At 35.7% G+C, this 121,896-nt stretch overlaps 3 protein-coding genes and 1 pseudogene across 4 annotated transcripts; 1 reads left to right on the forward strand and 3 right to left on the reverse strand.

Moving 5' to 3' along the window:
- Positions 1–1,684: 1,684 nt before the first annotated feature.
- On the reverse strand, positions 1,685–42,191 carry GLIPR1L2 (GLIPR1 like 2; the record flags this gene model as incomplete). The annotated part of the gene is made up of 6 exons (XM_081127767.1): positions 1,685–2,028; positions 2,112–2,138; positions 18,199–18,284; positions 32,721–32,824; positions 34,663–34,908; positions 41,958–42,191. 6 exons carry the CDS (start codon positions 42,189–42,191, stop codon positions 1,685–1,687), a joined length of 1,041 nt encoding a protein of 346 aa, XP_080983893.1.
- LOC308553363 (RWD domain-containing protein 1 pseudogene) lies at positions 29,360–30,060 on the reverse strand (annotated as a pseudogene). Its single transcript has one exon. The product of its transcript is annotated as an RWD domain-containing protein 1 pseudogene (transcript).
- Positions 42,192–51,982: 9,791 nt separating the features above from the next.
- On the reverse strand, positions 51,983–70,421 carry GLIPR1L1 (GLIPR1 like 1; the record flags this gene model as incomplete). The annotated part of the gene is made up of 5 exons (XM_081127768.1): positions 51,983–52,269; positions 53,826–53,914; positions 58,840–58,940; positions 62,227–62,472; positions 70,245–70,421. The coding sequence occupies 5 exons, from the start codon at positions 70,419–70,421 to the stop codon at positions 51,983–51,985; spliced, it is 900 nt and encodes a 299-aa protein (XP_080983894.1).
- Positions 70,422–75,653: 5,232 nt separating this feature from the next.
- On the forward strand, positions 75,654–120,995 carry CAPS2 (calcyphosine 2). Its single transcript, XM_081129352.1, has 19 exons — positions 75,654–76,105; positions 78,432–78,501; positions 78,742–78,851; positions 81,191–81,240; positions 82,913–82,958; positions 83,048–83,173; positions 84,426–84,602; positions 87,051–87,173; positions 90,506–90,573; positions 91,748–91,867; positions 96,484–96,558; positions 97,417–97,512; positions 97,601–97,694; positions 100,645–100,763; positions 101,732–101,808; positions 103,559–103,713; positions 108,919–109,038; positions 114,522–114,618; positions 118,910–120,995. The coding sequence occupies exons 3-19, from the start codon at positions 78,771–78,773 to the stop codon at positions 119,083–119,085; spliced, it is 1,800 nt and encodes a 599-aa protein (XP_080985478.1). The 5' UTR covers positions 75,654–76,105; positions 78,432–78,501; positions 78,742–78,770; the 3' UTR covers positions 119,086–120,995.
- The last annotated feature ends 901 nt before the right edge of the window (positions 120,996–121,896 follow it).

Consider the following 121,896-nt stretch of genomic DNA (forward strand, 5'->3'; position numbering starts at 1 on the left):
CTGGGGTGGGGTGGGGAGTAGCAAAATTGCCCCCAGTTAACAGTCATTGGCCTATAGCAAGCATAATCCATGAAATTGCCTGGAAAATATGCTGAAGAGTGGATGGAGAAGTGTAGAAGTTACAGATACATAACAAGTTAGTCATATTGGGAATTGAACATGGGATCATACAGAATTTCTACTTATGCATCAGAATGTTCAGAAATTAATTTGTCCTCTGTCCTAAGTTGAACCACTTCACAAATCCGAAGTCAGTTTTTTCACTTTAAAAGTGGAAACAATACCAACTCCACAGAGTGGTTTTGAGTATGAAATAATTATGTGAAAGCATTTTGGAAGCTATGAAGAGGTATACACATGTAAAATAATAGTAATAAAAAATAAAATCACTGTAGACCAACTCTTTTCTCTACCTAAGGATATTATACTTCTTAGGAGTCTAGGGAGAAAAGGGGCTGACTTCATAGAAATATACATACATACATATATATATTTCATATAATATATACACACATCTATATAATGTAGCACAGCTCTTGAAAACAAACAAAGCAAATGAAAACAAACAGAACCCAGAAACTATCAAATATGATAGTATAGCTCAGGTTTTTTTTGCATAATTCTCATCTTGGCCCATTGAAGCACAGGCTTTTAATATAATAGAGTTCATAAACATAGAGTTTATACCATTTAATACATTTTGCTATGTTAGGTATTTTTATTCAGTTCATTTATTAGAATTACAAGTAAGTGGTTAATTTATATTACTAATTTATGCACTTTTCCTATACAGTTTTGAGTAAGTACAAGTAAATAATTTTTTTAAAGTTTATTTTATCGCCTAAATTCAAAAGCAATCAGATTGCTCAATTGCAACTAAGTAAACTTTTGACATTTATTAGCACCTCACCCCCCCCCCTTTTTTTTGGTGGCGACAAACTATATAGCCCAGTAAAGAATTACAGCAAGGCTTTAATGAAATATTGAACATAAAGTAGAAATAATAAATTTGTTTCCTAACAGCATATATAAGTACTGCTTAAGCCATTCCAAACATATATACTACAAAAATAATGATATTCAATGCCTTGATATCACATGGAAAATATCACCACCACCATGATCACCATTACTAATAACGACTGTGATGGTAATGATAGAAACAGCAAAACCAAGTGTTATTTATTAATGGTTGTCCTGAACTTGGAATGGCCCTGGTGCCTCACAGGTAAATCTTAACACTCGAGAAATCTATTGACCCACTTTAAAAATATTTAAAACACAGGGATAGGAACATATTTAGAAAATTGAGGTTTTCCTCCTTTATCAGGATAACACAGTGAAATCTTAAGAGCAATTGGACTCTCAAATCCTTCTTAGTGTTTCTGTCATCACATCTTTATCTGTTCTTCGTGCCCAGCAGCTTGCCTTAGCACAGGGACCATAAAAACACATGTGTTTTGTTTGTTTCTTTGTTTTCCAAATTTAAATGTGTTGAATAAGTATGGAAAAGAGAAGGGACTAAAAGGTACTGCAATAGTGGTTTGTACACATTTTTTGCTTGTTAAAGCTCAAGTTCTTTTTAAAAAAAAAAAAAAAGTAGCCCCTTTCGTGTTACACTTTTGCGCCACGATGGTCTTATGTTTTATCCTCGTAGCCTAATCCTCGTCCCCGTCCTTGTCCCCTAATCGTCGTCCTCGTCCTCGTCCTCATCCTCATCCTCGTCCTTGTCCTCGTCCTCTTCTTCTTCGTCCTTGTCCTCATCCTCCTCTTCCTCTGATGTTTCTTCTCCCTCCTCTTCCTCCTCCTCCTCCGTTTTCTTTCCCTCCAACTTTTCTTCCTCTGTTACCTCGGGGGTGAATATCATCTCTTCTTCCAATAATATATTTGGAAACTGAGACTGTACTATCAGAACGGTTATGGCACATAGTGAAAAACACATCGCCCTCAGAAAGAAAACCAGAAAGCAGAGCGGGTCGCACACAACCGGCCGGGGCACTTCCCATCTTGGATACCAGAATCGATAATCTGCCAATAGAAAAGCAATTGAAAGCTGGATTTTCACACAAAGCAGCTACATCGTTCAAGAAACGAAGGACAGCAATACATACATACGGCTTGGTCACGGTCTGCATTGCCTAGAAAAGAAAAAAGGAAGTTCATAAAGAGTTACGTAAAGGTTTTCTTTATCTCTAGAGTATAAAATAATTTTTCCAACAATCATGACATCCTCCTCCTAGTTCACGAGCATCTTGCTATTATCTTTGATTTCTCCTCTCCTGCCAGCAGCCAGCCACAAAGCGCAATACATCCTGTTTTAGCAAAAGTCAGTCTGGTCTGCTAGCGAGAGCATGAAAGTACAGGAAGAGATGTGAATTCTAGAGCTAACTCTGTCGCTAAATCACTGTGTCACTTCAGATAAGTCACGCCTGCCTTCTAAAGACTGTTCCAGTTTCAGCGTTCTAGGATTCTACATCTCTTATTTTCGCCTCTCTTCCCTACCTGATAACTGCAAATTAATCTGAATCCACTCACTTTGCTCATTTAATCTTTATTTCCCGAAACTTTCAGTTGCTCTTCATTTCCGAGGTGGCAAAGTTAACTCTGTAGCCTGGTATTCATTGTTTTTGTTATCTAGGCCAAAGCTATCACAATACCTTTCAGGAAATAAATTTTATTTCCTCTGCTCACCTGGGCAGAGGTCAGACAACCTTTCCTGGATTCCACTAGGAGAAAGAGTGGGAGGAAAAATGAGTTCTCACACATAGAGGGCCCAATGGCAACCTGGGGCTTTGTCTCGCAGTGAGGAAACTCTTAGAGGAAAATTTAGAAATCGCTCTTCCGGCACCTAGATGAACTGATCTTCTGCTGAATCATTGAGGTTATTTCAGCTTTTTGTGCTTGGTCATATTTATTACTATGTATGTTATGTAATTATTTCTATTTTAGAGCTCCTTTAAAAAATATCTTACCATATAGTCTATGTATTCTCTCAACTTCATTCTGTGTACATCGTGTATCTATTGATTGCTTAGAGTAAGCAAAGATGTACTTCGTATGTTTCTTTTTTGCATCTTCCTTCATTTCTCATTACTAATTTTTATTGATTACATTCTTCTTTTGCACTTGGTTAAATATGTAAACACATTTATGCTGACATCTCTCATTTCTTTCCTTATTTTAATTTATTTTTCCCCATCACCATTTATCTCCTCATACCCTCTCCCACCTCCACCCCCTGCAATCACTATAATGTTGTCCGTGTCCATGAGTTCTTTCTCTTTTTTTTTTTTCTCGATCCCCCCACCAGAGTTGTCTGCCTGCCCTCTATCTATGAGTCTGTCTCTATTTTGCTTGTTAGTTCAGTTTGTTTATTAAATCCCAAATTTGAGTGAAATCATATGGAACTTTTCTTTCTCTAACTGGCTTATTTCACATCGCATAATGTTCTCCAGGTCCATCCATGCTGTCACAGAGGATAAAATTGTCTTCCTTATTATGGCCGAGGAGTATTCCATTATGTAAATGTACCATGGCTGTTTTATCCACTCATCTGGGCTGCTTCCAAATCTAGGCCAGTGTAAATCGCACAGCAACGAACATAGGGGTACATATAATTCTTTCAAATTAGTGTTTTGGGTTTCTTCAGATAAATTCCCAGAGGTGGAATTGCGGGATCATGAGGCAGTTCCATTTTTTATTTTTTGAGGTAATTCCATACTACTTTCCACAGTGGCTGCATCAATCTGCATTCTCAACAGTGCACAAGGGTTCCCCTTTCTCCACAGCCTCACCAACATTTGCTTATTGATTTATTGATGGTAGCCATTCTGACAGGCATGAGGTGATATCTCATTGTGGTTTATATTTGCATCTCTCTAATGATGACTGATGTTGAGCATTTTTTCATATGTCTCTTGGCTATCTGTATGTCCTCTTTGGAGAAGTATCTGTTCAGGTCTTTTGCCCATTTGTTTATGGAGTATATCACATTTATTATTTTGTGGATATTGTACCAACCTTGCATCCCCAGAATAAATCAAACTTGATCATGGTGTTTGACCTTTTAAATGTATTGCTGGATTCAGTTTGCTAATATTTTGTTGAGGATTTTAGCATCTATATTCATCAGGGATATTTTCTTTCTTTGTCATGTCTTTATCTGGTTTTAGAATTATAATAACGCTGGCCTTGTAAATGAGTGTGGGAGTTTTCCCTCCTCTTGAATTTTTTGGAATAGTTTGAGAAGGATAGGTGTTAGTTCTTGTTTGCATGTTTGGTAAAATTCACCTGTAAAGCCATCTGGTCTGCAACTTTTGTTTGTTTGGAGTTTTTTGCTAACTGCTTTAATTTCACTAGTTATAATCAGTCTATCCAGATTCTCTGATTCTTTCTGGTTTAGTTTTGAAGATCATATGTTTCTAGGCATTTATCCATTTTGTCCAGATTGTGCAATTTGTTGGCATATAGTTGTTCATATTTTCTTATAACACTTTGTATTTCTTTAGTGTCAGTTGTTATCTCTCCTCTTTCATTTCCAATTTTATTTATTTGGGTCCTCTCTTTTTTTCTTGATGAATCTGGAACTTGAAAAGAACATGTATTCTACTGCTTTGGGGTGGAATGCTCTGAAGATATAAATTAAATCCATTTGATCTAGTGTGTTATTTAAGACTGCCATCTCCTTGTTGATTTTCTGTCTAGAAAATCTATCCCCTGATGTCAATGGGGTGTTAAAATCTCCTGCTATAACTGTATTACTGTCAATCTCTGTGTTTATGTTCAAGATTTGCTTTACATCTTTAGGTGCTCCTATGTTGGGTACATAAATATTTACAAGGGTTATATCCTCTTGTTGGATTGCTCCCTTTATCATTATGTAATGTCCTTCTTTGTCTCTTACTATAGCCTTGGTTTTAAAGTGTAGTTTGTCCGATATAAGTATTGCTGCCCCAGCTTTTTTTTCAATTCCATTTGCATAAAATATCATTTTCTGTCTCTTTAAATTTATGTTTATCTTTCATTCTGAGGTAGGTCTCTCAGAGGCAGCATATACATGGGTCTTATTTTTTTATCCATTCAACTACTATATGTCTTTTGATTGGAGAAATTAAGCCATTTACATTTAAAGTGATTATTGATAGGTATTTATTGCCATTTTATTTTTTTAAATATGTTCCTCTGTTTTTCTCCTCCTCCTCCACTTTCTTCCTCTTCTTCTTCTTTTCATAGGAAGAATTTTTTATTTTTAGCAGTTACAGTCAATGCGAGGCATTTGAATTTTATTTTTTAAGTTTCTTTATCTTTATTGTTGAAAATATTACAGATGTCCCCCCTTTTTACCCCCATTGATCCCCTCCACCCCACATCCACCCCACCCCCAGGCTTTCCCCATACCAATGTCTGTGTCCATGGGTTATGCTTATAAACATATAAGTTCTTTGATTAATCTCTCCCGTCCCACCCAATCCCCCATCCTCAGTCTGTTCCATGCTTCTATGAGATCCCTCAGTCTGTTCCATGCTTCTATGTCTTTGGATCCATTTTGTTCATCAGTTTATTTTGTTTATTATATTCCACATATAAGTGAGATCATGTGGTACTTGTCTTTCTCAGACTGGTTTATTTCACTTAGCATAATACTTTCTAGTTCCCTCCATGCTGTGCCAAAGGCTAAAAGATCCTTCCTCTTTACAGCTGCATAGTATTCCATGGTGTAAATGTGCAACAGCTTTTTTACCCATTCATCTACTGATGGGCACTTGGGCTGTTTCCAGATCTTATCTATTATAAATTGTGCTGCTATGAACATAGGGGTGCATATATCCTTTCTGATTGGTGTTTCAGGATTCTTAGGATATTGTCCGAGAAGTGGGATCACTGGGTCAAAAGGCAGGTCAATTTTTAATTTTTTGAGGAAACTCCATACTGCTTTCCACAGTGGCCGCACCAGTCTGCATTCCCACCAGCAGTGTACCAGGGTGCCTTTTTCTCCACACCCTCGCCAGCACTTGTCTTTCATTGATGTGTTGATGGTAGTGATTTTGACAGGTGTGAAGTGATACCTCATTGTGGTTTTAATTTGTAGGTCTCTGATGATTAGCGATGTTGAGCATTTTTTCATATGTCTCTTAGTCATTTGTATGTCCTCTTTGGAGGAGTGTCTATTTAGGTCCTTTGCCCATTTTTTAATTGGATTGTTTGTCTTCCTTTTGTTGTGTGAGTTCCTTATATATTTTGGATATTAACCCTTTATCACATGTGTCATTGGCAAATATGTTCACCCATACAGTGGGCTCCCTTTTTGTTTTGTTGATGGTTTCTTTTGCTGTGCAGAAGCTTTTTATTTTGATGCAGTCCCATTTGTTTATTTTCTCCTTTGTTTCTCTTCCCCTAGGAGATGTATCAGCAAACATTGCTACAGGAGATGGCTGAGATTTTGCTGCCTATGTTTTCCTCTAGGATTTTTATGGTTTCATGTCTTACATTTAAGTCTTTTATCCATTTTTAGTTTACTTTTGTGAATGGTGGTCTACTTTCATTTCTTTTTTTTTGCATGTACCTGTCCAATGTTCCCAACACCATTTATCGAAGAGACTGTCTTTACTTCATTCTATGTTCTTGCCATCTTTGTCAAATATTAATTGACCATAATGGCGTGGGTCAATTTCCAGATTCTTTGTTCTGTTCCACTGATCTATATGTCTGTTCTTGTGCCAGTACCAGGCAGTTTTGATGACAGTGGCTTTGTAGTATAACTTGATATCTAGTTTTGTGATCCCTCCAAATTTTTCTTCTTTCTCAAGATTGCCATGGCTATTTGGGTTCTTTTTTGGTTCCATATAAATTTTCAAAGTGTTCTAGATCTGTGAAATATGCTGTTGCTATTTTAATAGGTATTGTATTGAATTTATAGATTGCTTTGGGTAGTATGGACATTATAATGATGTTAATTCTTCCAAACCATGAACATGATATATTCTTCCATTTGTTTATATCTTCCTCTATTTCTTTTTTCAGTGTCCTGTAGTTTTCCAAGTAAAGGTCTTTTACATCTTTGGTTAAGTTTATTCCTAGGTATCTTATTTTTTTAGTTGCAATGGTAAATGGGATTGTATTTTTAGTTTCTCTTACTGAGAGTTCATTCTTGATGTATAAAAATGCCATTGATTTCTGGGTGTAAATTTTGTATCCTACTACCTTGCTGAATTAATTTATTAAATCTAGTAGTTTTTGGTGGAGTCTTCAGGATTCTCTATGTACAATATCATGTCATCTGCAAACACTGACAGTTTCGTTTCCTCATTTCCAATTTGGATGCCTTTTATGTTTTCTTCTTGCCTAATTGCTGTGGCTAGGACTTACAGTACTATGTTGAATAAGAGTGGTGAAAGTGGACCCTTGTCTTGTTCCTATTCTTAGGAGAAATGGTTTAATTTTTGTCCATTGAGTATGATGTTGGCTGTAGGTTTGTCATATATGGCCTTTATTATGTTGAGGTATGATACCTCTATTCCCACTTTGCTGAGAGTTTTTATAAAAAATGTGTGTTGGATTATATGAAATGTTTTTTTTCTGCATCTATTGATATGATCATGTGATTTTTGTCTTTCAGTTTGTTTATGTGATGTATCACATTTATTGATTTGTGAATATTGTACCAGCCTTGCATCCCTGGAATAAATCCCACTTGGTCATGGTGTATGATCTTTTAAATATATTGCTGGATCCGATTTGCCAATATTTTGTTGAGGATTTTAGCATCTATGTTCATCAGGGATATTGGCCTGTAATTCTCTTCCTTTGTAGTGTCTTTATCTGGTTTTGGAATTAGGCTAATGTTGGCCTTGTAAAAAGAGTTTAGAAGTGTTCCTTCCTCTTGGATTTATTGAAATAGTTTGAGGAGAATAAGTGTTAATTCTTCTTTGAATGCTTGTTAAAACTCCCCTGTGAAGCAGTCTGGGCTGGGGCTTTTGTATGCTGGGAGCCTTTTGATTACTTCTTCAGCTTCAAGAGCACTTATCAGCCTATTTAGACTTTCTAACTCTTCCTGATTTTGGAAGGTTGTATTTTTCTAGGAATTTGTCTATTTCATCCAGGTTGTCCAGCTTGGTGGCATAGAGTTGTTCATAGTATTCTCTTACAATCCTTTGTATTTCTGTTGGGTCAATTGTTATTTCACCTTTCTCGTTTCTGATTTTGTTTATTTCAGTCCTCTCTGTTTCTTGATCAGTCTGGGTAAAGGTTCATCAATCTTGTTTATCTTTCAAAGAATCAGCTCTTGGTTTCATTGATCTTTTGTATTGTTTTTTTAAATCTCTATGTCATTCATTTCTGCTCTAATCTTTATTATTTCCTTCCTTCTACTAACTCTGGGCTTTTCTTGTTCTCTTTCTAAGTTTTTAAGTTGTAGGGTTAGAGAGTCTATTAGAAGTTTTTCTTGTTTTTTGAGGTAAGCTTGTAGTACTGTGAACTTCCCTCTCTGGACTGCTTTCATTGTGTCCCATAGATTAGGAGTTGTTGTGTGTTCATTTTCATTTGTTTCCAGGAAGTTTTTTATTTCTTTCTTGACCTCTTTGGTAACCTATTCATTGTTTAAAAACAATGAATGCTATTTAGCTTCCATGTGTTTGATTGTTTTTTAATGTTTTTCTTGTGGTTGATTTCTAATTTCATGCCATTGTGGTCCAAGAAGATGCTTGATATGATTTCAGTCTTCTTGTACTTGTAGATACTTTTTTTGTGTCCTAACATGTGATCTATCTTTGAGAATGTCCCGTGTGCACTTAAGAAGAATGTATATTCTGCAGGTTTGGGGTGGAATGTTCTGTAAATGTCAATTAAATCCACCTGATCTAGTGTGTCATTTAGGTTCACTGTTTTCTCATTAATTTTTTGTCTGGAAGAGCTATCCAGTGAAGTCAGTAGGGTGTTAAAGTCCCCTAGTATGATTGTATTGTTGTTGATCTCTCCCTTAAAGTCCTCTAGAAGTTTTTTTATAAATTTAGGTGTTCCTATATTGGGTACATATATGTTTATCAGGGTTATATCCTCTTGTTGGATTGATCCCTTTAGTATTATGTAATGACCTTTCTTGTCTCTCATTATGGTCTTCATTTTGAAGTCTATTTTGTCAGATATGAGCACTGCTACCCCTGCTTCTTTCCATTGCCATTTGCATGGAAAATTTTTTTCTATCCCTTCACTCTCATCCTGTGTGAGCCTTTTGTTCTGAGGTGGCTCTCTTGTAGACAGCATATATTTGAGTCATGTTTTATTATCCATTCAGCCACCCATGTTTATTTGGATTTACCCTGGTGCAGGTCAATGTCAGACACCAGCTGTGTCAGACCCTGGGCAACCTGTTTGGAGCTATCAGTGATCCACATCTTGTGGCTCCCTCTGCTGGGCCTGGGTGCATGTGAAAAGGACCAAGCTGAGCATCAGGATCTGCCTGGCCAGTCATTTCATGCATCTGTTTCTCCCAACAGTCTCTATGTGGCCTCCTCTGTAAGTCCTTGGTTATAAGGTTACTCTCCAGCTAGTCTTCAGTTGTTTAATCAGGATTATTTTTCCATACTTTAGTTTTAATTCCAGTTTGGTTCTGGAAGGAGGTGAGTGTAGCTTCCACCTAACCTGCCAGCATCTCAGATCATCCACATCTCTCGTTTGATTTATCAGCTTAAATAATATCTTTTTGCCTCTGCCTCTAAAAGATGAGGAAATTAAACATATTTTTTAACCTTTCTTTTCTCCTCCCAAGTTTTATTATTTACACCATTTGTATATTGGAAAAGTTATATTTTTATATTGTTTTTTAATTATAAGTTTCAGATTAATTTTCATTTTTGTCTATCAATAAAGATTCAATGTTTCTGGATAGTTCTTTTAGTGTGGCTTTTTGCTTTTCCATTCATCTCTTCTTTTTGGTGAAAGTCATCCTCTAGAAGTTTATTGAAGGAATGTTCATGAAAAAGATACACCACAAGTCACTGCATGTTTCCATTTATGTGTCTCTTTGCTTATACTTGAGTAATCAGTTTGTATATAAATTTTTGGTTGATACTTTTTATATTTAAGGACAACATGGGCATCACTCCACTGTCTCTTAGCATTGACTGTTATTGTAAAGAAGTTTAACACCAGCCTGAATTTTCCCCTTCTATTCACTGAAGCACACTTAGTTCCTGATTTTAGCTCTATAATACAGAACTGACTTTACACTCATTTGGTAGTAATGGTGTTGGCAATTAACAATCCTGTATAAAGGACTATAACATTCATGTCATCAGAGTTCCAGAAGGAGAAGAGAAAGAATGTGGTGCTGAAAAAAATATAAAAAGAAATTGCTGAAAGCTTCTCAAGTTTGGGAAAAGATAAAGAAGTTAAGACTGACTTATTTCACTTACCATAATGCCCTCAAGGTCCATCTATGTTGTTACAAGTGGCAAGATTTTATTCTTTTTTACAGCAAGATAATATCCCATTGTTTATATATACTACAATTCTTTTACCCATTTATCCATTGTTGGATACTTAGGTTGTTTCTATATCTTGGCTACTGTAAATAATGTTGCAATAAACATGGAGGTATATATCTTTTTGAGTTACTGTTTTAATTTTTTTGGATAAATACCTACAAGTGGAATTTCTGGAGCATATGGTAGTTCTATTTTTAATTTATTGAGGGCCCTCCTACTGTTCTCTATAGTGGCTACACCAATTTACACTCCATAGCATCCATTTTCAATGTCTAGATTCAAAATTTTTATTCATGAATTTTTAAATTATTTCTTTAAATATCTGTAGCTTATTTTCTGTTCTATTATTTTGGTTCTGTTCTTCAGGGCCTCCAGTTATTTGCACGTTGAATCTGAAGTGTATGTTTATAATTTTCTCTTTATCCCTTTTGTTTTTAGCATATTTTTGTTCCTTGTGGTGTTTTCAATGTGCCCTTCACTTCTGTGTTTTATTTTTTTTCTCTCACATTTTTCCCATGCTTTATCAGCAGTTTCATATCCTGTTGTCTTCACATATTTTCCTTGACCTTTGTCTTTCCTTTAATCTCGTTTTAAGCTGCTTTTTTAACTATTTTTGAAGATATGTCTGCTTTCATTTTCTAAGTGTTTCATAGCAGTATAATAATAATATTTTATTTTGCCATTTGTTATTTTCTATTTTCCTTAGTGTTTTTGTTGTTGTTGTTGTTTGTATAGGCCCTATACCAATCATTTTTAGTATTATTTGTATTAGTTTTCTATGCTATGTAACAAATTACCACAAAATTAACAGTTTAGGACAACACACACTTATTATCTCAGAGTTTCTGTGGTTAGTAGTCATGGCATGGCTTAGCTGTGTTTTCTGCTTTAGGACTGCACCAAAAAAATGAAACAAAAAACAACTCACTGAAAGACTCAGTAGCAAAACAGAGATGACAGAGGAAAGAGTTTGTGAACTTAAAGACAATAGATCTATGGAAGTTATCTAGTTTTAAAGACAGAGAGAACAAATATTTTAAGAAAATAAAATCAAGAGTGCCTCAGGGAAATTGTGGGACAACAACAAAAAGTCATCAGGATCTCAGAGGGAGAAGAGAAAGAGTGTAGTGTGGAAAAAATATATATGAAGAAATAATGCCTGAAAACTTCTCAAGTTTGGAAAATCTACAGATCAGGAAACTAAGCATACGTTAAATAGAATAAGCTAATTTTTGATAAAAGTGTAAAAGCAATTCAATGGTGAAAGTTCAGTCTTTTCCACAAATGGTGATGGAATACTTGGTCTTCCATGTGTAAGCAGCAATCAATCAATCAATCAATCAAAGAACTTTAGCATAAACCTTACATTGTATTAAAAAATTAACTCAAAATAAATCATAGATCTAAATATAAAGCTATAAAACTTTTAGAAGAAAACATAGGAGAAAAATATTTGAATACTGGGGTTAGGTAAAAAGATTATAGGAGTTATTACAAAAGGGCAATCTGTAAAAGAAAAAAAATTATAAGGACTGGTGTGCTCCAGAGAGAGTGAGAGTGTGTGCACACTGGATTCCTTGCCTTAAGAATTTTTATCTGTTTTCTAAAGGCAGAAATTTTAGGAAAGATCTCAGGGGAAACTCTCAATAGAATATTCATCAGCATTCCAGATGTGTCCTTTCAGGGTCATTGGTCTCTATTGATTGGTCAGCACTAGGTAAGGGATCATTAATCATTGCATCTGATCCTGATGTCAGCCATGGTGTTGCTCCATCTGGTTTTGCTGCTTTTCTGGGCCTGGAGCTGAAACACAACTGAGGCCTAAATGTCATCTCTAGTTTGACCAACACTCTGTCTCTGTGATCAACAGACGATAGGCTTTGTTCCTAAGATTATTACTAATCAGAACCTCATTGTCCTGAGGTATTTTTTTAAAATATGTTTTTATTGATTTCAGAGAGAGGAAGGGAATGGGAGAGATAGAAATATCAATGATGAGAGAAAATCAAAACCTGTACACAAATGCTTTTAGCAGCTCTGTTCACAATTGCCCCAAACAGGAAACAACTTAAATGTTCTTCAATAAATCAGTGGATCAACAGACTGTGATACATCTGATACCATTGTAATAACCTGGTTATTAATTAACAGGAAAAGAATAAAGGGAAGGTCAGATAATATAGGTAATGCCATTTGTGCCAGGATGCTGCAGTTTAACTTTTTCCAGGTCTGTTCCTGAAGATCGATGGGGGAAAGGACTGGACGATAGATTCATGCCCAGTAAGGTCCGGATGAGGTGGGAAAGTGCTTATCTATCAACTACACCTGGGAGCAAGTTATTGGCCAGAATAGGCGTGGCCACTGCCAGGGCATGAAATCTGAGAAACATAAACTCTTAAACAAAAGGAGTTTGCTCTCTTGGCCCTCTTGCTCTCTTGGGACTCTTGTTGCAGGGAGTGCGCTCCCGCGCATTTGCCCACATGGGTGATGGCCACGTGGACCCCACACGATGGACTCATGGACTGGAATTAGCCTGATGCTGTGCCAGACTCAACTCCACCATGGAATGGAGACTCTGGACACTGGCTTTGCTTTTAGCTCTGCTGAGTTCCCAGCTGCACATTTTCTAGGACTGTTTTAAGGGAAATGGGGCTTTGGAAACCAAGGTATATAATTACACACAAATGTTAATCACTCATTCTCCTGTGTGAGTCTTAGAAAACTCTTTTTCTCAAGATATCGTAAAGAACCCCACTTCCACTAGCAATGAAAAAATTCCACCCATGCAATTCTCTGATAACACACCTATGTAATGGAATATTAATCAGCAAAGAAACAAACTATTAGTATATACAACAACCTGTATAAATCTCAAAGGATCTTGCTGAGCAAGGGAAGCCAGTTTGTATGATTCCATTTATATGACATTTTTAAAAAGACAAAACTAAGGTGCTGCAGAACAGCTTGCAGATTGCCAGAATTAGAGGTGGGAGAACTGTGTGACTATAAAGGGTTAACAGAAGGGAGATGTTTATTTGCTTTTGGTGTGATGGAATTGTTCTGTATCTTGACTGTAATGCTGATAACTTGAATCTATACTTATATTAGAATTTACAGAACTTTACATAAATAAATAAAATTTAAAAATAATAGTTTTATCCTTTATAATATTATTTCTTATTTTAAATTCCTATCTTCCTTACTGGACTGTAAATTCAAAGTGGGGAGGAAGTATGTCTCTCTCCTTACCATTTTACCCCCCACTGCATGGTACAATGTCTGGCACACAGTTACTACTAAATAAATATATTTTATTATCTAAATAAAAAGAGTCTTTATTGGCATTTTAATGGAAAATTAAGAGAAGTTTTGTTGGAATCTACTAGTAAGATGCTACTTTAAACTGGAAATTCCTTAACCAAGCTTTTTGAAAGAGTGATATTACAGTAGATATTTCTACTTCTTCGCTTCCAACCCCTGGAAATTTGGTTGCTATCCTACTATTCCTCTGAAAGCTCTCTCAGGTCCCTAATGATCTCCATGTTGCCAGTTCAATGAGTACACTAGGGTACCCTCTTGTTCTTGTTTCTCTCCTACTGTTTCCCTCATTCTTTTCCCATATTTTCGTTGTTTTCTTCCCCCTCCCCCCCTCTCCCCCCTGATTCCATTCCTGGTATACTATTCTTGTCTATGTGCTGTACCTGGGTGCATTCTTCCTTTTTTGTATTTTTTGTCTTATCGATATGCTAATGATTCTGAAATACAGCCCTGATCTGTACCTTAAGCTTACTAGTCTTATCTCTACAGATGTTAAACAGGTATTTAAAGCTAATTATCTTCTATTTTGCATAACATCCTCTCTTCATATATTTCATATCTCAATAAATTGCACCGTTAGTCACCCAAACCCCCAAACTGACATTTATATTAGACTCTATCTTTTTCCATCACCTTATCAGATTAAACTCTAAGACTTGCTAATTTTACTCTGTAAATATTAATCAAATTTGTCTCATCTCTATTACTCTTACAAATACTCCAATGTGAGCCTCATCTCTCCTTTGGAGTATATCAAATAATCTTCACACTGATTTGCTTTCCTTAGATTTTGCAATTTTTAAGAAATTTTTAAAAGCTTAAAAGAATCCTTACCTTACAAATGTTTCAATCAGTACAAATAACTTTTTTATTCAATACAAATTATATCTATATATCTATATAGCTACACACACACACACACACACATATATTTGTTTGTTTGTTGTTTTTTTTAATCCTCATCTGAGGATAGTTTTTTCCATTGCTTTTCAGAGAGTGGAAGGGAGAGAGAGAGAGAGCGAGAGACATTGATGTGAGAGAGACACATCAATTGGTTGCCTCCTGCATGGGCCCTGACCGGGGCCAGGGATTGACCCTGCAACCAAGGAATATGCCCTTCACTAGAATCAAACCCGGGATCATTCAGTCCGAGGTCCAACTCTCTAACCACTGAGGCAAAAAAGCTAGTGCCAAATAATTTATAATTTGAAACATTTTAATGCAAGTATCAATCCGATGCTCATAAATCCCAGAGTATTTCGTATTTTCTACAAACAAGGATATTCCTCTAAATAACCATACACAGCCATCCAAATTAGGAAATTAACATTATTACATTACTACCAACTAATGTTTCTGTGTGTTTTTTTTCAGTTTTCCCCCAATTGTGCTAATAGTATCCTTTGTAGCAAAGGCATCATGTTCAGGATTACACATTACATTTTGTATTCATGTCTCTTTATTTCCTTCAGGCTGGGACAATTCTTCATCCTTTATTTGACATTCATAATCTTGACATTTTTGGAGATAATAAGCCAGTTGTTCTGTAGAGGTATCCTCAATTTTTAAAACAAATTTGCAATTTAGATTTATTAGATGCCTCCTTGTGATTAGATTAGGTTATGCATCTTTGGCAGGAATACCACAGAAGTGATGTTGTGCTCTTCTCATCACCTCCTCTCAGGTGGCATGTAGTTTTGAAATGTTTTCTTACTGATGATATTCACTCTGATCACTTTAGTAGGGTGGTTTCTGTCAGGCTTCTCCATTGTGAAGTTACTCTTATCCCCTTAGTAATTATTTTTATGAGGAGTTACTTTGGAACTATATTAATTACACTGTTCCTCACCAAACTTTAATTTATTCATTTATTAATTTATATCACTATGAAATATAGTTTCTCCTGTTTTATCCAATGAGTTATAGTTAATTATCATTATCATTATTTCCATGCTCAAATTGTCTCAGATTTGACCAGTGAGAACCCTTTAAGATGGCTTCTGTGTCCTCGTGTGTCCTTTTTGTTACATGTCCCCATTACTCTTTGAGCAGTTTCTTGCTTTCAGGTATAAAAAGATATTCTGAGTTTATCTTATATTTCTCCTATCCTAGGCCTGGAATTCAACCTTCCTCCAATAAGCTCTGGTCCCTTTGAGTGAAGACTGCAATTTAGAAACCAAGATCTATGTGCTAGTTGTGCTCATTGCTTTGAGGGTGGGGGTGGAGGCATTGCTTTAAGGCTACCTCAGAGCAAGGGAACATACATATATAAATATTTACATCTAGTTTATTTATTTATTCATTTATTTTTAAAATATGTTTTATTGATTTCAGAGAGAGGAAGGGAGAGGGAGAGAGAGATAGAAATATCAATGATGAGAGTCACTGATCAGCTGCACTCTGCACGTCCCCTACTGGGGAATCAAGCCCACAACCAGAGCATGTGCCCTGACTGGGAATTGAAACATGACCTCCTGGTTCATAGGTTGACACTCAATCACTGAGCCACACCCGCCAGGCTATACTTATACTTATTGAAATCCTTAAATTCCAATACCTCTAATTGCAATTCATCACAAGATTCATGCTAATTTTCTTCCTTTACATATTTGTAATCCATTACCTGACAGTGAGAGAACGGGCTCCCATTATCTTTAACCTATTTACTTATCTGTTCAGTCCCCCAGTATGCTTCTAATCTTCCATCACTGCCTCCACCTTTTCCCCTACCTAGGTGCCCTCCTTATGCTGCTTGGTTTTTGATACTCCATACCAGGTTAGAGGAGTTGCCAGGTTTGGCAAATAAAAATGCAGATGCCTAGATAAATTTGAATTTCAGAAAACAACAAACAATTTTTTAGGGATATATTTATACTAAAAGAATTTTTCATTTATCTGAAATTCATATTTAACTGGGCATCCTGCATTTAATCTGGCAATCTATAATCTGATCCTTCGCTTGGACCCCTCTCCTACACTGCTCAGACTCTGGAACCCAGCTTTGAACTTCTCCAAAGTGTGGATTTGCTCCTTACCCCACTAGGGCCCTGACCCCGCTGGTACCAGGCCACTTACCCCATATTAAAGCCTTCCTTACTTAGTTTGGACTCCGACATCACATGCAAAGTTGCTCCTAAATATGGATGCCCTCTCACCTGCTTTAACATCTGCCCTTTCACCCGTTTTAACACCTCTTGCCAGGCCACCCCTATGTGAACCTTCTCTTCATTCTCCTTGGGCTCCAACAACCAGTGCCAGACCATCCCTCCATGGATGCCTTCCTTACCTGTTCGGACTCCGATACTCCATGCCAGGCTTCTCCCTCCCACCCCATGTTGCTGCTGTCGTCACTTTACTTGGGCTCAGATATCACATACTGAGCCACCCCTGCATGGACATTCCTTCATCATGATGTGTCTCTGATATTCCAAGCCTGACCTCTGACCTCATGCAGTGTCACTGAGTCACTCCATGAGAGCTCTAACTTCCCATAAAAGACCCTATTCCCAAATGGATACCATCTTCATCCTGCTCAGGCTGTCTCCCCATGTCCACTGCACTGTGTACAGATTCCTTGTCATCCTGCTTAGGCTTCAACATGTCACATCTGGCTGCCCTCTGGGTAGATGCCTACCTCATTCTGACCTACCTAATGGCCTTAGGGCTGAATGTTTCTGGAAAAGAAAGAAAAAGGGAAGAGGAAGGGCAAGACTTTGCACCTTGATTCAAGGGAACCAAGGGCAGAAATGTTAGAGTGAATTCACCCCAGCACTGGCATTATGATGAAATTGTCCACTAGTTTCTTTAACACAAAAGCATAATATGTCCCTACTGTGTGAATTTACCCCTACCAATTTATTCCTGTAAGTATCATATATTCCAGGTAATTATACTTTTTGGATTATATACTCTTATGTTTGGAAAAACAAAACAAAACAAAAATCAATCCAACATATTTTCTACTTTTATCTTTTGAAATATTTTGGGGTGAAAAAACTAAAAGAAAAACTATTAAACATTTGCTACTTTACTTCTTTTCTCTTTATAAATATTTTGGAATATCTTATTCTTTAGAGCAGTCATTTTCAAATTGGCTGCTGTTTTAGGAATTAATTGCGAAGCTTTTTCAGGATATAGCTATCAGTTCTTATTTCTTTTTTCAGACATTCTGGTATGTCCTCGGGGCAGGAATAGAGGTAAGAGAGGGCAGAAAAGGCTGTACAATTTAGAAAAATCTAAAGATGAGACTGTTTCGACCATCTTTTGATAATATTATACCTTTCTGACCAAAGGAAAAATATTAATATGACAATAAAAAACTAGGGTTCAACACTTCATTTCTCTTGTTGTCCTATGCACTATGGATTTTTTCATGTTAAAGTTATTTTCTTTGTCTTACTGCATAGAAAATCTGTGCATCTGTCATATCTGCTACATTGAGTACAAAATACTCCTTGTTGATAAGGCCTTCTCCTCAGATTTCCTCTACAAAAAAGCAAAAAACAGTTAGTTAGAAAAAGTCTCAAATTTTTTGTTAGTTTATAAAGGTGATTTAATTAAGAAAAAGGACTCAAAAAAGTACTTAAATTGGAAATGCATTCTTCCCTTTCTCCCACCCCCCACCCAGAAATTTCTTCTGAAACTAATTTCCATGTCCTCGAAACAAAATATTGCAATGTAAATATGAGTGAGTTTTAAACCTTCTTTCATCTTAGTTTGTAGCAAAGTTTCCCTTTAAAAAATGGACATTATAAAATGTTTTATAATTAATTCCTTTCTGGTTGGCACATATGTATAAACAGTTCTGAAGTGTTTACTGTCCCAAAGACCTAGCTGTGTGGATTACTTTGAGGTCTACACGAAAAATACATAAATATATAAACAAGCAAATAAATTTAAATGGAATTTTACAAAGTTGCTTTAACTCAGTGTATAGAGCAGAGGGGAGAAGTGAAAAATTATTACATCAGCCCTAGCTGGTTTTGCTCAGTGGTTAGAGCATCAGCCTGTGGACTGAAGGGTCCCAGGTTCGATTCCAGCCAAGGGCATGTATCTCGGTTGCAGGCTCTGGGGCCATGCAGGAGGCAACCAATCAATGTGTTTCTCTCACATCAATGTTTCTCCCTCCCTCTCTCTCTCTCTCTCTTTCTCCCCCTTCCACTCTCTCTGAAAAGCCATGGAAAAAATATTTTCAGGTAAGAATTTAAAAAAAAAAGAAAAAAAAATTATTACACCAATTGCCCTAAGGAAAGTAAGAAAAAGAGGCCCAAAAGTAGATATGAATTGGGAAGCTTATATAAAAGACCTAGGATAAGAAAGATAGAGGTGATAAGTAGGAAAAAGTTATTTTTGAGTGAGGAGAGGGTCATTAATACCAGTCATTTAAACAGGATTGCTTATTTACTAAGTGTTTACTGGAAACTATAAAAACAAACATTAGGCATATAGGTCTTCGAACTTTTCTTAGACTCATATCTGGCCACACCTTCAGTATATTGACACTTATAGGACCTGCATCCAAGCCCTAGCTAGGGACATGTTGCCTGGCTGGCCTAATGGGTAACTATACCTATCTCCAACCCAAAGTCCATTAGAAGACCATTATTCAAATTTTATAATAGAACTATACTGTTCCAGAAGGAGAACACAATTCTGGTGGTGATGGGAACTTTCATTGCTTACACTAGACCATTTCTGCCACCACTTTGTTCATGAAGGAGGTACTTCAGCTCCATGGATTGATAATCTAGCAATTACAATTTGTAAGCAGATTTTTCTCTTCAGAGTTCTCCATGTACAGACTCACATAGTCTGTACATTGTCCACAGAACAATGGAAAAAGACGATCAAACAGATGGTAATCTTTCCATCTCATACAGCCAGAATAGTTACACCACATTCAATAACCACGTTCACTTCGCTACTTCTGTATATCATTGAGAAATACCACAACCCCGGCTTCTGGTTTACATCTGGACATCTACAGGTTTCCCAAGAAGATGTAAATAATCTATCCCAGAAAGCTAGAGAAAAATACAATGCAATAAACAGCAAGGAAGATTATCTTTTTTTTAAAAATCCTCACCCAAGGATATTCTTTCCACTGATTTTGTTAGAGAGAGTGGAGGGGAGGGAGGGAGAGAGAGAGGAACATAAATGTGAGAGAGAAAGAAACATCAGTTGGTTGCCGGGGATCAGCCTGCAACTGAGGTAAGTGCCCTTGACCAGGAATCAAACCCACAACCCTTGGGTCCAAGGACTGATGCCCTAACCACTGGGCAAAACTGGCCAGGGTAGAAGATTATCTTTTAGAGGTCCTGTCTGGCTCTCCTTCTGATACATCTAATATGTCTTTGCCAAAACTCTGACTACTTCCTAGACTTACTCAAGGTCAAGGAAAGTATGAATTCTGTGTTTTCTGCCTCAAATTATCCCTTTATGTGCAAAGCTATGTTACTTTGTATCACTTTCTGTAAAACTCAGTTGGTTACATCTCCTCCACTTCCACATCTTGGAACTAAAGGACTAGGGACCACAGTTAAACACTGACAAAGCTCCTTCAAGGCTGATATTATTTTGCTGCACCATCCTCTAATCCTCCCCAGGATACTATTTTTATTCTGATCATGCCTCCTTCCTCCTTTTGGCATCTGGCTTACAATCTTCCTTTCAGTTAAAATTGTGCCATTGTCTTAGAATTTTGGGACCTAGATAATTACAATATGCTTATGGACGATTTGTCCAATAACTTGGTCTCTGCTGCTGGATGTCTTCACCATCACAAAACTCCTAATATTCTGTAATTGTCATTTTGTAGCCATGATCTGGACCTTATCATCCCCTAAAACTGCTCTACCTCTGAATTCACAAAATCACACATTACACTCACTGACTGCAACCTCCTGTCCTTCTAGGTTACTCACTTATTTACTTGTTCATTAATGTCACTGGTACTGCAAGTCTATCTTCTCCCTATCCACCCCTTGTCTCTTCTCTATCTAGCTTAGGTCTTGGCAGATTCTCATATTTGCATATTCAGCTAAAAACCTGAAACTCTCATGCACTATTTTCTTTTACATCCACCTGATTAAACCCCAGTGTTGGAAAAAATGAAGGCATCTTACAGTCTGAATGTTCCATGTCTGCTTCAGGGCGACTGGGTGCTGCTGGAGAAAAATCATTAAACTAGGTAAAGAATCTTTCTGCGGTTCCCTAGTCAGAGTCCTCTCTCATTTTCCATAATAACTATTTCAAACCTTCCCAATCCTCTAAACTCCATCTTCAAACTTTCCCTTTTATTCTCAGGGCATGATCTTACTTCACAGAGAAACGTAATGGACTTTAGATTGGAACTTGAGAAATTTTTTGTCACTAAATATGACAAATATACCCACCCATCTTTCCTTCTTTTCTAATAAAACTGAAAAACTAACTCCTTCTCCTTTCTAAGGTTATTCTCTTTTATGCCTTTATTCTTTATAAAAAATATTTTTATTTTATAGTATTATATATTGCATGTCAATATTTAAATATACAAACATCATTCCCATTTTAAAAACAAAACAAAACAAAAACAACAAACAATCCTCGATTCATTCCAACCTGGCATCATTTTACTCCACATAAACGGCTCTTCCTATGTTTATCAATGAACTTCTCTTCAAATCTGATTTTTAAATCTTTACTTGACCTCTTTGAATTTGAAATTTTGGACAAATCTTCCTTCTGAAAACATTTCTCCCCACCTCATGCCTACTATGATACCATACTCTTCTTGTTTTTTTCTTCTGTCTGGCCACTCTTCTGAGGTGGCCCCTGCCATTTTAACTTCTTCTAACTGCCCTTAAATGTGCCATGATATTAAACGGTTCTGTTCTCTTCTCACTCTCTACTCTCTCACACACAATCCCATCTACTCCCATGATTTCAATTACCACCGGCACTCCAAGTATTTGAGGATGTTCCTTGACTATTTCCTGTCTCTCATTAATTAATACAATGACCTACAAATCCTCTTATACCTTCTAAAAATGCCTTAAATATTTCTCCAATATCAATCCAGATATCCTCTGTTGCTATAAAAGTAAATAAATAAAATAAAAGTAATACATGTATAATATTTCTAAGTATATGGCAGAAAGAAGGAAACAGAAAAGGGCAATCTTAAAGAGGAAAAATGTCTCCATTTTCCACTTTTCATCTGTTTTTCAAAGATAACTTCTGTTAATAGCTTCTATGATTCCTTCAAGAAAAAAGTTTTTCACAAAAATTCTCAGTACTTATATAGTTGTGATAGAGACTGCTGAGAATCTAAATATCTCTTGAAATACAGAAATAAAGGTATTTTAGCTTATATTAATGGCAAGTTATATTTCCCACGTTATATTTCCCAACTTCCCTTGCACCTCAGATGATCAGTTTTATATTCAATGAAATGGAAGTAGCAGTGATGTGTGCCACATCCCACCTGGTGCTTTAAGAGATGGTCAAGCTACCAACATGTCTCTTTTCCCTTAATATAAGCTTGAGCTAGTTCATATCTGCAACTCAAGGATGGTGAAGAAACAAGATAGGAGCAAAATGGGTGTTTAAATGACAAATGGAACAGAGCTACCCATCAAACAGAAATTTCTCACTTCTATCCTATTGAATTACTACATTTTCTCATGTTAGCTGCTGTAACAAAAAGACCCATTCTATTGTTCTGCATTTTCCTTTTTCATCCAAGTGAGACCTTTCCATAGTGGTACATAGAGAGACACCAGTCTTTATAATGGTTACATAATAATGTAAATTAATTGCTCAGTCGCTTATTACTGGAGTCACTGGTTTTTTAAATTTCAGTTTCATGCTATTAAAACATGCTATAATAAGTATCCTTGTTTGTATATCTTGACCAACTTTTACAAGGATAATAATAAAATAAAATCCTAATATGAAGATTGCAAGATCAAACGTAAGTATATTTAAAATTTTTGCTATCCTGCCAAATCCAAAAAGATTGTACCAATTTATTGTCCCATTACACATGCAGAGTATCAATTAGACTTCTCCATATTTTCAAATGGGTGAGTGGAAAATGGTCATTTATTTTTGTTTTTACCTCAATTATTTCAATTATGAGTGAAAATATCTTTTCATATGATTAATGACCATTTTCTTTTCTTTTCAGGAAATAACCTCTTCATATCTTCTGCACATTATTCTCTTGGGTTGTTTCTTTTTTTTATTTGTATGATTTTTTTGTAAATTAAGGCAACTAACTCTGCCGTATATTCCACAAGTATATTTTCCCAGTATAATATTTTTTCTTTGGCTATATCTATGATATTTCTTTAGCTATAAGTTAGTTTTAAATTTTTATATAATCAAGTGTATACATATTCTCTGGATTTTTATGTTCTGCTTTGTAAGGCCCCCGGCTGTTCCCCAACATCTCTCTATTTTGGTTGGGCCCAAACTGCAACTCTGTCTTCTCAGCACTGTGCAGTTTCTGAAATCTCTGTGCGGGTCTTCAGCCCCCAAGGAGCTCCTAGATCCTTCCAGAATCTTGCCCTGACATGTGCAGCTTAAGAGTTGACCAAGGAACCACAGAAAACTTTTACATAGACTTTTGGGGGTTCTTCTCTGCAGCTTCTTCTCTTTGGGATCCTGGTCCTAAATACCAAATACCCTAATATCAATAAACACTGATATGTCTTTTTCCCAGAAAATACACATTCTTTGCTTTGATTCTATTTCTCTGGATATGGTTTGGAGAATACTCTGAGAGAGAAAACCAAGACAAATATAAGGTTCCCATTGAGTTATTTTTATTTGTAAAGATCATAGCCCTGCATTGATTGTTTTATAATGCCTGAAAACAGTTATTTTATATACAGGGGTTAGCAAAAGTAGGTTAAATTATTAGCCATCATTACCTAAAAGATAAATCATAAGTAAGGATATAAAATAATAATAGTAATAATAAGACATCAATAATAAAAATAAATATAACAATAATTAGTAAATTAATAATGCAAGAATAATCTCTGTGTTTTGCGTACTCACAGGTATAAACCTCCTTTTGCTTACCTCTTGTATACTTTGTCCAGCCTTTATGGTTATTTTAAGCAAAAGACTAATTCTTATACCATTCTTATACATAATGTCCAGAAGCAAAGTGTATCAAATATTTAAAAGTTAAAAAAATAAAGAATTCCTAGAAGAAAATGTAAGATAATAATATTTTGGGAAGGCTTGTATAAGCATAACACAAATCTCAAAACCCATGAAAAAAGTATTGATACTTTTTTAAATAATAAAATGTTCTATTTGGCAAAAATAAATTACAGTATATATAAATCAAAGTTAAACATCAAAATGGGAAAATAACTGTAAATGACACAACATGAAAGAGCTAATATTCTTGCTTATATAAAATACTCCTATAATTGAAAAAAAAAAAAAGTCCAACAACTTAAAATAGTAAATGAATAGGACCAGTCAGGTCCCAGAAAATGAAATTAAAATATTCTGAAACATACAAAAAGAAACCTAAACTCATGTAAAATAGATGAAAATTAAAGATATACTAAATTCACAGCAGCAAATAGCAAAATGTTTGAAAATATGTTAGCAAGGAAGTTGAAAAATAGTCTTTGTCATAAGTGGATGTAAAAATAATTTTGTAATAAAAAATGGTGCAACCATGAATAGATATTTAGTAATATCTACCCAAATTAAAGGTACACATAATCTTTGACCTAGTAACTCCATGACTATGAAATCACATTACAGTTATTAACTCATATAAGAATTATGTCTACCTGAATAATTATGGTTGTAATAAAAATAATAGCCTAAATGCCCAGCAAAAAAGGAACATTACTTAAATAAACGTTTGCACATCCATTAAAAAAACACCACTGTGGAACTATTAAAAAGTATCTGGAAACTTCCAGTTATATTATTAAGTAAAAACAATTAAAGAACACCACAAGAAGTGTGGTATGCTCCTATTTGAATTATGAACACACACACACACACACACACACACACACACACACACACAGACTGGTATACTCTTGGATAAGCACAGAATATGTCTTTTAGTATAAAATATTGGGGAGGGTAACTAGAAGACAGGGATGGAAACATTACTTTCTCCTTGATACCTTTGAATTTTCTATCATGAATATGTGTCAAGTATTAAATATATTTTATTAAAATGAACTAAAATTATAACCCATAGAAAGCAACAAGAAAGAGGCTGTATCATATGAGATTCTAAGGTCCAGCAAAAATTGTAATCTGAGAAAATATATAGCTGTAAATATGCTCAATCTTAAGTAGGATTACAGATAAAGGAATGTTGTGTATCTTAACAGACACAGCAACATATAACAACCCCTCCCCCTAAAAACACTTGGAAGATTGAATGTCTCAAAATAATGAAACAGAAAATAAACAAAAGAATGAGAAAGGATAAATAAATCCACAAATCCTTTGCAAGATCAATAAAATACATTAAACCCCAAGAGCCACATTATATAAGAAAGGAAGAAAAATTTCACTATTAAGAATTTCTCTACATTTTCTCTTCTAGTTCTCTCCTCCTGCCTTTTTCCAGGCAGAACTTGCTCTCTAAATTCTTCCCCATCCCTTATATGCTCTAATATATTCTATCACTCCCTATTTATTGATGGCTTTCTTTAGCCTATAAAAATGCATTAGCAACCAAAGTTATAAAAAATTGATTTCATTCAGCTCTACATACCTACCCCATTCTTTCTTTTCATTGCCAAACATCTATATAGAGTATTGTAAATTGGCATTATTTTTCAAAATGCAAGTCATGAATATTAATAGGTCATGAAATCAGATTTAGGGCTTTTCAACCAATATTTTAAAATATGAGGTAGATTAGAATGTTGCACTTAACTGTGAATAGAATGTTATCTTATATAACATGTTTTTATTTGATTGTACATAGTAAGGATGCATGTTGTTTTGTAAATCTTTTCTTTCACTTATATACTACATTTCATAATTTTAAGGTGCATGCCTTTTCATATTTCAACATCTCTGAAATCAAGATACATCTTAATATTGATGTCTTAAAATTACAATTGGCTAGGTAGTGAATGTGACACTGTTGTCATTGTGCATTTGTGAATTTGTCATAGCTCTTCATATTGTCATTACTTCAAATGAGTTACATGCATTGTTTGCATTTTATGTATTTAGACTGCTTTTCAAAATGTTTAAATGATTACAATCTGATGTATCTTCAAGTCATAAATTACTATGTTTGCAGAAAAGCATGGAAAGAGAGCAACCTCATATATAATAAAAAGAGACTGATGAGAAAATAAGTTTAAATGTCATTTTAAAAATCTGCCAGCATAATTCTAGCTCCCCTCTTACCTCACTAGCCAGCTCCTTTGCCTGAAGTTGAACTATTTTAGTGATGTTAGGCTCAGTTCTTAGGTCTCCTCTGTTCTGTTTTCCATACTTCCCTTCTCACAAGGCAATCTCATTCAGGACTCATTTCTGCACCAGGGCCTTTATTCCTGTAGTTCCCACTCCTGCTTAGAAACCTATCCTAGAACTTCATCTGACTACCTCTTTCTCACGGATCATTTACATTTCCCCCCTTTTTTTTCCTCCATCTAATGTGTCTGAAACAGAACACTTGATCTTTCCCCAAGCTCTGCTCCTCTGTAAATCTTCCTTATGTGATTTAATGGAATCACCATTCATCCAGTTGCTCAGACTAAACACACAGGCATCATCCTTGATTATTCTATTCCATTTACCCCTAAAGTTAAATCTATCAGCAGGTATAATTAGCTCAGTCTTCAAATTATATCCCGAATCTGACCTTTTCTTGCCATTTCCATGCTATGGAAGGCAGAATTCATTTAATTGTACATGGGTGTTGGCAGTGGTGGAGGAGAAGTTTCCTCCATGCAGTCATTATGGTGCACTGGCTCATTTCATCTTATGGCTCTGCCACCCTCTAGGGTATCTGAATCCTCCACCACATAGATCCCCTGGATCTAGCGAGCAGGGAGGCTGGAAAATATATTCTAGCTGTCTTTTCATGAAGTAAAGAAAATAGTACCACCTGCCAGACTGTATTTCCTTAACTATTAAATAAAATTTCCTTTGCTAGATATTTTTGGACATTATGATTTATTTCTTTTAAGAGTCCAGTCTTAAGTTCAATTCATTTTCCTAAATCCCAGATCTCTTTCCTTCCCTACACTCTTTTCTCCTGGAATACACATCTTCTATATATCTAAACTGACTGTTTTTGAATCTGTATCCAGGCTAATCGCCTGATGATTTCATACCTGCTTTTACAACAGCTTCTTTCTATCTAAAATATAGATATATGTGTATTTGGTTAATACTGCTTTAAAAAAACATATTTCTTTCCCAACAGACCACAATTGTTTTCATAATAGACATCATGCAAAAAATGTGGAATTCTATTGCCTGGTCAGTGTTTGGTGCACCTACTACAAAGTTATGTTTAATTACATCTGCTATCACCTGCAGATGCAACATGTCTAAAAATAAAATTCTTGTTCAATTTTCCCTCCACACTATATATTTTCCTAGATCAGTTAATAAAATTATCTCTCACTTACGCTTAAATTCTCATGGTCATCTTTCATTGTATCTTCTCCAACATCTAAGTTCAAGGCTAAGCTAATCAATACTGTTTTGTATTTCTTTGTTTTATTTTGCTTAGAAATGTATGAGTCTTCATCTTTGAGGTTGATTACACATGAAGAGCAATCAAGCTGCCCTACATGTGCCACCCTTCTTATCTTTGAAATTTAAAAGTAATCACTAGAAAATGATATATGAAAATACTGTTTCAGTTCACTTTTTCTGATACAGTTATGACTTATCTTAATCTTTATATGGGTATCTTTATAGATTAGAAACATTTTATTTTCTTTGATTATTATTTCCATTTATTATTCTCTGTTCTTTAGGAACATCAATTTATAGATATATCGCCTACATATTTCTTTTTTCATATGTATTTTGATTTCTATTCTCCATCTTTGTGTTCTGAGATAATTTTTCAAGATTGTCATTTGTCATTGACTTGTATTTTCTCTACGGAAAAATGTGTTTTATTCTTCCATTCTATATTAGTTTGCTGTAGCTACTTTAACAAATTACCACAAACTGGGTGATTTAAAACAAAAAACATTTATTCTCTCAGTTCTGGAGGCCTGAAGTAAAAAATCAAGGTGTTGGCAGGACTGTACTTCCTCTAAAGGCTTACAGAGAGAATTCTTTGATTCTCCCAGCTTCTGGTGGCTTCAGGAGTTCCTTGGTTTGTGGATATTTCACTCCAAAGTCTGCCTCCATGGTCACATTGCCTCCTCCTCTTCTGTGTCTAGTGATGCATCTTTTACAAGGATGCATGCAATCGCATTTTGAGCCCAGCCAAATAAACCAGGATAAGATCCTCCTCTCAAGATCCTCATCTTAATCAAGGTTTTTTGTGTTTTTTTTGTTTATTTGTTTGTTTTTTGCCATGTAAAGCAATATATACTCTTGCCATATAAGTTAATATTCACAGATTCTGTGATTTAGGGCCTGGATATGTTTTTTGGGGGCCATCATTCAGTCCACTACACACTGTAATTTTTAATTCAGCTCTCTTATTTTCATTTCTAGCCCTAGCCAATTTGGCTCAGTGGTTAGAGTGTCGGCCCATGGACTGCAGGGTCCCAGGTTTATTCCAGCTAAGGTCATGTACCTCAGTTGCAGGCTCAGCTCCAGGTTGGAGCACCTGCAGGAGGCAACCAATAGATGTGTCTCTCTCACATCAATGTTTCTCTCTCCCTCTCTCTCCCTTCCACTCTCTCTATCCAGTATTTCATAATACTGTGATGGTTTTATTTTCTACGAACTACTCTTAAGAAAAATAGCCATGACTGCCTGTTTTGAGTAGATACCAAATAAAACTTGAATAAGTTGAATAATATGTTTTCCAACCTAGATCCCTCACAGGTAGACTTGACAATATTTGTATAAAAGGAAACATAAGGGATAGAAATTTCAAGATAAAGAAGCCTGTAAGGCAGGTGGGTGGAAAGAAGAGTAATTAATCCTAACAACAAGTAGCTTCATCTTATCACTATAGTTATGGGATATGGCTACATTCACTACTGTTATTAAGATCAGCAAGTACTTTTACCCCTTCACCTTATCAGATGGAATTGTCATCTCTTCTTCCTCATTTTTTCATTCTTTCAGGAGCATCTCATGTAGTTAACTGGTTTGTGCATCCTGGCTTATGTTCTTCACTTGGCTTCTAAGTATTCTTATCAGCATTGTTTTGGTTTCCCTCTCATCTTTTTGTTGTTAAAATTTTAAAATCAGTTTATTAAACTCAATGATGAAAGCTATCAGAAGACTATTCTCCTGAAAATTATTTTTTCTTAGGAAAAAAGAAAGGAAAAGCAACACCCTCTCATCATAGCTAGAGATACTGTGGCAGTCAAGCCTCCCTGCAGACTGAGGTGGTTCACTAATCAGTCAAGTCACTCTGGCTCAGCAGGCTTAAAGTCTGGATCATGCCCATCCTCTTCTGGCTCCAAGTCATCCATTTCCTGGAACAAAGATTGTCTACCTCCACACTGTCCCCAGCATACTCCAAACCTAGATATCAGATGTGTCAACATTATGATCTGTTTTAAATAGCTGTTTCCCTCTAAGTTTATTTTTTTTTCTGCTTGTTATTCTTTCATTCATTTCTTTTTAATGTCCAAGAGTTCTACATCAAACTTAGCTTTCCAGTTTAAGGAATTCTCAATTGTAACAGGAGTGCCGTGAAAAAATTGCTTTTCAGCTTTTTCTGCTTCTTTTTCTTCTTGTTTTCATCTTCTTCTCTTCTAGTTTTTATTTGATCCACTATTTCATTTAATTTTTCTTGCACAGCTGCCACTAAAGGTTATCACCATACTAAGGTTTTCCTCTGACTGTGATGCTAATTTTAAAATACCTGAGATATCATTACCTTCTAGATTTTCCTGTGAGAACATTTCATAAAGGGGGACTTCATCTGGGTATTTTTCACTACACAAAACTAGAGGGTGGTCCAGAGAGTTTCATCATTTTCTTTAGCCTCAGTGGTCACAGTAATGGTGAAGCTGGGAGGATTTTCTGATACTATAAAGGAGTAGGGGTAGATAGACTCCTGCGCCTCCAGCTCCTAGCACTGCCCCCCATAATAATCTGTCATCTTGGCCGTTGCTGCTGCCCAGGGATCGCCCAGATACCCAGGGGCACCGTGCTGGGAGAATGGGCAGCAGCCAGGCGGGCAAGGCTCAGATGCCCGTTGGGAGGCCTAGGGCCCAAAGCCAGAGCAACAGCCCTGCCTCAGCCTCCTGGTTTCCCTCTTATCTTGTTAGCATCTGTTCTTTCTCCTTTGCTAGTTCCTTTGCCTGTGGTTGAAATATTGTAGTGCTCTAAGACTTAGCTCTTAAATTAAGTCTTCATATTCACTCACTGGTAAGGTGATTCTTTTAGAACCGTGACTCATTTCTACCTCAGGGCCTTTACTCCAGAATAGAAACTTATCCCAGACATCTATATAGCTAGTTTCTTTTCATAATTCATTTACAGTTCCCATGTTAATATTTCTACCTAATGTCTACAAACATAAAACACATCTCCTGATCTTCCCTAAGCTAATGGTATCATCATTTACCCAGTTGTTCAAACTAAAGACATAATAATAGGTATCATTCTAGATTATTCTATTCTACTTACCCCCTAAAGTCAAATTCTTCAACTGGTATTATTAGCTTCATCTTCATAATATATCCAACAACTGACCCATTCTCATAATTTCTATGCTATGATAGGCAGAATTCTAAGATTGACTACAAGATCTCCCACCCCTGGTATACATGCCTCGCATAAATCCCAGAACAGTGAATATGATGGGCATGATTCCATGATTAAATTATGTTATTTGGCACAGTTCTGAGTGCACTGAATTGTTTGTCTGTATTTTCTTGCATCTCATTATTTTCAGAACTGCAATCTTGAAATCTCTGTCACTTTTATCACATATTTCCATATATTCCAGCTTGCTTTCTGGGAATTTTTCATTTTCTTTCTGATCATCCTTGCTACCATGGCTATTCATGGTATTTGCTTCTCTCCTTTGTCTAGGCATGAATATGCCTTCCATAGCAGCATTTTCTGAAGAGGTCTTTCTACTATTTTCCAGTAGATGGTCCTGAATTGCAAGATTTTTTTACCTCTGTGATCTCCCAGACTTGACCTCCAGGGCTTCCGTAAGGCAGTACAGTCATGCTTCTTGGGGTGGGGTTTGTTTTGCTCTCACCATAATGGCAACCCCGGACCTCCATGGGGTCTAACCCCAAGCACCAAACCTAGGGATCAGTCACAGAGGGAAACAGTGGTTCCACTGCAATAGCTCTTGGTTTACAGCTACAATATTCCTCGACCCGACACCAAGGGCAATGGGAAGTGAGTCTTGGGAGTCCACGTGGTGGCAGGACTCCATGGTTCCGTTTCTTTGTCAGAAACACCTCCCACCAGACAGTGGACAGCAGCCTGCAGCAGAATCCTGAGCTCTGTCAGGTGTCTGATGGCTCAGTTCCTGTTTGCTCAGCTTGCCCTGCTGGACTGCCCCCCTGCAGCAATCTGTTCCTGCCATCTAAAGGAAGCTGCCAGCTCCTCCCTTCTCCCAGCCGTGCCCTGAGCTCCTGGCTGCAGGGCTACATCTGAGGGTTCTCTGAGCTCTCATCCCTTCTCGTCTATGTTTCAATTTGCAGGTCTCTCAGGCATGCCTCTGTATTGAGTAGGGAATTCTTTGTTGAATTATAGTTGGTTAACTTGTTGAAATTTCAGGGGTCGAGGTCAAGGGGCTCTCTCATGCTTCCATTCCTCTGACTCTACTCCTGCATGACTATGTTTAAAGTAAGAAAAGTTTGGGGCTTTCTGAGTCTAATTTGACTTACATCACAGTTCTGTTGTTTTCCCTATCTAGGTGAACACAATCAGTAATCAGTAATTAATGTGTTTTATTTTTCTGTTTGTTTTAGTCCCAGAAGCATTTTATTTGGCAAGAATTCCTTTTCAACCCTTGAATGTAATCATTTTCTACTGTTTACCTGACATGTTGATTAAGATATTTTCTCACTTAGTTGGTCTTTTTAATAACATTACTTATAGAATCATATTGACCTGTAAGAAAACTTGAGACTTTCCAACAGAGCTCTCCAGAGATGGAGGCTATTTTGGAAGGTTGTTATTTCCCGTCATAAGAAGGTATTCTGGTATAGAGTAAATAATTACATGGTAAGACAGAAAGAATTAGAATTTTATACGGGTAGCTTGACTAGGAGATTTCTGAAGTACTCTTCCATCTCTGAGATATTTCAATTCCTTATATGTATGAGATCAGCCCCAATTAATAATGCGACTTTCAGATAATAGGCAATTAAAAGTGTCCTTCACGTTACAAAGCTAATGTACTCCTGAAATAATTCATACAATATACATTTCAACACACATAACTTTATTTTCTTTTGGCTTTTGTTATATTACGGCAATAAACTATTTTGGAAAATAATTTAAATCCCATGCTAATTAGGCTAGATATTGTGAAATAATACTAAAGTTAAAATTCATTTAAGAACCTATACGTGGCTGGTCTATATATAATATTAATATGTCCAAATTATGACTTATTGATTCATTATGGAATTTAAAATATTTCAATATAAAGTCTTGAATAGCGTATATTTAATTTTTTATAGTTCACAAAGACATTTATGAGAATATATTGAAAACTAGGAAAACTTAAATGAAAAAATTCCCCACTTATTTATTTTTATATTCTTTTTAAAATTTGAAGTAACTTACCCTGGTGCATAGTTGCATATGAAAATTGCTGCAAATCTAATACGTCCAATTCTTGGACATGGAGTAACAGCACAACCAACTTTGAAAGACTTGTCCCAAACAAGCTAAAATAAAATTTTCAAGGAAAACATGAAATTTAATTCTAAACATTTATTCTACTATATTATAAACAATAATATATTCAACTCACATAGAATCTTTAACTAAATGATTGAAGAAATATGAATTATTCTTCATTTGGGTGCAGGTAGAGAATTATCATGGTTTTAGGGAAGCATTTGCAACACTGTATTTAGAGAAATACTTTAATAGATTCTACCAATAAGTATTCTTAGAATAAATAGTTTGAGAACCACTGATCCAAAATAATGCTCTTGAGCCAAAGAAATGCCCACCTTTCAATGTTCATCCTCTTGTTGAATCTGAGAGTTCTACATTATTGAAAGAGAGGAAGAGGGAAAGAGAGGAGAAAAGTTTTGAAAGAATAAAATTTGTAAATAGAAGGAAGAAAAAGAGAGACACTAAGATTACAGAAGGGAAGGAAAAGTGATACAAGTATAGAGAGTAATTGAGTGCTACTGGACTTTTCTTTTGTGGAAGAAATTGCATTATAAAATAGAATCTGGGCCTTTCATTTAAAAAATGAATAAAGGATCTTGTTCTTAGAAAAGAAAAAGCAGGTGTTAAATTGGAGTAAAAATATGAGAATACTTAAAGATATTCCAGAAATTCTCTGTATGATTTCAATATTTCTAATACTTTCAAGTGACAAAAAAGTACTTGTTTTGTTAACTTCTGTGGGAGAGAGGGGAACCATTTCTGTTTTTTCCCAAGCCTTAGTGGTTTTACAAGTGTGATTCTTAAAGAAATAGAGTGATGCATATAAAGAATAGAGAATAGAATGTCTGCAACAGTTAATTAGAGTTAGGGTAAATACAGGAAATAGAAATGTCTAAGATACGGGAATTAAGGAATACAAAATATAGAAGAGTAGGTCAGGGAGTAGAATTTGTTAGTTTACAGAGAGTATGAAGTTATATTAAGGAGACTAGCTTTGATACAAATAAGACAATAAAGAACCACTATAACTTTCTAGAAGAAAAATAAACATTTTTTGAAACATGATTCATTTGATGAAAGAGAAAGATATGAGACTCAACATGAAAAAATTCCAAGATTTTAAGTTGTACATAAAACATGACATCAGAGTTTACTGATAGAAAAATAATCATATTTTAAATATGTTTGGAAGTTCATTTAATAAATTATTGATCCCTGATACAAATATTTATTGAAGACCTGAATAATATCGGGTTGCTGTGTTGAGAATAAAGAGATGAGAAGACAAGATCCTTGCCCTTAGTGTAGTATCACATCTAGATGATTATTAAACATCTAGATGTGATATGTGAAATAATAAATGTATGTGTAGGAAATAAGTGGTTCAGTATTTTGGTGGTATAAAGTATAAGAGTAGAGTATAAAGTATAAGGGTAGATTATTAGACATGAGGTAGGGAAATAATACTATTAATTTGCATTTAAAATATTTTAACCAATTAGTTATATAGTAGTATGTGTACTGATCTGTGCAAAAAATATCAAACCTTTTACTTATGTTTATAGTTAATAATTGATAAATAATCTTTATTTTCTGGTTTCTTACTTCCTTTTCCAGTAAAGATTATTTTTAGACAAGTACCTTTTATCTTTGGTTATGAAGGTTAGATTTCCTATATTTAAAAGAATGTTTTAATTGTATGGTTCACATAACAGAGGTAATTACAGAAATTTTGAAGATCTAAGACTAAATAGAATTTTGATTCTATTAGAAGTAATAATTTTACCATTTGAATTTATTTATAAAATTGAAACAATCAATAAAAACTTCATAGTAAAGCAATTAAGGAGTCTATTAAATTAATAATATAAAAATTAGATACCTGTAAATAATGAGAACAGTCACCAGAGCAACTGTCATTTGCAAAATGGTATATTTTCCTCTCCGCATACCAACTTCTGATAGCAATACTTGCAGTAAATTCATTTTCAGGGCCAACCCATATATTTTCACCAATACCAGTATATATAGGATGGGCCATTTTTATTTCTTCTAAATGAGTATTAGGCGCAAGTGCACATTTTCTTCCCCATGCTCTAGCAGTCCGTGACAAAGCTACATCCCAAGTCTGAAAAAAATGCAAAAAAGCAAAGAAAAGAAAATAATGATGAGGTTTTTTGTGTGTGTGAGTGCTCTAAATTATTTTCCTTGAGTTCTCATAGTAATATTTAAGGAAAACAATCCTAACTTTGTGCTTATGGGTCTTATTTATGGAATTTCTATAGGGAAATTTTTTTATATAGTCATAAATGAAACAGCTATTTCCTGGAACAAAGGACTATGCATATATTTGTAATTAAAAAGTCAGATTGTTGTCCTAGCCAGTTTTGCTCAATGGTTAGAGCATCAGTCAGTGGACAGAAGGGCCCTGAGTTTGATTCCAGCCAACGACATATACCTTGGTTGCAGGCTTGATTTCCCAGCCCCATTCGAGGAGTGTATGAGAGGCAACCAATCGGTCTCTCTCTGTCTCTGTCTGTCTCTATCTCTGTCTCTCTCCCTCTCTCCCTCCCTCCCAGCCTCTCTGAAAAGCAATGGAAAAAATATCCTCTGGTGAGGATTAAAAAAGTCAGATTGTTAGATAATGCAAATGATTATAATATTCTTACACATAGTCTGTTCAGAAATGTATAATACTCATATGTGCTCTCTTCAGAATATATATTTTTAATCTCATGCCTTTTATTCATAGTAATACAATAATATAAGATATTCATTTAAGAGCTATTTATTGAGCACTGATTTTAAGTAAAATATTGTGTTGTAAGGAATAAAATATGAAGTCAAGCATAAATTTTGTGCTCTAGTTGCTTACTGTTAGGATAACAACCTGGGATATTATGTATGTGTGTGTGTGTATGTGTGTGGGTATATATATGTACATCTACATATGTACATATGTACATATATATATATAAAATTTTAACACATAGTGGTTCATAGTTGGTAAATGTTGTAAAAGAGGAACATATAAAATCTTATAATGTTCCCATAAACGTGAGAAAATTTCACAAGATGCTGTTCCCTGGCCAGCTATCTGGAAATAGACACAAATGTGTACTTTTGTCATTATTTGGAGCTTCATTAAGTTCATTGTTTAGTTAAGGACATGAACAAAAACAGCACACATAGAAAAATCAACAAAACAGTTGTAAAACCAAAATGCTAAGTATAAATGTTACAGTATATCTGAAAGTAAGCATTTCTGAAAACAAATACTAAAATTTTCTTAGGATTTTCTCAGTTAATTTCATAGATTATACATATATATAATATAAAATATATACTATAGAAAATAAACAAATCAGGCTTTAAGAAATCCCCCGAACTACTTCCCTCCCCAAAGGTAATTATTGTTTCAAAATTGCTATGTATGTATTTCTCTATCTCTATATAACAGGCACTTACATACACATTCATATATAAGATACAGCCTGGCCAGGTGTGGCTCAGCGGTTGAGCATCGAACTATGATCCAGGAGATCAAGGTTAGATTCCGGGTCAGGGCACATGCCCGGGTTGTGGGTTTGATCTCCAGTAGGGGTGTGCAGGAGGGAGCCGATCAATGACTCTCTCATCATTGATGTTTCTCTCTCTCTCTCCCTACCTCTCTCTGAAATCAATAAAAATATATATATTTAAAAAAAAGATACAAGTGGATCTTTTAACTGGGTATTTTGTGATTCTTTTCCCTGCACTATTGTAATAATACCATACATAATATTATTGGCTTATAACTTGCAGTTTTCACTTAGAGAGATTGTTCCATATTAGCACAACTAGATCTACTTAACTTTTGCAATCTCTACATAGTATTCCATAGTATGAATAGCACATAATAAATGTCACCATTCCACTATTAATAATCTTTTAGATTGTATTTCATTTGCAAACAATGTTCCATGGGCCATCCTTTTACTGCCTTATTTTGCACATTGTTCATACACCACATACTTACTATGTACCAGTCACTATTCTGTTTTTTATGCACTATTCACTTAGTGTTCAGATTACCCTATGAGGTATGCATTATTATTATTTTTTGTTTCACAAAGGAAGTACCTAAAACACAAACAAGTAGTTTACCTATAGCCACTTATAACCAATAAATTGTGGAGCCTGAACTTAACCCAGAAAGTCTAACTCTTAACTCCAAGTTTTTAAGTATTTTACTTTATTCCTTCCCATGACAGTGTGCAAAATAAGTTATGATATTTACAAACTCCTTTGTTCAATCTTGAATAAAATTACAGTTGAAAACAGGCTAAAATTTTTTTCAATTATATTATACAGTATTATCAACTATAGTCACCACCCTTTTACCAACCTCTTCCTATTTCCCCACCCCCCTCCCCTGGAAACTACTTTCTTTTCCACTGTTTCTATGAGTCACTTTTTTTTAATTTTTATTTTTTAGATTCCACATATAAGTGATACCATGCAGCTTTTGTCTTTGTCTGGCTTATTTCACTTAGCATAATGACCTCAAGGTATATTCAAGTTGCTGTAAATGGCAGGATTTCCTTCTTTCTCATGGCTGAAAAATATCCCATTGTATATATACACCACATCTTCTTTATCCATTCATCCAATGATGAACACTTAGGGTGTTTCTCTATCTCAGCTATTGTAAATAATACTCAATGAACATGGCAGTGCAGTAATCTCTTTGATATCCTGTTTTCATTTCCCTTGGGTATATACTCAGAACTGGAATTGCTGGATCATATGGCAGCTTTATTTTTAATTTTTGAGGAACTGCCATACTGTTATGTTTTGTTTTGGGTGGCAATACTATGCTCAGAGACTGAGTTTGTTTTGCCAGTATTTTATTTAACACAGGTTCACTGTGGGAATTATAATAATTTCATAAGCCAATAACATAAAGGATAATGTCTCTTCATAAGCCAATAAAAAATAGCATACTCCAAAGCAATGATAGTTTACTTACACTATTGTTCCAGGCAAGGGGAGATGAAGGGGATAAAGTCCAAATTTACTTGATGTATACTTTTTACAAATTGGTACTCAGGAGACACAGCTTAGGCAACCTAGAGCTGATGCCCAGTTACCAGCACAAAAATGAAAAAGTCATTTGTTGGTAGCGCATGTTGCTAGGGTAAAATGGTACTTGTATTGATGGGCAATCTGATATCCTTCACAGAGCCACTGCACACCTTAGGCCACTGCCAGAAAGAGAGTAGCCTTTACTGTGGTGACAGCTAATGCCCCAAAGGTCCTCAAAGAGCTATTTATGTCAGCAAATAGTGGCCTTGCCCAGACTGAAACTATCAAATAGTTCTCATAAACTCTCAGTATTTATAATCTAAATGTCCTCTTCATAGTTGTTTCTTCAGATTTTTTGTTTTGTTTTATTAATCTTCATCCAAGGATATTCTTTCCATTGGGGGGGGGGGGGTGTGGAGAAAGAGAAAGAGAGAGAGAGAAAGAGAGAGAGAGAGAGAGATCAATGTGAGAGGGACATTTCTATTGGTTGCCTCCTGCATGTGCCCCTACTGGGCCTGGGAGGGAACCCACAACCCAGATACGTGCCCTTGACCAGGTATCGAATCCATGACCTTTTGGTGCACAGGCCAAAGCTCTAACCACTGAGCAACACTGGTCAGGGCTCTTCAGATGTTTTTGTCAATAAGCTCCAGCAGCACCCTTCATCAGCTGATCTCCTAAATGCTTAGCAAGCACAACAGATGAAATGATGATATCTGACACATCTTACCTGACTCTTAAGTAAAAACAACTTTACTATTAAAACCACTTCATTTTTGTCATATATACGCAGAGTTGAAGTCATATCAAATCAATATACAACATATTTTCCATAGTGGCTGCACAAAGCTACATTGCTACCAACAGTTCACAAGGGTTCCTTTTTCTCCATATCCTCATCAAGACTTGGTATTGTTTGTTTTTTTGAAGATATCTATTCTAATAGGTATATGGTGACATCTCATTGTGGTTTTGATTTGCATTTTTCTGGTGATTAGTCCTGTTGAGCACATTTTATGTACCTGTTGGCTAAAACTATAATTCTTAGACGTAAACAAAGTGTCAGGCGGGATAGACACTAAAGCAAGAGAGGGGAGTTATTATCACACCCAAGCAGTCCTAAGACCTGCCAAAACAAGATTATCAATAGTCAAACCACAATGACAAGGGGGAGCTTGAAGCTCTGTATGCTAATTCTGATCCCAGGGGAGGGGAACCCCAAAGGAGAGGGCCTTCAGACTAGCTGAGTTGTCCATTTGTGCTTTATGCCAAGTGTATTCTTAAATTCCCTTGCTTTGCTTCAACACTACTTTCTGTCACTCATCTGAATTCTTTCTCTCAAGCTGACAGGAGCTGAGGACGGGAGAGCTGAGCCCTCTCTGACTCAGCCAGCCCTCTGGTAACAAAGGGGGAAAAGCTTCATTAGATATGGCAATGATTTCTTGGATAGGTCACGAAAAGCACAGGCAACGAGATAAAAAATAGACTTCATCAAATTTAAAAACTTTTGTGCATCAAAGGATACCACCAACACAATGAAAAGGAAACCTATGAATGAGAAAAGACATTTACAAATTATATATTTGATAAAGGATTACTATCCAGAATATATAAAGAATTTCTTCAACTCAACTAACAAAACCAACAACAAACCTGACCAGAAATTGAGCAAAGGACTTAATGGACATTTCCCCAAAGAAGATATACAAATGTCCAATAAGCACCTGAAAAGATGCTCAACATAAATATACATTAGGGAAATGCAAATCAAAACCATAATGGCATACCACTTCATACCTATTAAAATGGATATATATATGTGTGTGTGTGTGTGTGTGTATATATATATATATATATACCTAGAAATTAACAAGTGTTGTTAAGGATGTGGAGAAATTACAAGCTTCATGGATTGCTGGTGGGAATGTGAAATGGTGCAGCCACTACGGGAAACAGAATGGCAGTTCTTCAAAAAATTAAACATAGAACCCTGGCTGGTATGGCTCAGTTGGTTGAGCATTGTCCCATGCACTAACTGGGACACGTGCCCGGGTTTTGGGCTCAATCCTCAGTAGGGGACATGCAGGAGGCAGCTGGTCAATGTTTCTCTCTCTCCCTTTCCCTTTCTCTCTCTCTAAGACCAATAAAACATATTCTTAAAAAATTAAACAAAATTTCCATATGTTCCTGCAATTCCATTTCTGGGTATATATCCAATAGAGGTGAAAGCAGGGAATTGAACAAATATTTGTACACACCCATGTTCATAGCATTATTCACAACAGCCAATGGTGAAAGCAACCCAAGTGTTCACTGACAGATAAATGGATGAACAAATTGTGGTATATATACAAAGTGAAACGTTATTCAGCCTTAAAAAGACAGAAATTCTGACGTATGCTACAACATGAATGAACCTTGAAAACATTATGCTAAGTGAAATAAGCCAGTCACAAAGAGAAATACTGTATGATTCTTCTATGAAGTACTTTGAGTAGTCAAATTCATAGAGTCAGAAAGCAGAATGGCTGTAGCCAGAAACTGAGGTAAGAAGGAAATGGGGAGTTAGGGTTTAATCGGTACAGAGTTTCAATTGGGGAAGACGAAAATGTCCTGGAGATGAATGCTGGTGATGTTGCACAACAATGTGAATGTACTTAATGCCACAGAACTGTACAATAAAAGATGGTCAAATTGTTAAATTTTATGTTGTGCATATTTTACAACAATAAAAAAAAACCCAAAATTTTTTTAGTTTAATGATAAGGTAGAAGAAAAATACTGGATGACAACAGCAAGGACACGGGCAACAGATTTAGGATTTGTGTTGTTGTAAGATCTCTTTAATATTTGGAAGGAGGTTATAGATGTTGATTAACTTTGGACTTTGTAAACTTATACATATATTAAAATGTTAAGGACCAATAAAAAAATGAGAATAAAATGTATGATTTTCTAACCTCTCAAGGAGAAGTTCTAAGCAGACCATACTATTACAATGAACTATTCTATTTACAGTTAATATTTCCATCCTAGCAAAAATCCATGGGAAAACACACACCAACTTTTAGAAAGAGGAGAAGGGTAAAAATTTAGGTTGGGGCTTTAAACTGTTTCCCCTATAGTTTTAATATTCCTATTAAAATATTCATATATTAAGATATATATTGAGGGTACACAAGTGTCTGCTATATTATTCTCTATACTTTTCTTTATGTTTGAAATATAATATTTAGAGATTAGAAATACCTAACCTATAAAAATTGTATTATAAGAGAGAGAAACATTGGTGCGAGAGCCCAACATCAATCTGCCATCTGGGCCGTTCCCCCTACCAGGGATCCAGCAGCAACCTTCCCGTGCACAGGATTATGCCCAACCAGCTGAGCCACACTGGCCAGGGCCATTTTACAGTCATTTTTAGTGGCAATCAGGAGCAACAAGGGAACAGCTGAAACGTTAAACAGAAATGGGGAAAGGGAGGGAATGGGAAAGAAGCAAGAAGAAACGTTTAAGGGAACGCAAAATCAGGGCGACTGAGACACTCCCTCGGGAGCAAAATTTAGGGTGGATACCAAAAAACTCAATAATCAAGGTAAGTAATATTTTTAAAAGACAAAATTAAAGACATCCATGATGGGAAAAAAATCACTATTTTAAATAAAAACAAGGTCTGACGTTTGATTTGCACCATCCTGAGAGTGCCTCACTTGCCTCTCCCTAATTGAAGTCAAGGATCCTGTTGTTTAAATGGACACTGCCTTCATCAATATTTTTGCATTGATTTATAAGTTTAAATATATATATAATGCATCGAACTATCATTTTCTCGAAGTGAAGCCTCCTTAAATTTTATATCTCAGGCGAATGCCTCTACTCACCCTAGTCCCAGCCCTGTGCAAAATCTTGGGAATCAGTATTTGTTCAAAAGACAGTGGTTTTAATTTCTTCAGTGGATAAACTTGACGTGTACACATTTTTAAACCTAAACTAAAAGGGCGGTTCCCCACGACCCTTAAGTCTCTGCGCAGTGGCCCAGACTTAGCGAGGCCGGGGGACGAGTCGGGACGAGGGTGGTCAGAGGTTCGGGCAACCGCCTCAGGGCCTCACCATGAAGCGCAAGTTAGCCCCTGAGGGCAAGACTTTGCCTCGCAGTTCATTGTGGAGGTTCACGTACTCATTGATAAAGTCTACGTCCTCTTCGTCGGGCAAAAAACTCGAGCTCAGGCCAGAAGTCAGCAGCAGCAGCCACAACTCACAGAGCCACAGCTTCAGATCGGGCCCTCGCGGCTGGGGGAGCGATCGGGGGGACCAGCCCGGGGCCGAGGGCCTTGGGGCCTCCATGGTCCACCGGCCGCCGGCAGGCCAGTGCGCACGCGCCGGCCCTCCCGCGACCTGCCAATCTCCTGGGCGACGCCGCGGAGGTCGGCCCCGCCCCGTGCGGAGAGGCGCCGGAAGCCGGAGCCGGAGCTAGGCCGGCACGGAAGCGCCGTGGGGAAAGTCGGCCTCGACTGTTGGCCGTGGGAACTCGTGGGAGGCTTCAGTCAAATGAATGCAGGCGGTTCACTGAGCGAATCCGTGTGGCCGGATCTTATCCGGGGCTGGTGTCTGATACCAAATGATGTGTCCTCGTTTGTTAATAAGCCCTCTACAGTAAATGCCGGTTGCTGAATGTATAATGAACGTGCCTGAGGAACCTTCTAATTATGCAAGGGTAAATGGTCATTCTTCTGTGGTATTGATGAAAAGTATTATTTTTTCCACTCCCTTACCTGTTGAGTTGGGAATTTTTTTTTTTTTTAATATATCTTTATTGATTTCAGAGAGAGGAAAGGAGAGGGAGAGAGAGAGAGACACACATCAATGACGAGAGAGTCATTGATCGAGCCCGCAACCCGGGCATGTGCCCAGGCCAGGAATCGAACCCCGATCGCCAGGATCCTAGGGGGACGCTCAACCGCTGAGCCACGCCCGGCCGGGCTTGAGTTGGGAATTTAATGCAGAACGTGCTCTTCATTTTCATCACGGACTGAAAAATATCCTCCGTAAGGGGGACTTCGTTGAGATTTTCTCTTAGTGCTTTAATGATCCTTGGCGGGAGATCGTAAAATAAATGGAAGATTGGAAGCTCCACATGGAGGGGTTAAATTAGGGATCATAAAATTCTCATGAGCTTAAAATATTTCCATATTTTCTCTCACCAGAACTTTATAGACAACCTGGAATATCAATAATCATCTCCTCTGACAAGTCGTCCAGCTCACAGTAGGTAAGAACTTATATTTGTTTTCATTTCTTCTTTCAGACAGAAATGACTAGCGCCCTAGCAGATTTTGGCCTGTGCTTTTTCCCTCCTAACATTTTGCTCTAGAAAACTTACTCTGAAGAATGTAAAGTCCTAGGCATAAAATAAAAGCACGTATTTCTTTGGGGGTCCCATTCGCATATAACATACTGTGTTTGATAGCATTAAGGAGATAGTCAATATCATTGACACCGGGACTGAATTTTGCTGCAAAGAAAGCATTGTAACTGGTTGGCCAAAATATCTGAAAAGAAATGAGCTTTTAAAAATTATCTATGGTATACACACTTGAAAGCAATAGATCTCATAAGATGGTTTCATTAATTCCTTTAGTTGTTTAGTAAATATTTATTACCAGGCAATGTTTTAGAAGGTTGACAATGACTGGTGGACAGGACACAGACCCTGCTTCCAAGAAGCTCACAATTTAGAAAACTAGCAAATCGGTAACTTTTATACCATGTGAAAAATACAAAGCCTTTCTAGAGAATGTGGTGATGCCAAGAAAGTAAAGAACACAGGTAGGTGAAAGAGTGTATTTGAAATAAAGGAAGAGGCATGTAATACATATGCCAGAAGACCGGAAAAGGCTAAGAGTATTTTACTATGACCAGAGCCTATTTTAGGGGTGAAGATGGCAAGTGCTGAAAGGTGAAATTCCTTTATTATGCTGGTACTGTTGTTAGATTATGAAAATTTCCATAGTAAAGCAGGAGATAAACAGAATAATGCAACCATAGATTACAAAGAAATTTAGACAGTTTTACTAGTCCTGTCACGTATTAGACATATTCTGACACATCACTGATAGGTGATTATTCTACCCTCTGCTAAAATAATTACACTAACAAGGAAGTCACCATCTCTCAGGCTGCCTATTCCATTGCTAGACACCTCACTCGACAAGTATTTCTTTAGGACCTCCTTTGTGTCAGAGCTACAAATGCTGAACACACTAGATGTATCTATTCACATGAAGCTTTTAGTTAAAGGTGTTATAGATAATTCATCGAACTATTATAGTACAGAGTAGTAAATGCCATATTTATTTCAAGAATCCTTACTATGTATCAGGTGCTATTTTATTTTTTTTACTGTGGTAAAATATACATAACAAAATTTACCATTTTAACCATATTTAGTGTAAAATTCAGTGGCAGTTACATTCACAGTGCTGTATAACCATCACCACTATCCTGTGCTGTTTTAAATGCTTGTCTGCTCATTTAAAAAAGAAAAAAATCCTTAAGAAACAGATATTATTATGTCCATTTTTCAGGTAGATAAAGTGAGAAAAAGTGGAAAGATGACCTTTACTTCATTAAAATATAAATAGAGGATAACTGAGAAAGATATTTGGTACATAAATGTCAAGGGATTAAAATCACTGATGTTCCATTAATGCACATTTAAGAATAATTTAAAATTTCTGAGAAAATGAACAGCACCATTAGAAAAATGAATGATGGAGGTGAAAAGAGACCCCCCCCCCAAAAAAAAAGCCAAAATAAGGTGGTCGAAGGGTTCTCAGGAACTAACCAACAGTTTGCTGCTACCCCAAAGTCAAAATGGTAAAATCAAGTATAAACCTGGGAATAGTTATATAAAATTTTACCTCCTAAATTTACATTACTCTTATATTCTTGAGGTTAATATTTATTTAGTATGGTAATATGTATGCAACAACTCCTAGAAATCTTCCTTAAAAGGACAGCATTCCCCCAGACTAATTTAATAACTCTCAAAAAATATATTTGCAAATCTGTGTGCAGTTATGAAAATGTTTAAGTCTACTGATAATTCAAGAAATAAAAATTAATATAATTTACCTCATACAATTATTGAGAGGATTATATAAATTATATGTGAAGCATATGTTTAGTTCTTTAGGTCTATTGTAACTAAAATGACAATTTCTAAATTAGAGAATGGGACTCTTGATACATGTAAAATTGTAATTAAAAAAAAAAAATCTTACCTGGCCGGTGTAGCTCAGTGATTGAGCATCCACCTATGATTCAGGAGATCGTAGTTCGATTCCTGGTGAGGGCACATGCCTGGGTTCCAGGCTTGATCCCCAGGAGGGAACGTGCAGGAGGCAACCAATCAATGACTCTCTCATCACTGATGTTTCTCTCTCTCTCTCCCTCTGCCTTCCTCTCTCTGAAATCAATAAAGACATAGTTTTTTTGAATGAATGAATGAATGAATGAATGAATGAATGAATGAATGAATGAATGAATGAGTAAGTAAGTAAGTAAATAAGTAAGTAATCTGAGCCCTGGCCAGGTGGCTCAGTTGGTTGGAGCACTGTTCCATACACCAAAAGGTTGTAGGTTCAATTCCTGATCAGGGCACATACCTAGGTTGTGGATTCAGTCTCGGGTTGGGGCTCATACAGGAGATAACCAGTCAGTGTTTCTCTCTCACATAAATGTTTCTCTCTCTCCCCCCCTTCTTCTCTCTCTAAAATCAATAAACGTATCCTTGGGTGAGGATTAAAAAAAAGATAACTGGAAAGATTTTTTTTTACTACTGCCCTTCTTCTATACTGCAATACTGTACATCTTTTGAATTAAAAACAGACATTAAATTTAGATGATAAGAGTGTAGAAATTTTAATAATTAAATTGATGAGACTAACATTTTGCCATAAATTGTTACTTTATTTTCATGTGTGAGAGTAAATTTATTGTACGTAAGTAAAAATTAAAACATTCTCAGAAGAGCATAAACTAGGCACAATAAATTACATGCTGTCTGCTGTGGTGCTTTCCCGTTTGGATTCCAATTTGGATATTCTGTGAATAAAACACAACAGTTAAGAGCTCAATTTAGTTTCAAGGGAACGAAGTAATGAAATCAATACTCAAATAGTTTTATACGTACTTTTAATTGCATCAAGTTCTTTATTTTCTAAAATAGAAAAAATAATATAAAATTAAAAAGCATTCACTTGCTTTTCTGGCTTTTAGAATAAGATAATCAATTTAGGAAACAAAATTTGGCTTTCTAACGTAAAAAAATGAAAGCTTCCTCCCAAAATCCCATTGTACTTAAAAATCTGTATGATGTTCTCTGAAAACAATGTAATTTCCACAAATATTTCTAGCATTGAAGGCACAAAAGCCAAACATAGACAAAACTATATAACTTTATATTTGACACTCTGTCAAATATAAATATCTGAAAAAGGTAGTCCTTCATGTTGAGTTTTGGGTACCCAGAGCCTTCCATCAAATATCTCACTCATTTCTGCAGTGGCCCTTGCTCCAAATTTTGCTCTCTGTCTTTCCCCCATCAAATTATTCTCCTCTGTTGACCATCCTATCAGTAATCTGCTATTTGTTAGGAATTCATTTATTTTATTTTTATCATTTATTCACTTTTTTGAGTACCTGTTGTGTATTGAGCATGATTCCAACTTTTGGATATAATGGTTATTGGAACAAAAATAAAGTTCTCCTTACAGAAAAATAAGGAAAGAAAATCTATCAATTTTAAAATGGACTAAATAAATAAAAATGAGTAAAAATGATCATTTCAGAGAGTGATTAGTGCTCTGAAAGAAATTAACTAGGTCAAAAGATAGAAAATAATGAGGAACTAAATTAAGATAATAACTAAAATTTATTGAGAACTCACTTTATTTTGGGCTCAAATGACTTTGTATGATACTTAAATTCTCTGAATCACCTCCTCAGTTGAGCACATTTCACTCCAAGGCCTATACATTTACCCATTAAGCTATATGTCCTATCTCTCAAAAAGGAATACAACAAACTAAAAGTTGGCTTTCATAGAAACTGATCAACAAAAAAGAGAAAAACACAAATCAGAATTCACAGGACTTATTTAATTGGAACATAACAGATAGAGCAGTGATAAAAATATAAGAGAATTTCATTAAAACCTGTATAAAACATACATTTGCTAATTTTGTTCTTAGACCTTAATATCACATAATACTTAAAGGAACTAAATCAATAATTTGAAATGTACAAACTCACACAACCCAGAACAAAATTGTTTTACAAAAAACTCTCAAACATTAAAAAAAATAATCAGAATCTTACACAAACTGTAACCAAAATATTAAAAGAGGTAATGCTCCCAACTTTAAATTTCTTTTATGAGGCTACTTCAACCTGGAAGTCAAAACCATATGAGAAATGAAGAAGGAAAATTTCAGGCCAATTATAATTCTAAAATTAAACAGAAAAACTGTAAGGAAAATGTTAACAAGAATCAAGCCACCTATAAAAGAAACCTCATGACTAATTTTGATTTATTATAGGAATCAAAGAAGAGTTTAAAATTGGATCTCCAGGCCATAACTTAACTACCAGTACCTATATATGTAAGTATAAATCTGATTGGTTAAGTTGTATTCATTAGATATATGTACAGCTTTTTGTATGTCAATCATACCTCAGTAAAGTGGTTTAAAAAATAAGAACAAAGGAAACAATAAAACAAAAATGAGAGAGGAAACAGGATGTGATAAAATATTTAAAAAAATAAAAACCAGATATTTCATGGAGAACGGAAGCATGGGGGTAGGAATGGGAGTGGGAGGCCGGTGAGAAGACTATTTTGGAAGTCCAGACAGGAGACAGAGGAGTGGAAAAGTGGCTGGGAACAACACACAGTTTGGAAGAATCTCTCAGGCCACTTGATAGATTAGTCGTGGGGGTAAGAGAAAAATATCAGGGCAACTCCTAGACCAATGAATGAGCCCAATACCTGGAACATAAAAATAAGCACTTGATAATGATTAGGGAACAATTGGAAAAATGATGGTAAAACAACTCAGTGTCAGCATCTTGAACATAACTATACACTACCCATCTGGTGCAGAAAGAAGTGCTTTGGGCCATCAAAAAAGTGTGATTCATATGCTCTAGGCGGTAGGATTTGAAATTGGATTCAAGGGAGCCACTCACCTAGGGCTCTGGCAGAGGGAGGGCAGAGTGGACTAGAGCTGAGAGAGGAGAATCCAGGGTTGCAGTCTCTAAAGATACAGCTTAGAGGGCAACCATCTGGATTCCTGTGCTGAGTCATTCCTCCATACCACAGAGGACATTTTTCTCAGGCAGACATTTACCTTCCAAGCAGCTTTTGCCTGGGGGGGAGGGGGCAATTGCCCCCCCCTGCTGGAAAACCTTTTGCCCTACCCTGTGGAATTTTTATAGCCTGAGGCTCATTAAGAGACTGAATAATGGCCTCTGGGTGCTTTAAGTCTTTGCCTGAATTGCTTCTGGACCCAGATGGTTCAGACTCACACACACTGGAAAACAACAATAACAACAAAAACTTCTGGAGGACTTTAAAGGAGAGATTGACAGCAATACAGTCACAGTAGGGGAATTTAACACTCCACTGACTTTACTGGATAGATCTTCCATACAAAAAATCAACAAGGAAACAGTGATTCTAAAGGACACACTAGATCAGATGGATTTAATTAACATTTACAGAACATTTCACCGCAAAGCTGCAGAATAGGCTTTCTCTTCAAGTGCACGTAGGACATTTTCAAAGATAGACCACATGTTAGAACACAAAACAAGTATCTATAAGCTCAAGAAGACCGAAATCATGTCAAGGAGCTCAAGAAGATTGAAATCATGTCAAGGAGCTTCTCAGACATTTACTCCATGGAATACTATGCAGCTGTAAAAATGAAGGATCCTTTACCCTTTGACACAGCATGGTAGGACCTGAAGAGTATTATGCTAAGCGAAATAAGCCAGACAGAGAAAGACAAGTATCACATGATCTTACTCATATGTGGAATCTAAGGAACAAAATAAACTGATGAACAAAATAGATCCAGAGACATAGAAGCATAGAACAGACTGAAGATCTCAGAGGGAAGGCAGGGGTGGGTGGGTGGGGAGAGATTAACTTAACTTATATGCATATATGCATAACCCATGGATACAGACAATAATGTTGTGAAGGCCTGGGGGGGAGGGTTGCAGGGGGAAGGGGGAAAAAGAGAACATTATAATACCAACAATAAAGATAAACTAAAAAAAAAAGAGAAAGAAACATGACAACTAATTACAATGTGTGAGATCCTTGATGGGAACAGGTGAACAGGTGAACTATGAACAAAGTGCATTCTTTGGGATAAATAGAAAAATCTGAAAATCGACTTTATACCCAATAAAAGTATATTAATGTTTAAAAAAATAATAATAATAAATTTAAAACCACCATGTCTCTCTTTACAATAATTTTAAAATATTACTGAAATGGTTGATTTTAGAGAGAGAAGAAGGGTGAGGAAGAGAGAGAAACATCAATGAAAGAGAAACATCAACATCCATCGGCTGCCTCCTGCATGCCCCCTGCTGGGGAATCAACCCCGGGCATGTGCCCTGACTAGGAATCGAACTGGGGACCTCCTGGTGCATGGGTTGATGCTCAATCACTGAGCAACACTGGCCGGTCTGGACCAGTATTTTTTTAAATGTATTTATTCAAAGAGGAATTGAGAGCACAAATAAACTTTTAAAAAATTAAACTTACAAAGTAATACTTCCAAAACAGTTTCCAAAAAGAAAAAAGAAAGAAATCCTTTGATGAAGTTTACAACATAAAGGGAAAAAATTGGGGATCATTTCAAGAGATGCAGAAAAAAATATGGTAAAATTAAACATTTATTCAAGATAAAAGCTCTTAGCAAAATAAAGAAAGAGAAAACTACCATAATCTGGCAGTGAGGATTAATTAAAAACAATCTAGCCCTGGCCGGTTTGGTTCAGTGGTCAGAGCATCGGCCCATGGACTAAAGATCCCTGGTTCAATTCCCACCAAGGGCAGTTATCTTGGTTGCAGGCTTGATCCCTGGCCCTAGCCGGGATGTGTGCTGGAGGCAACCAATCGATGTGTCTCTCTCACATGTATGTTTCTCTCTCTCTCTTTCTCTCTCTCTCTCTCTCTCACTCTCTCTGAAAAGCAATAGAAAAAATATCCTCAGGTGAGGATTAAAAAAACCCAAAAAACCAATATATGTAACGTTGAAACATTGTCCTTATAGTCAGGAATAGGAGAATGCTGTCCGCTATTACAACTTATGTCCAACATTGCATTGGAAGATTGACTGACTATTAATATTAGTAATAAAAACTGATATAAAGGTTAGATGACAGGACAAACGTATTTTTATATAGAACATTAAGAAAATCCAGCCGGTGTGGTTCAGTGGTTGAGCATCAGTGGGCCCATGAACCTGGAGGTCAGGGTCAGGGCACATGCCTGGGTTGCGGGGTGGATCCCCACTAGGGAGCATGCAGGAGGCAGCGGATTGATGTTTCTTTCTTGTCTATGTTTCTAGCTCTCTATTACTCTCCCTTCCTCTCTCTAAAAATCAGTAAAAATATATTTTTTAAAAAAGAAAGAAAATCCAAGGTTATTAACAAACTATTGATAAGAGAATTATGTAAGATTCCTGGATAGTAGACTAATATAAAAATAACTTAGATTTTTTCAAATCAGCGAAAATCAATTAGGAAATATAATTTTAAAATGTCACTTTAAAACAACAAATACATGTTACTAAGGAATCTAATTTTATGTGTAAAGCCTTTACTGAGAAAAATTTAAAACTTAACTGAAAGTCCTTTAAAGACCCAAATAAACAATCTTTATTAATATAGTCAGTGCTATAAAGATGTTAATTCTTCTTAAATTAACCTGTAAGTTCAATGTAATGCCAACCAAAATCTCAAGATCATCTGTGGAAATGATAAGCCTATCACAACATTAATTTTCAAGAGCAAAGGGCCAAGAATAACCAAATAATTTCTGAACAACTGGAAAAAGAACAAGTTGGAGAACTCCTACCAGGTCTCAAAATTTATTGTGGACTTTGCAGCTTATGTAGTGCTGTATTGGAGACCACTGTCAATACCCGCTTAAGTCTCAGCCGTGGAGTTATTTGTGACAGAAAAAGCTCTCACCAAGCACAGCTAGAAAATCCAAATAAAATACAACAAAGTGATGTTTAAGAGCACCAAAGATTCAAAGCAACAAAGACTAGAGGGTGAAGATTTCAGAGCAGGAGATCCATAGAGAGGTGGGTTGATGTTATGAATGTTGCTGTTTCTCTGGGGCCATTTTTTGATTCTGGGTCCAGGTCAAGGACTGAATACTGTATATGGGCTTTGCTCTGGCAGAAGCCAATTTTGGGGAAAAAGAGAAACCAGCTGAGCTTTTGTTGGTCTTGCAATGCTAGAGAGATAAAATTGAAGAATTGAGTAGGTCAAGATTCAGGTGAGTGATAGAGGTGGAGGAAGTGAGCCCAACGGGTATCCATTTTGTACTCAAGTTATTTTAATTTTGAAGCTGTGAAGGGCAGAAAGTTAAATCCCTAGGCTGAAAGCCCTGGAAATGAAAGCAGATTTTTTAGTAATTCCAGTGTTCTAAAGCAATAAGAGATTGGAGTTCAGAACCCACCAGGAAAAGACAACAGTGAACACCTCAGCCTCTCCGTGGAAAGCCCTGGAAATCTACACCCTTGGAACAGAGGTAAACAGAGACAGACAGCTTTACCTATATTCTAACCCAGCTTTGACTAAATTGTATTTGGATTAAGCCGAACAACCCCAAGTCTATCTGTTTAGCAGAAGAAAAGCTAGAACTTTCTATAGTTTTCCCCCCACATAGGATAGGTGTTTAATAAAAACTTACTAGTCACACCAAGTGTTTCTGCAATGTATGTAATGGCTTAAAACAATAACAATTTATTACTATTTCTCACAGTTGTCTGGCTCTGCTAGGCAATTTCTGTTATATGTAATGTCATAAGGATTCAGTGTCATGGCTGCATTCCACTGTAGTTCAGTAGGGGTTGAAACAGAAAGATGACCACTCCTCTTCCAGGGCCTTTCTCCATGTGACTTCTTGAGCAGGAGAACATGGGTTTCTCGATACACTGGGAGCTTCCAAGACAGTAAAAGCCAAAGCTGCCAGATCTCTTAAAGGCCAGGCCCAGAACCCGCACAATATCAAGTCCCTTATTCAAGGTGAGGCGAAATAAGCTCCACTCCTTGATGGGAGTAGAGGCAATGCATGTAAAGGAGGGGAGGAATAGTTGGTGGCCATCTTTAAAGTCAATGTACACACCAAGAAACAGCATTATTAATAAACTAAGAGAAAACAAAACAACATTGAAAGTAGAAACAGACCCACAGGTGATTTGGATGCTGGAGTTTTTAGAAAGAGGTTGGAATACTGAAAGGTGTTGATAAGGGAGCTTAGGGAGGGTAACAAAAACATGGGCTTGGCAGCTACATGGCATTGAGTAAGATTTTTCTTCAGTTGCAGTAAGGAGCAATTGAGGAATTTTAAGGAAAGAAGGTATTTGATCTGATTTTCTTTGTGTGAAACAGTTTGGAGTAGAGTACAAAGGGAAGTGGTAGACTGGACTAGTTCAGGAAAGAAATGACATGACAGTGGCTTGGATACTGGGCAGGAAGGAGAAGTGGAAAAAAAAGAGTGTTTCATTATTACCTTTTTATGTCTTTGACTAGAAAACATTAGTTTCCAAATGGGACATAATGCAATAAGTTTATTTTTTAAATTGCTTTGAATGAAATCTGAAATTAGAGGGACAATACTCTAATTCATTCTTTAGTTGAAGTATAACATGGATATACAAACATACATGTATCATGGAAAGTCTGGTTAATTATTACAAAGTGGACATACCTAGATAACCTTTTGGTATCCTCTTGTAATTACTAACTCCTCTTTCCTCTCCAAAGGTAACTGCTAACCTGATTCCAAATGTAGATTAGTTTTGCCTGATTTTGAACTTTATGTAAATGAAATCATTTAATATGCTTTCTTTTTGTGTCTGTCTTGTTTCCTGGCATTACAACTTTTTTTTTTTTTTTTTTTTTAAAAACAGTTTCTGAATCATCTACCCCTTCACCCATCTTACTTTATCTTCAATCAAAGAATTTGTACATTTAATGTTAAAAAGTATCTTTGGCCTGGCTGGCATGGGTCAGTGGTTGAACTTTGAACTATTGAAGCAGGAGGTCGAGGTTTGATTCCCGGTCTGGGCACATGCCCGGGTTTCGGGCTCAGTGCCGAGTGGGGGGCATGCAGGAGGCAGCCTATCAATGACTCTCTCATCATTGATGTTTCTCTGTCTCTCTCCCTCTCCCCTTCCTCTCTCTGAAATCAATTAAAAAAAAGTATCTTTGTTCTGAGAACCAATATTCTGATAATGGAAGGGAAACATTAGTTTTAAATCACAATTAATTTGTACATTGATTACTGAATTACTTCTGAATAAGTCACTATGTTAATAATAACTAATAAAAGGAGGAGAATGGAAGCAAATGCAAATAAGCATTTCAACTAATAGTTCTTTGTATAGCAGCAAGTATATACTGTGTAGCGGCACAGTGGATCAGTTAAACCTCACTCCTATCTGTCCTTTAGCCTGAGAGAAAATGAGTGAAGGGGGAGAGGCATTTGAGTTGAAATATGATTTATGACAAATGATTTATATCATCATATAGCAGCAATCAAATCTTGTCCATAAATTCTCTATAAACCTGATGAGAGCTAAATTTGAAAATATAATGAATTTATGGAAACTTTGCTCTCCAAATAGAATGTTACAATTTTTTTCCCTTTTTGCTTACCGCAGAGGTTGTTTCTGCAGGTGTCTTCTTTTTCGCACATAGAGCAGGATTCTCCTTTAGTGTAAGGGCGCATCTTTAGGTAATTTCCCCTATAAAAAAGAGAAACATTGAGTAGCCAAATGACTATTCACTCCTCTAATTTGGTGCATTCATTTTTTTATTTTGGCTGCTCATTAAGTCATGAATGTTGAAAGGAAAATAACTTATCCCAATTTTATGCTAATTTCTTTTGTAAAAAGAAACTTTAAAACTGTTCTTTACAGTGTGTTCTTAATATGTCACAGTTCTCTTTTTTCAAAAAAAAAAATATTTTTATTTTTATTTTTTAATTTTTTTTAAGAGAGGGAGATTGAGATCAATTTGTTGTTCCACTTATTTATTCATTCATTGGTTGATTCTTGTATGTGCCCTGACTGGGTATGGAACCCACAACCTTGGCATGTCAGGGCGATGCTCTAACCAACTGAGCTACCCAGCCAGAGAGTCATATTCTTGAATATTCTATAAGACATAAATTAGATATGAACCCAGTGTAATTATGTATGTGACAGCCACAGATTTTTCGTTTGTTTCTTGTAGAACACTAAGATTATCTCTTTTTTTTTTTTAAATTTTATTTTTGTTTAAAATATTACAGATGTCCCTTTTTCTCCCCAATGACCCATTCCCCCCCTTGTTCCTTCCCCCTCCCCAGTCCCTCTCCCCACCATTGTCTGTGTCCTTGGGTTGTGCATATATGTCCTTTGGTTTCTCCCCCTCCACCCACCCGCCCTCCTCCATCCCTCTGACATTCATCAATCTCATCTATGCTTCCATGTCATTGAATCTATTCTGCTCATCGGTTTATTAAGTTCTTTAGATTCCACGTATAAGCGAGATCATGTGATATTTTTCTTTATCTGCCTGGCTTATTTCACTTAGCATAATATTTTTCAGGTCCATCCATACTGCCCCAAAGGGTACGAGATTCTTCTTCTTTACAGCTGCGTAGTATTCCATGGTGTAAATGTCCCACAGCTTTTTAATCCACTCATCTACTGATGGGCACCTGGGCTGTTTCTAGATCTTAGCTATTGTAAACTGTGCTGCTATGAACATAGGGGTGCATATATCCTTTCTGATGAATGTTTCAGGATTCTTAGGATACATTCCTAGGAGTGGGATCACTGGGTCAAATGGCAGCTCCATTTTTAAGTTTTTGAGGAACCTCCATACTGCTTTCCATAGTGGCTGCCCCAGTCTGCATTCCCACCAGCAGTGCACTAGGTCCCCCTTTCTCCACACCCCCGCCAGCACATGTAGTTTGTTGATTTGTTGATGGCAGCCATTCTGACAGGTGTGAAGTGATACCTCATTGTGGTTTTAATTTGCATCTCTCTGATAATTCTCATGTGTCTCTTGGCCATCCGTATGTCCTCTTTGGAAAAGTATCTATTTAAGTCCTTTGCCCATTTCATAATTGGGTTGTTTGTCTTCCTTTTGCTGAATGCTATGAGTTCTTTTTATTTTGTAAATAGAATAAGCAAAATTTAAATTGTAAATGGAAACGTATGCTTTATGACTTAGTTTAAAAGTATAATACCATAGTCCTTATCTTGTCCTATTTGATGCTGTACCAAAAAAATGGTACCATTTGGTCAACCACTTAACAGATATTATGCCTGATATATTATAACAAATCTGTTTGTTTGTTTTTTTCCATCTCTGTATTTGTGGAAGACTTTTAAAAATGTTACTTAGAGTACACAAAGGAAAACACTAATAAGATTACCAGTATACCATTAAATAATAAGCCACAGTTCATTTATCCATTCATTCGTTTGGACATTTGGATTGTTCCAGGTTTTGACTATTACATGTAAAGTTACTATACACATTTTGAACATTCATATTTGTCTTTTTATGGACATACATTTCCTATAATACATATCTAGGAGTGAAATAAATTGATTATATGATCAGTGCATATTTAACTTTTTAAGAAACTACCACTCTGTTTTTATATTATAGTTGTGACACTTTATATTCCCACTAGCTGTGGTTGGGAATTCTAGTTCCTTTACATCTTCCTCTGGATTTAGAATTATCAGTCTTTAGCCATTCAGATTGTTGTGCAACAGTATTCATTGTGGTTTTAATTTGTATTTCCCTAATGATTAATGATATTGAGGTTGTTATCATTGCTTATTTGCCATCTTCAAATTTTCTTCATTAACCTTTTATTAATTTTTTATTGTTTTAAGTATTCCTGATATTGAATTGTGACAGTTCTTTCTATAATCTTGGTATAAGTCTTTCATCTGATATGTTTTGCAAAAATTTTCTTCCAGTCTGTAGCTTATCTTTTTATTCTCTTACCAGTGTCTTTGAATAGTTGTAATTTTAATTTTAATGCAGTCCACCTTGTCAGCTTGTTCTTTTATGGATCATGCTTTTGGTGTGGTAGCTAAAAAATTTTGGCTATATTAAGGTCACAAAGTTTTCATCTATGTTTTCTTCTACAAGTTTTATAGTTTAGATTTTACATTTAGGTTTAAAATCTGTTTTGAGTTATTTTTGTAGGTTTTATTTTGTGTAGATTCAAGATTACTTTTAGTTTTTTATGTATAGATGACATATTGTTCCAGCAGCATTTCTTGAAAAATCTCTTCCACTGCATTGCCTTTGTGCATCTATGAAAAATCAGTTGAACATGTGGTCAACCATGTGTAGATTTATTTTTGGACTCCTTATTATGTTCCACTGATCCGTTTGTCTAATATTATATCAATATCACAATGTTGTGATTATTTTTAGCTATAATTATTGAAAAAATAGTCTTTCAAATTTGTTCTTTTTCTTAGTTGTTTTGGCTATTCTAAGTCCTTTGCATTTCCATATGAATTTTAGAATCAAAGTTTGTCAGTTTTTACAATAAAGGCCTGCCAAGATACTTATTGCAATTATATTGACTCTATAGACCAATTTAGTGAAAAATTACATTTAAACAATATTGAGTCTTTTATCCTATTAACAAGGTATATCTCCCTATTTGTTTGTGTATGTTAATTTATCTTGAGAATATTATGTAATTTTCAGTGTATAGTCCTTCATATCTTCTGTCATATTTATTCCTAATTTATATTTTTAAAACTATTATAAATGATATTGCAAATTTATTTCAATTTATGATTGTTCATTGCTAGTATATTGGCATGCAATTGAGTTTTGTATCTTGATCTTGTATCCTGAAAAAGTTTTAAACTTACTTATTAGTTCTAGAGAAGTTTTCATAGAATTCATTAGATTTCCTGTATAGATCCATACGCCAGCAGTCAGCAAAGTGTGGCCCATAGGCCAAATCTGGCCTTTGGTCTGTTTTTGTGCAGTTTTTGAGCTAAGAATTGTTTTTTTATATTTTTAAGGGCTTATTTAAAACAATACAAAATCACAAATGTGAATATGTAACAGGATGCATGTGTTCTGCAAAGCCTAACATTTTTACTATATACTTTACAGAAAAAGTACTGTCTGGAACTGTACAGAAAATTTTTGTACTGTTAGGTATAACATTACATGCAGATTTTTCACAGAAGCCTTTATTAGGTTTAAGATGTTTCCTTCTGTTTCTAATGGACAGAGAACTTTTGTTAGGAATGAATGTCTTTTACTCAGTCTAGTGAGATGATCCCATGATCTTTATTTTTAGGCTGATTGATATGGCTAATTACATGGATTGATTTTAGAATGGTAAATCAGGCCTACGTTACTGGAATAAACATTTGGATAAAGTGCATTATGCTTTTACTATATTATTGGATTCAACTGCTAAATTTTGTTTAGAATTTTTGTACCTATGTTCATAAGAGAGACTGCTCTGTAGTTATCTTTTCCTTTTATTTCTCCTTTGTAATTTGTATCTTTTGAGAAATTTGTTCATTTTATCCAAGTTGCCTCTTGATTAATTTACCCAATTATTATTTTTAATGACCTTCTTTAATCCTGGCAGCATATTTTGCTCTGAAATTCACATGATCTTATATTAATATAGACTCTGCAGCTTTATTTTGCCTAATGTTAGTGTAGTAAAGCTTTTTCCATCCTTTTACTTTTAATGCATTTGGGTCTTTATATTTAAAGTATGCTTTTTGTAGGCAGCATATAATTGGTTCTTGATTTTTTTATCCAGTCTCACAATCTCAGCCTTTTCATTTGATGTGATTATTGACATAGTTAAAATTGAGGCTATCTTCTTATTTATTCTGTTTGCTTCATCTCTCCTTTGTTTTTCTTCTCTTTAAGTTTTGCATTTGTCATACTTATTTCTGTTGCTAACTGAGAAGGAGTAGAAGAAATCAGAAATAAATATACACATTTGTACTTCTCCATAGCAATTTTGGCACATGTCAGGTTCTTTTTATCAATTCTGTATATTTATTCTATGCCTGTGTTTTTTATTTTGTACATTTTATTTTAATATTTTTGTTTGTTAAATGGATGGGGTTGTGAATGGATTTTATCTTCTTTATTGTACAGATCACAGAGATTAGAGTTCCAGAATTTTATTTTTGTAGCCTCCCATTAGGCTTATATTATATTTCCATTTAGATGTGCAGTTATCAAAAAGGCAATAAAAATGATGGTATTTTTTTCTTAGATAAATGTGCTTTTCACTATCATTCTGAATCACTTGCTCACTCCTGTTATGTTATGTTATATTAGGAAAGTATCGGCTAGCCTATTTTGTGTTCCAGTATTTAGCGTAGCAATGCACTTTATATTATTGGTTGTTTTACTTAACAAACAATGCCCATTATTTCACTCTAAACTTTAAGTATTTCATGATAGGTATAATTCTTTACACAAGGTAATATTCTTTCACTACTTTCTATTTTCATGTCTTTCTTTTGATTATCTTTATAGAGACTTCATTTCTTAGATATATACCTGTCTTTTTAGTCTTAGACCCTATTTTTGGAAACAATTCTTAACATTTATTTCAATGTAAAATAGTTTTAATAGCAAAGTAACTTACTCAGGTCCATAGTTACATATAAATATTGCAGTTTCAGCTCTCCCAAGTTTAGGACAAACTGTAATTGCACAACCAACTTTATATGAATTGGCCCAAACTACCTATAACAAAAGGAATTTTTAAATTAAATATGCAAAACTATTCTATGCCACAATGCACTATTGGAATAGCTATGGCCTTAGTCATGCTATAAAAGTGAATATACATAAATACTTTTTGGCTATTTTTCATAATTTCTAATATTTAGTTTAAAACAATTTTTTTAAAAGGCTGCTTTTGTGAATGCTACCTAACTAGTTTTTCCTTACTGATAATTCTCATAAATCAAAAGAATATGTAGCCAAAATAATAACTTTTTCGAGATGATTTATGAAAAAGTTTTATTTTCTCCATGAGTATATAGTACAAACGATATTAAAATCACACTGTAAATGAAAACAATATGAACTTTTATTTCTTTTTCTTTGATTAATTCTACTTAGTTTATGATTACATTTTAAATTCTGTGGTCTTACCCATATTCTCACCTGTGTCAAATCATGAGAAACAGGTAGGGTTAGAGACTAGCAACATATTAAGTTTATTGCAAAAAGCACGCCTGCCATAAGGATGGTGAATACTTTCTTCTTTTGAATAACCACTCTTTATGCCTCTATAAGGGTATGTGTGGCTTTGGAGAGTGACAGATCTATTCTGACCGAGTTTACCACTTAATAAAGTGAGATTGAGCTAGATCCTTAAAATACTTCATTCCGTTTGCGTGTTTTAGAAAGTTAAAGAACTATATGACTATGAATATATATATATTTTCAAGAAATTCATGTTTAAAAATTTGGTTCATGAATAACTGACTACACCATGAAATTTTATTTTCTTAATATGTCTGAACTGTGATAGTTTTGGCTTTTGGAATGGTGAAGATAAATATTGATTATGTATGTATAAATATTGATTATTTAACAAAAGTAAAACATTTTAAATGGACTAAATGTAATATTAATATGAATATTGGTTGTAACTTCAATATGAATATCTTCAGGTGGTAACAGTAAGAAAACTTTTACCTTATTTTCTTTAGAACATTTAGCAAGATACAGTTATTGAACCAATAAGAAGAATGCACCTATTTTTAATATTTTAAACATGTGTGCAAATTAGCCAATGAGGAGTGAGCTGCCAGTTCTGCTGTAGTAATGCTGAGGGACAGGGGGTATTGAAAACAGGTTATTTTTCCCTTACAGTAAAAGGAGAGACAAAGGCCTGGCCTGTGTGGCTCAGTAGTTGAGCATCAACCCATGAACCAGGAGATCATTGTTCGATTCCCAGTCAAGGCACATGTCCAGGTTGTAGGCTTGATCTCCAGTGGGCAGGGGGGCCGTGCAGGAGTCAGCCAATCGATGATCCTGTCTCATTATTGATGTTTCTATCTCTCTCTCTCTCCCCCTCACTCTGAAATCAATAACAAAACATATTAATAATAATTAAAAAAAGAGACAAAGGATTATATATAAAGGCTGTGACTCAACCTTGATGCCATATTAGGAATATTGCATTCTGTTTGTTACCAGAACACCTGACAGTTGATCCCATTCTCTCAATTTTTCTAGCAGTAAGCCAAACCATAATCTTTGTATACAACATCTATCCTGAGAAAGATTTCTAAATTTACAGCATCCTGTTGTTGGACAAAGATTAAATAAGAGCATGAAAGCTACCAATTTCCTTGTTTAGTGTACCTCTGATAAAAATAACATGCTTTCAGACACTATATGTTAATTCAACTTATACAGATAAATTTAGAGAAGAGAGCTCTTTTTCTTGCTTAAATAGGCCAACCTAGTGCCATGTGCCATGCCTAAAGTGTGACTTCCATTTCTCACCAAAAACTCTCACCTGAAACAACCAAAAGTATTGGAAAAATTATAGGAAATAAAGATCTTCAAGATACTGGACATATGATAACAAAGGATAATGCCCCCTGAGAGTTCAGGTTGGGGAAACTGTGAATTGTACAATTATCTCAGCTTGTTGCTTTAACAGTTTCCAGGCCATGACTGGTGGGGTAGGGGTGGTAGGGAACCCAGGAGAAGCTTGATGGATCCACATAGTTGAGAGACAGAGCTGTGAGTCTGCAGAGACCAAGGAGGCAGGAGTTTAGGTAGTGTAGTACCTCAGTGGTGAAAATCTAACAGTAACATCACTTTGGATGCCTGCAGGGGGTCCTCATCATCAATTCAGAAGAGCATTCATTGAAGAAACTACCCTAGACCTAGGAAAGAACCATCTATAAAAAAAACTACATGAAAGAATACAAGACTAACATTTGGCCAGGAGTAGGGTCTTTCCCACTAGTTTTACTGGCAAGTTTCATAATTTCTGGGGCATTGGGTGGAGTATGCAGAAGAATTTTGCCTCCACCTATTTTAAAAGCAGGAACCCAAAGGATCAAAGGATCAAACAAATTCCAGTTAACTATCCCACAGGAGAATTCAAGAATATTATAGGCATATAATTAAGTCAAGCATCCAACAAGGCAAAATTTACAAATTTGGGGATATATTAAAACATACCCAGTGTGATAAGCAGAAAAATTTGACCCATAAGGAAGAGGGAAAATCAGTCCTTCGAAACTATCCCAGAACTAACATAGATGCTAGTATGAACAAAGAAAACACTAATTATTGTAGCTATCTCATATGATTGAAAAGCTAGATGAAAGATCAAATATTCTCAATTTAGTTACTGATGTAAAAAAGACAAAAAAACTTTTAGAGATATAAACTTTGTCTAAGATGAAAAAATAAGCTGTTATTAACAGTAGATTAAACATTAGAAAAGAAAATATTAGTGAACTTAAAGATAAAAGCCATACGACTATCTGAAATTAATCACCGAGTGAAAAAAATGTAAGGAAGAGAGAACATCAGTTAACCATGGGAAAATTCAAATGGCCATCCACATTGGTGACTGGAATCTGGGAAGAGAGAAATGAGAGAGAGTGACAGAAATATTTCAAGAAGCAATATCCAACATTTATCAAAATTTGATTTAAATTATAGATTTATGGTTCTAAGAAACTCAGTAAACTGCAGCATAAAAACATGAAGAAAACTTCAGTATGTTATGAAATTGTTCAAGATTTGTTGTAAAGAAAAAAAATGTAAAGCCAGTGAGAGAAAAAAGACACATTACATACATGGGAATAAATAAAAGGTTGACAGTAGATTTCTTATTGGAATTAATGCATTGTAAATGCATTACAACTGTCTTTCAAATGAAGGTGAGTTTTCAGGATACCAAAAAGTAACTCAAAAGAAAATGCTAAAAAACATGTCTTGTGATTGAAATGTGCATAAATAAGAACTAATCAATAAAATGTTTATTTACCTGAGTATAATGGCCACAAACTTTGGAACAAAGTAGACTACTATAATTATAAAATTGGATTTCATTATACCAAGCACCAATGGCAGACACTGGTGTAAATTTGATTGATCCACCTAACCAGATATTTTCTCCTGAATATTTAAAAGTTGGGTGACACTGATATGGTTTTGATGTACAGGGGTTATGACCGAATGTGCACTGGTTTGCCCATGCTTTTGCAGTCTTTGCTAAAGCTTCATCCCAAGTCTGAAAGACAAAAATAATTTAAATTGAATTGTTATTGTGCATATTTGTTTGCATTAAAGTTATTCTAATTATTGTAATTAATTAAATTTTGTTTAAATTTTTAATTTTCATAAAATATAGTTTTTCTTTGGCATTTATTATGTTCACTGTTCTTTTAAGTTGTACTTCAGAAACACTCTATGACCCATTCTGTGGCAGTTCATTTTTGTATTTCTTGTGCTTACCTGATGGCCTGGGTAAGTAGAGGCAGTCAACAAATGTTTGAATATAATTAAATAAGTCAGAGTTCACAGTCTAGTAATTTGAAAATTATGCAAGCATATCATAAGTAAAGGATGAGGACCTATTTATAATTAAAAAGGGAAAATCTTTCTAAGACAGTAGAAGAAATATAATTTCCTTAATTTGATCAAGAGTATCTATATAAAAAAAAAATCCAACCTTACAGCAAGCATCAGTATAAAATGATGAAATATTGAAAGCTTCCACTCAAGATTGGGAATGAAACAAGATTATTTCTATTTACTTACTTATCTTCATCTGAGGATATTTTTTCCATTGCTTTTCAGAAAAAATGAAAGGGAAGGAAATAGAGAGGAACATTGATGAGAGAGAGACACGTCAATTGGTTGCCTCACTCGTGCAGCCCGGGAGCTGGAGCCTGCAACTGAGGTGTGTGCCCTTGGCCAGAATTGAACCTGGGACCCATCAGTTGGTGGGCCGACCCTCTAACCACTGAGCCAAACCAGCTAGGGCTCATTATTTCTATTTAATATTGTACTGGAGGTTAGGCTGTATAAAATATGTGCACTGTAAATATATAGGACAAAAGATATAAAATGTCTGATTGATTAGGATTTACCATTATTTACAGATGACATGACTGCATACATGGAAAATTCAAATGAATGTGCAAGCAAGACTGTAAGAAATAAGTGAAATTATCAAAGTTGCTGGATACCAGGAAAATAGACAAAACTGTATTTCCACATACACTCTGGAAACAGTGTCAAAAATATGAAATATTTATAAGTACAATACATGAATGATGTAAAAATATCTCTATACTGAAAAGTACAAAAGATCAGTCAGAGAAAATGGAAAAGACTTAAATAAATGGAAAGATATATAATATTCATGGACCGGAAGGTTCGATATTGCAAAGAATATTTATTCATCCTGATATTTAATTCACTTTTAATGAAAATTCAAGTCGAGTATTTTTTTTGGAAATTGATTATGAAATTTATATGGAAATTCAAAGAATCAACAATAGCTAAGACAATCTTTAAAAAGTAAAACAGCATATACCAGTCTCTGTCATGTGTTAGATTACCACGCCATGTGCTATTTTAGCGTTTTGGGAAAATGAAAAATAAAATCTGTTCTCTAGCAAAATAAATGTCTTATTTTATGTGTAAAAAAATAAATAAATAAAAGTGAGAAGACTTACTCTATCAGATATTAAGACATCATAAAGCTATTTTAGGAATTATGGTATTAGCACAAGGGTAGACAAAGAGCCCAGTTGAAGAGCGTAGAGTCCTGAAACGATTTTTGACAAAAGAGACAATGTCTTAATGTAGCTATTATTGGCAAGATAGTTTTAAAAATATTTTCATTTTAAATTAATTATAGATTCACAAAAGGTTACAAAAGTAGTAGACAGAAGTCCTGTGTAAATATCACCTAGTTTCCCAATTGGTTATGTTTTATGTAACTATAATACTGCATCAAAATAAAAAAATTGACATTGGTGCAATCAGCAGACCATAAGATTTCAACAGTTTTACATGCATATATTTGTATGTGTGTATTTTTATGCAGTTTTATTATGTGTAAATTGAAGTGGCCACAGCCAAAATCAAGATAACTCTATCACCGCAGTGATCCCTCATGCTAACCCTTTAAGTCATATTCACTCCACCACCCTGTCCCTAACCCATGGCATTCACTAATTTGTTCTCCATCTCTATAATTTTGCCATTTTAAGAATTTTATATAAATAGAATCCCATAGTATGCAACTATTTTGATATTGGCTTTTTGTTCTCACAGCGTAATTCCCTTGAAATCCATCCACACTTCCATGTTTCATTAGTTTATTCCTCTTTATTGCTGAGTAGTATGCCATGGAATGGATGTACCACTGTTTAATCTTCACCTATTGATGGAACTTTGGATATTTATAAGTTTGGGCTATTACAAATAAATTGCATTGAACATGTGTGATCAGGTTTTTGTATAGCAATAAGTTTTCCTTTTTCTAGAAAAAAATAAGGAAAAGGAAAGTTGCGAAGGAGTGTGATTGCTCGGTCTTATGGTAAGTGTACATTTGGTTTTTTAGGACGAAAGTGCCAGACTATTTTCCAGAGTGGCTGTACCATTTTACATTCCCACCAGCCAAGTATGGCAGGTATGGTTTCTCCACATCCTTTTCAGTATTTGGTAATAGCACTATTTATTTTTTATTATTATATTTTTATTTTATTGTTGACAGTATTACAGATGTCTCCCATTTTCTCCCTTTCTGCCCCCTCCACCCAGCCACCACCCCACTGCAGGCCTTCCCCATACTGTTGTCTGTGTCCATGGGTTATTTTTTCTTATTTCTTAAGGCTGAATAATATTCCATTGTATGTATATAGTATGTATATAGTACATTTTCTTTACGTATTTGTCTGTTGATGGACCCTTGGGTTATTTCTATATCTTGGCTATTGTAAACACTGCTGCAATACACATACGGGAGTGCAGATATCTCTTCAAGATCCTGCTTTCAATTTTTTAGATATATATCCAGAAATGAGACTTTTAGATGTTATGGTAGTTATAATTTTAATGTCTTGTGTAATCTCCATACTGTTTTCCATAGCTGTGACATAATTTTATATTCCCACTAACAGTATACAATGGTTCCAGTTTCTCTGTAAACTTGAAACTTATCTTAAATTTTATTTGTGTTTTCATTAGTTTCCCCCAGCATAACAAACATTTTCAGTTAAGAACAACAATCTGAGTATAAAAGTCTTATTAATTCAACAAAAAATTGAAAATGAGAAGAAAGTAAAAGGATGCTAATCCTCTTTAGAATAGCAAGAGAATCAGTTGGTAAATCTAGCCATTGAATGACTTTGAGATCTGTCATTATACTGCCTGTCAGTGAACAAGCTGGGGTTGGGCAATCCTCCTTGCTCCAGCCAGAGAGGAGGAATTTTAACTCAACTTATTTACAAACTCTGCAAGTAAGAAAATTAAAATTTATTTACTTAAATCACTGAGCTATCAAGTTTCATTTCATACCAAAGCCTAGGCTAGCCTCTTAAAAAAACATATTGCTGAAAATAGGGTGCAGTCATGATAAAAATCTAAGCTCATACTACCCTGAGACCTAGTATGGGGGATCCATGCTGAACACTGACTTTATAGGCTATTACATATGACAGACACACACAAATGCACACACACTTACACAGTGTATTATAAAACAAAAGATTCTCTTCATTCTAACCTTAGCATGGGTTCAGTGTGACCCACAAGACTGTGCACATCTTTTGTCTCATGGTTTTAAAACAACAAACATCTATAAATGGCAGATGAGTATGTGATCATTGTTGCTGATGACATTGGGGACAGAAGTGATATAGAGTCTAAGAAATATTTGAACTATGGAAGTTCTTAGATAAAAGATACACTTGCCAAATCTTTTCTTTCAGCAGGAAAGCACTGTTCTTGCCTAATATAATATTGTTATCAGTACTAGTGATCTGCTTCCTCATTTCTCCATATTCCCATTTTGAAGTTAAGGGGGACATTTTGCAATGGTAACAATTTCCATTACTGTTAAGTAGGGATAAATGTAGATCTGTATGTTACCTAAGTGAAGCATGTCCATCAGTTCTTTACATTGGCCACAAGCTGGGCACAGACACTACAATGGCCAGTAATTTTATATTGATAGGAAGACTTCATTAGACTCTCTAAAAAATTTTTAAAATATTTAAAATACCTAAAATTGATATTCATCCATTATAATTTTGCCTTTTAATTTTAATATACAGTTTTGATTATTTTTGAAAAAAATAAAAATTTACAGGTTTCATCAATGAAAATGAGCTTAATTATTCTGATTAAATCCAAAACTGAATTCATTAGGTGAAATTCCTGAAACCACATATTCTTTTTTTTAATTTATCTTTATTGTTGAAAGTATTACAGATGTCCACCTTTCTTCCTCATTGACCACATATTTTTTACTCAATAAGGATTGAATTACTGAGCAAACAATGAGACACAATGTGGCCTTCTATGTTTCTTCTTCTGACCCATAAATGATAGGGGCAAGCCTGACTGAACCAAGTATTTAACAGGTAGCTGGAAGGCAGTGAGACAGGAATGATAGAAATCCAAATTGTTCAGGCCAAAGCATTTGGAAGAATGTGATCTATAAATTAGGAGGCAGACCATGAGTCTATTGAATTTGAAGGTCAAAACAGAAATTGGAAAACAGAACATTAATAGTGTTTGTTGGTTGTAATGTGGGTTCAACATAATTTTATGAGTATAAAATTGGCCATTTGGAAACAGAAATAAAAGAGAGAACTAAGACGTGGGGCTTTTGAGAGATGGGGAAAAAACTGTTTCTCTATAGCATATAAAAGATAAGACTTTGAAAAGGCTTTGAGAGACAAATGTCATAGAACTTGCATATAAATAAAAAGCTCAGGGCAAAGAGGAGATGAAGTATGTGACACCAAATCCACTTGATTGATTAAAAAGTGCCTCAGCAAATGTAAAAGGTTGAAGGTATCCCCATTTCCCACAAACTCAAAATTGCTCTGAAACAATGATTGCTGTGTGGCTCCCATTCTTCTACTTTCTGAATAGAAATTTTTGTTGTAGTTGTCTTGTCCTTGTGCTAGCACTGAATATTGTTTCTGTGGAGGACACACACAGTCACATGGCCATAAGTATCCACAACCAATGCTGTTAGAGAGATTGTTGCATGCCACTCAGCGATATTAGGCTCTGATTCAATAACTGAACAGGATATTGGGTTTTATCCTTTGAGGGAGGCCTTGGATTTGTTCTGTATATTAGAGAAAAGGTATAAAACAGCAGTTGATGACCACAAAAGCAGTCTGTGATAGAGACATTTAGGGTAAGCATGCTATGGTCATCAGACTAATTCTGGCCAGAGAGACATGGATGGGAATGGCTTATGGTTCTAGGTCTAGTCATAAAATTTCTATGCAGCCCTTTAGCTCTCTGAATAGTGACTCTGAAGAACATGTGTTGACCATGATGAAACCAAGGTGTAAACAGCCAGAAGGCACTGCATGGAGAACAGGTGATGTGGAGAGCTTGCATGACTTCAGGGTTTATTTGTTAACACATCATGGTTTATCTTTTCTGGCATTTATAGAAATTGATATGAGAAAGGAGATGCCTAGTTTTCTTGGATGATTTCAGTAATGGATGACAGGAGAAACTCTTGTTGAAGTTTTAGCCAACAGCACTTCCGCTTTTGGCGAAGATGAAGTAATTTTTCTACTTGTAACAATAAAAATAAAACACATATTTGAAAAAGCAAGACACACGAAATCAGGCAAGACACATGATCCCTGAGAGGAGGAAAACCAACACGGTGAGTTCTATGATTGCTTTAGTTTACTGCCCTGAGAGAATGTTCAGGCCATAAAGAAATACCAGAAAGGAGAGACCTGCCCAGAGGCAGAGCTCCAAAGATGAGTGTTTAGCAGAGTATTGACTAGCCCACACATATGAAGAACATATCCAAGGCCAGGGAATGAATCACTCTAAAGGACAGGAGAGCATATTACCTAATGCTTACACAGTACTGGGAATATTGCCTCTTCCCACTAGCAGGATTGGAAAACCTAATAATCTTGGGAAATGTGTAGAGTACTCAAAAGGATCTTTCCTTAATAGAGAGAGGTAATTATCCCTAACCCCAACCACTGCTTTTGTCTTGCCTTACAAATTTTAAAAACAGGACTCAAATGGATCAAAATGCCAAGTAATATAAATCCATACCAAAAAAAATGTCAAGAATACTTACAAAAATATGAAAATAACCATCACCTAACAAGCTAAAATGGACAGAATCATGTATCATGTATCTGATAAAAAGTTATCTTCATATAAAGACCCATGATAAAACAATAAAAAATCAGGAGAAAAGCCCTGGCCGGGTAGCTCAGTTGGTTAGAGTGTCATCCTGATGCGCCAAGGTTGCAGGTTCCTGGTCAGGGCACATACAGGAATCAACCAATGAATGCATAAATACGTGGAACAACAAATCAGTGTTTCTCTTTCTCACTCTCAATCAAATCAATAAATTAAAAAAATTAAAAAATAGTCCTGCTGGCATGGCTCAGTGGTTGAGCATCAACCTGTAATCCAGGAGATCTCGGTTTGATTCATCGTCAGGGCACATGGCAGGGTCGCGGGCTCGATCCTCAGTAGGGGGCGTGCAGGAGGCGGCCTATCAATGACTCTCATCATTTATATTTCTATCTCTCTCTCCCCCTCTTCTGTCTTCTCTCTAAAGTCAATAAAAACATATATTTTAAAAATGAGAAAAATCAAGGAATGGAAATTGAACCAGAATTAACACATCTGTTAAAATTAGTAGACGAAGCAAGAGTGAGAAAAAGATTGTTTACATGAAAAAAGCATCAGTGGAATGTGAGATAACTCTAAATTGTATAATTAATATACTCATAATTGGAGTTTTTAATAATTAAATATACAATGACTAACATTTTTCTAATTTGTTTAAACCTGCAGATCCAAGAAGCTCAATGAATCCCAGGAAATATAAACAATACTACACCAAGACACATCATAACTAAATTGCTCAAAACTAAGGATTAAAAAAAAATTCTTAAAAACAGCCTGAGGAAAAATATATATCATATACATGGGAACAAAGAAAATGATCCAGTAGATTTCTCATCACAAACCATGTGTAGGAAAACAGAAGATAGCAGAGCAACATCTTTGAAGTTCAACCCAGAATTCTGTGTCTAATAATAATATATATCATAAATTAAGGAGAAATAAACACAGACATAAAAAGTTGATAGGATTAGTTACCAATAGACGCACAGTATGAGAAATATTAATGTCCTTTAGGCAGAAGGAAAATGATACAAGGTGGAAATACGGATCTAAAAAAAAAACCAGATAATTAATGTAAAGGGTTAAAAAACAAAAATGATTGCACATTTACAAAGTCAAACTATAAAACAGAATCATAGAAGGCTCATGTTTCTTCAAACTTACTCTGTTCTTCCCTCTCTTCTGCAGGTAGGTATGCACATTTAAATTAATTTACATTTATCCTTTCATTGTTTCTTTTGGAAAATATAGCATATGGGTGTGTTTATATAAAATGTGTCTTTATAAAGGGGTGAACAAAAGTAGGTTTACAGTTGTAATGCAAACTAATAATAAAATAATTAATAAATAAGATGCAAGAATAAACTCTGTTTCATGTCCTCCCAACCTTAAGCCTAGTTTTGCCCCCCCCCCCCCGTATGTAAATACACACACATATTTAAGTCTAGGGAAAGAACAGCTTCAAGATTTCCTTTCTCATTCCCTTCCGTCACCACCCTGCATGAGACAGCTCAAAGGTGTGATTTTTAACTGCATGCTGAAAGGCCAGACAGAATTCATTCATACGCGTCCATAAAAATAATCGCCAAGGTACCTTAGGACAATTCCAGCCTGATTCTTTCTCACCATGTGTTTCATGTCGGCCGCGGGGGGCTCGACGTTGCCACGTATTTCATTGTGAGCAGCGAGACAGTCGTGTATGAAACTCCGGTCGTTTATGGAAGGGACAGTGGGAGGCGATTTACTGGCTACCAAGCAGAAACCTAAAATCCAAAAGCAACTTAATTTATTCCTTAGAACCATGGCAAGACGCAGACGATTGCCTGGCTCCGCGGACTGGTAACGGCTCGGCCAGCCGCTCCCCGAGCCGCCTGGCACCGCGCGCTCTGCGGGCTCCGTCCCGCGGCCCAGGCTCGAGTCCAACGCGGCCGCGCGGGACGCGCAGGAGCTGGGCCCGGGGGCGGGGCCAGAACGGAGGCCGACCCGGCGGCGGGAGTAGCTGGTCAGAAAGCCCTGGGCTACAGGAGGAAGCCTTGAGTTACCCTCTGCTGCAGCTATTCAAGCATTCTGAAGGTGCTTTCTGTGGGCCCAATCTGGAATCACCGCGAAGGGCGCCTGGATTGCACCATGCAGGCAGCACCGTGTTATGTGAAAGAACGATATGTATCAGATGCTGACAGTGGACCAGGCCTGTGCAAAACCCTGTATGTTAGTTTCATAGACTCAGCTTTTGTGTATTGCATTTTTATTGCTTGAAATAAACTGCAACATCATATTGCCGGTTTCCTCAGAGACTGGGAATAAAGCAAGTTTATACTGGATCACGTGGTTCTAAATTATTTTGTCAGAAATTTAATAATTCAGTAATTTGCTTGTTTTCGAATCTAAAGAGAATGACTGCCTAGAAAGAATCACATGATCTCACTCATAGGTGGAATCTAATGAACAAAATAAACGGATGAACAAAATAGATCCAGAGACACAGAAGCATGGAACAGACTGAGGAATCTTTGAGGGAAGGCAGGGGTGGGTGGGTGAGTGGGGAGAGATTAACCTAAGAATTTATATGCATATATGCATAACCCATGGACACAGACAATAGTGTGGTGAAGGCCTGGAAGAGGAGGGGGTGGAGTGGGGAGGGAGTCAAAGCGGTAGGAGGAAGGGAGACATCTGTAATATGTTCAACGATAAACCATTAAAAAAAACCCAAAAAACAGACACATAGAAAGTATAGCCAAGTACTTTCTCTAGACAAAATCTCTTCTTTTTGATACTTAAATTTGGAACACTTACATTTTTTGTGACTAGGGAATTTCAGATGAAGGACTGATTTAGTTGGTATGCTGAAGACTAGGGCAGAGTACATTTGATTGCTTATTTTTACTTACATTGCAATATAAATCAACTTCATTTGGCTTAACATTTTAAACCCATTATATATTATTATTCAATAATAAATCAGCATTTTTTCTGTGACATTAAATGACATTTTTCATTATTGCTGTTTCAAATAAATATCTTGATAATTTGAGATTGTTTACAATGCTATTTAATTTAAGTGAGGGCATATTTACATCTACTGATAGTCTACTCAATTAAGCTTGCCACCAAAACAAGCAAAAAAAACACCTAAAACTTTGATGTCACTAGTCATTATTTGTTAATAAAAAGCAGAAAGTTAAATTATAAAATGGGAGAAAATACAAGGATCCCAATGGAAATTCTACTGAGCAATAACTATTTCTGTTCTACTATCTGCTAATGGAGAATTGCAATGTATGTGACTTTAACATTACATACATAATCCAAACTGGGCTTCTGATACCCTACCTCCCAATTCTGATCTTTCCAGAATCTTCCCTATCTCAGTTAATGGCGCCTCTATTTTTATTTTTAACTGTTGCTCAGGCCTCAAACTCTGAAGGCTTTGGCCCTTTAGCAAATTTTGTTGGCTTTGTCTTTATATTTTCAGACCTTGACCAGTGCTCATCATGCAAAATGGCATGTCCTTGATTTTATGGATAAATGTGAAGGCTTCTTAGTGGATCTTTGTTCCCACTCTTAACTTCCTGTAGTCTATTCTAAAGACACCAGTAAAAGTATATAGTCTTTAGAATTACTTAAGTATTTGGAGTATCTACTATATACCAGGCGCTCTTCTGGGTGCTTGGAATTACAATCATAAAGAACCAAACAAAGCAATCTGCCTCTCTGGAATTCCACTGAAGAGAGACACACAATAAATGATAAACATAATAACTTCTATAGTATGATTTTTAAAAAGGTGGAAACATCTATGGGAAAAATAAATGCAGCCTAAGGAGTTTGGGAACACTGAGTATGTATTAGGGTTGTGATTTCAAACAGAGTGATCAGTCTTTGAGAAGGTGACTTTTAAACAAATACTTGAAGGGCATGCAAGAGGGAAGCCTATGGATGCTGGAGGAGGAGGGTTCCAGGAAGGAGGAGATTAAATACAAGGTGGGACTGTAATACTAGGCAAACGTGTGGAAAATGGGAGAGCTTAGCGATTACTCTAAGGTGCTTGTATTGCTGAGAGAAAAGGTATTGAGTACTTTTGACTTTGTTAACTGATGCACAAATGTTAAAAACTTAAGAATAACTATTAAAAGAAAGAGGAATAGCAAACCAGTAAAGGGAAAATGATGAAGAATATTTAATCAACCCAATAGGAGTCGAGAAATCAGAAAGAGGTATTCCTTTTTCTCTTTCTTCATATACGCATTTAAGGTCATTAATGTCCCTTGAATTAGAACGTTAGCTGCAACTCATAACATTTGGGAGTTTACTGCTTTTATTGCTATTCAGTTATAAATAGTTCACAATTTCCCCTTAGGACTTTTTCTTTTCTTTAACCATTTTTTATTTTTATTTTTTCAGTTACAGTTGACATTCACTGTTATTTTATATTAGTTTCACATATACAGCATAGTGGTTAGACATTTATATAATTTAAGAATGATCCCCCCGTAAGTCTAGTACTCACCTGGAATAGTTATTAGAATATTATACTTATTACAATATTATTGACTATATTTCCTATACAGTACTGTACTTTACATCCCCGTGACTATTTTGTTATTACTAAATGAAATTCTTACTTTCTTAACTTATTTCACCAAGTGACCCTCCCCCCCTTCTGGCAACCATTAGGTTCTTCTTTGTATTTATGTGTCTGTTTCTGTTTTGTTTGTTTATAATGTTCTTTAGATTCCATATATAAGTGAAATCATATGGTATTTGTCTTTCCTTGCCTGACTTATTTCACTTAACAGAATACCCTCTAGGTCCAACCATGCTGTTGCAAAGGATAAGATTTCATTCTTTTTTATGGCTGAGTAATATTCCATCGTATGTATGTACCACATTTTCTTTATGAAGATGTCTATTGATAGACACTTAAGTTTTTTTTTTTTATCTTGGCTATTATAAATAATGCTGCAATGAACATAAGAATACATATATCTTTTCGAGTTAATGTTTTGGATTTCTTTGGATAAGTATTCAGAAATGAAATTGCTGGTTCTTTTTTGTAGTAACTGTGTATTTTTTTATGTTTACAATCTGTTGAAGTTCTCACTGCGTTATTTTTCCCATGAGCATCTTTAGAACCATTGTTTTGACCTCTGTATTTGGTAGATTGTTTGCCTCCATTTTAGTTAGTTATTTTTCTGGAGTTTTGTTCTGTTCTTTCATTTGGGACATATTTCTCTGTCTTGTCATTTTGGTTGCCTCCTTGTGTTTATTTCTATATACTTGGTAGATCTGCTATGTCTCCCAGTTTGGGCAGAATGGCTTTATGTAGGTGTTCTGTGGGGTCTAGGGGTGTGGTTTCCCTAGTTTCCTGAACCGGGTGCTCCGGGAATGTCCCTTGTGTGGATTGTGTGTGCCTTCCTGTTGTAGTTGAGTCTTGATTACTGCTCACTTGTCAGTGGTTGAGGTTGACCCTAAGGCTGACTGACTGTGAGAACTGGCCATGACTACAGCGTGGGCTGACTTTATAAAGCAGGATTGCCCCCGTGGGGCTCTGGTGCCTGCCAAGCCCACCCTTTGGGTGTACCATTTATGGAGCTAAGCTGGTAGTGTGGTCTGAGGCCAGTCATCAGGAGTAGTGGTCCTGAGGCCTCTTGGGAGGGACTACAAAGTGATCTGAGGTTAGTAGCTGCCTGGGCTGCATCTGGAGGCATGTGGGAGAGGCCTTGCTGTGCCCCAAGGCTGGCTGCCACCTGTGCTGGGCCTGGGGCCACTCAGCAAAAGGCACAGGAAGGAATATTGAGGCCAGCTGTCACCTGCCTGGTGTTTGTTGAGCTTCAAGTGCAAATTTTTTTGATACTGGAAATAATATAGTTTAACATATGGTTAATTTAGTTTCATTTTGTGTTTAATTGGCTGTAATAACAGAACTCTTATAAAGTAATGATTGTATTGAAGATTGGCAAAAAGGTATAATTTATGTAATCAACACATAATCCAAGATTATTGCTTTTATATAGATATTTTAACACAATATCTGGATTAGAGAGATTCGTCTTATTTAGACCATGTTCTCAACGGATTAAAGAACTATATTCAGAAATATTGAACCAATTTAGGCATACTAAGCCTAAGTGCCAGGAATAGACAAGGATATTTTCTTTTCTAAATATCTATTTGTGCAATGGGCAACACTAGTTGGGCATTAGAATTTTTAAAGTCTTTGATACATTTTTTAAAGTTAAAGTTTAGTTTTTGTTTCATTATTACTTTTTTCAGTTTATTTTTGCTTTTCTTTGTAGGGATAATGGGTAGATGAATTTTATGGAGTGTAGGGAAGAAACAGAAGGAATGATTGCCTTATACCCACTGACTTCACTATTTTCATGCTTTAAAACTATATTTGTCTTTTTACTCCAAAATTTGCTCCAACTGGAAATTTAAATGCATTTATTTTGAGGGGAGCTAATTTTGAAAAGAAACTGCAGAGCAGAAAACAACTTGATTTTATGAGAAGAGAACTGGATTAGGCTTCAGAAGATCTTAGGTCTAGTTTGGGTACCTGACACATGCCCGTGCAGTTCAGGAAAGTTAGGCATCTTAGAGTGGAATGGAAGCTTAGAAATATCTCAAACCAGACCTTTTCTTTTATTGATGAGGAGTTGACGCCCAAAGACTGTGTGCTGAGCAAAGAATGAAATGGATGTTTCCTGGTTCCTAGGCCTGTTCCTATTATATGTGCACACCTATTTAAAGAAATATTTATATCTATGTCTATATACCTCTATAATACTATACTGTAATCTTGTCTTTTTAAATAATTGCAAGCTCCTTGAGAGCTTATGCTTCACATTTTTCCCCCATCAAAACATCGTTCTAGGAGCTGACACCTGGTAGATGCTCTATAAAATAGGTTAACTAGAATGCACCTAAAGGAAGAATTATGCAACTCCCTTGGATCCAGGCCGGGCTTTGGCCCTCTCCCTGCGCAGGAGAAGCGCAGATGAGTGAGTCCGCTCCAGCTCCTCCCCGGGGTTTAGAAGCGTCGCGGAGCGGGACCTGTGGGCGGGAGGGGCCCGGACGTTCCTTTCCCGGGGCGCACTTCTGAGGGGCCGCCGGGCGCGCGGACCCCGCAGGAGAAGGAACGGCCCACACAGCCTGGGGGCGGGGGGGGGGGGCGTGGATGCAGCCGGAGACCTGAGCCTGCGACCGCATTTCCCCTGCAAGTGAAAGAAGGGTTGGAGGCCCTGGTGGAGGCGCCTGTTGCCAGGCAACCTGCAGACGCAGGTCTGAGTTTGGAGCCTTAGCTGGGAACTCTCCCTGCTTCTTGGCCTGTCTGGAACGGTCTCGAGAGGGTTCTTGGTGGAACCCACTGTGGACCTGGTTTTTACCCAGCTTGTTGGATCAGGTCGGGTTGGCCGTCCCTTGTGTTCCCCCGCAGTCCATGAATCCCAGATAGGAAGAGGGTGGAGCGTTCGTTCTGGTTGCAGGTACCATTACCTTGATTTTTAATCTCAACTTTTGGTGGAAGGCTGTAGGGTAATTACTCTGCCTTGTTTGAAATTAATCATGGCCCAGGTTCAATTAAGATACCCGGGTCTGTTATCACCTGGGCTCCAAGATAGACTGACTTGGTTCCTGCTTGCATGGAGCTTAAAATACTAAAGAGTATTTTCAAATCTCATTCCTCTCTCCTCGATTACGGGCTGGATTCGATCAGTTTATTCTTTGCTTTCCATCGTGTTCTGATTTGGTATAAGCAACAGTATAGCCACTAATATCACTAACCAAGAAAGAAATGACGATGACTAGAATTGGAAATAAACACCCTTAAAAATGAGAAAAGTGAATCCAGTTCATTTTGGTAGTGCTAACGTTAATATGGTAAGCCTCATTGCATGCTAGCAGTAACCTCTCATGAGCTGTCCCAGTTTGGGTGAAGACAGAAGAAGCCATTGAGATGGACCTGGAAATTTGAGGGTATAAATTTTGTTGTTTTGATTATTGGCAAGTGGATTTTAGTGATTTAAAGTGACCTATAGTTATTTGAAGTGGCTATAATAGTTACTAAGGTATAAATAGTTGTGTGGCTGATGTGTGGAGAAAAATCACCTAGCTGATTGTTCAACACCCTGGTCTCAACTTGGGTTTGTTAGCTTCTGATCACTGTAGCAAATACCAGCAGCTCTTGTGATGTGATCAAAAGCAAACAACAACCCCCCATCTGCCCACGAAACCAATAATAACTTTAAAAAGTTGCTTCTTTGTAAAAGTTATGTATGGAAAGTAAGCTGTCTGCTAGTGCTATAGGAGTAATTTTAATAAAATCTAATAATTTGTGTTTTCAGAATATGTCTAGTGTTGGTTGATAAGTCTTCCTGACTTTACTCTTCCAGTAGAATTTCAGGCTTAGGGCATGGGGTTTTTAGGGGAGGGGGCTATGGCAGTGGGGTGAAGGGAATCATATAGATATATTAATAAAGAATTGGTATATCTTTCAGGTAAGAGGATTTCACTGGACATGAAATGAAACTATATTTTAATAATAATAATGATAATAGCTACCATGTATTGAATATTAACCATGTTCCACATGATATAGGAAGATGAGAAAGGTGCTAACATTAAACTCATTTTACATATTAAAAATGCTGTCTCAGAATAATTAAGTTCTTACCCAAGCTTAGGTTATGGGAAAGTGTAAAAAATGAGGATTTGAATGTCAGTCTATCTGACTCCAAGCACTATCCCATACTATCTTTCCTTAAAAACAAAACAAACAAAAATATTTTACTAGTAAAATAAATCCAGATCTAACAGAAAAAGAAGGTATGAATGAATCATTAAATAAAAATGTATCCTTGGTAATATAAGGCTGAAGTATAAAATAAAATATTCAGAATCTGAATGACTGAGATATTCATATGATTTTTATTTTTTTATACTTGCAAGTTGATTATTTCTGCATTCTTTTGCAAGCGTTTTTACCTATCACCTCAGAATGACTAGTTGGATCATTCACTTCATTTTATTCTTTGTATTAGATAAATAATAAATACTGCTTGCTAAAAAAATTTTTATCAGCCTACTCTGACAAAATTAAAACCCATAAAGGTTCAGGAAAAGAGAAAATAAAACATCACTTTGTGGTAAAGAATAGGTACATGCATCAGTTTCCTATTGCTCCTGTAAAATATTACCACAAATGTAGTGGTTTAAGTCAATACAGTTCATTATTTTATTTTTAATTTTTATTTTATTATTTATTTATTTATTTATTTATTAAAAATATATCTTTATTGATTTCAGGGAGAGGAAAGGAGAGGGAGAGGGAGAGGGAGAGGGAGAGGAGGGAGAGGAGGGAGAGGAGGGAGAGGAGGGAGAGGGAGAGGGAGAGGGAGAGGGAGAGGGAGAGGAGGGAGAAACATCAATGATGAGAGAGTCATTGATAGGCTGCAGCCCACAACCCGGGCATGTGCCCTGACCAGGAATTGAACCCTGATAGCCTGGATCCTAGGTCGACGCTTAACCACTGAGCCACACCCAGCGGGGCCAGTTCATTATTTTACAGTTCTGGAGGTCAGCAGTACAAAATGAATTCTACAGAACTAATATCAAGATGTCAGCAGGGCTGGTTTCTTCTGGAGGCTCCAAGGGAGAGTCCAGTTCTTGTCTCTTCTAGCTTCTAGAAAATGTTCGTGACCTCTCCCTTCATTTTCAAAGGCAGCTGCAAGCACCTTTGCTTCCCTATGACCTGTGTTTCCATTCTTACATCTTCTCTTTCTTACTCTGATCAGCCTGTTTCCCTTTTCTAAGGACCCAGGTGATTACATTGGATCCACCAGTTAAACCAGAATAATCTCCACATCTCAAACCTTTTTGTCAGGTAAGGTAACATATTCACAGGGTCTGGTGATTAGGACAGGGGCACTTTTGGGGGGCTATTATTTAGACTAATATTTACCCCATTGTTGCCTAACACAATGTAATTGCTCCACAGATAGTTAATTTTGGTAAATGAAGGAAAAGTGATTGACCACATGATTTCTTTCCATGTTGTATTATGTAATTTGTATGATATTTAAAATTTGAGTAAGAATTATATATTTTTTTTATTTTTTCAAAGTATATTGCACAATCAGTACGTCACCTTGAATGGATTTAGAGGTTAAAGGAATTGCCGCTGCTCCTAGGAGTCAAACTCAGTCATTCTCTGGAAGAAAGAAGCCGCTACAAGTATGTGTGCTATATAATTTTCCTCTTGTACTATGAGTCATTCAATAATTTTCTGACTTCTTTCCTCAGATTTTATAACTACTTATACTCACAAATATTTAGGATCAATATTTCCTTGATTTAAAGACTCGAACCACTAAAATTGAAGATAATCACTACTTGAAAATTAGTCACTGCTTGAATTTAGTTTTATTTTAAAATATTAAGCTTATTATTACTATTTTCTTATTGTTAGATTTAAAATTATCTGTGTATGTCTGCAGAGAAAATAAAAATAGTAGAAAGAAGAAAATATCAGTATATATATACATTTTGTGTTAGCTAGGTTAGAAGAGAATCTGGGCTTCTATTATTAGGACTACTCTATTCTTAACTTTAATAATATCACTGTTATGTATATCATTAAGTAAAGTTTTAAGCTACTTTGTTCCTGTATCTGCGACATAGTTGAGTGTATATAAAGATAGTTTAGAAATATATAGAGGTGATGTGTATTTTCTTGGTGTTCTATTCTAAATATTGTATGTCTACTGCTTTTCAGTAACCATGATATATGTTTTGATAGCTTATATAATTTAATTCTTACAATAAATCTTTGAGGTAGGATTTATTTTTACCTGCTTTTAAATGTGGAAGAACTCATGGATGGACCTGGAGAATATTATGCTAAGTCAGAGAAAGACAAGTACCATATAATTTCACTCATATGTGGAATCTAATGAACAAAATGAACTAACAAGCAAAATAGAGACAGACACATAGCGAGCAGGCTGTTGAGGGACGGGGGCTGGGGGAGAGGGGTAGAGGGATTGAACAGAAAAGAAAAAAAGAGAAAGAACTTATAGACAGGGACAACATTGTGATTGGCTAGTACCAAATTGGCTAGCACAAAAGAAAGACAACTGCTATTTAGAAAATATTTATGCCTATGACTTCAGAAGACTGTCTATCAGTCCATTAAAGCATTTTCTGGGGAATAATAATGATGATGATCAAGACTGTGACAACCGCAGCTATATTGTATTTAGATCTTCTTACTGCACTTAGATGATGTCACAATGTGTCCCAAGTACGATTAAGACAATCTTTGATGTGTGATGAAAATATGCTGCTATTTTAGGCTGATATATATACTGACATATAATTTTTAATTTTATTACATTTAATCACATAAAATTAATTACATTTAATTAATTTTAATAGAGTATATATTTATTTTGGGGGTTTTTTGTTGTTGTTTTTTAAATAAATCTTTATTGATTTCAGAGAGAGGAAAGGAGAGGGAGAGATAGAAACATCAATGATGATAGAGTCATTGATCGAGCCCGCAACCCGGGCATGTGCCCTGACCCAGAATCGAACCCCGATCGCCTGGATCCTAGGTCGACGCTCAACCGCTGAGCCACGCCCGGCCGGGCTATATTTATTTTTGTTTTATTATATATTAAATATATACTTACATTTAAATAATCTTGTGATTTTATATTTCTACATTTTGACTATTTATTAGGATAGCACTAAAACAATGTCATATTGAAGCTGATACAGAGCCAAATTTATTTTCTCTTACTCTTATGGTCAGAATGATGAAACTCAGTCTTGTATATAATCTCTAAACCTGCTATCAGAATCACAGAAATGACCAGTTAGATAACATTTCCGAATAAACTGTAAGCACCGATGGGTGAACTATTTCCTGTTTTTATTAACTTTAACTTTCCCTAAGACTCATCCACATCTGTCACTTCCTTGCTTAAATTCTGCCCAGTTTTCCCATAACCTTTCGGACAGGGTCCAAGTTCCTTAACTTGTCTTATAATATAACAACTCTGGCCATTACTTCTCACACTGTGGATCTCAACCCTTTCCAACTGCCTCGGGCTGGCTCAGCACAAGTTGCTCCCCTGGCTGAAGCCCGTCCCTCCTTTCTCTTCGTCTGCCTAACTGTCCTATTCATCCTTTAGAGGTTCATTTAAAGGTTACTCTTTTGTTTTTGCAAAAGCTTCGTCGATTCCCTCGACTAGGTTGGATACACATGCTATGTGTAGTTTCTCTGTCATAGCACTTCTTTTTCACAGTATTGGTTTTTTGCACGAATGTCTTCTGCAGCAGAGGGAGTGCTACGCGGGGAGATAATTTACTGATACAAATGACCCATGTTGCTTATCATTCTCCCTCTGTGTCTCAGACACAGTGGGAGGGGCTCAATAAGTATTTCTCATAGTAAGCTTACTGAGAAAAGATAATTAGCCTTATTGCATTGATTCATAGCTTATCTTTTAAAGTATAAATGAGGGGTATGTGCATACTGATTCTTTTTTTTTTTTTTTTAATTAAAGCAAGGATGGACTTCCAAACCATGGGCAATCCAAAATCCTTGCCTTCCTGTGTAAGTCACATTTTTTCACATTTGAGCTATTTAATGGGTAAATATTTGTAGTACATTAACAAGAATAAAAATAAGGCAAAATTATATATATATATATAGCTATGATTGTGAACCACAGAAAAATTTATATGCATGTGGGTGGCCTAAAATTACTATGCCAAAATGAAAGTAGCTCTTGTATAGGATGGTAGGATTAAGGGTAATACTTCTCTTGTTTTTTTTAAATTTTATTTAATATTGTCCTTATATATTCCTGAAAAAGTTTAAATATTGCTTTATTTAGAAAATTCAGTAAGTGCATTTATTAAAGAAATATATAAAATTTGGCACTTTATAACTAGGATAGTAAACATGAATTTGATGGAAACTCTATCTGTACTTTTATCTTGAGGAATATAGTTTTATTTTGAACTAGAATACATTGACTTATTTTATACTTTATATTTTTCCCTTTTAAAATTTGGAACTATACATTTTTATATCCTTTCACATATTTTAGACTACAGGGCTTCTTGGAAAATAGAAATTAAAAACTTGATAGTTATTAGGCTGAATCACATGAAATTGGCAAGTATCAGAGAAATTTCTTGTGGTTCTATATAATAGGTACCTGTATGCTCATCCAGACAAAAAACAGAACTAGGTGCAAGCACTAGATACAAGATGTTTAGTATGTAACAACAGTCAGTTGTGTGCTGGTAAATGTTTTTAACAACTGGTTTTCTGAAAAAACAAACAAACAAACAAAAAACACAAAACTTTATATAAGTTTAATATAAATTTTAATTTTTAATTATAAATAATCTTAAATATATTTTAAGTTGATTATAAATTTTACTGATATAAAGGATATGTAGCAAGGAATTTACAAATACTAATAAAATATATAAACTTTTTGTTGTAAATTCCATATAGCCAATTGATTGTCACAGAAAGATACCTTTGTGTTTTTTGCTGAATTCTTATATCTGGAGCCAATGTGCGGTTGTAACTGATGAACTAGTGTAGTTCCAACATGAATGTTGGTTGATATTTTTATTTATTGTAGGGTGACATGAGGGATTTCTCTTTTGAATCAAGTGATAGTTTTGAATACTGGAACAATATTTCTGTTTTTTTATTATTCACAGTGTGACAGTTAAGACATGATACACTTTTAAGTTTAATCTGCATCATTTAACATTTTCTCCTCTACTTTTTAAAGTCTCAGAAGTCAACAAAGTAATAAATCAAGTTCTGATTCATAGCATTTTGCCAATTTCTGTGTAAACAATCCTACTGTGGTTGATTTCAAGCTATCTATAGAGTAATATCACTGAACACAGACTAGGAAAGAGACGTTCTATTACTACACAGATATAAATAGCCTAGGACACAAATAATAGTGAAAGATAGTAAAATCATTAAGAAGTAATAACTTTTGAATATTTGTTACCTTTGTTTTTAATATAACTTATTTAATTATAAGTCTGTATAATTTTATTTTTAATAATTTTGTGTTAACAACAAGCTCAGAAATTACTGAATATTTAACCAAAGCTAGCATAGCCAGTAGGCATCAGTACATTGTTGGCCTCAGTGTTCCTTTTTATGTAAGATGTAGCATATATGATTTGCAATTCTTAAAGTCTCATTTTTCAAAGTTATGGGCTACATAGATTATTTCTTTCAGGGTCCCACCACTTGATTTGGGAAGCCTTGTTGACTCTGATGATGAGGTAATTTTTACTTAGTATTTAATATAACAGACATTTGAATACAATAATACATATAGCATATACTAAGTATCATTTAATTTTATCCTTAGGATGATTTTTCACATATTCCACTTAGTACAGCGCATATTCATTCTGACCCACCAAAATTATCTTCTGCTCTCGATTGGGTCACACCATGTCAAAGAGCATATACTCAGCAGCATCTAAGTGAACTGGTTAGTATTTAGTTCTTACTACCAACATCCTGAATTATTGCATGCATTTTAGCACTGTATTTAATCCAGAAATTTTATTATGTTTAGTCTATGTTTTGTACAGTTTAAGTATTTTATACATTAACATCCCTAACAACAATGTTGGTGAAATAATTTTACTATTTTATATTTTTTCTCACATAGGAATGGTATTATTAAAGTGCCTTATAAAATTGGTAAAGTACAGCTTTATCCTAATGGGTAACCCAGGAATTTAAAATTATGGAGAATATTAGATTAGATCTTGCTAGTTTAACAATATGAGATTTGTCTCTTGGAAACTGACTTATTTTTTAGGTCACTGGTATATTATGGAATAAATAAGTGTCCTAATTCAAAGGTATCTCCTTGGGACATATTTATACTTCACACAATATTTCGTGTTATGAACACAAGTTCTAATCAGTATTCTATGAATAGGGCTTGACTTTTTGTTAGTCTTTCTCATGTAACCGCCTCTGTTGATGTTCCCATCAGTCTCATTTTGGATAAATTGCACCAGTAGTACCCGAGTCTGTATCATGCTACAGTTTTCACCCTGAAGCTTTGCCTTCTCCTTCTCCTCTGGGTTATTATCTTGGATATTATCAAGTTTTCAAGGGCTGTGCTGGCTTTGTACTCCTTTTGAAGTGCCTGTCCCTTTCTGGGCCAATAAGCATACCCTAGTGTTTGCGTAACACTTCATTTAGGCTTCTCTTGTCCACCAGCTCTATTATGTCTCACTCCCATGGAGGTGTGGCAGGGGACCAAATAATACCAGAAGACAGAAAATATTAATATTCTAGAAATGGCAACCAGTACTCCTCAGTGTTAGTAATCTGTAATTCCTGTGACTATTCTGGAAGAAATGATTGACAATGGAGTTTTTCTAGGGCAGGAAGAAAAGGCATATCTGAAACTCCTAAAAAAAGAGAAAAGTTGTCCATTGTCCTCTCAAATTATTTTAGAACCAGGGCTGACTTTCATTGGGAAATAAGGTATAGGTTTATTGGTCTTGAAGGCCAGCGCCCATTCTCAGCAGTTCTGACTCTATTGCTCAGCGAGGCTACACAGCTAAATGTTTTAACTATCACCTCCGTTCAAAATGTAGATCTAATCGTCTGTTTTGTAGGCATAAATGCTAAGGTAAATGATAAATCTGTTAGTGTTAATAAGGCAAATTAATAATTATTTTGATTTTTTCTGGTGGATAGCATACTTCTCTTTGTCTTAGGAACAGGACATTATACCTAAAGATTTGCCAGCACCAACAGGCAAATATAAACTAAAATATCAGCAATACAAAACTGAAATGGAAGAGGGATATAAACAGTATAGTCAGAGAAATGCAGAAGAGGCAAAATCAAATATCACACATCAACTGTCTCTAAGAAACAAGATAGATGACAAGGTAATGTATGAGGCTTTATAGAATTCTAATGAAATTTTTAAAGAGTCCACATATTATAGAAACATCTTTTTGTCCGATATGTCTTGCTGTTAGTCATAATAAGTGTGCCCAGGACTAGTTGAAGTATTTTACTTTGATTACCTAGTTTATTCTTCACAATAAACTCTTGTTGTTGTTACCATTTTCAGATGTGAAAACTTTGCCATATAATCTAGTCATCTTTTCTCTGTTAGAAATTTTTCGTTTGCCTTGGGATTGGAAATGCGACAATATTATGCAATATAGCTATTTTTGATGTAGCTATCTTGAACTCTGTTTTCCAGTCTAAATACTAAAGTTGAAAAGTGGTTTCAGATTTTATAGTGACCCTGTTTTGTTCTAAAACTATTACTACTCCATGATTGTCTTCTGTCTCATTTGGGGAGATGTTTTTTAACATCATGAATTGCTAAAATTTTATGCTTTTATTTAATATTAATTAGGTGTAAATTCAATATGAGCAAAGTAACCATAATGAATTTAATGGCTTTCCAGAAGTATACAGAAAATGTCAATCTTGAATTTTTTGAAAAGAAAGGCTTGGAAACACAGTTTATGATACAACTGGCCATAAAGAAGAGAATAGTTGTACACAATTATTTTTTTTAATCCTCACTCAAGGATATTTTTTCCATTGCTTTTCAGAGAGTGTGCAAGGGAAAGAGAAACAGAGAAACATCGACGTGAGAGAGATACATCGATTGGTTGCCTCCCGCACACACCCCAACTGGGACTAGGGCTTGAGCCTGCAGCCAACACACACGCCCTTTGACTGGAATCGAACCCTTCAGTCCACTGAGCTAAACCAGCAAGAGCTACAGTCGTTAATTCAGTTAACTTTTAATAAAAATAATGTATTTTTAGGGAAGTTGGATGGTTTTATTTGCTTAGCATTTTTCTATAGGTAAAAAAGACTAATTTATAAGTATGTGTGCCATATCAGCTAGTTTTTCTAATCCATGTAGGAATTATCTAGAACTAACTAAATCACATGGTGTTTAGCTGAAAGCATAACAGCAAAAGTTATGGGGTTATTAGGTGTCTTTTATCTTAAAACAAAATTCCCAGATCCAAACAATGCGCACAAATATAATAATCTAGTTTCTATAATAGTAGGCAGGATAATTTCACAATTCTTTCACATCTGATGAAAAGCTGGATTCTGGACAGATTTTGAAGATTGGGCTGAGAATACTTGCTTAATGGATTGGCTGCAGGCTTGAGAGAAAAGAAAGATGAAGAATGACACTAAGGCTTTTGGTCTAATCAATTAATGGGGTGGGGAAGACCACAAGGAAGTCTGGTTGAGGAGGTTAAATTTGAGATACCGAGTGGAAATGTCATTGTTTCCCCTTTATAAAGGTTAAAAACAAGCTGAAACAAAATAAAATGCTTTCAAAATGTTTTCAACCTAAACATAATGTAGAGGTGTATGTTTGAAAGAAAATCTGACAAATATACTAGCAGGTAAATAAATAAGGTATCAAATATCCTCATAAATTGATTTCCTAATAGTTAATACTTAAACAAGATTCAGTATTCATTCGCTGAATAAATATTCATTGAGCGCTCACTGTGTGTGGTCCTGTTCTGGCACCATGGGTACTGTAATAAAAATGACAGGCAAGGTTCCTGCACTCATGGAACTTGTATCAGGAGAGGCAGGCAATAAATTGTAAATAAATGTATAATAAAATTTCTTGTAATAATCAAGGGCCATGAAGACAGAGTAGAGTATGAAGATGGAGCTTTCAAAGATCTATAGTAAGAACAAACCCTTGGGGAAACTCTTGAAATCTATTAAGTTTTTGTCAGTTGCTATCCTACTGGAACGCTTTTGTTGTTGTTAAGAGAACATAATCACATCTTATATTCAGAGAAAACTTTAGTATTTATCTCTTTAGGACCCCAAAGGATCTTTACCTCAAAGGATACACCCCATCTAAAAAGTACTAAAAAGTACTTTACCTCCAAATTTAATTTTTATAAAGGAGTGGGCATGCCCACATTTATGAACGTTACAAAGATTTAAATAGACAATAATATGTTACAAAGACTTAAATAGACAATAGTAGTTATAATAGTTACTACCTTTAATGCTTTCTATATGTCAGGTACTTTTTTAAAGCGTTGGACATGTGTCATCTCATTTAATCTTTTTCTGTGTGTGTTTGTCAAAGAGTTACTATTATTAATTCCTATTTCCATGAGTAAACCAAGGCACAGAGAGGTCATCTAGCCAGAAAGTAGAAGAGCTGGATTCAAACAGGCAATCTGATCCTGAGCCTGTACTGTTTAACCCTACACAAAAAACACTGATACTTTTAGTGGTTCTTTAATCCGTTCTTTTGTTAAAAACAAATTTTCCAAGTATGTGTATGAGAGTTCATCTATTGCTTTCACGTATAGTGTGTCCAAGGGGAAGAAGCAATCACAGCTGACCTTACAACTCTGGATAGGAAAGCCCTCTTACAGCAGCGTTATGCGGACAACCCTCACCATGCACAGCACAGCACAAGAAAATCTAATGCTGTAAGTTACCAGTTTGTTTACTTATTAAGCCAGTAAGATAATTTGCCCTGCAAGATTTTAAAGACTGATAAATAAATAATCTCAGCAAGTGAATTTGGACTGAGGTGAACATTCATTAATGTGCATACTGAGTCCTCATTTCAATAAATGATTGACGTTTAGTATATTTACTGTGGAGAAATTGTCTTGAGTCTTTGAGGGTTTGTAAACATTTTGTTTATAAAGTTCCAAATGTTAATTGGCCACTATTTATGTCAGTGGGCTTATTTGATATCGACCCTCCCCTGTAGTAGTCTAGTTATTTTTTTTTCAAAGTCAGAAGCTAAGAAAACCAGAGAAATTCAGAGCAGTTAAAGAAAAGGACAGGAATAAAGTAAATGCTCTTTAGCAAAACGGAAGCAAAACTTTAGACTCTCAATATTGATTATATTATATATATATATTTTTAAATATATCTTTATTGATTTCAGAGAGAGGAAAGGAGAGGGAGAGAGAGAGAAACATCAATGATAGAGTCATTGATCGAGCCCGCAACCCGGGCATGTGCCCTGACTAGGAATTGAACCCCGATGGCCTGGATCCTAGGTTGACGCTCAACCGCTGAGCCACGCTCAGCCAGACTATATTATATTTTTTTAAAAATCAATTCTATTGTTTGGTGAGTATTGTGTTAACCAGGTCTGGTACAAATACATAACTATATCATTTTTTTATATTAAAATATAAAACTTTTTTTTCAGTACTAGTAATTTATCTACCGTTGTTTACTTTTTTAAATTAAATTTATTGGGGTGACATAGGCTAATAAAATTAATAGCTTTCAAGTGTGCGATTCTGTGCTACATCATCTGTGTAGTGCATTGTGTACCCACCACCCATCAGATCAAGCTGCTTGAAGTTGGAGTCCACTGGCGCCCCCGACACTCCCAGCTGATGAAAATTTTAGGCACACCTGTAATAGATTGATGGAATACCAGTGAGCATTGGCTCAAAAGCTGAGAAAACTCTGGCTCGGATAGACTAAATAATGATAAAGCAATATGGATTTAGCCAGTTACATTTTCATTATCATTGAGAGGAAATTTAATATATATTTATTTTGGTCACATTCATCTAGAATCACAATCTTCTCTACTGACCGCAATGTGTAATCTGTCTCAAGCAGGCAGACTGATTTTCTGAGGATGTCCCAAGTTGCTACTTGTTGTAGTTCTTATACTGAAATCATATGCACGTTATTTTCTATGCCTATTATTATTTAAGTATTTATGCTTAAGAGAATAAGGAGTATTAGCAGGCTCATTCTAAAAATAATGAAACTACTTTATAAGGCAATATAATGTCTCGAGTAAGGCTTTTAAAATATGTGCAGGGGATGGACTTCTAGAGAGGACAGCTGCCTCCAGAAGAGCAAATCAAACAGCAATCTCTCTCTGTCCATCCCCCTGGAAGTTTTTGACTCAGTCTAACAAGAACCACCTCCCCCAATGGCAACTGTCTGTCATTTTATAATGGAAATTCATAGTTAAATCTAATCTACTTTATTGAAATTTGCTAGTACCTTTTAAATCCATAAAATAGTGTTCTTAAAAAAAATTTTTTTTAAATGTGTCTAAAGTTAGAATGTAAACTGACTTGAAGTCCATGTCACCAGTACTTAAGGTCCATTGGGTATTGTCCTTGGTAAAATCCAAAGCCATCTGGGTGTTAGCGGATTTCTTTTCCTTAGCAATTACTTTATTAGTGGCAATATATCTAAATTCACTATCAAGTAACATTTCGCTTTATTGTGGAAGCACTCATTTATCTGTGCTTTTCAAGGAAATGTTTATGTAAGTAAATTCTGAATGCATCAAAATTTAGTATTTATTTATTTTTTAAATGTAGTTAACTACCTGACTGGACACAGAAGCAGTGTACATGTGTTTTTTATGTTCGTATCTTCTAGTTCGTGTTTATTTTTCATTGTTATCAGAGTCTTTGCACCAGTGTCCCTTCTGCTTCTAATCTGCTTCATGTTTGCACAGACCTCTAACTCAGCATGCCTGAGGGTGGTCCTAACCTTTCCTACAAAGTATAAGCCACCATAAATGTCAACAGCTAAGGTGGGCTTTCTGCATGGCCTCCATATTCATCACCTCTTTTGCTTGCTTCTGGGTTTTACATCTGTGTTCTGGCTGATTTTTTTGTTTTGTTTGTATATAACTTCACATTTTAGTCAGTGTCCACTTTCTGAATCATCCTTTGATATAAAATGTACCTGGCTTTACCTGTAAATTACACAGTTCTTTCAACTTCTTTAAAAAAATCATAAAATCACTAAAGATCATTATAAAGGGTCACCTGCTTAAGAATACAAGATGCAGTTATATATTAAATCATACGAACTCTATATGGGGCATATTTGGGTGTGAAAAGTATACATCTTAAATTTCTACCAAACACAAATCTAAATTCATTTATAGATTAACATTTAAATGATTGTACCCAACTTTTCTGGGTTTCTTTGGAGTTTCTACTTTTTGTTTCTATAATATGCCTTTAGTTATTCTTATTTGAATTTTGTGTCAGTTTTAAATAGAGTACTCTCTCTAAAGTTACAAAGCTTCTATCTTAAGCAACATTACCTTACTTGATTTCATTTATTGGACTGATCAATGTGGATGGATGAGGGTAATTTACATTCTAAAAATAGAACAAGTTTGCCCAGCCAGGGTGGCTGAATAGTTGAGCATCTACCTATGATCTAGGGAGATGGAGGTTCAATTCCCAGTTAGGGCACATGCCCGGGTTTCGGGCTCTATCCCCAGCAGGGGGCATGCAGGAGGCAGCCAATCAATGACTCTCATCATTGATGTTTCTATCCCTCTCCCTCTCACTTCTTCCCTCTGAAACCAATTCAATTAAAAAAACACATACAAAAAATACAAATAGAACAGTTTTATTTGATTTCTTAATTTTTTTACCCTTTTTTATTTACCTTTCAAAAGAAACATTTTAGTGATTATAGGTACATGATAATCTAATAGAATTGAGTGATTACGGATCAGTTTGATGTGACCTAAAGTGCAGTAAAAATAATTTTGGCAAAGCAAAAAAATAGTATGAAGATAGTTTAGTTAAAACACTAATTGAAAAAAGTTGATCAAGGATTATAAATGGGTTATATGTGTAGAAAATATTATCCTTTTAATGATGGAATGCTTTTGTTTGTTTGTTTTTTAGATTTTGAATACAGGGTTAATGATTCCAACTCAGTTTCCGGTTCCTGTACTGTGAATAGTTTATATTTTAGGACTTCTGTGTGATGGTCTTTATTTTTCTCTTCTCAGGAAACTGTGGCTGCTGAGAAGAAGAAACAGACTGTTGCAGAGCAAGTGATGATAGACCACCTGTGTAGGTGCGAGGTCATCACTGGTGGTGGGAGTTCATTCAGAAAGTTCCTATTCAATTTTTTTTATGCCTGACAACCCATATCCTTGGTCAATCAAGTTTCTAACTCAGATATCTTCAAACTTTCTCTGTTCAGTGTCCTCATAGTGTTTAGTACTTTTTTTCACAGCACTCCTAGGCCAACAGACATACCCATTATTTCCATTTATTAAATAATTTTGTCTAAAAAACTTAATGAGTATGTGCTTCCTAACTATTTAATGGCTATTTGAAAAATACACATAAATTAAAAGAAAATGTGGGGTTTTTTTCATTCTTAAATAGCCATAAGTACTTACTAAAGGGATGTTTACACCTTTTTGGGTACTGTACAGCCTCTCAAACCTTGGAAATGTTTAGGATGTTGCTACCCTCACTTTCTGTTTCATATGGCACTTGCTTTTTACCACAGGACTGCAGAAAGCCCAGCTTTGCAAGATGAGGCATCATTGAAGGAGGGCATCTTACTGAATCTGTGAATTAGTTTGAGCTGGTAGTTCATGTGGTGTCCAATAAATATTAAGTACTGTGTTTCCCTCAAAAATTAAAAATATCCTGCAGTGTCCCTAGGAGTTCCTTGGGGCACCCCAGAGTGAGTTGGTGTACAGTTTGGGAACTGTGAGACTAACTATAAGAACTGTAAAATGTAATCTAAGTTTCATAACTCTTAGGAAATGATATGAAGTTTTAGCACCTGCTGTGCTAAATTGCATGACAACATGCAAATATTGCAAGATTTCAGAAGAAACTTGAATAGCCTAGGACATCTTCGAGGAGGAAGTAAGACAAGTTTAGCTTTGGAAAAAATTCTTTAATTAGGTGGTGGAGAGAAAGAGTGATATTCTACATGCATGTTTTTCAGTAAATTGTTTGAAATAATTAATTATACTTACAGTCTTCAATTATACTTAGAGTCTTCAATGCATCTCCTCCCATTATCTCATGAACTCACTTTAGTAATGTTTCCACTCCCACTGTACCACCACAAGGTGATTATTCATTTAACATCTGACAAATATATAATTCTGGTAGCAGTGTAAATTTGCATTTATATATGGGCTTTTTCAACTGCTTACAAATACGTGAATGCTAGCACAATGTGTTATCGCATTTAATCATCAGACTTTGTGTTTTGTTGACAGGGCTGTAATCAGTGATCCAGAACAAAATTTAACCACTGAGAAGAAAGAAGGTGTTTGTATCCTTCCAGATTCTAACATAGCCCCTCTTCGATGTAGGAAGAGAACACTACATGAAACAAAGTAAGAAGAGTTTACTTATATAAATTGAGGATATAGTATTTATACATGTATTTTAAAAAATGTTATTTTGTGTCCAACTGAAAAGTTTTTTGTTTTTTGCTATTTAAAAGGAAGTGAATTTTTTGAGTTTAGAGTCTAATCCTTACACTTTAATATACTGGGATAAAGTTTGCCCTCTAGCTTTTCTATTTGTAATTTAGGAATAACAGCCACAACCTTAGGAGATAATACACGTCTCCTCCTGTGTAAAATGCATAATGCAGTAACTGAATCGTTGGTATGTACACAATATATATTGGCTGAATCTCATTGATATATAATACATTCAAAGTTAGTGTTGTTTAAAAGTTATTATTTTGCATCTTTGTAGCCTATAAAATCTTTAGACCTATATGGACTTTCTCACTCCTCCGGATATATTTCACTTTAATTTCTCAACAACTTCACTGACTGTTGACATCTAGCCTCTGCTTTAATAGGCATAGAAAATCTATCAGTTCCTACAGTAACGCTTTTATATTTTCAGACAGCTGTAACTGTTGGGCAGTTACTATCTTATAACTTTTATATTTTGTTCTTATTCTTATTTTCTGGAAGCTTTAATTTTCATAACTTTAAATATTTGAATATATCATGTATTAATTTCCTATTGCCTCTGTAACAAATTACCAAGAGCAGTATTTTAAAACAACACAAATCTATTCTCTTACAGTTCTAGAGGTCAGAAGCCTAAAATCAGGATCTTGACAGGATGCATTCCTTCTGGAGGCTTCCAGGAAGTATCTGATTTCTTGCCTTTTTCAGCTTCTAGAGGGGGCTGCTTTCATTCCTTGGCTCATGGCCCCTTCTTCCATTTTCAAAGCCAGCTATGGCTGGGCAAGTCTTTCTTATGTTATCTCACTCTGACACCCTTCTGTATCACATACACCTCTACTTCCCTCATAAAGACCCCTATGATTGCACTGAACCTAACTGGATAATTCTGGATAATCTTCTCATCTCCAGGTCTTTAATCACATCTTCAAAGTCCTTTTATTGTATTATGTAAGTTAACATATTTACATGTTCAGAGGATTAAAGATGAACATCTTTAGAGGACCATCATTCAGCTATCACCTATAGTAATCTCTCTTTTTTAAAGTAAACTTCTACTGAAATAAAACATATACTCACAAAGTGTACACATTTTAGGTGTACAGCATATGAATTTTCACAACCTGAACAAGTTTCTAGATCAAGATATAGAACAGTACCAGTACCCCAACGTCCCACCCTTTGTGCTATCTACCAGTTACTGTCCATTTCCTCTGCCACAACAGGTGGAGTGCTCTATCTCACTTTCAGATTATACACTTAAATGAAATCACAAAATTTAAACTCTGTATCTGGCTTCTTTTGTTTAACAATATGTTTGTGGGTTTTATCCATATTATTATTTGTAGGTGTCCTTTATTTTCATTCCTGTACAGTATTTTATTATATAAATATACCACAATTTATTTATATACAGATGCGTTTGGACATTTGACTCTTTATGAGTAGTGTTGCCATGAACTTTTTGCATGCCTTTTTGTGAACATATGTACTCATTTCTGCTCAGTACCTACTTAGAAGTGGAATCGCTGGACTACTTAGTATGCATATGTTCAGCTCTAAAAAACATTGCCAAATAGTTTTCCAAAGTAGTTGTTGCAATTAACACTGTCATCAGTAGCAGTAAGAGGGTGCCAGTTGCACCACAGATCTGCTTGCACTTGGTGTTGTCTATATTTTTAATTTTAGTTCTTATGGGAATGTATTGGTAATTTTAATTTACATTTCACTGGAGAATAATGAAGTTTAGCACTTTTACATATGTATATTAGTCATCTAAATATATTGTTAAGTGAAACTTCAAATCTCTTGGGTTATCTTTTTCATACTGGTTGTGGAACTTATTTACATATTCTAGTTATAAGTCCCTTTTCAGTTCTATTTGTTGGACATGTATTTTCCTATTCTGTGGTTACCTTTACATTCTCTTGATCAGAGTTCTATTTTTTTTTAATTATGTTTTTATTGACTTCAGAGAGAAAAATGGAGAGGGAGAGAAGGATAGAAATATCAATGATGGGAGTCATTGATCAGCTGCTTCCTGCACGCCCCCTACTGGGGATTGAGTCTGGAACCCCAGGCGTGAGCCTTACAGGGAGTCAAACCATGATCTCTTGGATCATAGGTCAGTGCTCAACCACTGAGCCATACTGGCCGGGCTGATCAGAGTTCTTAATTTCAGCGTAGACCAGTTTGCCGTTTTTTTCTTTTGTTGTTAGTATCCTTCATATCTTCTTTAAGAAGTCTCTGCCGACCACAAACTCATTATTTCTCTGAATTATAATGCCATTTATGTTGTATATCAAGTTGTTATAAATGCATGGTAGGTTTCTAGGCTTTTTATTAGCTTCATCTACTTGTAATATATTCTTGTACCAACATAATTCTATATTAATTAGTATTGCTTTAAATTAAATATCTGCAGCTTGTTTATCTTCAGTATTGTCTTGGCATACTAGGCACTTTTCTCTTAAGTAGAAATTTTTGATTTAGCGAGTCTAGTTCTCTGAAAAATCCTATGAGGGATATTGATTAGAATTACTGAATTTATGAATTTTACCCCCTACGCCCCTATTCACTATTCCCAGAAGCAGAGGAGAAAATTCTGCTTCATAGAATTAGAAGCAGAAGATTGGCACATGCAGTGCAACCCTTCCTCTTGTCTTTTCCTTGGGAGTTAGCTGCCTGCAGAAGTACACATACTGTCCTATGCGTTAAGTTTTACAAGTCCCTCCCCAGTGGGAATGAGTGGGTTAGTTTGTTTAATTCTAGTGTCAGGGGCTTTGCTTCTTGTTGCTGCATTCTTAAGCCATGGTTGCCAAAGGCTTTATCAAGAATAAAATTCATATTTTTGTCTTGATCTGCTTAATTCTTATTTTTGTATTGGTTAAGAACTTGGGTAGATTATTGGTGCTCCTTATCAGGTACCCAAAACTCCAACATGGAACTTTCCATTTATAATATAAATGCCTATTTACATCTTTTATCTTTTCAAGGAGACTCTAGGCTTCTTGAAGCTATTACTTCAACTTATCACTGTTAAACTGAATTCTGTTCACCTTTGAGAAGCAACATAATGTAATGGTTATGAACAAGGTTTTTTTCTAGCTTTCCCATGCACTAACTCTATGGCTCTGTAAAATTTATTTGTGAAATGGGGATAATAATACTTACTTCATGGAGTTATTGCAAGTATTCAATGAACTAATACACATTAAAGTGATTTTAATAATAACTAGTGTCTAGGAAGTTCTCAATAAATGGTAGCTATTATTAGTGCTATTATTTTCTCAGCATTTAGAATTGTTTATGGCACATAATGGGCATTCAATAAACACATTAATACTAATGGATTAAGTTGAATTGAGATGACCAAGCTTTTATGGCTCTACTCTGTGTTCACAAACTCATCTGGACTGCTGACTCTTGTTGGCTTTATCTTGTTTACCTTTCACAGTGACCTAGATTTTATAGAGATGAAACATTTGAAGATCTTTATGCGCCACATACACTTATTTGCTATTTACATCATTGCAATGTTATTACACCTGCAGGGAATAGCATAAGACTGTTTAGGAAGGTGAGTAAAGATATATCACTGAATCTTCAGATTTCTTAACATAAAAGAGATTATTAGTAGTAGGGTGCCAAAGTGTGTGCATTGGTGTTTTGCTTCATATTATTGAACAGGATTTTATGAATAGCAATTTTTGTGAGATCATTCAGTGCTGTCTGAAGGCCATAAAGATTAAATAACTCATCTGAGGTCTCACAGACTGATTTCAAGGCTAAAACTTGTTCTAATATTCGTTTCCACTCTTCTTTTATTTTGGTAAGGAATATTTTGAGCTACCCCCAATTGAAAACCTGACTGATAGTGGCTTAAACAAGTTAGGATTTATTTTTCATATTTAACTAGCTGCTTGGAGTTTGTTGGTTGCAGTTCAGCGGCTCAGAGATGGCAGAGTTCTGGGCTGGCTTTCTTGAGATTTTATTGGCCTTTCTGACATGGTTGCTTGATGTCTATAGTGGCTGCTAGCATCACATCCCTGCCATGTTCACGGACAGGACCTCTTCCCACACCACTCTCTTCTCAGGACAAAACAAAATCTTTCCTGGAAGTTTATTGACGGAACTGGATCCCTTAGTCCCCTAAAACTGAAGAGGCTAAGAAAACAAATTCTTTGGTGGAAGGGAGGCAAGAAGGATAGGGCTAGACGTGCCTCCGGGGTTAGCCCCACAGCAGAGCCAGTCACAAATGTGATATCTACATTCAATGTTTACTTTCATAGCACTATGCTACTACACAGTCTAACATAAAAGTCACTCGTGTCTTACATACTGGATTTCAGGATTATTTCTTATGTGTCTGCTACAAGTAGCAATCTGAAAAAATAAGAGTTTTATGCTATCATCTTAATGCAATTTGTGCACTTCAAATATTAACTTTTTTCATACTTTTATTGTTTATATCAAATGTACATAACTTTAAAATAATTGCTGACAAATGTGTTCCTTAACAGGATAAGAACGCATTCTACATTAACCGAAAACATGCTTTCTCACAAAGTGCAATTTGATGGTAGGATCATATCAAGGTGATTATGATTTTGTTAAATTTTTAATCCTATGATTATAAAGTATATTCTATTTTCAAATAGACACAACAATAGTGAGATTAATTAAATTTGTCACAAACAAATGTAAATGTGAATTTAGAACAAACATTTTTAGGTAATATATATCAATCTGTTACAAAAATTATAGAAAGTATGAACCTAAAGAAAAGTGTTTTAATTAGAAATTATTTAAAATGTGATTCTAAAATGTCTTTCAAAAAGAAATGTAGAAGTGAGTTTTAAAAAGGTATATATTACTACTAGAAGATTCTAAACTATTGAAAAATTAACCTTTATGTAACTTTCTTTATGTAATTTCATGTTAATGGCTTAAGTTAACAGTAGATTATTGGCAGATGCAAGAAGATGACAAAGATAATGCTTAAATCTCTTTTCTCAGTCTTATAAACTTCCAGTAAAATGTAATGCTACTTGATATTCTTTGTGTACACTGATGGTAAAGTGTTGTTGTTTTTTAAATTATCCTGTTTGTTTAATGATTTTAAACTTTCTCAGACAAAGGATAATAAATGTATATCCTTGAGTGGCTTCTTGCAAGCTCTACATTTTAAAAAATCTTTCACTTTATCTTAAAAGTCTGTATCAAATCAGCAATCTGTGTATCCATATTTATATCAGTGTAAGCTAAAGATTTTCTCCATCTAAAATCGACACTGCAGCAAGCTGCGGCATGTTTTCCCAGTGTCATCCCATAACCCTAGCTCATTGCCATGCATTTGAGGAAGTTAATATCCCTCTGACATGATGATTTTAGCTTATTGTTTAATTAGAAAATTATGGTATTTGAAAACCTTTGATGTGATTCTCTTTTTCTAGAAATGGACGTGATGCTTGCAGAGAGCTGGTTGGGTTCTTTTTCCTTCATGACCAGTCCCTTACCATTTATGAATATCGGCAATTTGGGAAAAATAGGTATGCCATAAAGCATTGCTACAACTCTCAAGATGATTACTTCTGAGAGAAGCCGAATAACTTCACGTTTTTGTCATTTAACTTCTAGAACAAATGTGCTTCCTTTTATTCAAAAAAAAATTTATAGTCATCAGCGTGGACGAAGAAAAGGAAAGCAATACCAACTTGGCGATTTTTATATTGTAAGTTAAGTGTGTGCTTACACAGGATTTAATTCCAGATGTTGGATTTCGTGGGATCCTGTGGGGCTGGAGGAGCGGGGTTTCTCATCTTCAGCTGATTCTCTCTCCTTCCTGAGCAGGGGCATTGATTTGTGTGAATGGCCAATGTTTGATGTTTCCCTGGAGGTTCTGCCTGTCTGGTTCAGACACCATTGGTCTGAATCTAAGGACAGCTTGTATTCCCAGTAACACTACCTTCGGCCTCCACCCAAATCCCCAACAGAAGCCCAGCAGAGCTTGTCTCGGTACTTTTAAAGGCTCTACAGGGCTGTGCCATTGAGTAAGGGGCTACTTCAATAGAACTAGGAGTAATGCTCCACCTAAAACAGGCTTACCTTCTGAGGACGCATAGTTTTTGGTTGTTGGCCCTGGAGCTGTCGTATAACTGATAGCCTGTCCCTGTGATTTTCTCACCTTGTGCAACTCCTGGCATATGTGTATCACAAGGATTCCATAGAACAGGTGGCTCATAGAAATGTTACAATTTGTATAGTGCTCCTTCATTTTAAATCATTATATTCACGTGTTATCTCGTGGTTACAATGCAGCACTATCCACAGTCATTCGTGTAACAGATATATAGTCATAGGCTAAGCACTGGAGAGAGAACAGTGGGTAAGTTAGACCCATTCCCTGCATTTGTGGAGTTTAGCCTAAAGGGAAACATGGTCAGGTAAGAGGGGTAATAATTTAGAATATAGAGTGAAAGAGGCTTCCTGAAGGAAATGCCATCTAAACTTCACCCAGAGGAGTTAGCTGGGTGGGACAGGAAGACAGGAGAGGGTAGGGAAAGTCCGTCTGGACAGGGTTGAGGGCTGGTATTGTCAAGAAAGTAGGAGCTTATTAAGGGCAGCCTCTGTTAAAGAGTTACCTAAAATGTTATCATGTGGGGAATAAAGACCAGGTGTAAAGAACCAGATTGGACTGAAATATATAAGTTTAGGGAGGAGGTTGTGACAACCTGAGCTAGGCAGGTGTCTGTATCTGTGAAGCTAATTAGAAAAATAAATTTTTTAAAAAATCTTTAGGAGGTAGAGTCAATAAGATGTAGTAACCGTTAGGTGAGAAATTGGGATGAGGACAAACTTTACATATCACACTGGGATTAAATAAAATATACATAGGCCACTCAAGTCTGCCTCTTGAGATCTGGAGAAAATCAGCTCCGACTCCTATTTCACAACGTGCAGAAAGGGTGTTTGACGCCTGTCCCCGATCGAAGCTACCTCTAGCTCTGTCGCCAATAACTTAGTGTGGCTTATGATTCATTGTCACTGTTCCTGTTCCATGTCACCTGAAGCAGATGTGGAACTCTGCTCCCTTTTATGATTTCCATGAAAGAAAAGAAGGGAGAAAAGAAGTGGGGAGAGGAATCTGCACCCAAACCATGTATACGACGCTTTGTGTGTGTGCCAGACATTTTGAAAGGGGCATGGAGGGAGGTCAATATTGCAGCGGTGTCAGAAACGCAAAATTTATTAGACATTCCTATTCTTAGAAATATGCCCCTTGCGTCTTTCCCACGGTAAAGGCCCTCCTCTTCAATATTCCGTTTTGACTCCTTCCATCTTTTCCTCCTCCCTACAGTATTTCATTTCTTTATGCAGGAATATGCCACCTTCTCCGTCTTTCTTTTGGGGGTAGGAGGTATTTCTTCTGTTTTCCAGATGTTACTCTGGAACGTATCTTTTCTCTATGCCCCACCAAGATCTTTTCCTAAACACTCCCTAAAAGAAGTTTTAGTGCCAGCTATTAGGATAATAATCACATAAGCATGCGCACATGCCCATGGACACTCATGCATAAAAAGTGCACCCACATACGTTCATTCACGCACATGAATATATAGCTTCCGATGCACTGACACAAAATGCACGGATGTACCCTGTGCACACATGTACGTATGCATGCATTCACTTTTGTGTACATTCTTATGGGTATAATCCGACTACACAATTCACATAGTTTCTTCAACTACTTAATATTATAATTTGAAAAGAATTTATATACGTTTCAAATAAAGGAGAAAGCACTAAGAGTTACAAGGTTTCTTAAGTAAGTGCTCCAGGGAAAAGGAGAGAAATCTCCATTATTTTCAAGAGAGAAAATTAAACTCCTTATTTTAAATTTGTATTTGTCCTCAATTGACCATAGTTACATGAGTGACTTAGAAATTAAAATAATAAAAATTTTCTAAGTAGATTAATAATTTTTGATTGGAATATTTTTTTAAAGTATGTTTTTACTGATTTCAGAAAAAGGAAGGGAGATAGAAACATCAATGATGAGAGAGAGTCACTGATCGGCTGCCTCCCGCACGGCCCCTACTGGGGATCAAGCCTGAAACCCCAGCATGTGCCCTGGCCAGGAATCAAACTATAATCTCCTGGTTCATGAGTGGACACACAACCACTGAACCACACCAGCTGGGCAATAGGAGTATTTTTATTGAAGCCTTTATGCTCTACTTAGGTTAAAACTAGGTTTTACATTTATGTGATGTTTGTTATCAAATGAGCAGGTGATTGATCTATCACAGTTCATCAATTTGCAGTACATCTTTCTGTGGATCAGTAGCTCTATTTAGGAATGTCATGATTTTGATTTGAATAATTTATCATTCCTAAGATTTTTATAAAAATGGAGTTCTTATATTATTTTTTACATGGATTGTTAAATAGAAGATTATTCTAATTCTGAGATTGATTGGGAGATTAGTTCCTTTATTTTCCTATATTATTAGCTGAAGGCTATGTGATTTCTAAATGGTCTCTACAATGCTTTTTAAAAAAATTATAAAAGTATACCATGTCTCATAATCAAAATTGAATATTTAAAATTAGTATTAGTTGTATGCTACTTCTTATAGACTTTATAAGCTTTAAATAATTCATTTGTTAATTTTTTTTAGGGTGCAAACTTGACATTTTTAAGTTCTGATCATCCCAGACTCCCAAAAAGCATAAAAGAAAACACATTACTTATACTTCGAATCACAAATATTGATCAGATAGCTTTGGATTCTCTCAGGTAAGTAAGTCAAACTTGCATTTGTCATTTTGAAGGTAAGTGAAAACACTATTATTTCTTACCTTAAAATGAAATTCAATCCCAAAACACTTTGACTTTAGTTAGGCCAAAGCTGTACTTGTCTATTCTATGTGCTATCTCATACTCCATGTGTGGGAATGGTTACATTCAAGTAAAGAACAAAAATGTCCCATTTTATGTTAAAGGTACTTTATTAATTGGCCTTTGCTATAACACTTGTATTTTATGGAATGCTAATAAAGCAGTAAAATTTAAAAGATGAAATACAGTACAATATTAATAATTTCCCCCACATTTTAGTGTGATGGGTTTTTTTTTTAGCATTAAAAAATGTCTTGGGTCCTACATGTTAATAGTGTTCATTGATTGGTAATATGCATAATGGAAGAATAATGCTATGAATAAAAAATGAATTTGAGTTGTTTCAAATATTTTAAATGAATTTGAGTTGTTTCAAATATTTTTATATATGCTATTATATGCTATTATTCTTTCTGAGTGTTTCTTAGTGGTAAATGTATGCTATTCCAATGAGTGTTTCTCAGTGATAAATATAATTCATTTTACTGTATTGCTCAAAATGAATGCATTTTTTGCAGGGCTTTCCAAAATAACATTTTTACCCTTCATACTTTGCAAGGTGAAACTGCTTTTAAATTTAATAGTTTTAATTATTTTAAAAGAACACTGAAATAGCCACAAAAATGAATATAATGCTTAAAGGTAGTTCTTGGAAGGTTCTTAAGGATTTTAGCTTTTGATTTAGCATAGTTAATCCTCCTGGGGATTAAGTCAGCAGGTAGAAAATGGGAGTCGATTAATCTCTAGGCACTCTTCCAACTTTGATGAGAGTTTCATTGAGTCTAGAGCAGGGAAAAACTTAGAGTTTCCATACTCAAGGTTACAAAACAGAATATACTTTATCATTGTGAACATGTCAATTGCAGAACTGATTCTGTGGAACATGAGGATGATATAACCAGACAAGAAGCCGATGACAGGCTGGTCTTCAAAGCCATTCAAGGTATGTATCATTTTACTGTATATCTCAAGTATTTTACATTTTTAACTGCTTTCTTTATAAGTAGTAAAGCAGTATTTTTCAGATTTTTCTTAGTTTTATGGCACCTGATTTTTATTTCTTATTTGCTTATCTTTTTTTAAGTTAATTATATATATATATGTATGTTTAAAAATATTTTAAAGATTTCTCTTACTTTAATAATCCTAACTGAATAACTGGTATTATATGAATTATGAATTTAACAGTTTTAGAAAGAACTAGGTAGTATTGGTTTTATTCATAAATCAAATCAAATGTAACTGATTTTGTAATTTGTTTCTTGTCTTGTGCATTAGACAATATCCTAAAGAGATTTGTGACGGCCTAGTGTAAAAGAAAAGATGAAAGACTGGATCCAAAGTCATTTGTTCTCTCTCATTCAATAGATATATGACTGCCATTCACTTATACCTCTTTTTTCATCCCCAAAAAGGGGAAAAAAACCCGTTTTATTAACTTTTCATAGTTGTTGTGGTATATGTAGGCTTTGGACAGTAAGACATGTTACAAATTTTATTTCTAGAGTTTAATCTCCTAACTAATCACAGTATATATACTAGGCTCAGACAATTCTCTTGTTAAATTTCATAATGTAGAAGTAATCATAGAAAAGCAACATACAATTTATGAACTTTGATAAATCCTGATTTATAATTTAAAGATGATCAGGGAATAAAAAGACTAGAAATGTTTGAAAGTTGTCTAGGATTGATATTTGAAGTCTCAAATATTCTTAATGCCATTGTTAGTAAATCGTTTAGACTATCACGGTCAAAACAATATTTTTCACTGTTATATCTAGTGACATTTACTTCCCCTAATGTATTGTATTTAGTAACTACTTTAGTAAAGTTCCTTATATTTTCTTGAGATGGCACAAACTGCATTAAGTGAAATCATTGACCCACAAAGAGAATGCTAGGTGCCTAAGAACATCACCTCTTATGAATCCTGGAAGAAAGGGTTACTTTAAATTGTCAGTATAGGATAACACTCCAAAGCCGTGGTGCTATTTCACATATAAGTTCTAATCTGAAAATGACAAACTATTTTAGACATTTTGAACTGGTAAATTTAGAATGACTTGTCTGGTGTCAGTTTTGTAATTCAGTTGGTAACAGTAAAGAAAGAAGGAAGAGATGAAAAATGTAAGATTGTTAGATGAAGAGGATGCCTAGAAAATAAAATTGTATTTGTAACATTTAGGTCACTTTCATGCTGCTAAAGTAAAACATTATTTTCCTATGTTTAAAATATAACACTTCCACCACACAGTGGTGCTATAGTTCTGGTATATTGTCATGTAGTTTTATATACAGTATAACCTTCTTTATTAAAAGGATTCTATTTTCCAAAGTTTTTTTGTCAGTCATAACATATGATTTGGCTGACATTTCTTATATCAGTTACATCAACTTTAATTTTTTTACACAAGAAGCCATTGCAATTTTTTTTTGTTTTTTAAATATATCTTTATTGATTTCAGAGAGAGGAAAGGAGAGAGAGAGAGACAGACAGAAACATCAATGATGAGAGAGTCATTGGGGATCGAACCTGCAACCCGGGCATGTGCCCTGACCGGGAATTGAACCCCGATCGCCTGGATCCTAGGTCGACGCTCAACCGCTGAGCCACGCCCGGCCGGGCCATTGCAATTTGATACATTTATGAATAGGAACTATTAGTTTCCATCTCTCCTCTTCTTAAACAGATGAGCTAAAAGGACAGCTGCGTAAAAGAGGCGTTCGTATTTTGACTGGATTGGGAAAATACTTTCAACAATTGGACAAGGAAGGAAATGGACTTTTAGATAAAGCAGATTTTAAGCAAGCTCTAAAAGTCTTTCACTTAGAAGTGTCCGAAAAGGTATGTACCAGAGACCTCGCTGCAGTGAATGATTTATTATTCTTGGGGATAGTCTTCACTTCTCGACTGAAATTTTAGTGGTTCATTTACCTCTTCCTTCTTCTTTGCGCCCTGTTATTAGTGTTAAACCATCAGGGAACAAGTCCTGGTGATTTTATAAATTTCAAAATTCATTCCTCTCTCATGTATCTGTTAAGAGTTTATTAACTAGCCATTGCCCTAAGCTCTGAGAATATATACTCCATACTCTAATATCTTCATAGTGAAAGGGTAGAAAGATATAAACGATTACAAAACAACGTGATGTGTATCAGGTAGAGAATGCTTGCCGAACCCATGGGATCAATTCCAAAGCAGGCTGTAGGGAAGGAGAGGGAAGACCATAGAAGGACCCCTGGAGGGACCCTTGGATATATCCAAGCTGAATTTTAAAGATGAGGAATTCAGCAGGCAAGAGGGCAGGGGTGTGGATCAGACGATGGAGAATTCACAGAAAGAAGAAGCACCTGTGAAGGCGTGGAGGGGAGAGGGGGTGTGGCCTGTCCAGGAGTTTCGAATGGTTCATGGCCTCACCCCCCACCCCAGAGCCTTCGCACTTACTGCTCCCCTCTGCTGTGAGTGATCTTCCTCTAGACCTGGGTGTGGCTGGATTTTCTCACCATTCAGGCCACCGTTTTCTCTACTGAGAGTACTGCCCTGACACTTCTGTCTCCAGGAGCACCCCATCTGATCCCTGGTCCTCTCCCTACCATTTACCTATTTTGTTTTCTTTATGCCACTTTTTAAGTATTGTCTGGCTGTGCCTGCAAGTAGAATGTAAACTCCATCAGGGCAGGGACCAGGGTGCTTCTAGTTTCATGCTCTATTTCTTTTTTCATTTAGTTTTTTTGTTGTTGTATGTGTTTTTTGTGTGTGTTTTTTTTACTGATACTAGGAAGGAGAGAGAGGGAGGGAGGGAGGGAGGGAGGGAGGGAGGGAGGGAGGGAGGGAGGGAGGGAAACATCGATATGAGAGAAATATTGATTGGTTTCCTCCCACATATGCCCTTCAGGGATTGAACCTGCAACCTGGGTATGTACCATGACTGGGAATCAAACTTGACACCTTTCGGTGTACAGGATGACCGTCATCCTCCGGCCAACTGAGCCACACCAGCCAGGGCTCCTGCTCTATTTCTAACACCTTCAATAGAACCTGGCTTATGGCAAGTGCTGAATAAATGCACACTGTATTAGTTGAAATGGGTAGAGAGATGGAAGGAAGGAAAAGAGAAAACTGAAGAGAAGATAAGAAGGATCTATTACATTAAAGCCATGCATGGCATGCTAAGAAGTTTGGATTTTATTCTAAAAGTATATGAATTTGAAACAAATCTACCTCAAGAATTTTCAGATAAAGAATCTTCTTCATTGTTCTCTTTTGCTTCAAACAGCCTTGTCACAAGATGTAGTGCATTTTGTGGAAGGAACACCAGAAATTGAATTTATGAGATACGGGTCCAAGTCTTAGCCTTACCACTTGAACTACGTGGTCTTGAATAGGTCTTTTCACTTTTCGAATTGACAGGCTCTGCTTGGGCAATCCAGAGATAAGGTGTATAGTCAGAGCATTTGAGCTTTGAAGCTCAAATGGGAACATTACATAGGAATATATGTCACTGACTATAAAATCTGTGCCAATATGATGTTGTATACTATTGTTGTGATAGACCTGTCTTTTGTGGGTTTTGCAACATTTAATTGTATGGCCCACCTAGCGACACTATGGATTATCTAACTTGACCTCTTCTTTTTATAAAACAAACAAACACAAAAAGCAATAAAAAAATTGGAAAACAATTTACCCACAATTACACAGGAAATTAATAACTGAGGTAAAACTAGAACTCAGATAATCTGGGCCAGTAGTCTTTCTGCATCACCACAATAATTTCATTTTTGGTTGATTTGCTAAATTTTTATGACTAGATTCAGGAATAAAAACTAAAAAATTATATAAGGCATCTAACATAGAGAGAACATATGAAAATATGAGTAAGCTTCCTCTTTTTCGTATATATTTTAAATAATATTCCCTGTTTTTCCCCCCTTACATCACTAGAGACTGGCCATGCAATAATAAGCGAAATTAAGTGGCTATAAAAATAAGAATATAAACAGAGGCATGGATACAGACTGACAGCTGTCAAAAGCGAGGTGTGGGGAAAGGGGACTGGGCAAAAGAAGGTGAAGGGATTAGCCAAAGAACACACACCCATAACCCTTAGCCACAGACAACAGTGTGGTGACGGCTAGTGGGAAGGAGGGGTGGGGGCAGGATGGAGGTGGGCAAAGGGGGGGAGGGGACATCTGCAGTAGTGTCAACCATAAAAATAATGTTAAAAAATTATTAATACATAGAATAACATATAAATACCTAACATATAGAAAGTAACCTTTTCTTTTAAAACTTGTCTTTTCTAACCACTCTTCTATTGGTTATTTCCGGTTTATCATTATTATAAAAAATGCTGCAATGCATACCTTTGTGCAGCCGCCTTTGCGTGCGCACGTGTGCACACGCACACACACACACGCGCGTGCACACACACACACACAGACACACACACGAATATAAGAATCACCAGCCTGGGTCTAATTGTGGAACTAGTTTGTGGTAAGGCATAGTTGTTTTCCCCGATAGGAAATTTTTAAAAAATTGGCATGCACCCTAAGTAGCTTAATTTCTACAGACATAATATCATTGAATTAACCTCAGTTTTTTTCAGCTAAATTATCATTTTTCATTTTGTACCATATCTTAAAACAAACGAGTTATATGAATTTGTTGCCACTTTTGGTAAGTTACTCAAGTCTTGAAAATTATTTCTTTTAAGCCTTATCTTTTTTTTTATTTTAAACGTATCTTTATTGATTTCAGAGAGAGGAAAGGAGAGGGAGAGAGAGATAGAAACATCAATGATGAGAGAGTCATTGATCGAGCCTGCAACCTGGGCATGTGCCCTGACCGGGAATTGAACCCCGATCGCCAGGATCCTAGGTCGATGCTCAACCGCTGAGCCACGCCCGGCCGGGCAAGCATTATCTTTTAATTCTAGTATTTCATGTGTTGGGTGAGCAAATGCATGTTTTCTTATCCATATTATGATTTTAAAGGTAAAGCTCATTTTCATACTTAAAAGCTCATTTTACAGACACATAAAGTATGTATCATTAAAGCAGACCAAAAAATACAGGGTGTCCCCCCAAAAATGTTTATACACTTTAACAGCCGATTTCTATTACATTTTGAAAATGAAAAGTATTTTAATAAACACTGCCTTTGTAATTATTCAAAGTGTGTGTACATTTGGGGAGGACACGCTATATATGGGGTGTTGAGAATTAGGGGGAAGCAGGGCATCTTAACATTTAGTTTTTCTTACTACAGCTTTATTTTAAACATTTGGAGAAAGTAGAAGAGAATATTTTTTGAGGAACTGTTGTAACCGGAAAGGGGACCTGGCACTGAGCAGTCTGCCTTGGGGCTTGCAGGCAGTGTGTGTGTTTTTAACTTGTTCAGGAAACACAAGTCCGGGAGATTTTGAGAGCATGTTTATTAAAGGTGGGGGCAATGAAACAGAGAAGAGCCTAGGACGGAAGAGGCAGCAGGAGAGCCCAGGCTGGCTGCTGTGGCGCACTGGGGAGCCAGAGAAAAGGGGCCTTGAAGACAGGCTGGGGGTTGGCCCTGCAGGAGCTGCCGCTGCCCCTGGCGCCTCTGGCTGCAAGCCTCCTGGGGACCCTTAGAGTTTAGGAGGTGCGCGCCTGTGGGGAAGAAGAGGCGGAAGGGAAAGGCGAGGGCATGCTCCCAGGGGAGAGAGGGTGCCAGGTCCTTTGTTTTGAGGGCTTTTAAAAACTGGGAGTTTAGGGGAGATCTTAGGGGAGGATCTCTAGAATATTCATGAACTTTTCCAGGTGTGCCCTTTCGGGGTTGTGGTTTCTACTGATTGGTCAGCGCCAGGGCAGGGGGTCTCTAGTCATGGCAGCTGGTCCTGGCATCACCACCTGGTTTTCTTGCTTTTCTGGGCCTGGAGCTGAAATACAACTGAGTCCTAAATGTTATGTCTAGGGAGGAGAGGTCAGAGGGTCTAAACCAGGGGTGGGGAACCACTGGCCCGAGGGCTGTATACGGCCCGGGAAATCATTTGGTCTGGCCCTGCCGAGGCAAGTGCAGGCAGGACTCGAAATTCAATAAATCTAGGAGCTTTTTCATAGCTAATTTTTAAGTTGATAATTTTGTATGGCCCAAGAATGATGTTATAAATATCCAGATGGCCCTTGTCCGGAAAGTGGTTCTCCACCCCTGGGAACCACAAGACCAACAATATGCCAGGGGAGGAAAGTCCACCCTGGGGGCAAGATCCAGCATCAGTTTTGCTCATTGCTAAACACCTGGGCTTTCCACCCTTGGCGACCTGTATCTGGCTGTAAATTGCTTGGCCAGTTTGTTCAGCTATCCCTCTCAGTTCCCTCACCAAGGAATTTTCCTAGCTTCTTAGTATCCTGCCTCACTATTATTTGTCAATCACCTTGTCAGATGTTTTATTTACATTCTCATTTAAAGCTAATGACTGAAACCCAAGTTTAAGAAAATCTCATGGTGTAATTTCTTTGTTGTCAGGAACTCTGGAAATAGAACATTCTATTAAATAGTGTATTTATTAAAGCAATAAGTGGCAATAGTAAAATGAACAAACTAGCATAAGGGATTTACTCACAATAACATCTTTTGCTGTAAATTATGGAATAATATTAGAATCATTCAAATATAATGCTTTATACTTTCAAGCATGAAGACTAGTAGACATACAATTAGTTGTGCTAATGCTATTGGAGGCATTCCAGAACCTGAAGTGATTTTTTAATTGTCACAGATATAATATGTAAAAATAATTAAGTGTCCAAATCCACATAAATGGTAAGAACTTTTTATTTTTGTATGGAAAGGAAATTAATTTAAAAAGACAAATTGTGTCTTGTTGCCACCACAGTTTCTTTAAAAGTTCTCTGAGTGCCTTTGATTGGATTTATATATAATTTTTTTTTTGGAATTTTCTTAAGTCCTCTACCTTGTTTAGGACTATAAAAGGTGTAATAAAATACTATTATCTTGTTGTCATGTACAATTTAAAGGTGTAAGAGTGGTTGTGCTCTCTGTCATTTCTAGGATTTTGAGTCTTCATGGCTAATTCTGAATGACAATGGCAGTGGCAGAGTTGACTATGGAGACTTCAGACGTGCCATTATTGGTGAAATGAATGAATACAGGAAATCATTTGTTCGAAAGGTAACTTTGTTATGTAATTTTTCAAATAGTTACTTTTAATAGATTGTTAGGTTCCTTATTTTTAAACTTTTATGAATTACCATTGAAAATGTTCTAAATCTCTTTACCTGTAAGATATTTTGGTTTTAGTAAAACACAAACAAACACATACAAATATAACTTTCCTAGGATAAAGCTAAGTAATTTATGCATATGTTTTAGAAAATATTATAAAAGGAAAATAAAACCTGAATCATATTTTGGTTCACAAATTACTAGTTCCATAAACTATTGGCTTCATAAATTACTAGGTATGTGACTATATGTGGTTTTATAAAAAACTTATCTTTATTGTTGAAAGTATTACAGATATCCCCCATTTTTCCCCATTGATCCTCTCCACCCTGCATCTGCCTCCCCAACCCCTTCCTAACCTTCACAACACTATTGTCTGTGTCCATGGGTTATGCATATATGCGTGTAAGTTCTTTGATTAATCTCTCCCCACCCACTCCCCCAGCCCCGCCTTCCCACTGAGATTCATCAGTCTGTTCCATGCTTCTCTGTCTCTGGATATATTTTGTTCCTCAGTCTGTTGTGTTTATTAGATTCCACATATGAGTGAGATCATGTAAAACTGAATCAGGAAGAATCAGAAAACCTGAATAGGCTAATAACAACTGATGGGATCGAAGCAGCAATAAAAAAAACTCTCAGCAAACAAAAGCCCTGGTCGAGACAGCTTTACAGGGAAGCTTTCTAATTCTTTAAGTTGTAGGGTTAGATAGTTTATTAAAAAATGTTTTTGCTTTTTGAGGTAGGCCTGTAGTTCTCTGAACTTTCCTCTCAGGACTGCTTTTGCTGTGTCCCCAAAATTTTGAATTGTTGTGTGTTCACTTTTGTTTTTTTCCAGGAAGTTTTTTATTTCTTTCTTGATCTTATGGGTAACCCATTCATTGTTTAATAACGTGCTATTTAGCCTCCATGTGTTTGAATGTTTTTTGTTTTTTATTTATTTATTTTTTTAAATATATCTTTATTGATTTCAGGGAGAGGAAAAGAGAGGGAGAGAGAGAGATAGAAACATCAGTGACAAGAGAGTCATTGATCGGCTGCAGCCCGCAACCCGGGCATGTGCCCTGACCAGGAATCGAACCCTGATCACCTGGATCCTAGGTCAACGCTCAACCGCTGAGCCACGCCCGGCTGGGCTGAATGTTTCTGAATTACTGTAGTTGATTTCTAATTTCATGCCATTGTGATCCAAGATGCTTGATATGATTTCAGTCTTCTTGAACATGTAGAGACGTGTTTTGTGTCCTAACATGTGGTCTATCTTTGAGCATGACCCACGTGCACTTGAGAGGAGTGTATATTCTGCAGCTTTGGGGTGAAATGTTCTGTAAATATCCGTTAAATCCATCTGATCTAGTCACTGTTTCTGTGTTGATTTTTTTGTCTGGAAGATATATCCAGGGAGGTCAATGGAGTGTTAAAGTTCCTGACTATGACTTTATTGCTGTTGATCTCTCCCTTAAAGTCCTTAAGGTTATTATTGATAGGGCCTTACTTATTGCTGTTTTAATTCTTTATGCCTATGTTTCTCGTTCTCTCTATTTCAGCTTCTTATTACAGCAATCCCTTTAACATTTCTTGCAGTGCTGGTTTGGTGGTGATAAATTCCTTTAGTCTTTTTTTGTCTGGAAAGCTATTTATTTCACCATCTATTTTGAATGATAGCCTTGCTGGATAGAGTATTCTTGGTTTCAGATCCTTGTTTTGCATTACCTTGAATACTACATGCCATTCCCTTCTGGCGTGTAGAGTTTCTGAAGAAAAATCAGCTTACAGCCTTATAGGAGCTCCTTTGTAGGTAACAGCTTGCTTTTCTCTTGCTGCCTTTAAGATTGTCCTTTTGTCTTGAATTTTTCGCACTTGAATTATGATGTATCTGGGCATGAGCCCCTTTGAGTTATTCTTGCTTGGGACTCTCTGTGCCTCCTGAACTTGTGTGACATTTTTCTTGACCAGGTTGGGGAAGTTTTCTGCCATTATTTCTTCAAACAGGTTCTCTAATCTTTGCTAACTTTCTCCATCTTGTGGCATTCCTATGATGTGAATATTGTTACATTTCATGTTGTCCCACAGCTTTCTTAAACTGTCCTCCTGTTTTTAAATTGTTTTTTCTTTTTGAATCTCTGATTGAGTGATTTTTTTTCTGCCCTGTCTTCTAATTCACTGATCCAATCTTCAGCTTTCTCTAATCTGCTGTTTATTCCTTCCAATGTAGTCTTTATTTCTACTATGTCATCCTTCATAGTTTCCATATCTTTTCTCATGTTGTTGAGCATCCTTACAATCAGTATTCTGATCTCTATATCTGATAGATTGCTTATCTCCATTTCATTTAGCTCTTTTTCTGGAGACTTCGCTTGTCCTTTCATTTGGGGCTTGTTTTTTTGCCTTCCTATTTTGGCTGCCTATGTATTAGGTGGCTCTGGTAGGACTCAGTCTTTTTTGGAGGGTCTCTGGTGTAGGCCAATGTCAGACACTCTTTGTAACTGGCCTTGAGCACCCTGTTTGGAGCTATAAACAACTCACGGCTTGTGGTTCCCTCTGCTGGGATGGCTTGTTTCCTTTGCTGGGGCTGAGTGTGTTTGGACAGGACCAAGATGCACACCAAAGTATGCTTTTTCCAAAGCCAGGGTCCAGAAACAGATCAGGCAAAGACTCAAAGCACAGGTCCACCTCTGTCTGCAGGCTGATTTGATCTTAGTCTCTTAATGAGCCTCGGGCTGTAGAACACAGCAAGGCATAAACTCCATAGGGTGGGGTGAGAGGTTTTCTAGTGAGTGGGGCAACTGCTTTCCTCCTAGGGAAAAGCTGCCTGGCTGGCAAAGGTCTGCCTGAGAAAGATATCCTCTGCAGTATGGGGGAATGACTCAGTGCAGGAATCCAGATGTCTGCCCTCTGAGATCCATCTCCAGAGCTGGAAACCCTGGATTCTTCTCACACTGCTTTAGTCCACTCTGCCCTCCCTCTCCAGGAGCCCAAGAGGAGTGGCTACACATTAAACTTTGTGCATTGGCCTTTTTTGAAGAGGGTGCCTGTAGTTCCAGCCATCTTTCCCTGGCAGACAAAAACCCTGCTCCTTTCTGCAGCCAGATGTTATGTGGGCACCTTTCTCAGTTCTGGTGCTATGGGCTGGGGAGCCAAGCTTGGGTTTTAGGCCCCAGAGTTCTCATTGGTAACTCTCCACAGCTGAGATATCCCTCTGGACCTTCAGCTGCTGCCTGTGGGAGCCCAATCAACCCTCTTGCGCCTCCACACATCCTACCAGTCTCTATGTGGTCTCCATTTTTACTCCTTGGTAATGAGGGTGCTCTCCAGCCAGTCTTCGGTGGATTATACAGGATTTTTTTTTATATTTTAGTTGTAATTCCACTTTGGTCCTTAGAAACTGTCAGTGTAGCTTCCACTCAATCTGCCTCCATCTTGGAATCTCCACTATATGTGTTTTTTAAATATCTCAAACCTCAGTTCCTTATCTCTCAGAGTTGGTATAAGGATTGAATTAGATAATATGTGTAAAATTCTTCGAGTTGTGGCTTTCCCATGGTCAAGGCTCAATGCATGTTATCTTAGCCTGACTAAGATGGTTCTCTGGTTTTTATAACATGCATGCCAAATGTTAAAATGAAGATTAAAATGATCATGTTAAATTGGAACTAAAAACAGGAGTATTGATTTTTATAGGGAACTACATATTACTCCAGCCTGGTAGCATTTTAGAACATACTTTTGAGCAATGTACTTTTATTTTCTTTTGTTTATGTACCTAATATAAAATGTATATGTATCTAATACTGAACAAAGCTATTGTGTATAGAATAGTATAGACAATTACATCAAGTATCAATCTCAAATAAAACATACCAAAATCTCTACTGGCCAAAAGACAATTAAAAACCTTAAACCAAACAAATTTTCCCCATAGTATGTGTAAATTTGCATCTATTTGTACTTTACATACCCTGGTGATAGGTTTGAGTATCAGAAGTAGAAACTGGAGAGTTGTCTCTTTTATATATCTTGGTACTGAGAACAGAGGACAAAAGTAGAGTTATAAGGTACTGTATTAGTTTGCTAAGGCTGCCATAACAACTACCACAGATTAGGTGGTTTAAACAACATAAATCTATTGTCTCAACATTCTGGTGGCTAGAAGTGCAAGATCAAGGTGTCAGCAGGTTTGGTTTCTCCTGAGGCTTCTCTCCTTGGCTTGTAATTGCCTTCTCCCTTGGTGTTGTTCATATGGTTGTACCTTAGTCTGTGTTGTCTTTGTCCTAATCTCTTCTTTTTATAAGGACCCCAGTCATATTGGATTAGGGCCCACCCTAATGATTCCATTTTAACTGAATAACCTCTTTGATTTTACTGATGGAATATTTGGAAGTTCACTTTTAAATCAAAATAGTTCTGGCAATTTGTCTTAGCCATTTATCAGTTTCATTTGGATCTTAAGCTGGAAGTTACCTGAAAGGTTTTTTTACCTAACTCTAGTGTGTAGAGGAGGAAAGCCAAGGCAACAGAGGTTAGGTTACTTTATCAAAGTCAAGGTGCTAGAAAGTGGTAGAACTAATATTTGAGTGCAGGTTACCTATTTTGACCCCTAGAAAGAATATACCTAATCTATAAATAGAGCCTAGCAGCCATTCCCAATAGAGGCCTGTCACACAGACCAAGCTTCAGGGAGCAGCCTGCACTGTGTTCCTACTATATGGGCCAGCCCTTATAAAGGGGTTTCTGGAATTGTGTTTCAACCAATAGAACTGAGACTTTCCCTGTTCAGTAGGAACTGTGCAGATATATCCTCATTAGCATCTTACTGGCCTATCAGAGCAGCTCCATTCTGACCAATCAAAACAGTGCTTTTTAGACCAATCAAATTGTGAGGATTTGGAGTCCTCATTTGCACGAGCATGGACCAATTGCATCCAGGAGCAGAGACTTCTCTCTCTAAGTCAGCTTTCTGTAGGCTAGGGTGGTGCACTTTCCCTTTCCATGGAATACTGAAGACTGTGTTTTCCCAGCTGGAGCTGAAACACTGAAGATGTCACTTCAGACCAGAGTGAAACAGACTAGAGGAGAGCAGAGCACACAGACCAGACCAGAGTGAAATGGAGCAGACCAGATAGGAGCAGCCATGCTGTTCCACAGCCTGCTATTTCACAGTTGAGCTCTTTGCACTTGATAGTCTCCTTCTGCACTGTACTCCAAATTGAGGATTCCTGTTGGCATTGAATTGGTGCCAGCGACCATCAACTGACACCTTATATCTTGCTCTAATACCTTTCTTCCTTGTATTCATGATGCTTCCTTCATATATCAGTTTAGAATTTTTAAATTGTTTAGAGCCAATAAATAACTACTGGAAAATAAAAAATTAAGCTTGCATGTCTAATGATTTCACAGAAAAAAATAACATTTCTCTTGTTATTTAGGCCTTTATGAAACTGGATTTCAACAAAACTGGCAGTGTGCCTATTATAAACATAAGAAAATGTTACTGTGCAAAGAAGCATCCTCAAGTAATTTCAGGTAATTATTATGAGTTAAAATGCATTAGATTTCTAAAATGTTAGTTAATAAAAATAATATCTTCAAATAATATTAATTTTTACTGTGGACCTGAGGCCATTAGGGAGGAATAAACAATTATCTTTTAAATTAGAAAAGTGAGAGCTATTTGATCTTCATTTAAAACTTCTTAGATCTATTGTCTGTACTTATTTTTTTCTTTGATGTTTATAATCAAGATTGAACTTTTATTTCCTGTTGAGATATTGAGGAGTTTGAGTTAAAAACAACAGAATAGATACAGAGAACAGATAATAATACGTGCAAGTTCTCTGAATTAGTTTTACTGAAAGCACTTATACTTGAAGACTTGAGGCAGAATCCCTTTCTCTAAGGGTAAAGCTATACATACAATGAACATACATATGTCTGTGAAAATTTGAGGATATAGAAAACATCTCAAAGTGATTCTAGAAATTCATTACCTACTATATTTCTTCTGACTTTAAATTTTACATAATTGATTTATAAATGAATTTTTATTATGCAGAAAGCATTTGTCCATAGTAACTTCTCCTCTTTACATCACATTTCCTTCTACAGAGGTAGCAATTACTATTATTTAATATATATATTTCAGTCCTTGTATGGATTTTCATAGTTTACATGTACTGTAAATACTGTTTTTTCATGAACAGATCACTAAACATATTGCTATGTAGTTTGCTTTTTATACTCAACAATATGTTTGAGAGTATTTTTTATGTTAATCCACATTGAGCTACCTTATTTTTATCTGCTGCATATTATTATTTTAAAAAATAAATATACTGTAATTTATTTGGCTAGTCTCCTATTGGAAGACTTTTAATTTCTACTTACTGATGTGCAACCAATAAAGCAATAGGCTTATTTGGCCTATTTTCTGCTATTTTCTTGGGACAATATCAAGACCTACAATATCTACATTTCAAGTTTGTTTTTTTTTTTTCCATTGCTTTTCACAGAGAGTAGAAGGGGGGGAGGGGGAGGGAAAAGGAGAAGGAGAGGGAGAGAGAGAGAGAGAGAGAGAGAGAGAGAGAGAGAGAGAGAGAGAGAGAGATATCAATGTAAGAAAGACACATTGATTGGTTGCCTCCCGCATGCGCCTGGATGGGGACCAAGGATTGAGGTGGCAACCGAGGTACGTGCCCTTGGCTGGAATCGAACCCAGGACCCTTCAGTCCATGGGTTGATGCTCTAACCACTGAGCCAAACCGGCTAGGGCAACATTTCAAGTTTTAATTGATACTTCCAAATTGCTTTGTGAGATGGCTATACCAGATTATACAGCTATTAGTTGGAGAATTTATTTTAACTCAGATTTTTACCAATCTATTAGGCTATAGTTTTTTTAATTTGCATTTCCCTGGTTATTAGGGAGGTTGAGCATATTTTTGTATATATATATATATATATATACCATTTATAATTTATATTTAATGAATAACTTCTAATTAATAATTTTGATTATATACTGTTAAATACTATAGAATGCTATTTTTCTAAAATTTTCCTTTTTTAATATTAAAAAGATATACTGTAATTACTTTGGTTTATTATTTTTATTAACCCTTGTAAATAGTTTATTCATTACTTTTAATTGTGAAGTAAAAAAACACAGAATTTGTTATGACGATTAAAGCTAATAATCACCACTGGCTTCCCAATTTTTAATAATTTATTTCAGGTCAAATTAGCTTAATTTGCTTATCAATGACTTTAAATGAACTACAGTTGCTGTAAGAGAATTTCTAGTATTATTTAGTTATATATATAGTATCTCTTTCTCTTAAAACCCATGTCACTCTCTGCTTTTTTCCTTTAATTAATCATACTAAAGATAGGGACAAGATAGTTTACTATTCATAATTAAGTGCTTTCAACACCATGTAGGTTTTATCTTTGTCTTCTTCCCTCTAATAATCTTAATTAAGTTGCTTAAGTAGCTTTAGGTTTTTTTATATATCCTTGAATTGTTGGTGAGGGTTTTGTTTTGTTGTTGGATAAACCTTTGTTAGTTTAAGAAATTACATACCTTGTCTTTTGCATTCACATTGAAGAAGATAAGCTAGCAAACTAAACCTTAAAAGAGGAAAACCTTACTGTTTAAAGAAAACACACCCTTTTTAAAATCTATCATTATAAATTATAATTTTCTCACAGACCCATCTTTGGGATATAGATTGTTTACAATTTAAATTAATTTCAAATCAAGGCTTTTAGATCAGACATTTTAATAACTACAGAAAATATAATTTATTTTGTTTAATTTATTTAAAGTATTTTCAACTTTAATAGAAATGGAATTTAGTGTTTTTCTGTGTAATAGTATTAGAAATCTAATGTTTATTAAAATACTAAGAGAAGTAAAGAAAGGTTAGTTACAAATGATAAAAAGTAGGCATTTCCTGGGTGGGAATACAAAGAGGTATAAAATTCTTGAGTATTTGAAATAAATATTTACTTAAAAATATATTTAAATAAAAATGTTTTTCTTAGAAAAAAATAGTGTGAAAACTTAGCTGTTCAAAACTATGGATAGTAGACAGAGAGGGAGATCTCTTCTGCCAAGAGGTGTATATTTTTATATAGATTAGTTCTTGATTAATTTTTATCCCTGACTAACATTCGATCACAAATTCACTTTATTGTTTTATATTACCATATTTGTATGGCATAATTATTCAGTCCTTGTTTAGTCAACCTGTTGTTTTTTTTTAAAAATAACCATTGTTTTTTATTTCCTACATATGTTTTTAAAAGACAGCAGCATCTTGCTATTCAAAGCAGATTTTATTCTTTTAGCTTGAATGAATTGTTATCTAAGTCCATTAGAGAACCTCTGGTGTTTGAAAAAGATCTAACTCTTGCCATAATTTTGCCTATTTTGTTGGATAAACAATTAAGGTAGTATTCCAATTTAAGTTTGTTATTTTAAAATGCAACATGACTTTAAAATAATTTATACCAACTCTCCTTAAATAAAAAAATAAATTAAAAAAATAAAATGATTTATAGGCACTTGGATTTTTCTAACCCATTTTCTGCCTTTGTGTATGGGCCTCTGTTTATTTTCTTTGAGTATTATCTGACCATCTGTAACTTCCTTTCATCTCTTAATTCCTCTTTTCTTACTAAAAAAATAATGAATGCCTCTTTTCTGGTTTTATTCTAAGATCCTGAGAGTAGATTAGTGCCAGGAGGGTAGGGAGTGAAGGGAGTGGCAAATTAGTGAGAAGGGTTCTGTGATGGAGAACCTACAGTCAAGATGGTCAGTGAAAGCTTCCCAAGAAAATGGTGTTTAAGCTGAGACTGATCTTCCTCTCTGACCATAATATGATCGAATTTTATTTAAATAACTTATTGTTCTCTTTCTGAACTAAAAAAAATCAAATGAGCTCTGGTCAGGTAGCTTAGCTGGTTAGAGCGTCATTCTGATAAGCCAAGGTTGGAAGTTCGATCCCTGGCACATACAAGAATAAACCAATGAATGCATAAATAAGTGGAACAACAAATCGATGTTTCTCTGTCTCTATCTCTCTCTCTCCCCCTCCACCCCCCTTCCTCTCTTTAAAATCAATTTTAAAAAATTTTTAATCAAATAAATTTTTAAAAGGATAAATCAGATATTTTATGTTCTCTCTTTAAATAACAAATTAAGGAATTATAATCTTTTTTACACATATGATTCTCAATAGCATCTTCTTATAGGATAAAGTCAATCATATTTAATATAACCCAATGGAAACAGCCTACTTAATGTCAGAGATTAAAATATAATGATTTAATCAAATGTAAGTGCTTCCAGCAAACATTTTCATAGGCCTTTGAATCTTGTGTTTGCAGTAATATTTTCTAGCTGCAGTCATGAGTAACTGACTCACAAATTAACTAATGCCTGAATGAAGAGAGCTTTTCACACATTGCATCACTACGTTAACAGCTTATAAATCTTTGAAATTATTTGTTTTTTTCTTATTTCTAATGGGAAGCTGAGTCCTCTAAAGCATTAAGAAATACAAGCATATCTACAGTTCTAATTGTTATTTTGCCTATACATATAGGATGTGCCTTATCAGAAGTTTAAAAGATGCCTCCAATTAAATTCTAGTTCATGCAAGAAGATGTTTAAATAAATTGGAGGATAATTTGACATAAGATTTCAAATTGTTGAAAAGATTTTACAAGGTGATTACGTATTTCTTTACCACCATCAGTCATTGTCCTGTGCTTTTATGGAGATTGTCACATCATCAGTACAATTTTGCAGGCCATTCCACAGAGGAAGAAATCAAATTGTCTTTTCTGGAGACATTACAAGGTGCCTGCAGCAAGTCTGAGGAAGTGTCCTATGGAGAATTTGAAGATTACTATGAAGGTATAAGTATAGGAGTAGTGGATGATGAAGATTTTGTTACTATTTTACGTACTCCATGGGGGATTTAGATTTTTTAAATTAGCCCTAAGCGTTTTAAAGGAGAGACGAATTAAATGTAAAGTAAGATCAAACACTGGAATATATTTTTCCTAGAGCTCTATTCTCTTTTTTCTCAAAAAAATTGAGTCTGGAGAGAGAAATATTCAGAAAGACAGGTGTAGGGGTATTTGTATGTTCACGTGCAGGTATGAGTGCTCACCTGTTTATAAGTTCGAAAGGGCCTATGGTTTTCACTTCCTACTTAACTTGAATGTTTTTCAGAGGTCTTTTTTTTATTAGCCTTTGTAAGAAAGTAACATCTGTATCAAACCGTAAGAGATCATCCATGTAGTAACCAAGTTTTTTGTCTATTTTGTTTTGTTATTGATATCCCCCCCAAAAATTGCTGCCATTCCCAATTTGATAAATTGGAATTGGGCTCAAAGCTTGTCAGACTGAAATTGTTCAACTCGTTTCAAACATATAAAATGTTAAAGGGATCAAGGGATATGCAAAATAAATTTTCCATGCAGTGTGATTATGGATGTTTTCTGTAACATAAATATTTTGAATGTTGGAGGTCTACTCCTAAAATGCTTATTTAAACACAGACTTGTGAATTCTTGTCTTCTACATTATGTGCTGTTGTTTGTCCAATAGAGCACAATGTAATTATTTTAGTGACCAGCTCTATTCCCCACTGTAGTCCTTGCAACCTGCACAGAATTATTATTTAGAAACAATACAAAATGGGGGGTGGGTGGCCTTTTTTTAAGATTATTAAGTAAGCATCTTAAAAAGTGCATTGTTACATATATGGACTGACAGATAAGTTAGTAATTCTTAACCAAAATGTAAAAAGATATTTTGTGTCCCTAAGATGAATTTAAGTTATTCTAAACATCTTTATTTTTGGTATATAAACAACTGAAACATTTTCTTCGAAATAGATATTATTTAATGGTTAGACATGTTGTAATCATTCTTTCTAAATTCTTCTATGTTCTTCACTTCTCTTTGGAGATAGAAAGAAGAAAGAGCTTTTTATAGAGTTGTTTCCAAGTTCATAATTTAAAATGTTATATGTTGATATAAATTAGAAAAAAAATAGTGTTGAATAAAATAAGTGGTTAAAAAAATGAAAATATATACTTTGTAGAATACAACTTTTGGCATATAATTTTATTCATCTATACCCTTGGCAACATTTTAAAAAGTGTGATGGGTGTGAACTAAATAGACTCAAAGTAGTACCTTTACAAGATTTGAGGAGGTACCAAAACTCACTGCTAAACTATCAGAAAAAAAATATGTATAATCATTTTGGTTCTGTTTTCACTAGCAAAGTTCTTTATTCTTTGGAATTTTTTTCAATTCGGTTATTGTAATTAAAATAATGTGCTGGAACACTTTTTGGCTGATAGAAGTCTTTGACACTGTTTCTGAGTCACATTCTTCTACTTGGAAAAATGTATCCAACTATAGTCATCTTAAACCCTATAAATTGCTCTCATGTTAAAATGACTCATGATACTGTGGGTGCTCAGTGTGCATGTAGTATTTTTTTATTGATAAAATTGTATTTAGTTCTCCCTAACAATTCTATTTTAATATTGCTGTGTCATATTTTCCTGTGAATATAATCAGAAAATGTACAGGCTGTCATACTGTAAAAAAAAGTGTGTGGGGGAGATTCTTCTGGGATTTAACATATTAATGTGACAGCATACTTTTAAATAAACCTCCACACTCTTAAATATAAATATTCACCTATGGTTATCTGTGGGAAGTTTCTCTATTTAAAATATGTAAGTTTTTTTGTAGTTAATTTCTTGATTTACACAGTTATTTCCATGTAGAGTTAGAAAATACATATTCAGTGTTATTTAGTGTATTTTGTTAAGTTGTAATTGGTGGCACAATAAATCATTTTGCTTTGCCTCACTGTCTGCATTCTTCTTTGACTTTTGTATAGTAAAATCTATTATTTACTATTAAATTCAGTAGAAGAGCATCTAATAGAAATTATACTTTCAAACATCCAAAACATAAAAATTGACTCTTGAAATTCTATTCTAATAGTCTTCAAGATTTTAAAATATTTCTTGATTAACTTTAAACTATTAAGTTCTATGCTGTGATGATGTTACATGAATTTTATAGTTAAGTGTATTTCATTGTTCTCTAGGTCTTCAAAAGGTAGTTATTTGTTTTGGTACAGAACTGCTTTCCAAATTAACAGCACTATTTATTGAATTCAATATATTGATTTTCTTTACTGTTTCTATTCTCATAAATAAAGTTTTACAGAATGTTCAGGAAAAATTTACATTTTATCAGAAAACGGGATATTCTTTAGGAACTTTTTAGCTATATTTAATTAGGAAAAAATATATACATTTTCACGATGAAGCAACTCTATAGTATAGATAAAAGTATAAGTTCCTGTTTTAAATTTTATAGTATATAAAAGTATATTGCTTAATGAAGCAGCTGCTCAGGGAGAGGCGCTTACAATAATCCATAATTTTGACACATATATAAAACACATTTTATTGATTACTTTGGATTCCAGTCTCAGTTGTTGTCAGTTGCTGCAGGAGAGAATCCACAGTAAGCTCTGTGGCCTGGTGCAGATCCACACGCCTCCGTGGGATTCCAGTTTGTGGGCTCGCGGGAGTCACACAGGCACTGTGAAGACTCCTCCCCGTGAGGGTGGCCAGTGAGGACGAGCGTCCACAGCGACGGGCTCGGGGAGGTAGAAGGAGCCGAGCCCGTGGAAGAAGCCAAGCAAGAGAGAGGGGAGCCCGCTGGGCTGACAGGGCATTAGTGCCTCCGTG

This window comes from Miniopterus schreibersii, assembly GCF_964146895.1.
Source record: "Miniopterus schreibersii genome assembly, chromosome: 2".
Taxonomy (NCBI): domain Eukaryota; kingdom Metazoa; phylum Chordata; class Mammalia; order Chiroptera; family Miniopteridae; genus Miniopterus; species Miniopterus schreibersii.

Coding starts and splice junctions, on each gene's coding strand:
- CAPS2 (XM_081129352.1), top strand. CDS start 78,771: ATGGATTTAGAGGTTAAAGGAATTGCCGCTGCTCCTAGGAGTCAAACT. Junction 97,513..97,600: donor CGGCAATTTGGGAAAAATAG/GTATGCCATAAA, acceptor TTTAACTTCTAG/AACAAATGTGCTTCCTTTTA. Junction 100,764..101,731: donor ATAGCTTTGGATTCTCTCAG/GTAAGTAAGTCA, acceptor TGTCAATTGCAG/AACTGATTCTGTGGAACATG.